The sequence below is a fragment of the Ixodes scapularis genome, unplaced genomic scaffold (genome assembly GCF_016920785.2).
Source record: "Ixodes scapularis isolate PalLabHiFi unplaced genomic scaffold, ASM1692078v2 PGA_scaffold5__190_contigs__length_132052651, whole genome shotgun sequence".
In the NCBI taxonomy this organism is placed as follows: domain Eukaryota; kingdom Metazoa; phylum Arthropoda; class Arachnida; order Ixodida; family Ixodidae; genus Ixodes; species Ixodes scapularis.
In genome coordinates, this window is record NW_024609880.1 from 59,612,998 (window position 1) to 59,757,176 (window position 144,179).

The following is a 144,179-nucleotide window of genomic DNA, read 5'->3' on the forward strand; positions in this document are numbered from 1 at the left end:
TATCAGCTATTTGCATGAATTACAACTGACATTATAAAAAACTAGACTGCTAACAACTGTTGCTTTTCAAGCAGAAATCTTACCTGTACATTATGGACAGAGCCATATATAAGCTTTCACAAACCATTTCACATTATTTATTTAGCACCCTCTTCTACACCCCTCTCACATTCTTCACTAAGTGTAGGGTGTAACACGAAACAGCAGGGTGATTCCACGTCAATTCATGCAATGATGGTCCGGGTCATATTTTAGATATTTTTGTTAAAAATATATATGAAAGCCATGTTTTTGGGAGGAACATTCAGCTAGATATGAACGCCGTAACAATTTTTTTCGCTGAGATATAAAATAGAGAAGCTTGAGGCGTGGAAATTGAGAATATTTCACAATGCTACTTTGCACAGTCGTCATTTCCTTATCGAACCTTTCACGGCGCCATAACTTTTTAATAGGTTTTACAAAGGTTATACAACACATACATAAAAAATTAAAAATATCCATAAAATATTTCAATGCAAACAAAAATATCAAACATTGCACAAAAACGCGTTTTAGAGACATATTCACAATTTTTTTGCAAATAAACCATCTTTCATAATGCTTCACAAAACATATCAAAATGCGCGTATTTAAATATTCTTTACGAATATATAAAGATAATATGCCCTCCCTTAAACATATTTTTGTTATCAACGCGGAAATTCGGCTGATTTCTCAAAATGTGGCAAGATTGGGCGTCGATATTTAAAAAAACTCCATCTTTTATTTTCTTTAAACTCCCCTTGGCACTTTGCAGTGACTTGAACTAACCTGTGATGGCAAAAGATTGAGTAACATATGACCTCCAAGCGGGAAAAGCTACGACAAACCTTCACTCGGAGCGAGCCGACGTCTTCGTCGTAGCGGCTTTGCCGCACAGCACCAAACGTTTTGAGCGTTAGTTATGGCATGTATTTTATATTATTTAATTTCTTTTTTTCATAAGGGCTGAGTATTAGTGACGCGAAAATGGACTTTGAGCTGGAATACCATTAATTAGCTTACAATTCACAGGAACAAAACAGCCCCACTGTGCGAATTCGCTAACTATGCATAGATAAGCTTAAAACTCTCAGTTATGCGAGTGGCCATGTATACATCCGGCCCCTCGGCATATGATGACTTCCACAGATGAGAAGCCTGGATTCCTCTCACAGGTTTTATGGTGGTCCACTCTGCTTGCTTTACCGCACGAAACTCTCGAACCCGTTCCACAGACAGGTGGAACATGCAGACATTTGTTACTTTTTTACGTAGCACTTCCACAAAGTCTTTAGCGGTGGCACTCGTTGAGTTGAGCGAAGATCTCAACTTGGCGAGCGTTGGTTCTTCCACCTACTTCATCACAAGCGCTTTCTCCGTGTCCAGTGGCTGAAAAGATCCATCTTGCCGAAGAGTGCGGCTTCCGAGACAATTCGTGGAATTGGAAGCGATTCTTGAAATGCGCCGCCGCTCCGTCTGATACAAAAATTATTTAAAAAAAGACTGGGAAATGAACATTAACACACTCTTTTATGGCCTATGTGGCTAGAAGAGTGTGAGCTGTGTCATGTGTCGTGTACCATCGGTGACAACGGCAAAGCTTTGCGTGCCCTGCGTGGACGTAACCACACTTGTGGAGAGAGACACTTGAGTTTTTTTCAATGAAAACTCTGCCCTTCGGTTGGAAAGAGTACTGTCCATTTTTCCGAAAATCGAAGTGGAACATCACTGCCTTGGGTGGTAAGGCGGTTCTTGTGTCATGTATCAGGCTTCGTTCAAGGTCAAGGATGTAAGAATGCCTCATATACTTTTCGCTCTCCTATTGCCGCAGGAAGGCAAAATAGTCCATAACCTTTTTGACGAGTTCGCCAGCGTCCCATAACGCGAAACAGATCTCTTCGTCTTCGTCGAGATGAAGCGACTGCAGCGAGATGCTCTGCGTTTTTGGGCACTTTTCGCAACGGCGCAGAAAGCAATCGTTCTGTGGAGCGCAGAAGAGGTAGATGCGCTTGAGGTCGTCTTCAGTAAATGTCTTCTTTGGGGCATTTGTCATTGCCGTTAAAAGCAATTGAAAATTGACGCAATATATGCATGCGCACACCTCGTGCTCGGGACTTTTTTTTTTACCCATTTTGGTCGTAGAGAATAAAATTTGGAGATGCCTAGTTCGGGTTGGGGATGGTCCTTCCTAAACAGCTGGTAAGCTTCCTTAATAGAGCGGGTCATAAACCTTTTTACGACTTTGAGCATGTCGTTGATCATGGCTTTGACGACGTCCTTTTTGTCGGGGCTTTGAACAGAGCATGCGAGGTCGTCGCGTGTGTAGTACTCAATTGCAACCCCCACGTCTTCGGCATTCCACTTTTTCCCCATGTAGGGATCAGGGGTTGCCCAAACACCACCTTTGCGCTTCAGTTTTCATGTTTGATCAATCATGTAGGCAGTCGCACCCGACACCAGACGCAATATTGCTTTTCTTCAGGATGATTGGTGGCAGAAGCACGTACAATCGCTTGCGTTCCTGGTGGGAACTACATGCCTTCAGCACTTCGCAAAACGCGTCAAACCACTCTGCGCAGTGCTCACAACTGTCTTCGAGTTCGAGAGTTTCGTGCGGTGAAGCAAGCAAAGTGGACCACCGTAAAACCTGTCAAAGGAATCCAGGAAACTCATCTGTGAAAGTCATCATATGCCGAGAGGCCAGATGTATACATGACCATTCGCGCAACTGAGAGTTTTAAGCTTATGTATGATTGTCACGTTACGCGGTGAAAAAAAAAGAAGAAGAGGAAAGAAGAGGTGCCAGGCTAGGCGGTGGAAAGTGAAGAAAAAGAAAAGAAAAAAAAGGAGAAGCTCGAGAGAGTGGGGCTCGAGCAGAGGGACAGATTCGACGGTGCCCCGAGAACGCTGCCTACCTCGGCCGCGAACCGCAGAGGCAGATGAATTCGACGGTGACCTGAGAAAGCTGCAGTCCTCGGCCGTGAACCGCAGACGCAGGCCGGCCCCACCCAAACTCGGACCCGCAGCCCTCTACAGAGATCCAAACTATCAAGGCGACGAACCCTGATACCCAGGCGGGAAATTTCTCGGAGAAAAACCTGGGCCACCTCCAACAGAGCCCGGAATTACCTCGGCAGCGACCCCTGGTAAAAGCAACTGGCTCCGGCGAGAACCCATCATCAAGTTTCAACAGACACTGGTGACCCCAACGCGGGAGGTCATCAACCTGAACGGGGACGTGAGAGTTCAAGACATTTCTAACTGTACATGTGTAAATACTTAGGCAATAGGCATTTTTTCTATTTACGTATGTCGCTGTGTTATATAAATTGATTTATACCGTCCGACCGTGCACTCTCCTATCTTACTCGGACGGTTGACCTGAACCACGACAATATTGGCGAGCCTGCCAGGATACAACCCCTGAGTGAGAGATGATTGTTTCACGTGTCAGCAGTTACCAGCCTGAGATTGTCAGAATGGATTTAGAAAAAATATTGACGATGAGTAGTTCTTTGGGGCTGACAAAAGAAGAAACAATGACTCTCTTTGAGGAGGAGAAGAAACGCGTTAGAGAGGAAAGGTTGCTAGCTAGAGAAGATGCCAAACTTGAAGATGAACGAGAACAAGCCAGGGCAGAACGAGAGCAAGCGAGGGCAGAACGAGAACAAGCGAAGGCAGAACGAGAACGAGCTTGTTTCGAGCGTGAGCGAGAGATGTAGAACTAAAGATTCGGCTAGCACAAGCCGAAACTTCAAATGATCGGCCAACGGACAACGAAGGAGGGGAGGTACCACCGCGAAGAAGTGCATGTTTGAAAAAACTAATGCCGCCTTTCGACGAGAAACGAGACGACCTCGATGCGTACTTGCACAGGTTTGAAAGAATCGCAGTAGGCCAAAACTGGGCAAAGGAGGAGTGGGCGACATCTTTGAGCCTTTGTCTAGTGGGAGAAGCACTGACAACGTTTGGTCGTATGCCAGCATCAGATTCGTTAGATTACGAAAAAGTGAAGATTGCGCTACTTCAAATATTTAGGCTTACCGCTGATGGCTTCAGGGAGAAATTCAGGAAAAGTAAACCCGAAGAAGCTGAAACTGGGTTACAATTTTGCTCGAGACTAAGCAATTATTTTGATAGGTGGCTCGAAATGTCTGAAACAGCGAAGACCTTCGACGGTGTAAGAGATAGAATAATAGGCGAGCAGTTCCTAGCTTGCTGTAACTCTAAGCTAGCCATTTTTTTAAAAGAACGCAAGGTTGATTCTACACAAGAAATGGCGAGATTAGCGGACCAGTACTTAGAAGCACAAGGGAAAGGGAATCTGGGAAAAACAAAGGAGGATGCTAATACAGGAGAGGACCCCGACTTCTGTAAAGGAAAATCCATGATCAGCGCTCGAACAGGAGGGGCAGTAAGAACAGCTCCCAAATGCTTCTTATGCAATAAGTTAGGGCATAAAGCTAGTGAGTGCAGAAGCGGGTATCGAAAAGCACAGGCGGGAATTCGTTGTTGGGAATGTGGAAAAACTGGACACAAGGCTGAGGAATGCAGAAACGTGCCGAGAAACAAAGTGGCATGTTTTTTAAACCAAGGGGAGGCATCATCGACCGAGCCCAAAGAGGGAAACCAGTACCAAGAGAGGACAAAAAACAAAGTGAAGGCGAGCACTGACGACCTTGATGCAAAGTATGGTTTGCATTTAATGATGCCAGTGGTGGAAGGTCGATTTCATGGCAATAAAATAGACGTGCTCAGGGACAGTGGTACAAACACGGTATTAATAAGAAAAAGTCTGGTGCACGACAATGAGCTTACCGGGGAGTCCACGGGGGTAATTCTAGTTGACAAGACTGTGAGGATGATGCCTGAAGCCATCATATACATCGAGACGCCCTATTACACAGGACAAGTAAATGCAAAATGTGTTGAGGATCCACTCTACGATTTAATATTAGGTAACATCTCGGGTGTGAGAAAAGTAGACTGTCCCGACCCAGAGTGGTTAACAGAAACTAACGAGATGCATGGTCGTGAAGACCACGTTGTGGGCAAGACAGAGAGCCGTCGTGAAAATGATAGCAGGTTTCCAGCCGTGAACAACTGCTCTGTGCCAGAGCCAAAAGGTGGGGAACACCTAGTTACCGAAATGGAGAAGATACCCAGCAAACCTGCGCAGATTGATACTAACATCTCGTTTGCAGTACGATCTAAGATGACTAACGAAACGGCAGAGAAACCGTTACCCCGACTAAAAACGCCGGTCATAAGGTTGTTAGAGGTCACGGCACAAGAAATAACCAGAGACCAAAAAGAGGATGATAGTCTCCAGCGATGTTACGGGAACCTCGATAGGAAAACACGGAAATGGAGATCGGGCGTAACGACGCACTACACTATGAAAGGGGATATGTTGTTTCGGAGATGCGAGTTTGATTCGGGCGACGTGATAGATCAACTCATCGTGCCAACAATGTATCGGGAGAACGTATTAGAGTTGGCACATGATTCCCTTATGTCGGGTCATCAAGGTGTGAAGAGCACAATTGCTCGAGTATCAAACGACTTCTTTTGGCCCGGGATGCAAAGCGATGTCAAACGCTATGTAAGATCTTGTGACGTGTGCGAACGTACAATTCCGAAAGGAGCTGTCAAAAGGGCACCAATGATACCCATGCCCATAATTGAGACACCTTTCCACAGGGTAGCTATTGACATTATCGGACCGATAACACCAACGTCATGTAAGGGCAACAGGTATATCCTTACGATGGTCGACATGGCCACCAGATACCCTGATGCGGTGGCGCTAAGAACGATTGACACGCCACATATAGCAGAGGCACTTGTAGAGATGTTCTCCAGGTACGGAATACCCAAAGAGATCTTGAGCGACCGAGGATCTAATTTCACTTCGGACCTCATGAAGGAAGTCAGTCGTCTACTATCATTTAGGCAGTTGTTGACAACGCCATATCATCCCATGTGCAACGGACTGGTGGAGCGATTTAATGGAACAATCAAACAGATGCTCAAGAGAATGTGTCAGGAGCGGCCCACCGACTGGGATCGGTATATTCCAGCCCTGCTCTTTGCTTACAGAGGGGTACCCCAGGCCACGTTGGGATTCGCACCCTTTGAGATGTTATACGGGCGGAATGTAAGAGGCCCCTTGACTATACTGAAAGAGTTATGGTCAAATGAGACTTTGGACGAAGAGTTAAAAACATCGTATAAGTATGTGTTGGAACTGAAACACAAGCTAAAGAAGACGTGTGAAGTAGCACACGAGAGCGTTGGAGAAGCTCAAACAAAACAAAAAAAGTACTACGATCGCAAGAGCCAGACAAGAAGATTCGAACCAGGAGACTTAGTGCTCATTCTGCTGCCAAGCGATCGCAACAAGTTGACCATGCAATGGAAGGGCCCATATCAAGTTACCCGGCGGAAAGGAGAGGCGAACTACGAATTGCTCGTTGGTGGAAAAAGGAAAACGTTCCACGTGAACTTGTTGCAAAAATACGAAGATCGCGCATCCAAGAATAAAAGTTGCGCTGTGATAGTTGATACATACACGTCGGACGATCTAGGAGAAATCAGGACACCAAGTCTAAGCGAGCAACATGGAGCACAGAGCGTGCTTATTAACCCTAAACTAAGTCCACTACAAAAACAGAACCTGCGTGACGCGATAACACAATATCAAGACATATTCTCCGACCTACCTGGACGAACGGACGCGCTGCAATGTACGTTACGACTAACCACTGAAAAACCTGTGTGCGTCAGACAGTATCCTCTGCCGTTTGCAATTCAAGACCAAGTGGAAAAAGAAGTGCAGGAAATGCTAAAATTAGGCATCATTGAGCGATCAACTTCGGCATACAATTCCCCAATCGTAATGGTGAAGAAGCCCGATGGATCCAATAGGCTATGTGTCGATTTCCGAAGCCTAAATACGGTATTGATTAACGACGCCGAACCAATACCGAGGGCAGACATGGTATTCACCAAAGTGGGTCAGAAGAAGTATTTTTCAAAAATAGACTTAGCGAAAGGTTATTGGCAGATACCTCTGGAAGAATCGGCAAAAGAAAAGACTGCCTTTTCCACAACTTCCGGACTGTATCAATTCAAATTCATGCCTTTCGGGTTAAAGACGGCAGCTGCAGTGTTCACAAAGTTAATGAGACATGTGCTTGAAGGAGTCCCTAACGTATACCATTACATTGATGACATATTAGTAGCCACGGATTCATGGGAAGAGCACTGGCAAACGCTAAAGGGAATATTTGCACGCCTCAGAAGAAACCAGCTCACGGCAAAACCAAACAAGTGCGAGCTCGGTTTTGATTCCATAACATTCCTAGGCCATAAGCTAGGTATGGGACAAATTGCTCCAAAACCAGAGATACTGGAAAAGATACAGAAGGCACCGGTCCCAAAAACAAAGAAACAAGTAAGAGCCTTCCTAGGTCTCGCTGGATATTACAGGCAGTTCATACCAGGCTACTCGGAAATAGCGGCACCGCTGACCGAGCTCACAAAAAAGGGACGAAGTAACGTCGTCGCGTGGACGACAGAACACAATGCTAGTTTTGAAGAACTGAAGAAGAAGTTGGCAAAACCACCAGTTCTGTTGGCGCCGGATCTGTCAAAACAGTTCCTGTTGCGTACAGACGCATCTGACACGGCAGTAGGAGCAGTGCTCCTGCAGGAGCATGAAGGTATGCTCCATCCTGTGTCATATGCTAGTCGTAAGCTAAGTGCGAGCGAGAGAAACTTCGCAGCCATAGAACGGGAGTGCCTTGCGTTAGTGTGGGCAGTAGGTAAATACGCTGTGTATCTTTATGGGAAAGAGTTTGTGGTAGAAACTGATCACCAGCCCTTAGAATACCTGAACAAGGTGAAGTTAAACAACTCTAGGGTGATGAGATGGAGTCTGGCATTACAAGAGTTTGCATTCCACGTGAGATACATAAAAGGAAAAGATAATATCGGGGCGGATTATCTGAGCAGGGTATAGCTAGGCACATGTGAAGTTCATTTCGTCGACATATGTTGAGGGGTGCTCACCGAAATAAGGGGTAAACCAGGAGCAGGTAGACAGCAGCTACTGAAAATGGTTGAATTTTTTTTTTTCTGTGAAATAATAGGTTGAGGTTTTTGCTGCCTATGTGATTGTGGAGATCGTACTTTTGTTGCGCGGAAGGGAAGAAAAGTGGTGTTATTTTTTTGCGTGTATGCGAACTTGTGCACCGACAAAGTGAAAACAGGTAGAGAGCCGCGTAACCTGAAGGAATGAGAATTTAGATAAACTAAATACTGAAGAGGGGGGTTATTGTCACGTTACGCGGTGAAAAAAAAAGAAGAAGAGGAAAGAAGAGGTGCCAGGCTAGGCGGTGGAAAGTGAAGAAAAGAAAAGAAAAAAAAAGGAGAAGCTCGAGAGAGTGGGGCTCGAGCAAAGGGACAGATTCGACGGTGCCCCAAAAACGCTGCCTACCTCGGCCGCGAACCGCAGAGGCAGATGAATTCGACGGTGACCTGAGAAAGCTGCAGTCGTCGGCCGTGAACCGCAGACGCAGGCCGGCCCCACCCAAACTCGGGCCCGCAGCCCTCTACAGAGATCCAAACTATCAAGGCGACGAACCCTGATACCCAGGCGGGAAATTTCTCGGAGAAAAACCTGGGCCACCTCCAACAGAGCCCGGAATTACCTCGGCAGCGACCCCTGGTAAAAGCAACTGGCTCCGGCGAGAACCCATCATCAAGTTTCAACAGACACTGGTGACCCCAACGCGGGAGGTCATCAACCTGAACGGGGACGTGAGAGTTCAAGACATTTCTAACTGTACATGTGTAAATACTTAGGCAATAGGCATCTTTTCTATTTACGTATGTCGCTGTGTTATATAAATTGATTTATGCCGTCCGACCGTGCACTCTCCTATCTTACTCAGACGGTTGACCTGAACCACGACAATGATGCATAGGTAGCGAATTTGCAGAAAGGGGCCGTTTTATTCCTGTGAATTGTAAGCTAATTAATGGTATTCCAGCTCAAAGTTCCTTTTCACGTCACTAATACTCACCGCGTATAAAAAAAGAATTTTAATAATATAAAATACATGCCATAACTAACGCCCAAACGTTTGGTGCTGTGCGGCAAAGCCGCGATGACGAAGACGTCGGCTCGCTCCGAGTGAAGGTTTGTCGTAGCTTTTCCCGCTTGGAGGTCATATGTTACTCAATCTTTTGCCATCACAGGTTAGTTCAAGTCACTGCAAAGTGCCAAGGGGAGTTTAAAGAAAATAAAAGATGGAGTTTTTTAAATATCGATGCCCAATCTTGCCACATTTTGAGAAATCAGCCGAATTTCCAAGTTGATAACAAAAATATGTTTAAGGGTGGGCATATTATCTTTATATATTCGTAAAGAATATTTAAATACGCGCATTTTGATATGTTTTGTGAAGTATTATGAAAGATGGTTTATTTGCAAAAAAATTGTGAATATGTCTCTAAAACGCGTTTTTGTGCCATGTTTGACATTTTTGTTTGCATTGAAATATTTTATGGATATTTTTAATTTTTTATGTGCGTGTTGTATAACCTTTGTAAAACCTATTAAAAAAGTTATGGTGCCGTGAAAGGTTCGATAAGGAAATAACGACTGTGCAAAGTAGCATTGTGAAATCTTCTCAATTTCCACGCTTCAAGCTTCTCTATTTTATATCTCAGCGAAACAAATTGTTACGGCGTTCATATCTAGCTGAATGTTCCTCCCAAGAACATGGCTTTCATATATATTTTGAACAAAAATATCTAAATTATGACCCGGACCATCATTGCATGAACTGACGTGGAATCACCCAGCACCCTTTTCGGTAAAATTATGAGGTTGTATTCCAAGTTTTCAGGGTGTTAAAAGGGTGTAGCCGAGGGTTTAAGTCGCTACAACACCCCTTTTACACATTTAAAGGTGTAAAAACTTTTACTGTGTAGTACGGCCGAGCATCACAGGCGTCAATCACCACGATAGCGTCAATAGCGTCACGGCGTTGCCCACCACCCGCCAACAACCACGCTGTTAACAACAGAACCAGCGTTCTGCACATCTAGGTCGAGATGTTCATTTTCTTTTTCTTTTACCTGTGGTTCGATTTTGAACGTTTCCTTTCCGGTTTTAAACGAAGCTGTTATAGTTGGTTGCAGGCTAAGAAAAAACCGGAAATGCCTCTCAGAGGAAAATGTAATCCTACGCCGAGAAACGCCAGCCAATCGTTTTCATGACGTCACGATACCGTGTACCAATCGCGATCCTTTTGAAAAAAAAAAAAAAAAGAAGCTCAACATGGCTGCTGGCCTTAGCAACGCGACGCTAGTTTCTCGTGACAATTATTCTGCTTTTTTGCACCGTGTTTTACGTGCCCGAGGTTACGCCACGAAATCTTAATGGTATCGGCTTGCGTTTGCAGCAGTTTTTGCGCGACAACGTGAGAATCCAGCGACGCTATCGCCAACAAAAATTTCGAAGCAGGCGCGAGGCTTAGCACTGCTGAGAGGTATGTTAGACGGTATGTCAGACAGTATCTTGGACAGAAAATGAATTGGGAAGACGGTACATTGGACATGACTTTCTTTCTTTACTAAACAGCTATTTCGTTGACAAAAACGTATTCTAACTTATTTAAATGTCCTGAATGAATTAAATAAATATTGTAGTAGTTTAAGTCACGTTTCCTGGAGGAAGAAAAAGCAACGTTGCTAGCGAACTACTTTCTCGACGGCGGTGGCACTTCACATGGGCGCAATGCGCTTGTGGGTGGAGCTAAAAGATTGTTCTTAGGTTGCATCCGACTATAGCTTTCGTTGGCTCAGGAAATCAATATCCTAGCACCTATATAAAACATTACTGAGACTAGCTTAAGTTTAATCAATATATGAGAGACGTCTTGTTTAGGCTCTTCCAAAACACAAAGCCTGAAATATCCAATCTTATCCGATTCAAGCACAAGATGATCGGGAAGCGTGGCTAGCGTGGCGGTTTACTAAGCTGAGTGCATTGATACACCTATAGGTTTTTAAGGTAGAGAAGGGGGCTTATGGTCGGTGTACAAGTAAACACTGGCTGGGTAACGGAGGGCGCGTCATCCAGGAAAGGGGAGCATGTGCGCCCGATGCACCCGACTACAACTTCTTTTTCTTCGAGTGCAGTTGGGACGAAAAATCGCGGATGTGGTATTCGCGCTAAGAGTGCCGCGCAGCGACAGAGCGGTATTGTTAGCGCGAAGATGGCGTGGCCGCTGTTTTCGTATTTTTTTTTTTCATAGAACAACGACGGGCACAATATTTTCCCACTTCTTGTAATGTTCCAAATGAACATATCACACGACAGTGCTAGTTAAGACAATAGCCTTTCAAGTCTAACGAAAAAAAAACTGAATAAAACGGTGATCGTTTGCTTGCGCTAACAGTGTTCGCGCGATGCACGCACTAATATCCTGCCAACCACTCGCTCATGATGCTTCTCTCGCTGCCCGTCGTTATGCCGAAATTTCGTCAACGCGATGAAAGTTTAGATTATGGGTGTCCCTGCGGCGAAACTGAAAATCAGCACTTTTCGCCGAACACTTGCTGGCCGTGTTTATGTCCCCGGCGGTCAAGTTGAAAATCAGCACTTCTGGCCGAACACTTGCCGGCCATGTTTATGTCCACGGCGGCCAAGCTGAAAATCAGCACTTCTGGCCAAACACTCGCCGGCCGTGTTTATGCTTTCGGCGGCCAAGCTGAAAATCAGCACTGCTGGCCAAACACTTGCCGGCCGTGTTTATATCTCCGGCGGCCAAGCTGAAAATCAGCACTGCTGGCCAAACACTTGCCGGCCGTGTTTATATCTCCGGCGGCCAAGCTGAAAATCAGCACTTCTGGCCAAACACTTGCCGGCCGTGTTTATGTCCCCGGCGGCCGCGCTGAAAATCATCACTGCGGGCCAAACACTTGCCGGCCCTGTTTATGTCTCCGGCGGCCAAGCTGAAAATCCGCACTTCTGGTCAGGCGCTTGCCAGCAGTGTTTATGTCTCCGGCGGACAACCTAAAAACAACTAGTCTGTGGCCGGACTCTTGCCAGCCTTGTTTATGTTTCCGGTGGCCAAGCACTTAAAGTGGCCAAGCTGTCCAGACACTGGCCAACCGTCGGCCGATCGAAATTCCCTTTGTGGTGCTGCTTGGGCTTCCAGTAGTAGCAAGTTCAGATTAATATATAGCCCAAAAGAAGCAGAAAGTGGCGGTTGTGCCTTGCATGCACAAAACCGCACACAATCTCGAAGACATAGCAATCCGTGTAAATGCTCAGGTGCTTTTTTGTGCACCGGAAACACTTGCCAAGTTGTGCAAACTCACGGACCCTTACCGCAAACCACCGGTTGGCTGCGGAAAAAGGCATTACAGCCGTTTGTTGAATGTGCAGAAGGAGTTCTCTATCAGATCCCGCTGATATGCGGCAAAAAGTACGTGGGACAGGCGGGAAGATGTCTAAATGATAAATTGCGCGAACACAACCAAAAAATGAGCGGACAGCATGACGGTCATTTGTCAATGCACTGCCATGACTGTGGGTGCAAACCTGAATTTAATTTGTGCACTGTTATTAGAAAACATAGAGATAAAACGGCAAGTGAAATCATAGAGGCAAACCTGATAAAAATCTACGGGGATCAATGTGTCAGCATGACGTCGATCGATTTTGGCGAAAAAGAGGCAAAGTTCTTCCGAGCATTGGCGTGCCACGGGGTTGGTTGAATGGCGCGATGATTCAGAGTATTTATACCCTTGCTTTTCTGACAATTAAACAGTTGAACTAAGCGCGCTGTGTTGTTTCGTTCCTTCTCTCGTCCCTGTCTTGAAGCACTATTACGTTCTCAAAGTTTCAGCACCAACTCGTCCAAGAATCCGCATTGCTCAACTATATAAATTATTTTGTGAAAATATATAAAACTAAGGTGGTACCAGTCGATAGCACATCTTTAGGCCTAGAGGTATACAGTATTTAATACGCAAAATGTATGATGAATCCTAAGACACAACCCTCCAAACATGCAACCAAATGTCAAATATTTAATTTTTGGTATTATTTATTTCTGGCACAAAATATGACAAAGCAGTTTAATTTAAAGGAAGAAAACGGTGATGCGTCATACATTAAAAAACAATTACAGTGATTATTTTTCTTACCGATTTATAAGAACCGACATAACACGGCGCAGCAATCGTGCAGCTTAAACAGAGCTTTCACCTTGCTCCTTTTCAAGGTAGAATATAAATTAAAATCAAGAAGTTGTTTTGTCTAGTGAAGAATTGGGCCTAAATATACATTTTATTTGGCAAACAAACATACACACCCCGACACCCGTGCTAGATTTCAAACCAAACCACTGTTTAATTATTTTATATCGTGTGGTGGCATAACAATTCCAAAATTATTTTAGCCGCTAAAAACTGTCTAAGCTATTTTTTACATACCATTAACTATAATCCAAATATCACATCGATTAAGCGAACAGTCTCATTTTTGAAATTATACTGCTTGCTGACGCTTTACGGAGAATAAGATAATTGAGTATTCCATACAACTAGGACTGAGGGGGAAAGAGATGAAGGAAAAAAGAAAGCAGGAGAGATGTCCGCGGTCCAGGTTGAACAATTTAGTGCGAGAGATGATAAAAACTTAATAAATTATTTATACTTAATTTGATTTCTCAATTTCACAGACGCTAACATAATACGCCTATATCTGACCTAACCAAAGACGTGACAAGCTTTGCAGATTCTTTAAAAAAATATTTACAGTGTTCGACACACCTTGTCATGACCAATTATTGAGTGATAGTGGCTCAAATCCTATAAGCAGTTGGTTTATAAAATGTTCCGGTGGTTTCTGTACTGGTTTATTTCACTAATGTAAGAAAAATTTACTTTCGTTCAGCCACTTCTTAACTGTTTCCGCATTACAGACGGCTCCTACCTCTTACTATGTTTTATCCACATTGATCCGTTCACCTTTGATGATGACAGGATCTGATTAACGAATTACTGTATTTATTTTTTGTCTAGCTAAGCGATATCCATCGAATTCTTGCGAAAGGCGTGTCTGGAATATACTGTTCTAGGTATATAAGCCGTTTGAGAACCCTCTGCAGCACCCAACTCACGCCTAAGCAACAGGAAAAACACCAATAATCTTCTCAGAGGTATGAGAACGTTATCTTTTAAGAAAATTGATATATTTTGTCTGAAATATAGCAGCTGTGGAGCATTATAAGAGACCTCGGAATAACATATTTCTACTCTATTTCAGGTGTTTGTGTGCTGCCTCTTTGCCTACGTTGCTTGCGGAGTTGTTGTGGAACAGGTGAGAATGAACCTTTTGCAGAAGTCTTGGTTCTAAAGTAAACAGATCGGGATCCCTCTCTGATTTCCGTCTGGCTGAGCGGAGAGGGAAGATGATTTCTTTGTGTCAACCTCGGGGCCGAAGATAACTTTCGATGGAGACAAAAACGAACTTTGATGCAGCCGTATCTACGTCCCAACGTCTAAATTGGCAAACAGGATGTCCCGGATATTTTGGGTGTCGAAGGGGTGAGAAGCCTTGCGAGGGCGTTGTTTTCGAGCCACATAATAGGCATCTTTGAAATAGCGCACGCTAAAGCTTTGTGTAGGCACAAAATGGCGTCGTCGCCGCTGCGAATGCGCCGAACGCTAACCACGTTTGCTCTGTGCGTGTGCTATTTTAGCGGACGCTATTTTTCGGAAATTGCGTGCGTACGCAGAGCCTTTGCGCTCTTCCAAGGAGGATTCGAGATACGCGAGAAGTTGGATAAAGCCAAGGAGACAACAGTTAGAAAAAGGGCGGCTTCCAGGAACGCGGCTTCAGTATGCATAGGCTGCCGCCGCTTGGGCGGTCGTCGTGAGCGCAACGTCTGAGGCATCCTCTCGACTCCGATTTTCAAGACAAGACGACATTGCACTCCTACGGAAGGCGCACTTCATAAACGGTTTGAGAGACACAGCAGGGTTGGCAACGATCGCCGGCAACTTGAGGCTTGCGACCCGCTAACACTTTCGGTGAAAGTAATGTGTGCGAAGGTTAGTACACGAGACCTCTTTTCCTGAGACGACGCAAGCAGGCACGACCCGTCGACCGCTCGCGTTTCAATCTCACATTCAAACAAATCTGAAATATTATTCTGGACCAAAAAAAAACACTTGTTTTTTTTCGGGCTCGAGTATTTCGCGCGTGAAATTAAAATTGTTACTGTATCCTTGTGACGTTGCAAGCGTGAGATGCTTGGGCTTTTGCGTCGGCGCGGAAAAGTCCTATTATAAAACTCCCTTGCCTATAGCGTGCGCTAACGCAAGCAAGAAATTAAGCTCTACCGTCCGATAAAATTGCGTACGTTATTCTAAAACTCCCCAATCTGGAACCCAGTCACGTGTCTTGGAGGCACCATATATATGGAAAATGTTGTATTGCGATAGTGACTCCGTAATGCATGTTTGAAAATAAATTGCCTAAAATCCACCAGCGAAGCAACACAAAAGATAAATGACAAAGTTTGTGTTTCATATATTTTGTTTGTGAATATAATAATTACAATTTGGTATGCGCATTCCAATTGGTTTATTCTAAATTTATAACTGAACCTTGTTTTGACATAACACGCCAAAGGGTGAACATTTAGGTTCTATGGTGAGTCAATTATAGCGATGGAGCAAAGCAATGACAGCCCTTCTACGTTCAGTGCACGCCGACCGTGCGTTGTCGCATGACTGGCTCGGACGTTGTGATAAGTTCACTAGGGTTGCAGCCTTTACCGCTTACCAATATATAATAAAATGGGTATAGATAACAGTCTGGCTTATAAATGTTTGCGCGAAAACGTTTCGTTCATGGCAGTTTTATAACGAAATATTAAGTAAAACACCATGGGTTATTCAATATATAACCTTTAATTATACCGTAACTCACGATTTCTTGTCCTGGAGGACAAAAACATGTCGAGTATGTCAAGGTGAACTATAAAAGTAATATATATCTTGTGAATGTGTATTCTGTTTCAAATCATATCTATACAAATTTGTTGTACTTTAGGGAAGGGATAGCCTGTAATATTATCTTATTTTTTTTCTTAATACGAAGTTATTTTGTGAGAAACGTAGTTACACTACTGTAATTGAACGACTAATCATCTATCTTGTTTGTAGGCATTACACTCACAAAACGTCAAGACCGAAGACAGACAATGCCCCCCCCCAAAAAAAAAAAAAAAACAAAAAAAACAGTTGCATTAATTTTTGAACATTCATTCTTGATACTTCTAAAGCTAATGTCAACTGCGCGGTATTTCCTCATTTATAACATGATCAACAATGTATAACCTCTTGCACCGCTTAGCTCTAAAAAAAGAAAACTAATAATAATAATACCTTTATTTTTTCCAACAAAAACAATGTTGAAAAGGTGACTTGGGAAAAAAGCTGTAAAAACAGCTTGAGGAGCCCCAAACCACCTACACCAGCAGTCGCGATGCAGGCACTAAAGATTTATACAAAATTGAAACATGACATGTGTACTACATGTTTGAACAACTTAACAAAGAAAGAACTGACGCTAAACAGGATAAGTAGCATATTGATACAGTTTACACAATAGTGAATACACACACAGAACGTTAAACACCACTGAAATAAACGCGAAAGAAACTATCGATTCAAAAGATTTTAACGCTTATCACGGACAATTTGGCTCGAAATAAACATTTGAAATAAACATTTCTCGTAAGATGCTCACCGATATATTGCTAAGCTCAATGCCTTGCCTACTAAGCTGGTTAAGGGTAGAGGACAAAGTATATTTTAAACTTTGGTGGCCGTAGTTTGTTCTAAAAAAGGGTACTTCCCAAGGTTCTTTAATTCGTGTTGGGTACCTATAAATTTTATCTGTTAGCTTCGCTAAGTTTTTAAGGTGACATTGGGATAAATTTGTTTCTATTTTATATCTTGCACATAAACGATATTTATATAAATCAAAAATTTTCATCACACCAATCTTACAAAAAAGATCATCGGTTGGATGTTCTAGTGGCGCATTAGAGATACTTCTTAATTTCTTTTTTTGTAGCATAAAGATTTTGTGGAGGTTGGTATAGGTAGTAGTGCCCCATATGAGTTGACCATAATTTACATGTGAATAAAATAATGAATTATATAATATTAACTTTGTTCTAAGTGGTAGGATGTGTTTATGGCGGTATAGAATACCGACGATGCTAGATAACTTTGATACGATATGATTAATATGGTCGTCCCATAACAAGTTTTCTTGAAAAATAACGCCCAAAGTTTTAAACGCGGGAACAATTTCTATTTGAGAAGAATTTATAAAAATATCCTTGGTAACATTAATATGTTTATTCTTAGGTCGGAATATAACTGCCTTTGTCTTACCGGCGTTTATTTTTAATGCATTATGTCTACTCCATCTATTAAGCTTTTCTAGTGTTTCGTTCGCGTTATCAATGAGCTCCGACACATCATTACCATCAAACAATAGGCTTGCATCATCTGCATAAATAAAAAATTGAGTTGAGTGACTAATATTTACGATATCATTTATATATACATTGAATAAGAATGGGCCGAGAATGCTTCCCTGCGGAACCCCCGATTCAATCGGTTTTATTTCAGATGAGTGCCCGTTTATATGAACATACTGTCTGCGGGAAGATAAATATGAACGTAGAAGTTTTGATACATGAGCACGGAATCCATAAATATCTAATTTCTTTAGTAGCAAACTACGATCTAGATAGTCGAACGCTTTAGTGAAATCTACAAATAAGCCGAGAGTGAGTTTCTTTTGTTCAAAATTTCCAAGTATATGTTCTTTTTGCGCAAGGAGAGCAAGTTCTGTTGATCGATGCTTTCGAAAACAAAACTGCGACGAGCTAATCAAGTCATGATTATCAGCAAATGTTGTCATTCGAAGCAGTATAACCTTTTCCAAACCCTTAGAGAAAACAGGAAGGATTGAAACAGGTCGATAATTGCCCAGTTCGTTTTTATTTCCTTTTTTATATAACACTGTTACCTTCGCTAGTTGCATTTGACAAGGAAACACACCGTTTATGAAACAGAGATTGAATATGTGTGCTAAGGGAAGAGAAATAAGATCAATTACGTATTTAACTGGTTTTATCTGCAATCCATCGGAGTCGCAACTTTGGCTATTTTTTAGTACATTAAAGACAGATATTACCTCTGAAGCCGTAACAGGCATAAGAAACATAGATTCATTATTTCGAGCATTAATATATTTGCAAGCATCTGACTCTGGACGTTCTTTAACTAGATTTACATAATAGTCATTAAACGCATTTGACAATGCTTGTCCTGACAGCTCTTGATCATTGTGGCTGATCTTTAAAACTTGCTTCGTGGCGCACGAACGACCCAACACAGAGTTTAGTTTTTCCACATAACGTCGACTCTGTTATTACAAGAAAGAAAAAAGTCTGGAAGAACTTAAGAGATAGAAAGTTACTTAAACATATATGTTCATATCTTAGGCTTTTTCTTTATCTGTCATGATTCTGACAGTTTCACGCAACATATTTATTGGTACTAGGGTAGAAAGAAGAAAGGGTCCTAAAACAAATTTCGTTTTTTTTTCTCGCCTAGCACGCTCCCCGGCCCTACCTCTTTGGCTACGACAACACCGATGAGTTCGGTGCCCGCATGACCCGATAGGAGACTGGCGATGCGTTCAACAACAAGGTCGGATCTTACAGCTACGTCGATGCTCTCGGCATCACACGTACTGTGAAGTACGTCGCCGACGACGCCGGCTTCCGCGCCACCGTTGAGACGAGCGAGCCAGGCACCAAGACCTCGGCACCAGCCGACGCTCCATTCTTCTCCACCTCCGTCGAGGGCCCACACCCAGTCGTCAACGCTCTTCATTCAACTCCAGAGGTTGTCAGTGGCGTTCACGCTGCTTCAGTGGCTGTTCGTGCCATCCACGCCGCCGCAGTGGTGCAGACTCCAATATCGTACGCCATTGCCAAGTCCTTGTAACATGATAATAAATAAGTTATTGCTGTAATTGAGTTATAAGAAAATCGATTTTTAGGCATTCGCATTGAAGCTGTCTGGAAAGTTTAGGAACCTTCCAAACAGGTTTACGAACCGTTAAAAGCAAATCAACCAGAAATGCATAAAATATATGGAAAGGAACTCCTCCCCTCCCCCTTCCGATGGCACGAAAGGCAACCCAGAAAATTTCACGCCTACTGTACTCTTGCTTTAACAAAGGTGATGGGTCTGCTCGAATTCTCTCCGTGGAAGTATAGACCTTTCCAAAAAGAGCGCTCTGGCCGCCGCCATTTTGCGAATCGAGCGACCCCTTTCAGCCAGAAATTTCTGGCACCCGCCTGAGCTGTGGAAACCCGGTCAGCGTGACTCCCCACCTGCATTTTGCATTCGGAGTTCGCCGGCTTTTCTTGGAAGTTTTTACTTTATTCGCCTGCTTAGGATGCTTACCCTTTCTATGTTATCTTCCACTGTGAGAACCAGAAAATACCAGGGCTCGTAGGCTGCTCGGTTTTCGCAGGAAACGAACGAAGAGAGCGAACGTCAAGCAGCCCGTGACGCAGGCAGTTCGACGTTCTTGGAGGATTATTTCCGTTGAGATAATCTCCAAAAAGCCTTCCCGGCTGTGTTCCGGGCCTTCGCGAAAAATAGCTGATAGGGTCGGGTCCGGGGTGTGGGGACAGAATAGACACGTTCGTTCATTTGCTTTGAAGCTGTGCAGAAATGCTGCTCTCTTCTACATGTTCCCCAAAACACGCCGGATTCCGTCCGATTGTCGTGAAGTGACTATCGTCGACACTGTATATTTGATATGCTGTGTTATTTGAGACCTCTCTCAAATCCTGTTCGGATAACGCGGCACCGAGGGGTACGTACAATATATTTTTTGTTCGATTGATGAGACTCATTGAATTTTATGTTCTGGGCGGGGAATATCCATGCAGTACCGATATCCTGTGTGGTCAAATATTTTGACCTTTATAGATTGACACGGCTGAGTTTACGGTGCCGTAAAACAATGACCATAAAATGAAACAAACATTCCTGTTGCATTTGTTCTGTCGCGCACGGACTCACCAAAACAGCTTTCATTTCTTTGTTTTTGTTCCCAAAAATAGAGCACTGCTTTCTTAAAGACGTCTATAAATTATGCTCGCCACAGAACACAAGATAAAAAAGAAAACGCGGCAATTCAGCCTCCACCAGCGTCCGGAATTGCGCCAACGCAGGCTGCCACAGCCTACTGACGAGAAACTCCACAGCTCAGCGCAGTCGGGCAACACTGACGTACACTCTCAAAACCAGGGACACGCGCTATAAATCGTTTCGTTCGAGACTGCCGCTGGAAAGGTCTATACAAGCACTTGCGAACGTTGAAGCTTGAAGTTTCAACATAGTTTTGACCCCTCCCTGGCGAATCGCGGTATGGTGATAGTGGTTGAAGACATTGCGATCTGACTGCGGCCCTGCAACTTACAGTCGCAGAAAAATATGCCTATAGACGCTTTTAGAGCGGAGCTCTTAGGCGCCCGGTTCCGGCTTGAGCGGTGTCGCCGTCGGCGCAACCGCTGCGACGTTTCGGCCTGGGGACGTTCCGGCACCGTGCCGAAACGCCCGCGCGGGGTCACGTGCAGTTCCCACACCTCAGAACCCTTTTAGGGGGGTCATGTTACGTGACTACCCTGAGGTCACGTGACCCCGGTCATGTCAAGTGACTCCCTGAGGTCACGCGGACGGCGACGGCGACGCCGACGCCACTTGGAGGGAGGAGTAGCAGGCAGGGTGAGGAGGTGAGGAGGAGGGAGGAAGGATATACCTTCCCCTCAGTACCCTTCCCCTCCTCCTCCTCAAGAGCTGCGCTCTATTTCGGCATTACAGGGAGTTGTAAACGACTTTCATTTTTTGTGTAGTCTACTTTAGCCGCCACCTGTCGACCAGCCTTCCGAGTCACTTTTGGTCACCTTCAATTATGATCGAGGCTGCTATTTAAACCTGTTGGCGGGTCTAGCGTATGGCGTGTGACCGCATTACGACATATAGATCGCGTCTATGGTTCAAAGCGCTCTCAGTGTTAGCTTTCAAAGCTGCAGTGGTGACACTAAGATCTGAAACCACGCTGTGCGTACAAATCATGCCGCACTCGCGCCATGGACTGTCCTTATGTTTAGTGCCAATCTCAGTGCACCGATTTCCAAATGGCAAGAAGACAAATCACGGCTTAGACCAGTGGTCCTCAGCCATCGATATTTCGCGAACCCCTTGTGGATCTGCAAAGGTGGTGGAGGACCCGGTTCGTGGTGAAGGGAGGGAAAGGTACTGGTGAATTATTATAATGATTTAAGAAATAGACATAAGTAAGGGCTAGTGTGAAGTAGACTTCTTTTATTGACATACACACGAGAAGACTTGCCCGAAAACTCAGACATTTCTTCTCGACCTGAAAAAAGACAACTTTTATCGCCGGGCTTGAATGATGAAACAGGGCTTCCCGGACCCCTAGAATGCTTTCGCGGACCCTCATTTGAGAACCACTTGCGTAGACAATGATCGCATCGGTACTTGGATGGCTGTATTACCAAGCCATTGCTACGCTACACTAAAAAATAGGCGGTGATTCGCCTATTTTTTATAAGCGCAAGAAATTCTTTGCGCACGCAGATGTTACACAAGTTTAAAAACCCATGCACTTATTCTAACGCAGTAATAGTATTCACGATAGGTTAAGCGTGCAAGCAAGAGGTGCTAATTAAATACCTCAGATTTATATGCATAGTTCCAGCGCATAAAATTTTGCTTCCCCGCGCGATGTCTTGATTACCATGTAGTTTACACAAATCTCATGTCTGTGCTGTTTCCGCCAGCTTGCTTACCATCTTACATCCTGCTACATTTCAACCAGAACTGAAAAATTCGTGCCAATATTGCGCCTGAAATTTATTTATTTTTATAAATATAGAGACCGATGTATCAGTTGTCATTACACGGCCGGATACTTAGCGTAAGCTGACATGTAACAAAACTATTAAAATCACGTATTTGTACATTAAATAAAAAAATGAAATAATTTTGTCATGGGCTCAACAGAAAAGGCTGTTTACTTACAAAAGAAAAAAAACAAAAAAACTAGAATTTATTTATCGCAGTAGGACCTTCTGTTACCAAGATAACGGCACTCATACCAGGTGGCTGTAAACAGTCAATGCATCAAAGCACGAAGCATGATTTCTGGAGCTGAGTGTATATCACAACATATATATCTGAAAACGAAACGTGACGGAACAATAACTCGCACGCAAAAAATACAAATCTAATAGCATTAAGCATTAAAATAATGAGTTTATTTCGGTAATACAAGTAATTGGGAAATGGGAACAAACTTTATTTCAACTGTACTTGAACATTTAATACAGCTGATTATAATAAAATTTTCGAAATCTATAATATATCAAATGTTTTTTTTTTTTTTTTCTACACAGAAGAATATATTTGGAAGTGCACATATAGTTTTTATTTAGTTTCTGAAAACGACAGGAAACCGGAACAAGAAGAGATGAAACACCAAAAACGTAAAAGTAAACATCTCCACGTGTGTGAATGATGTTGATTGGAGCGAAGCTCTGGTGGTGCTGATGATACTGATTCAATTCTTCATATGTAGTGCTGATGGTGCTGATTTCTTTTTATTTCTCATAGGTAGTGCTGAGTTCCGGGTTGCATTTCGACTTCATTATTACTGCTTTATGGTCGGTGAAAGGCAGAGCCAGTGGTTCTTCAAGCGGATCAGCTTGGAACCGCTAGAAGCCGTTGGAACGCATCTCCACCGCTTAAGTCGACGGTCCATGTCAGAAACAGAATGTAAAAAAAAAAATTGGCTTGCTCTTTATGTTTATACAGCCTTGATGGAGATGCGCCTCAACGGGTAATCGGTCTCTTAGCTGTAGATGAGAAATTTGGCCAGTGCGGTACAACTGCTAACCTGGGGTTTTTAACGTGCATCACGCAGTAGTGGTCACACGAACGCGTGCCGGTACGAAACTCATCCAGATCGAAACGGGCGGGGGCGGCGCGGATCGAACCCAGGAGGTTCCCAGCGAAAGCTTTTCGCTCCACGCTCCGAGCTGAGACGCGTTAGCCCACTCGGCCACTTCCTCCCTTAAACAGAATGTGTGGTATGGAACGTGGCCGCAGCACCCTCTGGACTATAAACTCTTGACCGCAGCGCCCTCTCGACTATAAACGTTGAGCCAATGCATGAAACGTTTAACGCGATTATATACGCATTTGACCGCAGCGCCCTCTCCTGTATAGAGATTGAGCGGATACATGCAATGTTTCATTCATGACAACCCCAGCTCTTGAGTTACTACCACATCTCTTTTCAATCATGAATTCACCCGGCTTTTGGAACATTTTTGCATTTACCACATCTCCGAGCCCCCTACTCGTCCCGCAGTCGTGGCCGGGCGGTTAAGGCGATGGAGTAGAAATCCATTGGGTTCTCCCACACAGGTTTGATTTCTGTTTACTGCGCAAATATTTTTTTCTTTTTATGTGAGCACGGACGCCGGCCGGCCGGCCGGACGGACGGAGAGACAAGGCTAGACCCTAAGGAGCTTCGCCCCTAAAACGCTTTCATCAAAGATGTACCTATCATTAAGAACGGCATAGCCTCGCCGGGTTATAGGGCGCGAGTATTCCCATGCGCTACGGGCGGCCCAGATAAACTGAGATAGTGTTGACGTGTCAAGCGGCAAAGCAGCCTCTTCACCTTCTTCCACAAACGCCTCAATTTGTCGATATATTTTTTTTTCTTTTACGAAAGACTGCGTTCCAAGACACCACAACGCAGCTGGACAGAGAGGCGAAATCAACCTGGGAGCTGGTCAGCTCCCGCTTTTGAAACGCATTTTCGGAACGCTTTTTTTATTCCGAACGTTGAGGAACTACAGTGAGAAAACATTTTATGCTTTAAAAAGCGAGGTAGCAACTGAAACCAGAAACCACGTGCATAAACGACAGCTTTTTTTATCTTTAAGTCAAGGTACAGCTTCTGCAAAGACAGTGTTGCCAGCTAATTTTAACGTATATATGTTCACACTTCCTCGGTCTATGTTAAGTCCAGGCACGAATGCCACAGTTGAATTGGACCCCGGAATAAGTTTTGATTATAGATACGTTGAAATTTATTGTGCAGGTGCATGCAGCCTTCTTTAATTTGTATACTGAACTGGACTGGATTGGTTTCATGAGGCCGCGGAGCGTTTCCCGCCCTGCTGTTTCGCTTCAAGAAAGCTTTGGTTGGGATTAGTTGGTACATGTCGATTGAACGGTTAGAAGACGCGTACTGAAACGGGATTAAAAAGACACACGTACGACACATGGCGCTTCTCCGTGTCGTATGTGTGCCTTTTTTCATCCCGTTTTAATTCACGCGTTTTAACCTTTTAATCCCTTTCGCTTCCTTCGGTGCTTGCTACGTCCAGTTTCGATCTAACGTAAGAGGAAAACTCTCTTCTCCCCCGCTTCCAATGACGCGCCGCTGTCGACGCACACTGATCTTACGATGGCACCGGGACGTAGGCGCGTGGTTTAGTTTCCCAGTATGCTAAACGTACACGACCACGTAAAACCTAGGAGCACCGACGAGGCCGTTTGCTTGAAACCAACGACACACGAGGAAAACATGGCCTCTTCGAAGACAGCAGTTATCGGACCATGGGCGGTGATCGAGACAAGCTGTCGTGGCTGCATCTGAAACCGCTCACGCATGGGAGAATAGACTGGCCCTCCGAAGACAACGAAACCATGCACTAATTGCTATATTAAAGAGGTCAAATATTTATGCCAAAATCGCTGCTTCCGCTAAACCGTTTCTCGAAAAATGTGTTAACGCATTTCGTTGAGAACCAGTTTAGCCACAGCAGCGAGTTCGTCATAATTTTATAACCTATGTGAAAGCTGATTTGTTTTAATGCTGACGAGAAACATTTTTCTATCATATATTCCATTGATAAAGTAAATAATAATGTGGCACAACACATATTTGTACTTCCCTGTAACAAAACATCGCAGTCCATTCACCTTGAATATCAAGGTTTGTGAAAAGAACACACACGAAACATTCGTGGCACATTCATTTTAGTTAAGGAGTTTGAGAATAGCATAGGTAATTTTCTTCAGTTAGGAGACATGCCATTTTTTCAATAATGTCTAGTGTTCAAGGTGAATTTGGTGTTTTAGTTTCGAAAGACGTCCGAAAACAAAGACAAAGACGTTACTTCAGTCGCCAGTTATGCTGATACTGGGAACGTCGCCTTAACTCCGCAATTTTTATGATTTGCTGAGTCGCACGAATTATGGACGCTTGATACTTGCACTACGACAGCTGCCACCCACGGCACTGCGAAAATAGCATACCTTATAGTCAGGCTCATAGGTTTAAAGGTATATGTTCCCGCAACGATGATTTTAAAACAAAAACCGATGAATTACGCCAAGTCCTAAAAGAACAGAAGTACCCGGAAAACATTATAGACGATGCGATCAATAAGGCACAGGTCCTTAATCGTGGCCTCTTGTTGAGTGAGCGGAGCCCTCAGCCAGAGGAGCGTCGGGCAAACCTCGTACTAACTTTCAACAATAAGACTCCGAATGTCGCACCCATATTAAGAAAACATTTTAACATTTTACAACAAAATGGACGCCTCGAAAGGATTATTCCTTCCATTCCCCGAGTAGTCTACAGACGCTCACGCAATCTTAGGGACGCCATAGTTAGGTCTAAGACAACCTACACTGAAAGCACTGGCAGTCGCCCTTGTGGAAGAACAAATTGCGAGGTCTGTCAACACGTGACACCTAAAACCACGGTAGAGAGTACGAATTCCAATTTCACCTACATAATCCACGGAAACTTAAACTGCGGCACAAGTAATGTCATATAGCTCCTCACATGTGGCAGCTGCGGTAAGCAGTGCGTGGGCTAAACCAGCACACCTTTCGGATTGAGGTTTAACAATCACAGGGCGCATGTAAATTCATTTCCCAAACTCCCCCTTTCAAAACATATGGCGCTACCCAAACACACGTTTGACAAACTGGACGTTACATTTTTACAATCCAATTTCAAAAGCAACCGTGATTGCGAGCAGAGAGAATCGTATCTTATTTACAAATTTAATTCAATCCGGGCCGGTATTAATGAAGATCCAGGTATAATGTCATCTATGCATGCAATCTACCTTGGTCCCCCTGTAGCGGAGTGGCTGTAGCTAATTCAATCCCACTCGTTCAACCCTTTAATTTTTCCGTGTACCTTTCTGTATAACCTGTCGATGAGTCAACGGGTCATGACCTTCAACAGGCATCTTCCACCTGTTGCTCCTTGTTGAATGTTCTGGGACTGTGGTGAACACTGTTATATTTACGACTTTTTTTTTTTGCAGGAGATTTGTTTTTTTATGCGCTTTGGCCGAGCGTTTGCTTGATTTACTGTGTGCGCTTTTTCAGTCTTTTTTTTTAATGCAGGGGATTTGTCTATGCGCGTTGGCGTTAATTTACTATGTGTGCTTATTTCACCTTTTCCTTCTCTATGCAGGGGCTTTTTTTATGAGTTTTGTCATTATTTACTGCGTGCGCTTATCCCAATCCTCTGTCCTTTTTTTTTTTTTTTTACTCTGCTTTGTTTAGCTTTGCGTCCTTCTGCGGCGTGCGTTGCTGGCCATCTGGGCCGATCCAGCTATGTGAACGTTACTGCGCCCTCCGCACGTGACGTTCCTGGGGTCACGAATTCTGACGTGGCCTTTGGTCGGCTCCGATGCCTGGCGAAGTCTGCTGCGGCCGTGCGTGGAGCAGGGTAGGGGGGGGGGGGGGGGGGGGGGGGGGAGTACAGCAGCGTTTTTTTAGTTGGGCTCTTTTGGGCATTTTTACAGGTGATCTGATAGGTGATGTGGCCCGGGTGTGGAAACCGAAAGCAACTCTGTAACCGACTCTGGCAGCCAGTCTTGAGGAAGGCCTGTTTCAGGCCGAAATGTAGAATCACTAAATGCTTTAAAACTCCAACAACATTTCGAAGCGCGACTTCATTACTATATATATATATATATATATATAGAGAGAGAGAGAGAGAGAGAGAGAGAACGTAGTGCAGGATGACGAAAAGTATGTACGGCAGAAAAACACACTTGAGAAAAACACACTTGAGACGGTTGTTGGAGTTTTTAAAACATATTCGTAAAGTTCGTCGACGTTTCGGCATGACAAAGATCTTTTTCAAGACTGGTTACATTTGACGAAATATTGACACGACTTGGCTACATCACGTGGCTCATGACGTCAAGGGATACGCTAATTCAAAACACCTGGCTCCTTCAAGAGCCCCATGATAGACTCAACACAGTTATCGCTACAAAAGCCGATTATTTCCGGCATAGCCCGACGGATAAGTCACCAACGTAAACCTGGCCAGAAAAAAAATATGGTTTAACACTCGGAAATTTGACTGAACGAAAACAGAGAGGCAGCCACAAAGCTGCAGACGCCAATTGCGCAACAAAAGTCAAGGTCAATAAAAACCAATACAAAAAACAGCACTTGGGAAAACACATTACTTGCTGTTTTTTCTGTTAAAAATATTAGGACGACCCCTATATAGAATACATGGTGGATGACCTAAAGCCTGTGGAATTTGTACGCTTACGCAAATACAGGATGATTGTGTATATTCACCGCATGAATGGAAGACATAATGCCGGGATGTTTATTGATCCCGGCTTCGATCTTGTGAATAAGGTACAATTCTTTTTGTTCCCGATCTCGGTTGCTTTTGAAAGCAGACTGAAAAAATTCAACTAGCTCCGAGTTATATTTTTTAAATTTATTTATAAAACTCTAAAAAATTATCAAGTGAAATCAGGAGTCCCACAGGGGTAGGTGTTAGGACCTTCATCCTTTTTTTTAATTATGTAAACGCCATTCATGAGTCCGTCACTTCATGCATGAGAGTGTTCGCAGATGATTACATACTACGTAGAGAACTAATATGGAATTGAGACAGCATCATCATTCGGAGAGATTAAAATAAGAAGGATATACGGTACAGAAGAATGCGAATAATATTTAATCAAGATAAGACCCTGCGCATGTCTTTCTCTAGAAAAGAATCAACCTCTAGTTTTTTTTAATGAACAAAACTGGTTTATAAACGATTTCTGAATATGTTTATTTAGATGTTAACCTCATCCTAATTGTGTTGGGACAGGCATGTAGACCTTAATGTAGCAGTTGGTCTCAAATCTTTGGGTTTCTTGCGTGGAAGCATTCATAACTTTCCACAAATGACGCTGAAACTGTTACATAAAAAAGCGCCACCTATAGACCGTTCCATTAGGGTCATAGCAGAGAGGGTAATGGAGAGAAAAAATTCCCTCTCCCTCTCACCCCGAGTGTCGTCTGCTCTCCCGAGTGGGCAGTACCTGGCATCCGGTTGGCGTGCGAACTCTGTATAAAATCGCGTCATTTTGGAAATTTCAAGCGCAGATGCGCAGATTTTGGTATGCCAGTTATCGTGTAATACTATGCTAGATAAAACAAGTCTAACAGGGTTCAATTGCGCTGTTACCCGCGTGCAAATAAAAAAAAAATAGGGAAAACTGTGTCAGATTGGCTGGCCTCTCCGGCGAAAAGTAAATCCGGTTGCTGCACCTTTTTTACTATACAAAGTTCGTACTGGTGTAGGCCTTTAGCGACCATGAGTGGATGACTGAAATAATAAATAAAAACGTGCTCTCCTGCCGCTATACACGCAGTAGTTGAGGGTAGTACTGCCGGCTGACTCAACTGCTATTTGAGTAACGGAAAAAAGATATGTCAGTTGATCATTTACCGAAGTAGAACAACAGAGAGCTCTAGGCTGATCTTGGAGTAGCCATAACTATTCCAAGAACGCGAACCACTTCACAACGGCAGCCACGAGCGAGAGTTCGATGTTCCGTACAGCCCGCCGATACAGCCCAAAGATGGAGAATGGCAACCTCCCGGTTTGTCGTCTGCTAGCGGAGTCGGGCGCGTGCCCTCCCTCTCATTTTACCCCGCCGAACCCGCTGAATTTCCCCGATGTATGTAGAGGGCGCTGCTGTCGAAGAAAATGGTGCCGCCCAGAGAGCTCTAAATGGAATGGTCTATAGTAGAATAAACTGCACTGTAAGGAACCCTTCCCCCAAACTAGTGTGTATAAAAATTAATTATACAAAGTGTAAATACAAAGCGGCTAGGTATGTTTTAGAAAAAAATCATTGAAGTGGAAACTTAAGTACGAAGCGCTGAAGAGCAAATTTCAAATTGAGTAAATTGGAGTGCCGCAGACCAAGTCTTCCTTTCAAGTTTTTGAACAGTTTATTTTAGTTCTAGACTGGCATCCCATGTGAACTTAAATGTTCTCCTCATATTATCGATCCGCCTGTGTAGTTCATATTACTGAATTTAGGCATACGACTGCAGAATTTCGCATTTAATTTTTTTTCGCAAAAACAGTTAGCATGGAACGAATTAGCTTCTGCTGTTTTCTCAGTTGTATAAAACGATGCCTTTTATACTTCACTGAAGATCATAGGTTCGTTTGACATATGTGATTGTGTAAAAACTGAATCCCAGTGAGAAATCTTTCTAACTCAGTATAATAATTATAGTCATGCCTAGGATCTGCAGACCTTGTTTTACTTTGACCGATAGGGTCTCGCTTAACGGTTAATTTGTCTTATATTCGAGTAATGTGAGGAATGCATTGAATGTCGAGAAAATGTGTTGGGATGATTTCAATGGGCGCGTTAAGCCCGTTCTCCGGAGCGGGGAAGTTTGGTGTTCCGTTCACTAAACGGACAGGAGCGCCGCCGGAGAGACATACTCGAGCGCGCTGTTCGTGCACCGAGTTTTTCTCGCTGCGCGAACGACTTCTTCGCGCTCCGTGACGTGACGTCCGCAAACAGGATGTCTACTCTGCCAGAATAGTTGCCAAAATGAAAGACACAGTAGGACCGCTGCCCCTTTTTAGTTGAATAGTGTTTATTCGGGTAAAAACAGTTTGATTACAAAACCGAAAATAATTAGCGTTCTGGAAGAGTTTGTTCGTGCATCTCGCCTGAAAACAATTTCATCCATAGATCGGTAGCGCGCCATACAAAAACAAGAAACATGTTGTTGAGATCAGGATACTGTCGAACCGCAGCCCTTTCTAGAATGCTTAGCCCAGCGAATAAAGAAGCTTAGCTTGAAAGTCAAAACATCTGTTAGCGTTGCGGAACAGGGTTTTTCATGGATCTTGAACTGAAAACGAATTGACGTGCTGTTAATTGAACGGTGGTGTGCCGGTATTTAGCGCAGTGATGGTTTCCGTCTCGTACTGCATCTGGGAAGTTCGACACTATCCTGCGACGGAGAACGAGTTAACAAAATGTTGTCTTTAATTTAAACTTGAACGGAATGCATGGTCATTAAAAAGATCGGTAAAAGTAACATTCCGCAGATGTGAGCGGAGTCGTCAAACCTTTCAGAAATATTAATCCATTCGAAAACTTCATAACGTCACCACCTCGTTTACTTTATACTCTGCCGCTCCACTCGGGCCTAAATAATTTAGCTTAGAAATAATTTCGTCTTCTGCCACCCGTATCCACGAGATGTTCGGTTCGTCACAGCCGTGCGGTCGGAAGTGGCTCATGCAGCTCGTCGATAGTTCTGGTGTGTCGGGAACATGTGCTCTACGATTCGTTTAGTTGCTGCGCCCGTAAGATGAAACCTGGAACTTCAGAGTAGGAGTAAAGAGGTCCGCACTTAATCCGCCAATTAGCACGAAATATTATAAGATGTTTTAAAAATTGGGAAAATAACAAAAGGCGTTCGTTGTCCCGAAATATTATGTATATTATTATATCTGCTTGGTGCTTCGTTGACCGCTTGTTGATTATAATAACTAAATAAATATATACTAAAATTAATATATTCTACATGCTTCTAGAATGTCGCGATCTTCGTTGTCTTTATATTTTATTTCCTTTCATTTATATACCTCAAGGGCGTCTTTTGAGGACGCATTACCGGAAAGGGGGAGGGGCAATAAATAGGAATACAATATAAAAAAGAACGTAAGGTCACCAACGCAGCCACATCTCGTTTAACCACAAAATAAAACAAGATATATAAACAAAAAGAAACATTCCCGACTCATTGAACAAAAGCACGCACATTTCTTGAAACGGTGTAATATCTAAGTTGGTTACAAAATGATCTGGGTGGCTTTGTTTTAAATTGATTCTAGGTTTGATAAGAGATAACTTTGATGTGGATTCTACACACCGGTTGCGTATTAAAGTTTGGGTCGAAATATTTTTTATAAACGAGTAATTTTGTCGCAGCAGGTGCAAGATAGAGGTTCCGCCTCCAAAAAGCTAATGATCTCGTTGCGCTGCCGATTATGTTGTCGGTATGTTCATTCCACGATTATGTTTCAGAAATATGGACACTCAAGTAATTGTATAATGAGGTCCTTTCTAATTGTTGTGACAGTAATGAATATTCGCGAGATAATTTGGTCGAGTTGGTGGTAACGGTCATTTGTTTGCATTTTCCGGGGTTAATATTAATCTGCCAAAGGGTGCACCAGGAACTTAGAGTGTCGAGATCGTTTTAAAGAATGTAATGATCTCTTGGGTCAATAATTCAATAATTCTCGTGCCATGAAAATATGGCAAACACAAACAAAATCTGCAGTGTAAATAAACGTGCCCTTTTACCGTCAAATTTTGGAATCGATTTCGTAAATTACTGGAAGATATAAAGACAAATACACCAGCTAAATATCTGTCACAAGGGTTCATAGATCGCCAGTGCCTATCGTGCTATCTTTCTTATAAACGACCACAATACATCCATAAACAATTTTTTTTTTCTGTAGGTTTTTCGGGCAGCTTCCTGGCCTTGTGGGCAAAGGAGGGTTTTCAATACTGTTAGGAAGAAGTGGTACCGCAGAGTGGCGCGCGCTCGACGAGCATTCAGCGAGCTCGGACTGTCCCCGGACGAATGTCACCCCTACTATCCATCTTGTATCTAATCATTCCTCATTAAATCGCCCTCCACACTCCATTCCAACTCAGGAATGGAGTCCTCTATAGGCAGAACTATGACGTCCACGGACGAGCTTGGCTTTTGGTTATCCCCCGACAACTACAAAGAGATGTCATTCAAGCTCACCATGACGACGCAACAGCCGGACATCTGGGATTTGCCAAAAAGTACTTCCGCATACGGAGTCGTTACTTCTGGACGGGCATGACCCGCACCATCAACAAATATGTTCGGGCGTGTCACGACTGCCAGACGAAGAAAACACCTACCACCAGGCTTTCTGGTAGACTACAACCGATTCCGCAACCATACCAACCATTCCAGCGTATAGGAATCGACTTTCTCGGTCCTTTTCCACGGTCGACAAGCGGGAACAAGTGGATCATTGAAGCTGTTGATCATTTGACACGCTATGCTGAGACAACTTCTGTACCCGCTGCCAACGCCGATGAAGTTGCTAATTTTTTTCTGCACTCCATTATCTTGCGTCATGGAGCTCCCCAGTTTATAATTAGTGATCGTGGCACTCCCTTTCTCTCTCAAGTCCTTGAAGACGTCTTTCGGCTTTCTTCTACAGTCCACAAAGTCACAAGCGCCTACCATCCCCAAACAAATAGACTGACCGAGCGCTTGAACCACACACTTGTCGACATGGTTTCAATGTATGTTGCTGACCATCATACCAACTGGGACATCATTCTTCCCTACGTAACATATGCATATAGTACGGCACGGCAGTCTACAGCCGGCTACTCTCCATACTACCTCCTCTATGCCCACGAACCCTTCACACCTCTTGATACCATTTTGCCCTACACACCTGGCACCTTGGTTCAGCCGTCTGCAGCAGAGATCACATCCAGAGCAGAGGACGCTCTCCAACTCGCCCGCATGCACACCCAGGAATCGCAGGAGCACCAGAAGCTACGTTACGATGCATGTCATCTGCCTACCACCTACGACATAGGCGGCGAAGTTCTCTTGTGGACTCGCTTGCGCGTACCCGGCAAGTCTCAAAAACTCCTCAAGCAATTCGTCGGCCCGTTCCGTGTCGTCCGTCAACTCTCTTTCAACAACTACGAAGTTGCACCTGTTACCCCGCCCCTTGATCATCGCTCAAGATCATGTGACGTGGTCCACATAACCGTATGAAACCTTACTATCGTCGCGATACGTAAGCCTCTCAAACGCACCAGATGACCGGTGCCTGCATCGACGGGGCGAATATTCTTAGGAAGAAGAAGTGGTACCGCAGAGTGGCGCGCGCTCGACGAGCATTCAGAAAGCTCGGACTGTTTCTGGACGAATGTCACCCCTACTATCCATCCTGTATCTAATAATTCCTCATTAAATCCCCCTATATTTGTAACCTAATAATACATACATTTTGGTTTTTCAATAAGCGTGCTGTTAACCAGCCGTTGCAACCTCTATGATCGGTTGTGATGCGGATCATTTAAAATAATCAGGAGATAATTTAATATAATCCCAAATCATTTTCAAGAATGCCAATAAAGTAGAACACATGTAGTCTTCAGATTTTAGCAATGTCGTTTGAACTTCGACCGGCTGCCAGATCTGCGCCTTATTCCGGCGTTAAAGAGCAGCTCAGCGAGTGTACACGAGTGTGACAGCAGGCACACACCTAGCCTCGGTGACCTGCTGCTTCAAGCCACGATAAGGCGCTATCCAACCGGCAGGCCGGGGTTCAAGCGATAAAGTTAAAAAATATGAGGGATGTACATTAAAATGTGTCACAACTCATTAGATAAAAATCAGGCTAATGCCTTGTTTGTAATCTGCGAAAAATATTAAGTACTGTCTAAAGGAATAAGTGTTAAGTCGTTTTTTTTTCATTTGTAAGAAATATAACGTATTAAGTAATGAAATAAAATGAGGTTAAGTATTTGAAATTATTAACCAGATATCGTAGACCTTTGACTCAATTCTTAATTCTTCAAAACTTGATCAATGTAATGAAATACCATAATGCAATCTATGTCGGGCTTTCTAAGTAATCGCGATCTTCACACCTTTGAAGAAGTGAACAAAAAACAAAATAAAAGTCGGACTACATTTTTTATACCAATACCTTCGCAGAAGCTGAATTTGTGATGCGATGAATATAAGCATGATTGTAATCTTGAATCATTTTTATTTGTCTTGAACGTAGGGAATTTTTCCGACCCTAAGCGTGGCTTTCCTCTCCTACCTGAACAATGTAGAATTCGACCAACCTAATATTCAAAATACAAGCATTATCCTGATTTCAGCATTTATCCTTCTCACGCGCAAAAGCATCCTACTCCATAACGGCATTTCAAATCATACATGCATAAGAACAGCTACAACAAAAAATAAAAAAATAAGCCCTTCCTGACCGCATTCCTTTTCTCTCCCGTCTTTCCGAGTTCACCGCACTGCAATTTAATCAACGCAGCTTCTGTTTTTTTTTACTTCGTCGATTCACTTATGCTATTGACTGGATAGCTTTGCAGGGCGTGTCTAAAGTTAAATTATTTTTGTACCGGGTATATAAGGCTTTGCTGTCCTGCACTGCACCATCGTTTCCACTCTCAAGCAAGAGGAAAAGTAATCATCATGTTCACCAAGGTAGGCAAGCCTATTGACGCCAGTCGCTGACTTGGGTATCGAGATTTTAAAAAATCGATTTGTCTTCGTTTTGACCGGAATAACAACGTTCTGCTTGCTTCCAGGTCCTTGTGTGCTGCCTCTTCGCCTACGTGGCTTGCGGAGTTGTTGTGGAGCAGGTCAGTAAAGTGAGAAATTGTAGAAATCTTGAAAGACCTAAGATTTTATGCGAAACCTTAGAGCACAAGATATCATGTGAGGTTATTTAGAACGTCCATTCGGACAAAGGTAGATTGTTTGAGAACCTTCATTTTGACCATAGTAAACATATCTAGGTAATCAGGTGCCAACACCGCCTTTTAAATGGTAACATCGGAAGTACCGTATTGATATTTCTCAGAATGTATGAATATTCATTTTAAACTGTCACGCACGGTTACATAAAAAAAAAATCTGGAACCATTCCAGATCTTTATGACCTTAGTTACTTCCAATTCATCTTCAACTTTATTGTTTTGTTCTACTGGAGATGGAGAGGGAAAAACATCCGACGAGTTCGAACTGCAAACCTTTGTTTCAGCAAAACATTTACGCATTTAGATAAAGGCAAATGCAAGGAAAATCTATTGTCTCGTATAGATAAACAGGCTTTTGTTTTCTGCATAACTCTGCTGATGAAAGTGTATATTATTTTTTTTTATTGTAGCACCTTCCCCAGCCATACAGTTTCGGCTTCGACAACGTCGACGAGTTCGGCACACGCATGACCCGTCAGGAGACCGGAGACGAGTTCAACAACAAGGTCGGCTCATACAGCTATGTCGATGCCCTCGGAGTCAGTCGTGTGGTGAAGTACGTGGCTGACGCCACCGGCTTCCACCCCACCGTGGAGACCAACGAGCCAGGAACCAAGACCTCAGCTCCAGCCGACGCTCCATTCTTCTCCACCGCCGTCGAGGGTCCCCACCCGGTCGTTGTGAAGGCTGCACCAGTGGCCGCCGTTCACGCTGTGCACGCTGCTCCAGTTGCCGTGCGCGCAGTGCACGCCGCCCCGGTGGTGCACGCTGCTCCCTTCGCCTACGCCCACCATGCTCCTCTCGCCTACGGTCTTGCGAAGCACTTCTAGGAAATAATAAATTATTAATATAATTGAACTCTAAGATGTATTTCTTTTATGCGAGTTGTGGGTGATTTCTTTGAAGAGCACTGTTTTGGAAGCTCGATAAGGAATATAAAAATTCTGCCCTTAAGTATACTGTAAAATTTCCATGTGGGACATTATGGTCACTTCTATCAATGTCTTTAGTGGTGAATAAGTCCGATGTTTTCCAGGAAACACTTGGTTTAAATTAGCACAGTTGGCGCTTACGCAACAATAGCTAATATTAAAATTCCGGTGCGTTAAAATAGGGCGATCGACATCCTGCTTCAAGCGAATGAAAGTACGCATAACATGGCGTCATTCAACTAATTTATCTGCTCCCCGACTTATTGTGCTTTCGTTGAGAGGACTTCTATAGGCGTTGTCATATTAAAATGACTCGGCGGTGACAGTCACCAGGTTCATAAATTGTCGGTAAACTTGTTTCTCGTTCTCTCTGCTACGCGGCAGTCAAGTACAGAGGCTAAAACCGTAGCCCAAACCAAAAACCCTTTAGGATCGAATTCATTTCGTTCACTATTACCGAAAAGAAAGCACTATCGTTTGATACCGAAATAAAAGAAACAGTAGGACCGCTGCCCATTTTCAGTTGAATAGTGTTTAATCAGGTAAACACAGTTTGATTAGAAAGCCAAAAGGAAGTAGCGTTCCGGGAGACTTTATTCGTGCATCTCGCCTGAAAACGAATTCATCTATAGATTGGTAGCGTGCCCATACAACAACAAGGATCATGTTGTTCAGATCAGGATACTGTCGTACCGCAGCCCCTTCTAGAATGATTAGCCCAGCAAATAAAGAAACTTAACTTGAAAGTCGAAACATCGGTTAGCGTTGCGGAACAGGGTTTTTCATGCATCTTGCCTAAAAGCGAATTGACGTGCTGTCTATTGAACGATGGTGTGCCGGTATATAGCGAAATGACGGGTCCGTCTCGTACGGCATCTGGCAAGTTCGACAGTTTCCTGTGACGGCGAAAGAGCTAACAAAATGTTGTCTTTAATTTAAATTTGAACAGAATGCATGGTCATTAAAAAGATCGGTAAAAGTAACATTCCGCAGATGTGAGCGGAGTCCTCAAGCTTTTCAGAAATATTGATACATTCGAAAACTTCGTAACATCACCGTCTCTTTTACTTTACACTCTGCCGCTCCACTCAGCCCTAATTAATATAGCTTAAAAATAATTTCGCCTTCTGCCACCCGTATCCATGAGATGTTGGGTTCGTCAAAGCCGTGCAGTTGGAAGTGGTTCACGCAGCTCGTCGATAGTTTCGGTGTGTCGCAAACATGTGCGCTGCGATTCGTTTAGTTGCTGCGCCCGTAAGATGAAACTTGGAGCTCCACAGTAGGAGTAAAGGGGTGCGGACTTAATCCGCCAAATAACAAGAAATATTATAGGATGTTTTAAAAATTGGAAAATATAAAAAAGGCTTTCATTGTCCCGAAATATTATGTATTTTATTATATCGACTTGGTGCTTCGTTGACCGCTTGTTGAATTCAATAACTAAATAAATATATACTATAATTAATATATTATACATGGTTCTAGAATGTTGCGATTGTCTTTGTCTTTATATTTCATTTCATTTATTTACCTCAAGGGCGTCTTTTAAGGACGCATGACAAGAGGGGGGTGGCATTAAATGTGAATACAATATAAAAAAAGTGAAAGCCGTTTACAAATCCCTGTAACGCCGAATTGGAGCGCAGCTCTTGAGGAGGAGGAGTGAAGGGTACTGAAGGGAGGGTAGACCCCTCCTCCTCCCCTCATTCTTTAATATGCTCCGGGGGGGCGGTCACGTGACCTTGGGGGGGGGGTGTCACGTGACTTCGGGGAGGGGGGTCACGTGACCTCGGGGGGGTCACGTGGCCTCAGAGGGGTCACGTGACCTGGGGGTCACGTGGGGGTCACCTTGGGGTCACGTGACCTTGAGATGACCTTGGGAGGGGTCACGTGACCTTGGGGGTCACGTGACCTTGGGGAGGAGACCAAGTGACCTCGGGGGTCACGTGACTTGGGGGTCACGTGACCTTCAAAGGGTCACGTGGGGTCTTGGGGTCACGTGACCTTGAGATGACCTTGGGAGGGGTCACGTGACCTCGAGGGGTCACGTGACCTTGAGATGACCTTGGGAGGGGTCACGTGACCTGGAGGGGTCACGTGACCTTGGGATGACCTTGGTTACGGCGACGGCGACGGCGACGGCGACGCCGCCCAAGCCGGGAGCGGGCCCCTAAGAGCTGCGCTCTAAAAGAACGTAAGGACACCAACACAGCCACATTTCGTCTAACTACGAAAGAAAACAAGATATATATTGTAAGGAAGAAGAAGTGGCACGGACAGACAGGCAGGGGTTTGACCAAGCGCGCGCTCGGCACGGGCGCTTCTGGAATGCTGTACCGCCATTCATACTGGTCGCATTTTCCTCCTATCTTCTATTAAATCTCTTTTATCAACGTCTCAACACTTGGACCTGGTTTCCCAAGGACGAGAGTCTGCACGAGTGCAACAACGCCACCCGAAGGCGGCATACCGCCGCAACCTGACCGGTTGCGGTTAAGTGTTCGCAGATAGGCTTAGCGGGGTTTGCGGAACCTCTCCCAAACGTCATCCCCTGATGGAAACCCGAGCGCCGGGGTTGGGGGACGTTTGTACCCATTTAGCCGGTGGGTGTCCGACGGTGGGCTTCGAACCGACCACCTCCCGTAGCCGAGGCGGACGCTCCGTGCCGTTTAATAGGGATAGTGCAGTAGCCAAGAGGTTGCACAAGTTCACTGTTTCCCATCCGTAGAAAATGTCCAGCGGGTGGAGGGGTGAGCACTTTGTGTAAACGGCGGCGAAGCTGATCAGAAATGCAGGATTTTGCAGCACCTGTGTCAACTAATGCTAAAAGCTTTTCTTCTCCAATGTAGACGGTAATAGTTGTAGGGCCAAGGTAAGGAGGATTTAGGACCGGAGACGGTAGTGCAGCCTGACCTCCATTGTTAAGACAGGCTGCGCTGCTTAGTTTGACGACGGAAGTCCGGTAGTAGCGTCAGTGAACGGCGAGACGGAGCGGTTTCGTCGAGGATAGGGGGAGGGTGATCGACCACGTCGGAATTCAGCAGCTGGAAAGGGACATGTGTTGCGATGGTCGTCATAATTGCGGCGGTCATTGGAACTGCCGTGGTTGTCGAAATTTCGGCGCGTGTCGTGGTCGTCAGAATGTCGAGTTTGATTCTGTGGGGTGCGACTGTAGGCTTCAGCATTCATGCGGCGTCAGCAGTAGCGGATGATATGACCTGGGGCGTGATAGTAGAAGCATATCGGACGTTGATCTTGAGTGCGCCATTCCTCTGTCCGCCGGGGTGATAGGTAGCGTGTGGATGGAATTGAGACGTTGTGAGAAGTTTGCAGAGCGCAAATGTGTGGTGCTGAGTGCTGTAAAGAGCAGATGGGTGGTGAGGAAGTCGATGGTGCCATGCACGTGGGAGACGACGAAGAAATAGGACGAAGGGCAGCACGAAGTTCGTCTTTGATTACCTGTTCAATCTTAGGTGCCTCGGGTTGCGAGATTGAAGAACTGGCTGAGAGGCGCAGGGATCCCAAGAAGTCGCGCAGTTCGTCTCGAATTATTCGTCTGATGAGATTGGGGAGGTCAGTGTCGGCAGTTGTAGTTGAAACTTCAGGGAGCCGTTCAAATCCGGTGTTGGAGATCCGACCACTTTGAAGGTCTTCATAATGCTTGCATTCTGCAATGAGCTGCTGCACGGTCTGAGGTGACCTGGGTGCGACGATGGAAAACAGCTCTTGGGATAATCCTTTGAAGAGGTGCTTGATTTTTTCGTCCTCCGGCATAGCTGCGTTGACACGTCCGCAGAGGCGAAGGACGTCCTCGATGTAGGACGTCGATGTTTCGGAGGGGGCTTGGTACCTCCTGGAGAGTTTGTCCCGCGCTTGTTGTCTTCTGCGTTCAGGTGTACCGAAGACGTCTGCAAAGGCGGTTTTGAACGCATCCCATGAATTAATTTCTTCCTCGTGATTGTCGTACCATTGGAGTGCAGTCCCTTTGAGGAAAAATACGACGTTGGCGAGTTTGATGGTGTCGTCCCAACGGTTGTGTTGGCTCACCCGGTCGTAATTTTTGAGCCAGTCCAGAACGTCAGCGTCGGCTGAACCGGTGAAATCCTGGGGGTCACGTTGGCGAGTTTTGACCGTTTAAGTGTTGGTGGGGCGCTGGTCTCTTACATTCCCGTTATCGTCGTTCATGGTTGTGACAGTCGACCGTCCGCTGCGCAGCTCCAGGTTGGAATTACCAGATGATCAGGTTGGGGATCGCTAGCGCACCTCCACCAAGTGTTGAGACGTTGATAAAAGAGATTTAATAGAAGATAGGAGGAAAATGCGACCAGTATGAATGGCGGTACAGCATTCCAGAAGCGCCCGTGCCGAGCGCGCGCTTGGTCAAACCCCTGCCTGTCTGTCCGTGCCACTCCTTCTTCCTTACAATATATACACACAAAGAGACATTCCCTACTCATTGAACAAAAGCCCTCACATTTCTTGAAACGGTGTAATATCTAAGTTGGTTACAAAATGATCTGGCAAGTTATTCCATTCTGTAATACGCAATATTAAGGGAGAAAACATGAATGAGTTATTATGGGAGCGCCATTGAAGGAGTTTACATGTGTTGTCGTTTCGAGGAGAAATATAATGGTTTTTTTGACAATAAATGTTGTAAACGTGATGGAGGAAACACATGCTGTTACGTTTGTGTCGTGTGGCTAAGAAAGCAAGACCAAGTTTTTAATTTAGGGGAGACACTACTTTATGGAGAATAACCGTTTAGGATGAACCGTGTGGTTTTTTTTTAAATTGATTATCGGTTTGATATTAGATAATTTTGATGTGGATTTGACACAACGCTTGCGTATTCAAGTTTGCGTCGAATTATTGTTTTATAGGCGAGTAATTTTGTCGCTGCAGGGGCCATATAGAGATTCTGCCTCAAAAAGCTATAAATCTCGTTGAGCTGGTGATTATGTTGTCGATACGTTCATTCCACGCTAATGTTTCAGAAATATGGACACCCAAGTATTTGTATAATGGAACACTTTCTAATTGTTGTGCCAGTAATGAATATTCGCGAGATGATTTGGTCGAGTTGGTGGTAACGGACATTTGTTTGCATTTTCCGGGGTTAATATTCATCTGCCAATGAGTGCACCAGGAGCTTATGGTGTCGAGATCGTTTTGATGAATGTAATCATCTGTTGGGTCAATAATAAAATTCAATAATTCTCGTGCCCTGAAAATCCGGCGAACACAAACAATATGTGCAGTGTAAATAAACATGCCCTTTTACCGTTACATTTTGGAATCGATTGCGTAAATTAGTGGAAGATATAAAGACAAATACACCCGCGAAATGTATGTCACAAGACTGCATATATCGCCAGTGTATATCGTGCGATCTATCTTATAAACGACCAAAATACATCAATAAACAAACGTTTTTCCTTTAGGTTTTATGGGCAACTTCCTGGCCTTGCGGCAAAGGAGGTTTTTCAACACATACTTTTTTGGTTCTTTAATGAACGTGCTATTAACCAATCGTTGCAACCTCTATGATCGGTTGTGATTCCGATCATTTAAAATAATGGGGAGATAATTTAATATAATTCCAAATAATTTTTAAGAATGCCAATAAAGTAGAACACATGTACAGCCTTCAGATTTTAGCAATGCCACGCGAACTTCGACAGGCCGCCAGATCTGCTCATTATGCCGGCGTTAAGGACTAGCTCAGCAAGGGTACACGTGTGTGGCAGAAGGCACACACCTAGCTCGATGACTTGCTTTTCTTTATTCATTCTTTATTCAGAGATTACCCCGCAGTGCCCGAGGGCGTTACAGCAGGGGGGTTACAATGCTGAAAAAAACACATCTCCACTTTCACTGCACACTTGCAGCTCCGACAGCCCATTCCACTCTCGTATCGTTTTAACAAAAAAAGAGTTGGCGCACATCCTCGTCCTGGCGCGGAACTCTCTAATTTTTAAAGCGTGATCGTTCCGTTCAGAAATATAATATGGTTCTTTTAAGTAAGTTGCACTGTTAATTCCAGTTTTATTTTTAAATATCAAAAACAGAAACTTTAAACACAATTTTTTTTACGGCGGGCTGAGAGAGGTTCCCAATTCAGTTCAGTCTTCATTTGAGTACAGCTGTCTCTCCGCCCGTACCGTCCCAGATCAAACCTAGCAGCTCTATTTTGTATTTTTTCAAGTTTGTCTATGAATGTTTTTTTTTCCGTGTCCCAGACGGCACAGGCATATTCCAAAATTGGCCTAACACATGTTAAATACGCGGTTACCTTTAAGTTAGGGTGTAAACATTTCAGGCTTCGTTGAATAAAGTTCAGCGCCCTGCCAGCCTTTACAATCACGTCATCCACATGTGAATTTCACGAACAGTCAGTTGATAACGTGACACCAAAGTATTCATACTTGGAGTCCTTGTTTACTAATCATCAGCACTTTCATCTTGTATATTACATAATCACATAATCCCCTTCACTAGACGCGGCACCGCGGGCCTCCTTGGTACGGGCTGTTGCCTTTATGTGGTGTCGCGGCTCTCCTGAGCAAATAAAGATTATTATTATTATTAATATTATTATTACTATATTGTTATTTATATAATATTGGGTTTCAATTTTCTTCTTTTTAGTAAAATATAAATGCACACACTTTTTGGGATTTAAAGTCATTTTCCAAGTAGAGCACCACGTAGTAATGCATTCTAAATCTATTTGTAACTGGGTGGCATCATCTTTGTTACTAAATTTTCTGTAAAACACGCAATCATCGACAAACAACCGAACACAAGATGAAATACAAAAGGAAATATCATTGATATATATTAGGAACAAAAGCGGCCCTAAGACAGAGCCCTGTGGGACTCCCGATGTAACATTAACGTATGTCGAACTTTTACCATTCACTAACACACACTGACAATGCTCTAGCAAATAATTTTCAATCCATCTTAATACTGTTAAAGGGGCGGTACAACAATTTGCGGGCTTTGGCTAATTAATTGCGGGAATTGATCCCGGCCACACATAAGAAACGAAGGAACGAAAACTATTCTTTCCTGCTTGCCCTAGTTTTCATTTAAAAAAATAAAAAAATTGGTATCTCTGGCACTCCTCAACTCAATATTGAAGCGACACCAGCTTCGCCTGTGACGTCATTCGGAGGGGCGTTGGTTTCCGGTTGGGCTCTTCTGGCTTCCGTTTCCCCGGCGCTCGCCGGCTCGCCAGGCTCGCCGCTCTCCCGCTCTCCCGCCGATTCCCGACCAACATGGCAGCATGGGCGGACGGCCTGAGCGACGTCGAGCGCAAGATGCTTGGGACACGGCGGGCAGTCGAAGTCGAAGTCGAGACACCAGGAAGAATAACGATACCACGATACCACGATACCACGGACCACGACCAACGCACTCCGTCGAGCGAGGGAAAGACAAAACGTCCGGGTTGATCGTGTAGCCGCCGTAGGCGCCTCGGGCGTCAACGGATGACGGCGACATCAGGTTTTATTGACTTGCGGTAGATGGCGCCACAAATAATTCATACCCTTTTAGCGGCAATATTAGGCTTTTGAAGTGTTTCTGCATGCCTAAACAACAAGTTTTTTTTTAACTTAACCTTAAATCAAGCTTACGATTGCCTAACACTATTACTTACAAAAACCACTCCGAATGACGTCACACCACAGGTTCCATTTGCGTCCACCATGTGCACGCAGGTTGGGGAAAAAAGCGTTTTTATTTTACGATTACGCAGCGAAATAGAGGTATTTTGGGATATGGTGGCACTTTTGCTCTTACTTATGCCGAAGTAAACAATATAAAAAATACAAGCTGCACATTCGTTCTGTGTTAAAATCATTGCACCGCCCCTTTAAGTCTATATTTAACATCTTAAGTTTATTTAGCAGAAGTGAATGCGAAACAGTATCGAAAGCCTTGCGAAAATCTAGGAATATACAATCTGTTTGGCCTCCCTCATCAACATTAGACGACAAGTCATGATAAAATTCGACAAGTTGCGCGGTGCAAGATAAGCCTTTACGGAAACCGTGCTGTTGTTTAGAGAATAGATTGTTTTTGTCATATGATTTAATATTTAAGTGTATAAAATATGTTCTATGACCTTGCATGAGATGGAGGTTAATGAAATAGGCCTGTAGTTTTCGACATCTTTCCTAGAACCACCTTTGTGAATGGGGACTATGTGAGCGGTCTTCCAGTCGTTTGGCAAGAGACCCACAGATAGCGACTTCGCATAAATTAAATAAAGATAGAGTGAAATCGGATGAACACAGCGCTTAAGCACACGAGGAGATATGCCATCTGGGCCATTAACCTTAGTTTCGTCGATACTCTTTAGTAGCACTTCGATACCACTCACGCTTAGTTCCACTGGCTGCATTATTGGGACAGTGCTCACAGGTGAAAAACAATTACAGTCGTAATTGTTTTTGTTCGCACAAGTGCCGTCTTGCCAGTCTAGGCCTGGCAAGTTAAAATTTTCCGCTCGCAAAATAGTTTGGCCAGAGGTCTCGGAGACAATATCGTACAGTAGCTGCAAGGTGCCGAAATCCCAGTTTGGTGGTCGGTAAAACGCCCCAACAACACATGAAGAATGTCCAGTTAAAGTGACTGTGCACCAGATTGACTCGACGGTGTCGGGACCAAGATCGAGTACAGATGACGTTAGTCAAGAATGAATTAGCAAAAAGACCCTTCACCGGGGCGGGGCCTATCCTTCCGATAAGCAATAAATTCCTTCGGAAATACTTCACTATCGCTGATAGAGGGATTCAGCCAAGATTCAGTCCCAAACACAATATCAGCCTTGACGGACGCGATTAATCCTGCAAGTTCATCGACTTTATTTACTACACTTCTGCAATTTACATGAATAGCAACTAAATACCGACGAACTGTTTCCTTTTTTTTTTTTGTGGGGCGTCAATGTTTCGGGACAGGAACAAATTCCCCTTTTCCTTTGTCCGAAGTAAACACCTTACCTTTAACAATTAGTTTGTCAAAGTTTAATTTTACCTGATTTTCTCTATCTGCCTTTTTTAATTTTTGCAAATACCCATAGTAGCCTGCGGATGTCTCGAGTTTCGGGTGAGTAGTCCTGGTCTGCGCTGTAGGTTGTACCCTTAAACTTTTTGGCGTTCGACATAATGTCCTGCTTTTCTTTGTAAGACGCAAAATTTGAAATAATCGGCCTTTTTTTCTCGTGACTGTAACGACCAATTCGATGCGCTCTTTGTACCGATGTCAATTCGATACCCAGGCTGGTTTTACAAATGCGCTCGATTATTTTTTCGGATTGATCCCACGTTTCTGAGTGGTTGTCCTCTACACCATAGAAAACAAGATTTTGTCGGCGACTTCTATTTTCCAAGTCTACGCCCTTGTACTTCAAGTCCTTAACTTGTTGGGCTAAATATTTCATAGAATTAGCTTGTTCAGATACCAGTTTGTTAACGCTTGACGCCAAGATAAGGCGCTGACCAACCGGCCGGCCGGAGTTCAAGCAATATTGTTAAAACATCTGAAGGCTGTACATTAAAATGTGTCACAACTCACTAGTTAGAAATCAGGCTAATGCCTTGTTTGTTATATCCGAGAAATATTAAGTACTGTCTGAAGGAATAAGTGTTAAGTAATTGTTTTCATTTATAAGAGGTATAAGGTATTACTTAATGAAATAAAAATGAGGTTAAGTATTTGATATTATTAAGCAGATATCGTACACCATCGACTTCATTTTTAATTCTTCAAAATTTGATTAAGGTAACCAAATACCATAATGCAATGCATGTTACGCTTTCTTAGTAATCGCATTATTTGCACCTTTTAAGAAATGGATAAAAAAACTAATTAAAAGCCGGACTATATTTATATACGAATATCTTCGCAGAAGCTGAAATTGTGATGCGCTGAATGTTAGCATGATTGCAACCTTGAAAATTCTTTGTTTGTATTGAATGTAGGTAATTTTTCCGACCCTAAACGTCGCTACGTTAAGTATTTTAAATTACCAGATGTCGTAAACCATTGACTTCTGTTTTAATTCTTCAAAACTTGATTAAGGTAATCGAATACCATAATACAATGCATATTACGCTTTCTTAGTAATTGTATTCTTCGCACCTTTTAAGAAATGAACAAAACACTAAATAAAATCCGGACTATATTCTATGTATCAATATCTTTGCAGAAGCTAATATTGTGATGCGCTGAATGTTAGCATGAATGTAAGCATGGGACATTTTCATTTGGATTGAATGTAGGGAATTTTTCCGACTTTAAACGTGGTTTTACTGTCCTAGCTGAACAATATAGACTGACAAACATAATATTGAAAATGCAAGCTTTCTTTTGATTGTAGCATGTCTTTTTCTCACGCGCAAAAGCATCCTACTTCATAACGGCATTTCAAATCGTACGTTGACACGAACAGCTACAAAGAAAAATTAAAAATTAGTCCTCTCTAACCGCATTCCTTTTCTCTACCGTCTTTCCGAGTTCAACACGCTGTAATGTAATCAACGCAGCAGTCTGCTTATTTTTTCTTCGTCGATTCACTTACGCTATTGACTGGATGGCTTTACAGGGCGTGTCTATAGTTAAGTTATTTTTGTACCGGGTATATAAGGCTTTACTGTCCTGTACTGCTCCATCGTTTCCACTCTCAAGCAAGAGGAAAAGTAATCATCATGTTCACCAAGGTAGGGGACTTGGATGTTAAGATTCTCAGAAACCGATTTGTCTTCGCTTTAACTGGAATAACAACGTTATGTTTGCTTCCAGGTCCTTGTGTGCTGCCTCTTCGCCTACGTGGCCTGCGGAGTTGTTGTGGAGCAGGTCCGTAAAGTGAGAAATTGTGGCAATCTAGAACGACCTAAGATTTTAAGAAATACCTCACAACACTCTATATCATGCCTAGGTAATCAGGTGTCAACACCGTCTTTTATATTGTAACACCGGAAGTACCGTATTAATATTTTTCCGAATGTATGCATATTCATTTTAAACTGTCACGAACGGTTACATAACAAAACAATTCTTGAACCATCCCAGATCTTTATGACCTTAGTTACTTCCAATTCATCTTTAACTTTATTGTTTTGTTCCACTGGAGATGGAGAGGGAAAAACAGCCGACGAGTTTGAACTGCGAACCCTTGCTTCAGCGAAACATTTACGCATTTAGATAAAGTCAAAGGCAGGGAAAATCTATCGTCTGGTATAGATAAACAGGCTTTTGTTTTCTGCGTAACTCTGCTGATGCAAGTGTATATTATTTCCTTTTTATTGCAGCACCTTCCCCAGCCATACAGTTTCGGCTTCGACAACGTCGACGAGTTCGGCACACGCATGACCCGTCAGGAGACCGGAGACGAGTTCAACAACAAGGTCGGCTCCTACAGCTATGTCGATGCCCTCGGAGTCAGTCGTGTGGTGAAGTACGTGGCTGACGCCACCGGCTTCCATCCCACCGTGGAGACCAACGAGCCAGGAACCAAGACCTCGGCCCCAGCCGACGCTCCATTCTTCTCCACCGCCGTCGAGGGTCCACACCCGGTCGTTGTTAAGGCTGCTCCAGTGGCCGTGCACGCCGTTCACGCTGCTCCAGTTGCCGTGCGCGCAGTGCACGCCACCCCAGTGGTGCACGCTGCCACTCCTTTCGCCTAGCCCACCAAGCGCCTCTCGCCTACGGACTTGCAAAGCACTTCTAAGAAATAATAAATTAATAATATAATTGAACTCTAAGATGCATTTCTTTTATGCGAGTTGTGGGTGATTTCTTTCAAGAGCACTGTTTTGGAAGCTCGATAAGAAATATACAAATTCTGCCCTTAAGTATACTGTAAAGTTTCAATGTGGGACATTACGGTCACTTCTATCCATGTCTTTAGTGGTGAATAAGTCCGATGTTTTCCAGGAAACACTTGGTTTAAATCATCACAATTGGCACTTACGCAACAATAGCTAATTCTAATGTTCCGGTGCGTTAAAATAGGGCGATCCACATCCTGCTTCAAGCGAATGAAAATACGCATAACACAGCGTCATTCCTAAAATTTATCTGCTCCCCGACTTATTATGCTTTCGCTGGGAGGACTTCTATAGGCGTTGTCATATTAAAATGACTCGGCGGTGACATCAACACCATGTTTATAAACTCTCGGTAAACTTGTTTCTCGCTCTCTCTGCTACGCGGCAGTCAAGTACAGAGGCTAAAACCGTAACCCAAACCAAAAACCATTTAGGATCGAATTCATTTCGTTCACCATTACCGAAAATAAAGCAATATTATTTGATACCGAAATAAAAGACACAGTAGGACCGCTGCCTATTTTCAGTTGAATAGTGTTTAATCAGGTAAAAACAGTTTGATTAGAACACCGAGAGGAATTAGCGTTCCGGAAGAGTTTGTTCGTGCATCTCGCCTGAAAACGAATTCATCTGTAGATTGGTAGCGTGCCCATACAACAACAAGAATCATGTTGTTGAGATCAGGATACTGTCGAACCGCAGCCCTTTCTAGAATGATTAGCCCAACAAATAAAGAAACTTAACTTGAAAGTCGAAACATCAGTTAGCCTTGCGGAACAGGGTTTTTATGCATCTTGCCTAAAAGCGAATTGACGTGCTGTCTATTGAACGGTGGTGTGCCGGTATATAGCGCATTGACGGGCTCGGTCTCGTACGGCATCTGGCAAGTTCGACAGTTTCCTGTGACGGCGAACTAATCAACAAAATGTTGTCTTTAATTTAAATTTGAACAGAAAGCATGGTCATTAAAAATATCGGTAAAAGTAACATTCCGCATATGTGCGCGGAGTCCTCAAGCCTTTCAGAAATATTGATACATTCGAAAACTTCGTAACATCACCGTCTCTTTTACTTTACAATCTGCCGCTCCACTCAGCCCTAATTAATTTAGCTTAAAAATAATTTCGCCTTCTGCCACCCGTATCCACGAGATGTTGGGTTCGTCAATGCCGTGCAGTTTGATGTCGCTCACGCAGCTCGTCGATAGTTTCGGTGTGTCGCAAACATGTGCGCTGCGATTCGTTTAGTTGCTGCGCCCGTAAGCTGAAACTTGCAGCTTCACAGTAAGAATAAAGGGGTGCGGAACTCATCCGCCGAATAGCAAGAAATATTATAGGATGTTTTAAAAATTGGAAAATATGAAAAAAGGCTTTCATTGTCCCGAAATATTATGTATTTTATTATATCTACTCGGAGCTTCGTTGAAAGATTGTTGAAAATAAGAACCAAATAAATAAATAGTAAAATCAATAGATTATACATGCTTCTAGAATGTTGCGATTGTCTTTTTCTTTATATTTCATTGCATTTCATTTATTTACCTCAAGGGCGTCTTTTGAGGACGCATTACACCAGGGGGGGGGGGGGGTGGCATTAAATGGGAATACAATATAAAAAAGAACGTAAGGACACCAACACAGCCACATTTCGTCTAACTACAAAAGAAAACAAGATATTTATACACAAAGAAACATTCCCTACTCATTGAACAAAAGCCCTCACATTTCTTGAAACGCTGTAATATCTAAGTTGGTTACAAAATGAGCTGGCAAGTTAGTCCATTCTGTAATACGCAATATTAAGGGAGAAAACATGAATGAGTTATTATGGGAGCGCCAGTGAAGGAGTTTACATCTGTTGTCGTTTCGAGAAGAAATATAATGGGCTTTTTGATAATAAATGTTTCTGAACTGTCAATTACTATGGTAAACTTGATGGAAGAAACACATGCGGTTAAGTTTGTGTCGTGTGGCTAAGAAAGCAAGACCAAGTCTTGATTTTAGGGGAGACACTACTTTATGGGGAATAACCGTTTAGGATGAACCGGGTAGGTTTTTTTTAAATTGAATATTGGTTTGATATTTGATAATTTTGATGTGGATTTGACAGAACGCTTGCGTATTCAAGTTTGCGTCGAATTATTGTTTTATAGGCGAGTAATTTTGTCGCAGCAGGGGCCAGATAGAGATTCTGCCTCAAAAAGCTATAGATCTCGTTGAGCTGGTGATTATGTTGTCGATATGTTCATTCCACGTTAATGTTTCAGAAATATGGACACCCAAGTATTTGTATAATGGAACACTTTCTAATTGTTGTGCCAGTAATGAATATTCGCGAGATGATTTGGTCGAGTCTGTGGTAACGGACATTGGTTTGCATTTTCCGGGGTTAATATTCATCTGCCAATGGGTGCACCAGGAGCTTATGGTGTCGAGATCGTTTTGAAGAATGTAATGATCTGTTGGGTCAATAATGAAATTCAATATTTCTCGTGCCCTGAAAATGCGGCGAACACAAACAAACTCTGCAGTGTAAATAAACATGCCCTTTTACCGTTACATTTTGGAATCGATTGCGTAAATTACTGGAAGATATAAAGATAAATACACCCGCGAAATATATGTCACAAGATTGCATATATTGCCAGTGCATATCGTGCTATCTATATTATGAACGACCAAAATACATCAATAAACAAATGTTTTTTCTTTACGTTTTTCGGGCAACTTCCTGGCCTTGTGGGCAAAGGAGGTTTTTCAACACATACTTTTTTGGTTTTTCAATAAACGTGCTATTAACCAATCGTCGCAACCTCTATGATCGGTTGTGATTCCGATCATTTAAAAGAATAGGGAGATAATTTAATACAATCCCAAATTATTTTTAAGAATGCCAATAAAGTAGAACACATGTACAGTCTTCAGATTTTAGCAATGCCACGCGAACTTCGACAGGCCGCCAGATCTGCTCCTTATGCCGGCGTTCAGGAGCAGCTCAGAAAGGGCACGCGTGTGTGGCAGAAGGCACACACCTAGCCTCGGTGACTTGCTGCTTGAAAACAAAATAAGGCACGGACCAACCGGCCGGACGGGGTTCAAGCATTATTGTTAAAACATCTGAAGGCTGTACATTGAAATGTGTCATAACTCAGTAGTTAGAAATCAGGCTAATGCCTTGTTTGTTATATGCGAGAAATATTAAGTACTGCCTAAAGGAATAAGTGTTAAGTCGTTGTTTTCATTTGCAAGAGGTTTAAAGTATTACTTAATGAAATAAAAGTGAGGTTAAGTACTTTAAATTATCAGATGTCGTACATTATAGACATCTGTTTTAATTCTTCAAAAATTGATTAAGGTAATCAAATACCATAATACAATGCATATTAGGCTTTCTTAATAATCGCATTCTTCGCACCTTGTGATGCGCATCACAAAATTATGATGCGCTGAATGTTAGCATGAATGTAAGCATGGGACATTTTCATTTGGATTGAATGTAGGGAATTTTTCCGACCCTAAACGTGACTTTCCTGTCCTAGCTGAACAATACAGACTTTAACAAACATAATATTGAAAATGCAAGCATTATTTTGATGTTAGCATGTCTCTTTCTCACCCGCAAAAGCATCCTACTTCATAGCGGCATTTCAAATCGTACATTAACATGAACAGCTACAAAAAAAAAATTAAAAATAAACCCCTCTCTAACCGGATTCCTTTTCTCTCCCGTCTTTCCGAGTTCACCACGCTGTAATTTAATCCAAGCAGCAATCTGTTTCTTTTCTTTTCGTTGATTCACTTACGCTATTGACTGGGTGGCTTTACAGGGCGTGTCTATAGTGAAGTAATTTTTCTACCGAGTATATAAGGCTTTACTGTCCTATACTGCACCATCGTTTCCACTCTAAAGCCAGAGGAAAAGTAATCATCATGTTCTCCAAGGTAGGTGACTTGGATATTAAGATTTTTAGAAACCGATTTGTCGTCGCTTTAACTGGAATAACAACGTACTGTTTGCTTGCAGGTCCTTGTGTGCTGCCTCTTCGCCTACGTGGCTTGCGGAGTTGTTGTGGAGCAGGTCAGTAAAGTGAGAAATTGTAGAAATCTTGAAAGACCTAAGATTTTAAGAAATACCTCAGAACACTAGATATCATGTCTAGGTAATCAGGTGTCAACACCGTCTCTTCAATTGTAACACCGGAAGTACCGTATGAATATTTTTCAGAATGTATGCATATTCACTTTAAGCTGTCACGCACGGTTACATAACAAAAAAAATTTGAACCATCCCAGATCTTTATGACCTTAGTTACTTCCAATTCATCTTCAATTTTATTGTTTTGTTCCGCTGGAGATGGAGAGGGAAAAACAGCCGACGAGTTTGAACTGCTAACCTTTGCTTTAGACAAACATTTACGCATTTTGGTAAAGTCAAATGCAAGGAAAATATACTGTCTCGAACAGATAAACAGGCTTTTGGTTTCTGCAAAACTCTGCTGATGCAAGTGTATATATATATTTCTTTTATTGCAGCACCTTCCCCAGCCATACAGTTTCGGCTTCGACAACGTCGACGAGTTTGGCACACGCATGACCCGTCAGGAGACCGGAGACGAGTTCAACAACAAGGTCGGCTCCTACAGCTACGTCGATGCCCTCGGAGTCAGTCGTGTGGTGAAGTACGTGGCTGACGCCACCGGCTTCCATCCCACCGTGGAGACCAACGAGCCAGGAACCAAGACCTCGGCCCCAGCCGACGCTCCATTCTTCTCCACCGCCGTCGAGGGTCCACACCCGGTCGTTGTCAAGGCTGCTCCAGTGGCCGTGCACGCCGTTCACGCTGCTCCAGTTGCCGTACGCGCAGTGCAGGCCGCCCCAGTGGTGCACGCTGCCGATCCCTTCAACTACGCCCACAACGCTCCTCTCGCCTACGGTCTTGCAAAGCACTTCTAAGAAATAATAAATTAATCATATAATTGAACTCTAAGATGTATTTATTTTATGCGAATTGTTGGTGACTTCTTTGAAGAGCACTGTTTTGCGAAGCTCGAAAAGAAATATACAAATTCTGGCCTTAAGTATACTGTAAAATTTCAATGTGGGACATTATGGTAACTTCTATTGATGTCTTTAGGGATGAATAAGTCCGATGTTTCCCAGGAAACGCTTGGTTTAAATTATCACAATTGGCCCTTAAGCAACAATAGTCCATTTTAAAATTCCGGTGCGTTAAAATAGGGCGATCGACATCCTGATTCAAGCGAATGAAAATACGCATAACACAGCGTCGTTCAACAAATTGTTTTGCTCCCCGACTTATTATGCTTTCGTTGGAAGGACTTCCATAGGCGTTGTCATATCCGCCAGACCACAGACTCGGCGTGCTGGAGATTCCACCGTCTGGTCGACGCAACGGTGATACACCTGTGTTCGCAGCCCTCCTGCGCGCAACTCAAAGAGGAGCGGGCTGCAGAGGTTGTCGTCGTATAGTATTGTCTCTGCCGAAATTTTTCGCATATATCGATAGTACGTGAATGGACTTGGACTTTGCCGTTTCTGCCCACCGAGCTGCCTCCTCCTGTCTCATCCTGTATGTATCTCCAGTTCACGCTTCCTATGCGACGACCGCCCATGATGTCCTTGGACTGCTTCGGTGGCCAACATTCCGAAACTGCCCAGAGCCTGCCTCCCGACCTCTCGTTGACGATGTTCTATGACTTCCCGCACTGTGCCAGGGACACAAAGAACCGCGTTGGGGAAGGTTAATCCAGGCACCAGAACCGCATTCCAGAGTTCGCGAGTCACCAGAAATCAACTGCAACTCCAAAGATTACGTGTTCAGAGTACATTCGTACATCGCACGGCTGCCTCTCGGAGTTGAGCATAATGCTTGGACAAGTACTCCGGCTTGTTGGTCGGTACAACTCCCAGGTAAGTGTACGACTCCTGTACCTGTGCTTGAAAGCCGTTCAGCTTTAGGCTGTTTAATTTAGCCTCTTCGGACCCGGCTAATTGAAGGACTGCCGAATTTTTGTCGTTGAATCGAAGGCCCTGCGTAGCCCCCTCCGTCTCACATATATGCTCCTTGCACTGACGTCACATCGCATACTTTTGAACAGCATGATAAATGAGGAGAGGGAAGCTGCTTTTGTAAGAATTTCGAGTGGCAGGTTAATCTTCTGTAATCTTCTGGGGGGAGAATAGCGACGCCTGTGCCAATCCGGGAAGCACAAACGAGGATCCTGATAAGAGGGGCGCTCCCTCTTTCCCTCTTCTCTGGAGGGCATCGGAAATGACGTCATGTGCAAGCCACGTATACATATACACCGACACGCGGGCTTGACGTCACGGAGCTGCGGCGGCGCTGCGATCGCGCCGGAGCCGGGGTGTGTGGGCAAAAGCTCGCACGTTTCGCATGGGCGTCATAGCATTTCAGCATGCTGCGAAGCTGTGTTGCCGTTAATGGCACCGAAATGTACAAGAAAAGCAGCGGAGTGAGTTTCTACAAGTACCCGGCAGACTCTAAAAGGCATAGAAGGTGGATAATATCCGTGGATCGAAAAGAATGGTCGCCTCGCGCGAACGACCGTTTGTGCGGCAAACACTTTCTTGGAGGCAAGTGCGGCTTACATTTCAATCTCCGTCCCGAGGCTTGCTTATGTGCAGGGAAACCGTTGTCTGATCGAGACCACCCGGATTTTGTTCCCACGGTGTTCGCGCACAACGCACCGGCCAAGCGCTCGTCGGAGGCTCGCTACGCCCGTGCTACCGAGCAGAAGGGGATCGGCGACAGAACGGCAGAGTTACCGAAAAAAGTATCGAAATACGTTACTCGTTACTTGCAAAGAAAAGGTACGCGTTACTGAGCTACGTCATCTAAAAATATAAGGAACGCGTTACCGCCACCGATAAAAAGTAAGGCACGTTACTTCTGCGTTACTTTTTTTTAAATTAGGATTTAACACATTTTACGGTTTTGACGATACAGGTCATATATCAAGCAGAAACTGAACATAACTACTTTATCTTTTTTTTACGGTTTCACCTAAATACTTACGAGAAAAAACGCAAAGAAAAACATGGCTTGACGCCTAAAACACGGAAACAATTGAAGAGTAATTTCTTTAAGACTTGGGAAGTAGTAACGACTAACGTAACTACGTTACTTGAAATAGTAACATAGGTACGTTACCCGTTACTGTGTCGAAAACGTAACGAGTGAGTTACTACGTTACTGAAAAAAGTAACGCGTTCCTGGTAACGCCGTTACTTGTAACCTGTTACCGCCAAGACTGCAGAACGGACAAACCTTTACTGGTTGTAATGCCTTGTGGTCACGAGGGTATGAAAAATATCATACCTTGACTTGAAGACGCTCTGTGTATTTAATCAATTAATGAATACACAGACTTCCGCAGACCCACAGTCTGCTCATCCCGCCGGCAGTGCGGAAACCGACTGGATGTAATCGTAGGCCTCGAGAGACTTGTAGGCCTGCACCGTGTCGGGCGTGAAATGACTTGGCGAAAACTAAATAAACGACGACCTGAGCCGTCCACTTCCGTGGCAGCAACTTTACGTCGGAAGTCCAGCATCTATAGGCCTTGTTTACGACGCACGGATCCTCGTAGGCAACGCCGTTCACGCACAGTTTGTTTCGATACCGCTACCGTTCAGGCTCGGGCAACGAGCTCAAATAGTCGGGCATAGCATACGACATACGTTATGAGGAAATACGACGCACAAATAAAGATACAAGCGTCCCTACAACGTCAACAACGAGCGAGCGCCATAGAGCGCAATGGCGAAAACACGGAGAGCCGGGCTGCTTTTGCCCACATAGCTACCGCGCATGCGCGGCCTTCCGGCCGTGTTGGTAAACAGAGCCGCTCCGCGTGTCGGTCTATACAAACAAACCGGAGGCCCCCTAGCGAACGCCACCGACGCCACGCGTGCGGGATGGGAGTGTGGGCAAGAAGCTCGACGTCGCCCATAAATAAACCATCAAAATGGGATGTTGTCGGCGTCTGTGGGAGACCCCGAGCTCTTTTTCGCGTTGAAATTGTTTACTCTACGTCTTCCTGGCAATATCTGACTATTTAAGTGGACTCGGCGAAACTCACGAGGCTCGTAACACCGCAGAACTTGGCGTGAATAATGCAACATGCGACGAATCATTCCTGTGGACGCCGCGGAATGGACGCTGAAGCTTGATTTCACATCATGAGATTCTGCTCGCTATTTTCAGTCATGATGTCGCTCGGGCTCCAAATGACTGAACCGTAGCTGAGATGTCGACGATGATACTGAAATTCGCAAGCAGAATCGGACCGAGTGAATCATGCATAACAAGTGGGTGATGGCCACTGGCAACCAAGTATCAACATCTCCTTATATCTACTGTTCACACCGAGCCTACTTACCCAAAGCAACCTTCAAACTTAAACGTCTTTTGGGGTCTGCACTTCTTATCGCAATTACCGGGTCAATGTTTGGTCTACGGCACGCCGTCGTTTGAACGAGCAGACGACAGCTCGAACGATGAGGCGGCCGTTTGTACTTGATCACGCACTGAACGTAGTCTGCAGGTGGTCTGTGCAACTTGACGGTTTTCCTGCGTTCATGTTGGTAAAAAGCAAATAAATATGACGACCACAAATGTCCGTGCAGTCATTCAAAAGTGCTTCTGGTCCAAGCAATCATGTTCCGATGGCGTCTGTTTTTTTCTTTTTCACGGCCCCTGTTCCCGTTTTCGAACGAACCGACCCTTAGCGAAAACTAATACGTTTGAAATATACCACATTCTAATTTGAGTATATTTGAAATACAGTTCATAATTTTAAGTACACGAAAAATATACCGAAAATATAAACTTCTTTTTTTGTTACTTTGTACTAAAATATACTTCTAAAAATCATTTTAAAATACCTTTACTTAAACTACATTTGAAGTTCCCTTCATGCGTTTTGAAATATGTAAATACTAAATTAATAGGCACAAAATACCTTTCACATATATTTCTTGAAATATTTATTTATTTCATGCAAAATATACTCCAACCCTAAAAAAATGGAGCAATCAAGAATACGTGCAGAATACTCTTAAAATACCTGAAAATCGTAAATACTGTTGTGATATACTTTAAGTACCTTTTGACTGCAATACTTTGGTAGTGTGACTTAAACTACCAAAATATTTAAAAGCTCCCCTTCTGAAGTTCACTTTAAGCAGATATGGAGTACACTGAAGCGCCTAAATACATTTGATTAGTTTGGCAATTGAATTGCGCAGCATCGCACTAATAAATCAGCCCAGTTTATGCTATTGTTTCCTTTTTTCTATCAAGAACACACCTGATCAGTTCCTTGCACACCAATCACAAGCGGGGTTCGGGAACTACAACCACAACATTTGCTGATGCTGGAAAGCTTCAGCAGGTGCTGTGAACAGATACGTTTGGCGTGGTTTTGTTAGCACAATGTTAGTTCACTGAACGTCTATACTCACCATTGTACGTGATGTGAATAGTGACTTTAATACAGTGACATTAACTACCATATTAAATAGTCAACTACTAAAAAGGAAAGGCAAAACAACTACTGTAAAATATTTATTTTTCGCGGGCTCAATATTTCGCGATTTAGGTCAAAGTTGGAGTTTTGGAATAATTCGCAAATTCTAATTTTCGCGACGCGCTGGGATCGCAATATAGATTTGAATGTTTTTACATTTTGCTGGAATTGTTCGCGGGACCTATTTTTCGGAATTGCAGGCGATTCGCCAACTTTGCGAGAATTAGGTCCTCACGAAAATAAAGTCGTTTACAGTATTTTAAAGTGAAGAAACTGCCTTGATTCGCTTTGCCCTGAGTGGTGCTACGCAGAGAAGCAATAACATGTATTTTATGAGCCGTTTGTGTGGATATTGTTTTAGGGACTGTGCCGAATTATTAGTTGTACCAATGCCTTTTAGTAAGAGATATCGTCCACGAACTTCAAAACACTGTTTCCCCCTTGACAGACTCCCGAGGAGAAGATCGAATACTTGTAACCTTAATAAGCACAGAGGTGGTCACCGAAAAAATTATTACCTTCAATATGTAGGCTATATAAGGCTCTAGAGCAGTCAACGGAATTGTGAATGAGCTCTTCAGTGCGTCATGGTGTTTGTGTTTGTGTTCGTTTCTAATGTGGCTTTGTGAGATGTATTTAGTAGTGCCTTCAAATACCACAGGGACACCATTTGCTGACAAAATCGAAAATAAAAAAAAATTGTGCAACCGGTTTTTAATCCACAAATGGCATCTTGAGCGTGAAGGAATAATATTTTTGGTATGTCTAAAATATTTTTTGATTCATATTTATAATGTATTTTGAATACATTACGCGCGTATTTCGAATGCGGCCAAAATAATACAGAATAAATACAAAATGAATATTCGTACTAAATATATTTCAACTTCGTTTGAAGTACGGCCTCTTTTTGCTAAGGGGAGCATGCAGAAAACGCGATGAAAACTAACTTTTAAACCTTTCTCGACTTGGTATAGCCCCAGTCAGGGCGTTTTGACGAGAAGGCAGGTTTTTGTACGGTTTCTTCCAAAGTAACAAAGAAATACACGTCCCCCATGGCGACTTCTGCCCACAGCCCCAGACCAAAAGGGCGCCCGACGCGCCACCACCACGCCGTGACGTAACAGAGCGCATCAACGGGTTCCGTCTCGTGCGGCATCTGACAAGTTCGACCATTTCCTGCGATGTCAAACGAACTCAAAGACGTTGTATGTCATTTGCATGCATGCATGGATGCATGGTCAATAAAAAATATCGTTCAAGGTAACTTTCACTTTATCTGCTCGAAGCGAGTCTTCAAACCTTGGTGAAATGTTAATACATCCGTAAAACTTCATAATATCACCGTTTTATTACTTTGCACTCTGCCGCTCTACACAGGCTTTAATTAATTTAGCTTAGAAATAATTTCCCCTTCTGCCGCCCGTATCCCAGATATGCCGGGTTCGTCAAAGCCGTGCGGTTAGAAGAGGCTCATGCGGCCTTCGATAGTTTTTGTGTGTCGTGCTCTCGTACGCTACGATCCGTTTGGTTGCTGTCACTGATCTCTATTGGAGTAGGCTGGATCGCAGATGGGGAGCCCATCAGTGTAGCCACCGGCGGCCATTGCTTGACACCAGGGAATACACGCCCCTATCGGAGAAACGCACAAAAGTAAGGATACTGAAGCTTGTACGCTGTGCTTGGAACGAGTATTTTATGGTGTGCTGCGACGGCGGGTGTTTGGAGATCGAGTCGGCATTTATTAAAAGGTAGAACGCCAATTAAAAAAATCAAATGTACCGGGGCACGTACGGCTGAACTGGGAAGCTTGCTCTCGTAGTGGAGTAAACAAAGTAACTTGCCGTCAATGCGACCGTCCTCGGGGAAGCCCAGAAGTTAATGAATTACAAAGAAGTTCCATCTCGACGGCGGCTTTCCGGGAATAAACGAATTCCACGTAGCAATCCCTTCGAGCTTGTCGTCTGCTAAACCCACTTCAACGAAACCGCCAACGACGCTGCGGTAACTCTTGGCAACTCTCGCCTCATTGGGCTGCACTGCATTTTTCGCCAGTGGAGTCACTCTCGGCCACAAACAATATATTTATAAGAACCGCGAAGGCTATCAGTTTGAATGTTTGTACGCAAGCTATTTAGCGGGCTTCCCGAAAAGCAGCCAGAAGTTGCAGTGCCAACAACAAATTAGAAACGGGGGAAACGACAATTTTTATCGTTTTTTTCATTGAGTCTCATGCATTTGGTGGTGTGATTCAGTGACCGCCGGTGGCGACACTCGGCCTCAGCTGTCGAGGCCGCGGCGAATGAGTGCGCAGCTGTGCTAAACGAATTATTCACAAATTAATTTTCGAATTTAACCACTAATTCTTATCCGGATGTTTATGAATACAATATTTGTGCTATGAATTCCATTGCTATAGAATGTCCCGGTATAGTGAACGTCATCGCCAACCTTAAGCTATCGTCATCATGTGGAATTGATACTATTAACTCGAAGTTTCTAAAAAACACTATTATGTATTCCTCTATTATCTTAACAAAGCTATTTCGGCAATCACTCGAACTCGGAAGCCTTCCCGACGACTGGAGGGTGGGGAAGGTGATTCCTATACATAAAGGTAGTGACAAATCCAGTCCAAGTAATTATCGCCCGATTTCCTTAACAAGTTTCCCTTGCAAACTTTTAGAGCACATAATCTTTTCGCATCTCGTTAATTTTCTTTATTCCCATACATTCTTCTCCTGCTCAACATGGCTTTAGAAAACTGTTCTCGTGCGAAACTCAGCTATTTACACTTACGCATAACCTTCACGCTAGCCTCGATCGTTCATCTCAGGTTGACTGAATTTTTTTAGATCTCTCTAAGGCATTTGACAAGGTTTCACATAGGCTCCTTTTGTATAAACTCAGTAAACTGAACATTGACTCTCATGTTTTGACTTGGATCAACGCCTTTTTAACTAACCGTTCTCAATTTGTTTATGTTAATGGCATTAACTCGCACCCCTCTCCTGTAATTTCTGGTGTTCCCCAGGGTTCAGTACTCGGCCCTCTTTTGTTTTTAATATATATTAATGACCTTCCTTCGCATATTTCATCCTCACTTGGTCTCTTTGCAGACGATTGTGTCATCTATTCTGAAGTAGCTAACGATTTTGACGTTCTTGCACTCCAGTCTGACCTTGACAGTATTTCTCGTTGGCGTGATAAATGTCATATGAAACTCAATATTAACAAGTGCAAATCTATGAGAGTATCACGTCAAAATAACACCTGACCCTCGTACCATATAAGAACTGTTGACTGGAATCCGTGTCCTCATTTAAATATCTTGGTGTTCATATCACTACAAACTCTCATGGAACATTCATATTGAGTATATATTTAAAAACGCTAACCGCATGTTGGGCTTTTAAAAAGGAACTTCTCTCTTGCCCCCACTGTCCTTAAAACTACTTCTTTACAAATCATTGGTCCGCAGCAAACTTGAGTATTCTTCCAATATCTGGGACCCCGGTGTAACGCTTGCATTATCATTAGAAGCTGCTCAAAACCCTTCTGTTCGATTTATACTACATAACTATCATCGCACATCTAGCGTAACAGCAGTGAAAACTACCTTAAGCTTGCCTGACCTCTCTCTACGTAGAAAAATATCTCGTCTATGTTTATTTCATAAAATTTACAACCACAATGCAAATCTTCGCCAGCATCTGTTAACACAACCATTATACGTCTCATCACGTTTCGACCATCAAAATAAAGTTGGCATCCCTCAGTATCGCACCTCAAGCTTTCATCAGTCTTTCATACCCATGACATCACTGGACTGGAATCACCTTCCCGCACCTGCTACCAGCATAGCCGAGAGTGCCGGATTCAAAGCTGCACTTTGCGAATATTTGGATTTTGGTTGACAGTGTTTTGTTTTAACAATGTTCTGTTTTTGGAATTTTATGCTTACCTGGCTAATTACTGTTTGTCTTTGTGTGCAATTAGATGTGTGTGTCCACTCCCGTCTATAATGCCTTTGGGACCTGAGGGAATGAAAAAATAAATAAATAAGTAAATACGATTCAGCTTACTTAAAGGTCAGCGGTTGCTGTGCTCGGAGTATGAAACTTGGAGCTTCGGAGTAGAGTAAAGGAGCGCCGGTTTAACACTACCAATGTCGCCAAATATTAAAATATATTTTAAATATCGGGACATATTAAGATAATGGCCTTCATTGCCTCGAAATGTCGTGTATATTATTACAGCGAAGCTGTTTATGGCTGGGGTTCCGTGCAATTTTAGTGTGCCGTGACTAAACATTATACGCTCGCACCGCCGAACCACTTCACGCGCCACAGGCGCATACGTTCCCGGTATATATGATTCGAATTAAATAACCCAAACAAAGCATTCACAAACGTGCGTGCAAGATGTCATTTGTTTTAGGCTTTTGCTTTAAAACAGTTACTGCTCCAGACGCCTCCACGTACGGCGCGTAGAACACCATTCTCTGTAATTTTGTTAATGCTTAGGTAATTTCGCAATAGGTCTATTACATTAGTTAGCAAAAAGCACCATTTTGAAGATCAGTAAAATCTCAGGTAGATAATAAAGATTTCTCAAAGATTTGCCGCTCTGCGTCGATCTTCGACCATGTCTACACTTGCACCATCCTCGCTTTGTCATAGTTCCAAGCGCTTTCGTGCCTAGTTTCCTTTCCTTCCGCTCTCCCCGGGGGAGGGGGGCGGCACCGTGGCGCGTGTTTAGTTTCCTTCGGCTCTTCGGGGTGGGTCCGTGTCGTGTGCTAAACAGCTTCGCTTGTCATCAACCTTCACAGAGTGACATGGCTCAGGATTTCTGTAGGTATTTGTTGCGTCCTTGATAGCCTGTTGAATATTATTAGCTTTTCGTTTGTCTCGTTTTGCGTATGTGCATACCCCACTGTATTATAAAATGCTGAATAAATATAAATAAACAATAAAATTAATAAATTATACATGCTTGTAGAAGTTCGCGAGTGCCATTGACTATACATCTAAATATTGTCGCGGCGTAAAAAGATGCTGAACTAAAACAAAATATACAGTCAAGAGGAAGGTGTCCCTCCACTGTTGATTTTAGGAATGGTTCACGTCAATTATTGGAGGATATAAAGACGAACACGCCCTTGATATATTTAGTCACAAGATTACATATATGGCCAGCGCATATCGTGTTACATATCTTATGAACAACCACAGTAGACCCATTAACAAACGTGTTTTTTTCTGTAGGTTTTCTGGCCAACTTCCTGGCCTTCTCGCCACAAAAATATGTTCACACACATATATATATATATATATATATATATATATATATATATATATATATATATATATATATATATATATATATATTTGTTTTGCTTTTCTAAGGCGTGATATTGCTCAATCATTGCAATCTCTGTCATCTGTTGTGATTCCGATTATTTAAAATGATAAAAAACTGGTTTATCATAATTTCAAAAATTTCTATGAATTCCAATAATGTCCTATACGCACAAAGTAAATGAAAATTATTCAACAAGAAAACCGCAAAAAGAGGACCCGACGTTTCGAAGCCTACTTCCCTCCTTGCTCCGGTGACGTTGCTTCTTCAGGGGTGTCTATTGGTCGTATGGGTAGAGTGTACTAGAATGTACGAAGGGGACGAGCTCTGTGTAGGCTTCGCTCATGCTTTCAGTTGCACCTCAAAATGTTGAAAGCGATCAGGTGGAACCAAGCCACTTTTATCGCAGCGCCACCTTCGCTGCGATCAAGCAACGACACAGGTCAAGGTAAGATGGACAATATAGCCCCTTAGGGACTATATTGTATTTTTTTTATGATTTTAAAGTTAGAGGTAGCGTCAGAGCACGACGACACGACGACGCCACGACGTGATCGTCGACGACGTTACGCAACGCCAAGATGCTGTTGTAAGGCCGTCGTAACATCGCGTCGCGTCGAGGACGGCGCCGTTTGGCGACATCAAGTCGCCGTTGTAACGCGGTCGCGACGTCACGTTGAAGACGACGCCGTTACGCGACATCAAGTCGGCGTTGTGACGCGGTCGTGACATCGCGTCGCGTTGAGGACGACACCGTTACGCGAAGTCAAGTCGCCGTTTTAACGCGGTCATGACGTCGCGCGCCACATCGAGGACGACGTGGACGTGATCGCCGATGCTGACGTTGACGTCGACGCCCCCGCGACGTCAAACATTGCTATGATGTTACGTTAACGTCGTCCTGACGTCATCGTGAACGAAAACGTCTCGACGAAGCCTTGATGACGTATAACGTCGCCGCCTTCGCCAGCATCCACGTGGACGCGCAGTCACGACGAAGTTTTAAAGTCATGCAACGTCGCCGACGATGACGTCGACGTCCTAAAGTTGTCGCAACGTCTTCGTGACGTCGAGTTGCGTCATGTCGAAAATGGCGTCACCGAACTGACACCAAGCGTCCTTATGCCGTTGCCTTGACAACGACGCCGTTCTCTTGACGCGCCGTGACGTTGTCGTGGTCCTCATCAACGTCAACGTTGACATCGTCGTCGTTGTCAACGCAATATGACGTCAGAACGCAGTCTTGATGTCGTGTAACGCACGCTGTCAGCGTCGATGACGACGTTGACGTCAAGGCGTCGTCCTGATGTCGCATGGCGTTGTGACGACAAGTCAGGTCACGGTGATTTTAGGCACGTGACGCCTGACGTTTAGGTTTTGTAAAAATATAGTAAGGCGTTCTATCATTTTTCTATAATCTTGACCAGTGTGCCGGTCAAGCTGGGCGTTGCAACGAAACACGTTTTTCATCAAAAGCGGCGAATCCGAACCACTTCGCAAGTAGCGCCCGAGAGGGCGGTACGAACGAAGTGGCTCGGATTATCTCTTTTTTTTTTTTCACATGCGGAGGTACCAAAATAGCACTCCGGTGCCCCCACCCCCCCAACCTCCCCCTCATTCTTTCTAGTACACTCTAGTATGGGGCAGTCACAGCTTCAACCTTTTCTTCTTTGCAAATTAGAAAACATTATGTCCAATTTATGAGTAGGCGATGGTTTGTACACTGTTCTTGTAGCGTGACGTAGACATTACGCGTACACAGACGGTAATGCACCTAGGGATCTGATGATGTTTCCCGGCGTCAATTGGATGTTAGAACATTCCAAACGATTTTTTTTTTAAATTTAGTTCGGTGTCATTTACGTGCGCATATACGAGGTCAATCGCATGGCCATGCGCTTCACACGGTTCAGCAAGTGCGCTGCGTTCTGAACACTGTAAAGTTTACGATAGGCCCCTATGGCCTATCTTAGACTTCATAACCTTTCCGCTCAGGCGCTATCGAATTGCCTCCATCGCCTTGTTGGAAACACGTCGACGCATATACTGTACACCAGCCAGTTTGTACAGCGTTCCTCGCAAGTAAGACTTATCGAAGATGACACTATGGTGTCATTCGACGTTGTGATACTTTTCACGAGCGTCCCAGTTCCCTTAGGAGTCGCCGCAGCCAGAGAGGCTCTCCAGAAAGACGGCACCTTGGCCTCAAGAACCTGTCGTACTGTAAATGAACTGTGCCGCATGGTAGAGATCTGCCACGGCAGCGCGTACTCTAGTTTCAAGGGTGGTCTTTTTAAGCAACTTAGTGGCACTGCAATGTGGGCTTCCATCTCTGTTACAACAGCAAACCTTGCCATGGAAGTAATCGAACAGGCCGAAGGAGTTTATATGATATGTGAACGACTGCTCCTTTACCTCAAAAGGTCGGAAGTTCGTAATTTCTTGCCGCACCTCAACTTAAAATGAGCCGGCCATCGTAGAGGGCGAGAAAGTTAACACATTACCTTTCTTCGATGCGCTGGTGAAAGGGGCAGGAGAGGTATTGAGGTTCAGTGTATACAGGAAACCAACCCACACCGGCGCTACCTTTATTTTGAATCAAACCACCCGTTGAGCCACAAGGTGTCAGTAGTGTAGACACTGTTCTTCAGAGAAATAACAATCTGGTTGTCTTAATCTGATGGAAGAGAGGGGAAGCAGATCATCATTGCTGATCTAAAAAAGATGACTACACATAACAATTTTTTTAGCGTGTCCGACGTCGATAAGTTCGCGCCCACCAAGGGCAGAGGCCATCAGGAGCAATGTAGCCCCGTCCCACAGCACTCATCAGTGTCCCTTACGTGAAAGGCACCGGGGAAGCACTGGAACGCGCATTGAGAAAAGAAGGCATTCAAGCGACCAACGAGCCAGTGTCCACACTGGGGCGGTTAATGCCAAGGCCCAAAGACCGACTCCCAAGAGAAAGAGCACAGAGCGTGGAATACAAGATCCCATGCAAAGAGTGCGCAGCCACCTACATTGGCGAGGCAATAAAATTTCACGAAAGAATGCGCAAGCACAACAGCGTGTGGAACTTTGACCGTGAACACAGCGAGGTTGCTAAACACTGCGAAGCGCGGGACCATCCGATTGACTTCGCTCATGCGCACGTGATTGACACCAAGCCAAATTTCATAAAAACGATTTTCTTGGAATCTTGGCGCACCCACCAGACGCCGGGAAACATCAACAGCACCCTAGATGCCTTACCGTCTGTGCACGCGCAAGGTCTATGTCACGTTACTAAGACAGTGACCAAACACCGCCTCCTTAAAGCGAGGGCATAATGTTTTCTAATTAAAAACGACGACGAGGTTGAAGCTGTGACTGCCACATTCGACCTATAGCCAACCCTGAAGAAGGAGCCAAGTAGGCTTCGACACCTTGGGACTCTTTTTTACGGTTCTGTGGTTGGAAAACTCTCATTTACTTTAGTAATTTAACCGAACCTGACAGATCTCTGTCGAAGATGTTTATCTTAATGCACTAAGCTCGTACACACAAGAGAGTTTTAGTAAACCGTTTTCGCTTTCTCGCTCCGCTCTATGGGAAGCGGAGTCGCCATGCGCATGCGCGACCCGCTCTGGGATTTCAGCGTGAAGCATCAGCACCGCTTTCCTCGCCATTTTAGGAATCGCGTTCCACTCTCAGTAAAGCTTCAGTAGATGGTGTTTTTTTAGACGGGAATTTGAAATGGCTGCTCGCCACTATAAAGCACGCTTGGGAGCGCGCTTAGCCGTTATGAACCTCGCTGCACTAAGATGGCTGTGTAGACTTTGTTTGAAACGGCGTCCTCCAGAAAAGGTTTCACGGTAGTCGAGAACCTCTGGCTGCTTCGGGAAATCGCTGGCCGCAATCTTTTCACGGCCCCTGAACGGTGGGAAATGGTGCCGCCTTGTCGACTCAGCGGGCTCGATTTTTCTATGCAAGCAGTCGTCAAACGGATAGATATTTTGTAATTTTACTTTAGCCAGCAAGACAGTGGAAATTAGCGAAAGTGAGTGCTCCATTTATATCTCTGCTTTTTTGTTTTCCCAATGAACTAAATTTTTTTTCTTCTTCGTATAGGAAAGGAATACATAGGAAAGAAACACGGAATATATAAGCGCTGAGTCGCAACTGAAATATAATACACAAAGAAAGAAGGTGGAAGCATTCATACGGTCCGCGCTCTAAGAGCGCGCCACACACAAAGCTTAAGGGCAAAGGACACGTGGCTTAAGTGTGGGGCTGACAAAAGAACTCCAAATAAACATGTCATAATTTCAAACTACAAATTGATTTCGTGGCGCAATGATCTGTCAAAAAAGAAGCTTCCGTCATCCTAAAGCCCCACCGGAAGCTGGCTAACTCATCGACCTCCGAAATAAAAAAAATCGCAGACGTTTAGGCTTCTTTGATATGCGGAATTGGAACGCAGTTCCAAAATATGTTGGTTTAGTGATATACCCTGATAGACACTCTGATATATATATATATATATATATATATATATATATATATATATATATATATATATATATATATATATATATATAAGAGAGAAAGAGAGAGACTGAGAAAAAGTAGAGCAGGATGACGAAAAGTATACACGGCACAAAAACACACTTGAGACGGTTATTGAAATTTTTGAAACATTTGTAAAGTTCGTCGACGTTTCTTTCTGAGACAGACCTTTTTCAAGACTGGTTACAACTGACGAAATATTGACACACCTTGGCTGCATCACATTGCCCATGGCGTCAAGGGATTATGCTAATTCGAAACACCTGGCTCCTTCAAGAGCCCCAAGATAGAATCAACTCAGTTATCGCCACAAAAGCCGATTATGTGCGGCCTAGCCCGAAGGATAAGCCACCAACGTAAACCTGGCCAGAAAAAAATGGTTCAACGCTCGAACATTTGACTGATCGAAAACGGAGAGGCAGCCAGAAAGCTGAAGGCGCCAATTCCGCAACAAAAGTCTTAATCAATAAAAAAAGAAAAAACAGCAATTGGGAAAACATATATTACCAGCTGCCTTTTCTGTTGAAAATATTAGAACGACCTCTATACAAAATAAATCGTTGATGGCCTGTAGCCTGTGGGATGTGTACGCTTACGCAGATACAGGAGGATCGTCTATGTTTGCCGCGTGAATGGAAGACATGATGCCGGGATGTTTATTGATCCCCGCTTTGATAGTGTTAAACTTGTGAATAAGGTACGATTCTTTTCGTTCGCAATCTCGGTGGCTTTTGAAACCAGACTGAAGAAATGTAACTAGCTCCAAGTTATATTTTTTTAAGAATTATTTATAAAACTAAATTTATCACGTGACATTAGGAGTCCCAAAAGGTTGGTGTTCGGACTTTCATTTTCTTTAGTTATGTAAACGCTATTCCTCAGTCGGTTACTTCATCCACGAGAGTGTTCGCGTATGATTACATATTACGTAGAGAACTAACATGGAATTGTGACAGCATCATCATTCGAAGAGATCAAAACAAAAAGTATATACGGTACAGAAAAATGCGAATAATATTTATTCAAGATAAGACCGTGTGTATGTCCTTCTCTTGAAAACAATCACCCACGAGTTCTTTCTGTTTTTTTTTTTTTGTTTTAGAGCGCAGCTCTTAGGTGCCCGTTTCCGTTTTGAGTGGCGTCGCCGTCGCCGTCGCCGTCGGCGTTACCGCGAGGTCACGTGACCCCCCGAGGTCACTCCAAGGTCACGTGACCCCCAGAGGTCGTGTGACCTCCCAAGGTCACGTGACTCCCCAAGAAGTGACGTGATCTCCCCCTGAATGTCACGTGACCCCCTCCCCCCCGACGTCACGTGACACCCCCCCCCCGAGGTCACGTAACCCCCTCCCCCCCCGAGGTCAGGTGACCCCCCGGAGCATATTCAAGAATGAGGGGAAGAAGAGGAGAAGAAGTAGGAGGAGGAGGGGTCTACCCTCCCCTCAGTACCCTTCCCTCCTCCTCCTCAAGAGCTGCGCTCCGATTCGGCGTTACAGGGAGTTGTAAACGGCTTTCACTTTGTTTTAATGAAGAAAACTCGTTTAAGAACGATTTCAGAATATATGTAGTGAGATGTAAACCTCATCTTCGTTGTGTTGGAACAGGCATGTAGACTGTAATGTAGCAATTGGTCCCAAATCGTGTGGTTTACTCCGTCGAAACATACATAACTTTCCACAGGCGACGCTGTATGTGTTATCTAAAAGAGAGCGACGTATGGTAGAATACATCTGCACTGTAAGGAACCCCCCCCCTCTTCCTATGCATACAAATTAACTAAACAAACTATAAAATCAAAGCCGCTAGGTATGTTTTAGAAATACATCAGTTAAGTGGAGAGTTAAGTACGAAACGCTGAAGTACAATCTTGAAATTGAGTAAAATGGAGTACCGCAGAGCAAGTCTTGATTTGAAGTTTTTCAACAGTTTATTTCAGTTCCTGACTGGCATCCCATGTGAAATTAAATGTTCTCCCCATATTATCGATACGATTGTGTAGTTCATAATAGTGAATTTAGGCACAAGATTGCAGAATTTTGCATTTCATTTTGTCTCGAAAAACAGTTAGCATGGAACGAATTAGCTTTTGCTGTTTTCACAGTTGTATCAAACGATGCCTTTTATACTTCACTGGATATCATAGGTTCGTTTGACTTATGTGATTGTGTAAAAACTAAATCCCAGGCAGAGATCTTTCTAACTCAGTAAAATAATTATAGTCATGCCTAGGACCCGCAGACCTTGTTTCACTTCGAGGGATAGGGTCTCGCTTATCGGTTGATTTTTTTTATATGTCAGAAATCCGTCAAATGTAGAGAAAATGTGTTGGGATGATTTCACTGGGCGCGTTAAGTCCATTCTCTGGAGCGCGAAAGTTTAGCGTTCCGTTTAATAAAACCGACAGGAGCGCCGCCGGAGACTCGCACTCGAGCGCGCTCTTCGTGCACCGAGTTCTCGCAGCGTGAGCGACTTCTTCGCGCTCCGTGACGTGACATCCGCAAACAAGATGTCTACATTGCCAGAATAGTTGCCGAAATGAAAGACACAGTAGGACCGCTGCCCCTTTTAGGTTGAATAGTGTTTAATCAGGTAAAAGCAGTTTGATTACGAAGCCGAAAGGAATTAGCGTTCGGGAAGAGTTTGCTCGTGCATCTCGACTGAAAACGAATTCATCTATAGATTGGTAGTGTACTTATGCAACAACAAGAAACATGTTGTTGAGATCAGGATACTGTCGAACCGCAGCCCTTTCTAGAATGCCTAGCCTAGCGAATAAAGAAACTTAACTTGAAAGTCGAAGCATCAGTTAGCGTTGCGGAACAGGATTTTTCATGCCTCTTGCCTGAAAACGAATTGACGTGCTGTCTACTGAACGGTGGTGTGCCGGTCTATAGCGCATTGACGGGCTCCGTCTCGTACAGCATCTGGCGAGTTCGACATTCTCCTGCAACGGCGAACGACTTAACAAAATGTTGTCTTTAATTTAAATTTGAATAGAATGCGTGGTTATTAAAAATATCGGTAAAAGTAACCTTCGGCAGATGTGCTCGAAGCGAGTCGTCAAACCTTTCACAAATAATCAAACATTCGAAAACTTCATAACGTCACCGTTTCTTTTACTATACCCTATGCCGCTACATTCAAGCCTAATTAATTTAGCTTAGAAATGATTTCGCCTTCTGCCACCCGTATCCATATGATGTCGGGTTCGTCAAAGCCGTGCGGTCGGAAGTGGCTCATGCAGCTCGTGGATAGTCACTGTGTGTCGCGAACATGTGCGCCACGATTCGTTTAGTTTCTGCGCCCGTAAGATGAAACATGGAGCTTCAGAGTAGAAGTAAAGGGGTGCGGACTTAATCCGCCAAATATCGCGAAATACTATAGATGTCTTAAAAATTGAAAAAAAAAAAAAATATAAAAAGGCTTTCATTGTTGCGAAACATTATGTATTTTATTATATCTATTTGGTGCTTCGTTGACAGCTTGTAGATTATAATAACTAAATGAATAAATAATAAAATGAAATAATTATACATGATTCTAGAATGTCGCGACTGTCTTTGTCTTTATATCTTCCAATAATCATTGTGCCCTCAAAAGATGGCGAACACAAACAAAACTTTCAGTGTAAATAAACGTGACTCTTTACCGTTCAATTTTGGAATCGATTACGTAAATTACTGGACGATATAAAAGAAAAATACACCCGCGAAATTTTTGTTTCAAGATTACGCATTTTGCCAGTGCATATTGTGTTATCTATCTTATAAACGACCACAATAAATCCATAAACAAATATTTTCGGGCTTTGTTTTCTCTTAAGGTTTTTCGGGCGACTTCTTGGTGTTGTGGGCAAAGGAGGTTTTGCAACACGTACTTTTCTTTTATTTTTTTATAAATGTGCTATTAATCAATCGTTGCGACCTCTCTGATCTTTCGTGATTCCGATTATTTAAACTAATATGGAGATGATTTAATATAATCTCAATCATATTTAAGAATGGCAATATTGTATAACACATGGACATTCTTCAGATTTTAACGTTGTCTTGCGAACTTCGACCGGCCACCAGATCTGCTCCTTATTCCAGCGTTAAAGAGCAGCTCAGCGAGAGTACACGCGTGTGACAGAAGGGACACACCTAGCCTCGGTGACTTGCTGCTTCATGCCACGATAAGGCGCTGACCAACCGGCCGGCCGGGGTTCAAGCGATATTGTTGTCACAACTCACTGGTTGTGCGTGTCACAACTTGCTGGTTAGAAATCAGGCTAATGCCTTGTTTGTTAACTCGAAAAATAGTAAGTACTGTCGAAAGGAATTGGTGTTAAGTCGTTGTTTTCATTTGTAAGAGGTATAAGGTATTACTTAATAAAACAAATGAGGTTAAGTATTTGAAATTTTTAACCAGATATTGTACACCATCGACATCATTTTTAATTCTTCAAAACTTGATTAACTTGATCAAATACAATAATGCAATGCATGTTACGCTTTCTTACCAATCGCATTCTTCGCACCTTTTAAGAGATGAACAAAAATCTAATTTAAAGCCGGACTATATTTTGTTTCAATATCTTCGCAGAAGCTGAAATTGTGATGCAATGAATGTTAGCATGAATGTAAGCTTGAAACATTTTTATGTGTATTGAATGTAGGAATTTTTTTCGACCCTAAACGTGGCTTTCCTGCCCTAGCTGAAAAATATAGACTTTGACGAACATGATATTGAAAATGCAAGCATTATCCTGATTTTAGCATTTCTTGTTCTCACGCGCAAAAGCATCCTAGTACAAAACGGCATTTCAAAGCGTACATTATCAGGAATAGCTACAAAAGAAAATTAAAATAAGCCCTCTTTAACCGCATTCCTTTTCTCTCCCGTCTTTCCGAGTTCAACACTCTGTAAATTAATCAACGCAGCAATCTATTTTTTTACTTCGTCGATTCTTTTACGCTATCGACTGGATAGCTTTACAGGGCGTGTCTAAAGTTAAGTTATTTTTGTACCGGGTATATAAGGCTTTGCTGTCCTGTACTGCACCATCGTTTCCACTCTCAAGCAAGAGGCAAAGTAGTCATCATGTTCACTAAGGTAGGAAAGCCTATCGACGCTAGTCGCTGACTTGGATATTGAGATTTTCAGCAGCCGATTTGTCTTCGCTTTGACTGGAACAACAACGTCATGTTTGCTTCCAGGTCCTTGGGTGCTGCCTCTTCGCCTACGTGGCTTGCGGAGTTGTCGTGGAGGAGGTCAGTAAAGTGAGAAATTGCAGCAATCTTGAAGGACCTAAGATTTTATGGAATACATCCGAACAATAGATATCATGAGAGGTTATTTAGAACGTCCATTCGGACGACGGTAGATCGTTTGAGAACCTTCATTTTGATCATAGTAATAATATCTAGGTAATCAGGTGTCAACACCGCCTTTTAAATGGTAACATCGGAAGTACCGTATTGATATTTCTGAGAATGTATGCCTATTCACTTTAAACTGTCACGCACGGTTACATATTCAAAAAAAAAAAAAAGATTCTTCAACTCTCCCACATGTTTATGACCTTAGTCACTTCCAATTCATCTTCAATATTGTTTTGTTCCACTGGAGATGGAGAGCTAAAAACAGCCCACAAGTTTGAGCTGCGAAGCCTTGCTTCAGCCAATCATTTACGCATTTAGATAAAGCCAAATGCAAGGAAAATATATTGTATCGAATAGATAAACTGGCTTTTGTTTTCTGCATAACATTGCTGATGCAAGTGTATAATATTTTTTTTATTGCAGCACCTTCCCCAGCCATACAGCTTCGGCTACGACAACGTCGACGAGTTCGGTACCCGCATGACCCGTCAGGAGACCGGAGACGAGTTCAACAACAAGGTCGGCTCCTACAGCTACGTCGATGCCCTCGGAGTCAGCCGTGTGGTGAAGTACGTTGCTGACGCCACCGGCTTCCACCCCACCGTCGAGACGAACGAGCCAGGAACCAAGACCTCGGCCCCAGCCGACGCTCCATTCTTCTCCACCGCCGTCGAGGGTCCCCACCCGGTCGTTGTCAAGGCTGCCCCAGTGGCCGTGCACGCCGTTCACGCTGCTCCAGTTGCCGTGCGCGCAGTGCACGCCGCCCCAGTGGCGCACGCTGCTCCCTTCGCCTACGCCCACCAAGCTCCTCTCGCCTACGGTCTTGCGAAGCACTTCTAAGAAATAATAAATTAATAATATAATTGAACTCAAAGATGTATTTCTTTTATGCGAGTTGTGGGTGATTTTTTTGAAGAGTACTGTTTTGGAAGCTCGATAAGGAATATACAAATTCTGCCCTTAAGTATACTGTAAAATTTCAATGTGGGAGATTATGGTCACTTCTATCGGTGTCTTTGGTAGTGAATATTCGATGTTTTCCAGGAAACAGTTGGTTTAAATTATCACAATTGGCGCTTACGCAACAATAGCTAATTTTAAATTTCTGGTGCGTTAAAATAGGGCGCTCGACATCCTGCTTCAAGCGAATGAAAATACGCATAACACAGCGTCATTCAACAAATTTATCTGCTCCCCGACTTATTGTCCTTTCGTTGGGAGGACTTCTATAGGCGTTGTCATATTAAAATTACTCGGCTGTGACATCAACACCATGTTCATAAATTGTCGGTAAACTTGTTTCTCGCTCTCTCTGCTACGCGGCAGTCAAGTACAGAGGCTAAAACCGTAACCCAAACCAAAAACCGTTTAGGATCGAATTCATTTCGTTCACCATTACCGAAAAGAAATCAATGTTGTTTGCCGGTTTCTGACCATTCTACAAATACCAGGCAGTAGTGCTTTATGGAAAATATTAAAAATTGGGAGCGTGAACTGGCATTATAATTGGCAATTAATTTTCGAAGCGCATGGAATTGCCACAATAGTCCCTCTTTTTATTATTTGCCCACATGCAATTATAAAAGGCTCATGAAATGTTTGCTATATGTATGTTGTGTCTACATTTTCCTTTAGAGTATGAGCTGGTACAACGTTCAGTAAACTTCTCCCTCCTCCACTTGAAAGTGTCTCTGTCATGAGGTGTGAAGGGTCGAGGTAGATCACACCGTGAGGTAGATTAACAGTTTTGCAGATCGAGTAGAACCCGAGAACCGCGGTTAAAACTCACTCTATCAAGAACAACGAAATTGAAATAATTAAGAACATAATAAAATCGCCCGAAGGTTGAATGCATTTTCATGTTACGTACAAAACATCTCAACGCGCTATGTTTTTGTTTATCGTAATTGTCAAAGATTTTTGAGGGGCGTCCACTTTAACAATGTTGCGGAGTTGTCACTTCGGAGTAAGAAAGATTACGGAATCATACCGCCCTTTCGCGACCCCACACTCTCAACAACAGAATAGTCGGAAGCCGTCACAGATATCGCTACCCCCCCCCCCCCCCCCTTAGTAATACTAACGACCTTATGGGTAGTCACACGGCATGCAATCAACAGGTAGTCACAGTGAGCACCTTCAAAAGCAACATGGCGGCTGGCAAGCGACAGAAGAGCAATACCAGTAAGGCCTAGCGATCTGGACTTCTTTTTGCTAAAATACGGTTATCAAGTGCGTACGCCCGTTCGCTGCCTTCCGTGCGCACTAAAGCGCTCCAAAACGCGCCTCGAAGCACCGGCACCGCACCTATTACCAGTAGGGGCGGCGATGTGTGTGTGTGTGTGTGTGTGGTTGGGGGGGGGGGGGGGGGGCATTCGGGGGTTTTTGTCGGCGACCGCTTTCGCGCGGCCGGCTGCATTTACTTTGCAGCAAAAAAACATTCAACGAAGGAATCGTATAGCGACAACTGAAATGATGTCTTTATTGAACAGAGAATCTGCTTGCTGTGCTTGCCGCAAGTGATCCGGCGTTTTCGGTTGACAGCGACGAGGCCAGGCATCGCCGAATCAAGCGCCGTCGGTTCCAATCGTTCAACGCTCCTGCTCACCTGTTAGCATTCGTTATCCACTTTCAAGTCCCTGGTAATCCCCACCGCGTCTGTGCGCGCACTATTCACCGCACGGAACACCCGTTCAACTGGCTATGGGACTGACCGTACTGGGACGAGAGGCCGAGAACCGAACCCTTCGTGACTGCTCCGTGGAGCCATGAACGCCTCCATGTTTTTCACTCATATAAATAGACACATAAACGCGGAACTCCTTGAATTGGGCGGAGACACGCGCCACCTAACGGACAGCGCTCAAACTAAGAAAAAAAGACACCAACAGGCTTTGTTCTGAGTCTCGCCAGACAAGCACGTGCGTAATATTCCACACCACACGTCACACATACGCGACATACAGACACCATACAATGTTATACATGAACAAGTTCACAAACAGCCCAAGGTATGACATGAGACCAGGGATGGGCAGTATTTCAAATACATGTATTTGAAATACGTATTTAAAATACTTTGTGTATTTTGCATTTGTATTTAATTACAAATTGGGTAATGTTTTTTACGTGTGTATTTAAATACTAAAACGTGGGTATTTCGAATAAAATTGTAATTAAATACATTTTTATGGGCAAAAATGCATTAATGGTACTGTGCAGAGCAGGAAGAAAACTATGTTCTGCACCGAATGCAGTGTCTCTCAATCAAGCACAAGCGTTTAGTGACTGTGATTACGGTGGTAGACCAGGGCAAGAATAGTGATGAAATCGACGTTCACAGGAAGACTGACTAAATAAGTGCGTGTGACAACTTGTGATGCTTTCCAGTCTGATTTCCATCCATATTTTTGCCTGGAACATTCTAAAAGCGCGGGTCGTCCAGATTTTCGTAACTGGTTCGAGTTGCAACGATAAAACATTCTCTAGCTAGTGCTGCGCGTCTTGGTCGTCTCAGTTCTTTGTTGGTCTATACTAAAATGTAATCGACAAAAAAAGCTGCTTGAAGCTCTGTACTTTTTCACCTATTACGTCCAAGCTGATTACATTTTTTTGTGATTATATTTCTATTACATTACTAGAGCCTCGCAGACTAACTCCCGAGTGTGCGATGAAAAATTAAAATGAGATACCCAGAAACCCGTTGCAGGTGCCCTGAAGTCGCTGACGCAAATTTTGAGGAATGTATTTGGAGGAGACCAAATACGTTTGGTTGTATTTGTATCTTGTACTTAAATGCTTTTTTGGAAGTGTAATTAGATTTTTAATTGAATACATTTTTGACGAAGTATTTTGTATTTCTATTTCGATACATATTTTCATGTATTTTGCCCATCCCCGTATGAGACATTGACACTCTACATTCCTATACACACGACTAGACGACACCACCAGCCTATGTACGGCTGTATTTTCTGCTACCGATTAGGATGGTGACCATTCTCATATTTTGCATAAATACAAAAAGACTGTGCGAGATTTATCCGTATATATTATTTTCCTCTACTGCCCTTAGGAAAGCGCTCGTATCTCTAATGTAATCCATTGCAAAAGTAAACTGCAGGTTCTAAATCAAATTGGATTGTCGCTACACGTCACGTTTTGATCAGTTTCGTTTTCTCGCTTGCCTACACTTCAAGTATACAGAAGCCTGTTTAATTATTTGTATTAATTATCGAAACCAATTTCTGCAATCACAACTTTCTGAACACGCTGATGCATTTTCTTTTCTCTTTTTACATATCCGGACGACTTCAGCGGCGGTTGAGTAAATGTTGAGTACACTGAGCGCGCGCACATGATTCTAGGGAGGCCTAGAGCACTATATAGCTCCTTCGGAGCAGAGTAGCGCAATCTAGAACGCCGTCTCTCGGCGACTAGCGGCGAACGCCCGGAGGGTTCCAACTGCGGTCAGAAATGCATGGAGAACGTGAGAAAATCGTTGTTTCTTCAGTTTTGTGGGGATGTGCGGAATGGAAATCATTTTTGACATAATAATGAAACATTTTAGAATAATATGCGATAAGTTTTGTGCCATACAAGGACGTAACTTTTTTTAAAAAATTGCCTGAGCGGCGTCATGCAGCAGACGACACGGCGACGTCACACCATTCACGTGACCCGCTCCGGCCAACCCGAAAAGCCCATCTCCGCTGCGAGCAAAAATCGTCTGCTCCAAACGCCATTGCCTTGGAAATTGCCTTCTAAAAATTTGCACACGCATCCGATATTATTAAAACTTTGATAAAGTGTTTAGCGCTTTACTAACTTCACGACAGGCTAGTTTTGAAAAATGTGAACTCGCCGTTAGTTTTTTAATCAGCCGCGTTATGTCGATCTCCATGTATTATCCCATAGGGCGGGCCGCCTCCTGGAACCCTGAGTACCACGTGACTCGCGCCGAGCCGCTCTGTCGGCCATGTTGTCGGCAAAACACGGGGTTCAAAGGATTGCGCTACTCTGCTCCGTAGGAGCTATATAGTGCTCTAGGGAGGCCGTCCGCCGGTCCTCCCCGAAGCGTTGTTTCAGTTTTCTTCTTTTCGCTACAATTGTTTCTGCTCGAGCGTGTGTCTTTCAAATATCCGTTCTATGTGCTCGCGCTCGCGCCAAGAGGACAGTGCAAAATTGCACTGCTTATATCGCGTGCCAAGACGATTCCTTGAATTGTATTCCACGCTTCATACGAAGCAGAGAGAGGTGAGTCGCTTTCGGTTCTCGACGCAACACTGTTAAACGCATTCAAACGCAAGTGTCCGAACCGGCCTCAAGCATCAAGGAACACCGAAAACATCGTTCTCTGCGCTGCACCTGCTGGCCTCTATAGCAGTACTTTTTCTAAAAAAAAGAAATCTAATTACATAGCACGTGTATATTTGCCAACGCCTTACTTTTGGAAATTTACTTGGAATCTTTTATATAGGTAAAAGGAACTCATGCCCAAAGGCCTGAAATCCTAGTCCCCTTCAAAGTACTCCACCTTGGATGACACACACTTGTTTGACGCATTTTTTATCGAGTGTGCTTGATGAAATGTGCCAAATGAGCCAGTGAAGGCGAATCATATAACCCAAGACAAAGAAATTCCGAAATACACGGGCATGATCCCAGATATATGTGTACGTTCGTCCTGTCCGGCCTCAGTCGTGGTGTTCAATGCTTCATACTTCATGGCACTTGAAAGCAAAAGAATTGGGTATGACAGGCGTGCAAGTTCGGCGGAGCTGAGGAGGCCATTTGCAACTGATCTGCACGCAGAACTGACCGATCGCACATTTATTGAGAGCACGCTCTTTACTGAACCGCACAATAAAACACGACAAGATTATCTCGTCGGGCGAACATTCCAGTCGACTCACCCCTGTGCGTAGCTTCCTGTGCTTTTCTAGAGATTTGGTTAAATACCTCGAGCACGACGCCAGCTGCCAGCTGTTTACTAGCAGTACATGGCAAAACCGGTAAAACCCGCGACGGAACCCAGAAAGGACAACCGCGATACTTTTTTTCTGCCTCGGGTTTTAGTAGCTGTCTACCAAGGTTGCCTGTACTCTTTGGCAATGTTCGTTTTCTTCCAGTATAGGCGAACTGAGCCACACGCCTGTTTCGACCGGTTCAAATTTGAATAGATGGCAACCAACGCACAAAGAAAACAAGTTTCAAGTAATTTTTGAGATTTTTGAAGTGACGTTTACTATTGAACGACTGCATGCACTTGAATGTTCAATTCAAGAGTTTATAAAACGTGACTACCCCATGCTTGTCACCTGCCAACGGGGTGGTAACGCTCAATGGCTCAAGCCCAGTGGGTAGTTAAGTAAGCCTGTGGGGTCGTTACAGCCGTCAAAGCGCATAATGACTAGGGGGAGTGCTCACTTTTTCTTAGGGTGCAGAATGGAAAGGGAATGGGAGGGTGCAGAAGTGGAATGAATGGAATGGGAATAGAATTAGAGGAATTTGCCCATATTGTGCGAGGACGGTATGGACTCTGATCTTATGCGAGCAGTGTCAATGGGACAAAATGGGCGTTTAAAATAGCATCATTGCACTTTAGGGAGATGGTGCTTTGGTTCTCTGACTGGCTTATGTTCGTACGAGAAGAAAAATGGCACCCCGGTGTAGAACCAAAACCGTAGAGCTATAGACAGACAATGTCTGGTTCGTGGCGCCGCAGAACGTCGCAATGTGGCTGTTGTAACTATGTGCGATTACATCGCGAATCATAGGCTTCCGGTCAAGGAGAAAGCCACACTTCCGGTGTATTTTTATGCCTGAAACCTTACTTGCCATGCGTCTGTTAGAAGTGGATGATATATACGGTTCCTTTGTGAAGAAAATGAATGGTCTGAAGCTCTGCTGTCTGTTACGAGGCTTTTACGCTTGGTAGCGGGACCTATGTCTGCAGCGCTTTTTAACCAGCTGCCACCAGCTCTAAGTGCGACCACCAGACCGCTTAGTAAAATCCATGCTGTAAGAGTTCGCCAGGAACACAGCATAAAGATAAAGTGCATATAGCTTAAGCACAAAACAAATAAAATAAAACGGCACAATTACAAACTATAAAATAACTTAATTGCACAAGGACCTATTCAATTATAAGGTTTCCTCATCCAACAGTTCACTGAGGGCTGGCTGACGCATCGTTTTCCCAACTCAAAAATTTAACGATTAACAATTAGGATCTGCAATACTTTTAATTTTATATGAACGATTTTGATGAGTCAGTTACTTCATTCATGAGAACGTTCGCCGATCATTGCATGTTATATAGAGAAGTAATATAAATAAATGGACAACCTCATCATACAAAGAATCAAGTTAAAATTGATATATCGATATAATGGCGAATGAAATTAAATCTACATAAAACCATATGCATGTCTTCCTCTAGAAAACAATCTACCACCAATTATTTTAACGAAATCAACTGCACTTGTTTTAAAGGGATACTTCAACGAAATTTGAAATATTCCCGTCGTCTTCAAAAATAGGTTGAATATGATCCTCAATATCCGTAAATAACAATCGCACGTTTGTATTTGGAGCCTAGTGGCTGTATTTTTCGTTATAAACGGCCCACTCTGGCAAGCGCTCGGAGAAGGCCCAGCGGAGACCACGTGACATCCAACGCAATCGTGACGTAGGTCGTCTCAAGACGAGCAAAGCTACGGCGAGGCTGACGTCGAGAGGATGGCCTAGTCGTTCCAGCCACTGAAAGGGCAGCTTTTGAACAAATTTTGAGTGACGGGTTAATCTTCTATAATCTTGTAGGGGGACACTAGCGACTTCTGTGACACACAAAAGGCATTCTCGGGAAGAGGGAATTTTCTCCTGCCCCTCTTCTATCGTCGTAGCCGGAGGCAAGACAACCTCCGTCACTAGCTGCCAAGGTTGCTAGACGGGCATTGCAAGCGAGGCGTTAGCGACATCCACCAGGTGCTCTTTGCTAATCGTTTAATTCGTTTTAAAATTCCCTTTCGTGACTTTTTGAACAAGATATTGGTATGTTCACTTTCATGGTGCTTTTTTGAACACATATAGATTAAAAAATGAGCGCCGAAATTTTGTTGTAGTATCCCTTTAAAACAGCCACATAATATCAGTATCTAGATGTTTAGCTCATATCCTCGTGGTATTGAAATCGGCATGTAGATTATACCGCAGCGAACCGTTTAAAATCGTTGGGTTTCTTTTGTCGAAAAGCGCGTAACGTTCCGCATGTGACGGGGGAACTGTTTTGTAAAGCAAACGTGATACCTGTTTTTGAATATGCCAGTATCGCGTGGGACACAAAAAATACTATAGATAAAAATAAACAAGAAAAATTTTAGAATATTTTAGCTAGGTATGTTTTAGGAGAATCAGTAAAGTAGATAGTTCAGTACTTCGCGCTGAAGGACAGAGTTGAAATGGAGGATATTAAAATGCCGCGAAGGCAGTCGTCGTTTGAAGTTTATTAACAGTGAATTTCACTCCCAGACTGGCATTGCACCTGAAACCACCTGTTCTGTAAATATTACCTTTTCGCGAGTGTGGATCATATTCATAAAGTGGGTGAATGCAGGTGCAAAAGTGCAGTTTGCAAGAATTATTTTTTTTTAGCAAAAACAGTTATGAAATGGAACGGAATACCTTCTGATGTTTTCTCAGTTATTTTCAAATGACGCTTTTTATACTGCTCTGGAAATCATAGGTTAATTTGACTAATATGAATCTGTAAAAAAATAGATCCCACGCAGAAATTTTGCTAATTCAATAAAACAATTTTATTCCTAGGATATGCAGACCTCGTTGTAATCCGAGGGGTAGGGTTTCGTGTATCTTTTGATTTCTTTTTTTTTTATGTTAGGTTATGAATGCAAGGAGTACTTAGAATATCAAGAAAATGTGTTGCAATGCTTTGAATGGGAACGTTAATTCCGTGCTCCGGAGCGCCAAAGTTTGGTACTCCGTTCCCTAAACGGACAGGAGCACCGCCGGAGGCTGACACCCAAGCGCGCTTCGTGCACCCTGTTTTTCTCGCAGCGTGAATGACTCGTTGGCGCTCCTTGACGTCGTGTCCTCAAACAGGATGTCTGTGCTGACAGAATTACTTTCCAAACGAAAGGCAGTGTAGGATCGCTGCCCCTTCTGCCCGTTCTCAGTTGAACAGTGCTTAATCCAGCAGGTAAATGCGGTTTAATTTCAAAGTCATTTCAGAAATTAGCGTTCCGGATAAAGTACATTCGTGTATCTCACCTGAAAACTCATTTATCATTCGATTGGAAGCGTATCGATGGCGCAGCGACAGACAAGTTGTCGAAATGAGGAGACAGTCGAACCGAAGCCATTTTTGAAATGCTTGGCCCAGCAAATAAAGATAGATCGATTAAAAAACAGAAAAATTGTTAGCGTTGCGGAAAAGGCTTTTCCATGTCTCGCGCCTGAAAACGAATTGACTTGCAGTCTATGGAACGATGGTGTGCAGGTATATACACCAACTCATGTTAGTTGATGATGATGATGACGAAGGTCTGCAGCATTTGTATCAGGTGGTACCGTAGAGTTTGAGACCTAGCCAGTGGGGATTCGGTTATCCCCGTAGGTGAACTGGTATCCACCAGTTCTCGAGTCTTCGCTTCGTGGTTTCCACCAGCTCTGCCACCCTCCGTTGGTTATGGGTGATGCGTCGGCGTTGTTGTTGCCGTTAGTCCCACCCGCAGAGCCTGCCACTGAGCTGGAAGCAGACCCAAAGCCGAATGCCTCTGCCAGTGCGAACTCCCGGGATGCCTGTGCACACTTCTCCGGTTGAATTGATTGCAGAGCAGTGCGCGAAAATGGAAGGGGTTCAATTGTCTCATCCGCCAGACCACACACTCGGCATGCTGGATATTCCACCGTCTGGTCGAAGCAACGGCGATACACCTGCGTTCGCAGCCCTTCAGCGCCCAACTCAAAGAGGAGCCGGCCGCCAATGGCTGTGGTCGTATACTCTAGACTCTGACGAAATTTCGTACCTATATCGATGGTACATGTATGGACTTGGACTTTGCCGCTTCTGCCCACAGAGCTGCCTCCACCTCTCTTATCTTGTTTCGTATCTCCAGTTCCCGCTTTCTATCTGATGTAATAGTTAGAGGGTTTGAAAAGAAGCCGTATCTCTGACTGATAGAGCTGCTTCCTCCAGCCAGTCTGCACTCCCGTCAGATATGTGTAGATGAAGAGTCTCTTGGCCCAACGGCCGCGGTCCATGAGACGGAGACGGCTGTCATAGGCTATCTTATTGTCGCCTCCCTGGCATCAAAAAACGACCAACAACCATCTCCTTGGACTGCCTCGGTGGCCACCATTCCATGACAGCCCAGAGTCTGCCTTCCGACCTCTCGTTGACCACGTTCCTTGACTTCCCGCACTGTGGCCAGGGACACAAAGCACCACGTTGGCGAAGGTGAAACCAGGCACCACGACCGCCTTCAAGAGTTCGCGAGTCACCAGAAAACGATTGCAACTCCAATGATTACGCTTTCGGAGTGCATTCGTACCTCGCACGCCTGCCTGTCGGAGGTGAGCATAAATCTCGGACAAGCACTCCGGCTTGTTGGTCAGCACAACTCCCAGGTATTTTTACGACTCCTGTACCTGTGCTTGCACGCCGTTCAGCACCATACTTTAATTTAGCCTCTTCGGACCCGGCTAATAGAAGGACTGCCGACTTTTCGCTGTTGAACCGAAGGCCCAACGTAGCCGCCTCCGTCTCAGATATACAAATACAAACAAACCGGAGCGCCCCTAGCGGACGCCACCGACGCCGCGCGTGCGCGAAGGGGGTGTGGGCAAAAAGCTCGCCGTCGCCCAAAAACAAACAATCAGAATGGGATGTTGGCGTTCGTGTGAGTCGCCGTGCTCTTTTTCGCGTTGGAATTGTTGATTCTAGGTCTTCCTGGCAGTATCCGACTATTTGAACGGACTCAACGAAACTAACGAGGCTCGTTACACCGCAAACATTGGCATCGAAACATTCATAACTTTTAACAGGTGACGCTGGAGCTGCTATATAAAAAAGCGCTACCTATAGTACAGTACATCTGCACTGTAATGAACCCCCCCCCCCCCCCCAACTAATATCCACAAAAATTAACTAAAGAAACTATAAAATCAAAGCGGCTAAACACCAAGCACTCAAGATAAATCTTGAACTCGAGTAAATTGGAGTGCCGGAGAGCAAGTCTTCTTTGAAGTTTTTCAATAGTTTATTTCAGTTTCAGACTGGCATCCCACGTGACAATAAATGTTCTCCCTATATTATCGATACGCCTGTGTAGTTCATATTAGTGAATTTAGGCATAAGATTGCAGAATTTTTCATCTCATTTTTCCCGAAAAACAGTTTGCATGGAATGAATTAGCTTTTGTTGTTTTCTCAATTATGTCAAACGATGTCTTTTCTATTTCCCTGGATATCATAGCTTCGTTTGACTTATGTGATTGTGGAAAAACTTTATCCCAGGCAGAAATCTTCCTAACTCGGTAAAATAATTGTAGTCATGCGAAAGTTTGGTGTTCCGTTCCCTAAACGGACAAGAGCCCCGCCGGAGACTCACAGTGGAGCGCACACTTCGTGCACCGAGTTTTTCTCGCAGCGCGAACGACTTCTTCGCGCTCCGTGGCGTGACGTTCGAAAACAAGATGTCTGTACTGCCAGAATAGATGCGGAAATTAATGACACAGTAGGACCGGTGCCCATTTTCAGTTGAACAGTGTTTAATCGGGTAAAAACAGTTTAATTAGAAAGCCGAAAGGAATTAGCCTTCCGGAAGAGTGTTTTCGTGCATCTCGCCTGAAAACGAATTTATCTGTAGATTGGTAGCGTACCCATACAACAACAAGAATCATGTTGTTGAGATCAGGATACTGTCGAACCGCAGCCCTTTTTAGAATGATTAGCCTAGCGAATAAAGAAACTTAACTTAAAAGTCCAAACATCAGTTACCGTTGCGAAACAGGGTTTTTCATGCATCTTGCCTAAAAGCGAATTGACGTGGCGTCTATTGGACGGTGGTGTGCCGGTCTATAGCGCATTGACGGGCTTCGTCTCGTACGGCATCTGGCAAGTTCGACAGTTTCCTTCGACGGCGAACGAGTTAACAAAATGTTGTCTTTAATTTAAATTTGAACACAATGCATAATCATTAGATCGGTAAAAGTAACATTCCGCAGATGTTCGCGGGGTCGTCAAGCCTCTCAGAAATATTAATACATTTGAAAACTTCGTAACATCTTCGTCTCTGTTACTTCACACTCTGCCGCTCCACTCAGGCCTAATTAATTTAGCTTAGAAATGTTTCGCCTTCTGTCACCCGTATCCACGAGATGTTCGGTTCGTCAAAGCCGTGCGGTCGGAAGTGGCTCATGCAGCTCGTCGATAGTTTCGGTGTGTCGCAAACATGTGCGCTGCGATTTGTTCAGTTGCTGCGCCCGTAAGATGAAACTTGGAGCTTCGGAGTAGGAGTTAAGGGTGCGGACTTAATCGGCCAAATATCTCGAAAAATTATATGATGTTTTAAAAACTGAAAAAGATATAAAGAGGCTTTCATTGTTCCGAAATATTATGTATTTTATTATATCTACTTGGTGCTTCGTTGACAGCTTGTTGACTTTAATAACTGAATAAATAAATAATAAAATGAATATATTATACTTGAATCTAGAATGTCGCGATTGTCCTTGTTTGTATATCTTCCAATATTTATCGTGCCCTGCAAAGATGGCAAACACAAACAAAATGTGCAGTGTAAATAATCGTGTCCCTTTACCGTTGAATTTTGGAATCGATTACGTAAATTACTGGAAGACATAAAGAAAAATACACCCGCAAAATATTTGTAACAAGATTACAAATATCGCCAGTGCATTTCGTGTTATCTATCTTATAAACGACCACAATACTTCCATCAATTTTTTGTTTTGTTTTGTTTTGTTTTCTTTAGGTTTTTTACAACTTCCTGACCTTGTGGGCAAAGGAGGATTTTCAACACACATTTTTTAACAAACGTGCTATTAATCAACCGTTACAACTTCTATGATCGGTTGTGATTCCGATCATTTAAAATAAATAGGGAGATAATTTAATATCATCTCAAAATTATTTATACCCCTGTCAGACGGGCTAGTTTAGTGTCACTAGAAGCGAGTGCACTTCGCTCTTAGTGTCATTTTTGTAGTGTGCCACACGGCTCCTTCCTGAGGAGCACACTGGGCTTCGAGTGAGTTTGACGAACTCACTTCGTTCGATCGAGTGCGTGGCATCATAGGATTGTTTCAACGTTGAAACATGACAGCACAGAAACCAAAAGGGTGGCGTAAGTTTTATTGTATATAAAAAAAGAAATTCGTGGAAGAGAAGACATCTAGAAGAGTGGCATTGCAAAAAAAAAAAAAAAATAGTGGGGTGAACTTGAAGTTTAGGCTGATCTGAACCAAGATTAGCGCAGCTTGAATTGATAAAAAGACGACGACAAAGTCAATCATTCAACGGCTATCTTGGTTAGCAGAGAATGATGGAGCCTACTTTTGTTTCAGCATGTAACTATTTGAGACAACTGGATAATTATGAACTAATTCGGCAGTTTCAGGGCCTCCTCGTAGACTTCCACGGAACGAAGCGGAACGCCAAAGTTGGATATGCTTCGTTCTTTATCTTGGCTTGCAGTGATCGATGAGAATCATCGAACTGGCGTAAAATCGTTCATTAATGTAACGTTGTTTTAGAGCACAGCTCATAGGAACCCGTTTATGAGTTGAGCGGCGTCGGCATAACTGCACGTTGCATTAAGGGCTGTTTCCCAAAATCACGTCACGCGTAATGTCACGTGTGGCGTCACGAGGGTAAAATTTTCCCGCTAAATTTTGCGGTAAAAGTTTATGATAAGTTTGGTGGACAAATTTATTGCTAAATTTAGAGGGAAAATTTTACCCATGTGACGTCACGTGACGTCACATTTAAAATTTCAGGTGACGTGTCATGTGACGTCACACGTCAATTCAGCGGGAAAATTTCCCGGCTTAATTTAGCGGGAAATTTAGCGAAATTTTTACGCTAAGTGGGATGGGAGCAGGAGAGGAGGATGGGGGGGTACGGAAGGGGAGCAGCTGCCATACCCTCCCCAAATACATCACTAGGGGGAATACATTCCACTCTGCTCATTTGCATTAGACAGAACGCCTACAGCGCCGAATCCAGCCCTGACGGAGTGGAGGTCCGCGTCGGTCCACCCGCAAGTGCTCGTGGATGTTCGTGGCGGCCGCGGCGGTGTCGACTCCGATTCCACGAAATGTCCCTTCATTATTCAAAAGTCCACAACAATAAATTTGGTATGTAGAACATCAATATAATCGATAGCCGAGACCTCCCTGACGATAGAGGCTCTCGCCAAGGCCAGGAAACCTGTCCGCGCCGAGGCTATTGTATTTGAGAGGAGTGGAATGTATTCCCCCTATAGTCAATTACAGGTCAAGAAGGTAGCGGCAAATGCCCCTCAAAGGGAATCAGATATCCCTCCGCCACCTCCGCATCCAATAGCGTCCCACCGTTTCCGTGACGTCGCGGCCAACGCGCGAGGAAGGTCTTGCCTTTCTGTACATATTTGCTTTATCTTTCGACTTTGACTTAGCATTGTGGAAGCCACGAGAGGGAGATTAGAGTTCTCCCCCACCAACGGAAACAAATACGACTTTTGGGGATTAGCTTCCCCCCCGATGGATACAAAGGCTGCTTTCAGGGGCTCGGTTCCCTTTCCGATGAATACAAAGGTCGCTTTCTTAAAAAGTGGGATCGGAGACAAGTGGGAACCCATTGAAGCGGAACAAGGAGCGTTTCCAGTGAACTCTTCTTTCGACCGCGGAGAGATTTGAAACGGGCGCATCACACTTGTGGGAGGAGCTTCTCCTACCTTCTTGACTTGTAACCGACTATAGTAAAGTATTTGCCCTCCCCTTCGTACCCTTCCTCCCTCCTCCTCAAGAGCTAAGCTCCAATTCGGCATTACAAAGAATTGTAAACGTATAATTCTTTTAACCTGTCTTTATTAAGGGGTATCGGTGGCCGATTGGGCTAGCGCTCACCAGATCGGAGTACGTGGAGAGAAAGCTCGCGCTGGAGAACCCAGTGATCTTGAGCTCAAATCCCCAGCCCTGCTCGAAGAACACACTTCCAATGAAGTGAGTTCGAGGAGCACTCTACGCTCGCTCCGGTAGACCGAGTGTGTAATCTCGATATCACTGTTCAAGGACTAAAAATAATAGAAGAAATTAACGCTGAGTAAAATTAGTATTATTTTGATAGGAGTAATATTAGATGCGCACTTGTTTTCTGTTGGCAGGAAAGTAGTGCATTGTAGAAAAACAAGCGGCTAAAATAGTTTCCTGCCTTGGCCCCTGCGCGACAAGCAGCGACGACCAGGAGGCACCTGCAAGACCATGCCGGAATCTGAAGGTGGCAGGAGAGACACAAACGGCTTGCTTGAAATGGAACTCGCCCATATAGGGCAAGGTTTCTTGGAACCACCGTTCGTTCCTCTAGAAACTCCACAGTTCTCGACTGATCACGGGTAGGTTGTCGGTCATGAGAGCGGCTATGGTGAAGGCATTGGCATGCAGCTGCTGACCGATGTCACTTGAAATTCTTTCCTGTGCGTCGGCATCCAGGTCCAGCTGCCTTTCATCTGAAAGGCGTTGGGCTTTCACGGAGAAAAGTACCCCAACCACGCGCTTCCACTGTCCAACGTCGCGGATATCGCCCTCCAGCTCGTCCTCCACACACTTCATGATGTTTCGTTGTGGCGAGTGACCGAGTGGGCTGGCGCACACTAGCCAAAAGAAAAAAAAAAAAGGCTTGCGCACACTAGCTCGGAGCACGCGGAGCAAATGCTTGCGTTGCAGAACCCAGGAATCCTGTATTCAATCCCTACCTCTTGTGACGGTTGGTACCCCAACCCTGGTCCCGGGGTTACTTTTGGGCGAGAGCGAGTGAGGAGACCGGCGAACAGATACAACAAAATTAATTGTAAGAAATTGGAGGGAGGGTCGGTGACACAGGGGCTCACGCTTTGTTGACGACGTGCTCGTTGACGACAGGCAAACCGGGGCTCCCGTGTAGAGTCCGGGCTCTCGCGTTGACGACGGGCTTGTCGGTGACTGGCAGACCGGGGCTCTTGCGTTGACGACGTGCTTGTTGACGACAGGCAGACCGGGGCTCCCGTGTAGAGTCCGGGCTCTTGCGTTGACGACGGGCTTGTTGGCGACTGGCAGACCGGGGCTCTTGCGTTGACGACGTGCTTATCGAGGCGTTCAGGACACCGCAGGGGCAGGCAAACCGGGGCTCCCGTGTAGAGTCCCGGGCTGGCTGGCGATCAGTCGTCGCAGTTGCGTGGAACGCGTTTGTCAAAATCTTGTTTCCGCCTCAGGAATCAGCACGGCATTCCTTCTTTGTCTTATTTCCGCTGGCCGCTCGCCACGCATCCAAAGTCAATCGACGCGCCCTCCAACTGCCGCCCCCGCCGAAAATCCCCACCGACGGCCGTTGAGTCCCCTTCTCTCTCTCTCCTTTCCCTCGATTCCCCCATTGTTCCCGACGAGCGCGGAATGCGGGAAAGCCCGGGTGGTCCCTCCAAGGTTGCAGGCGCGCTGTTTCTTGTTCCGCCACACCCCGGCTCCGCGAGGCAGTCATTCTCGGAACACGTCAATGTCACACCCCGGCTTCACGAAACACCAGCCTTCTCGGAACTCGCGATCGTCACACTCGCCCCCACTTTTTTTTTGTTTGAACTACGTTCAACACAATACTAAGCATCTATTTCAAGAGTCCACCCTAACCACTTCCACCCTCCTCCAATTTAAAAGTTTACGTCAATGTGAACGCTCTAGAATTTATAAAACCAGGCAGGTGCATACACAAAAAAACAAGCCAATAACTTTCTCCCTCAAAGGTGCACAGCCACGGGGTCGCCACCGGAAGGGTAGCACATCTCCCAGATCTAGTTTTCAACCACGATCTCTCCGCTCGAAGGAGGACGGACACGTGCAGTCTGGATCTCTGGTCCCGAGGCAGCACCCGGGACCTCTAGCATCGGTGGAGCCAGAGCTTGTTCGAGCATCTCCCAAGTTTCGGGAGGTATATCTGACCCAATTCCCCTCTAATTGTGTCTGTGCCATCTGCCGTCGACCGAGGCAGACTGTCGTCTAAGGCAGTGCAGGAAGGGGTGGGAAAACTGTCAGCCAAAGGGGCGCCAGAGGAGGCCGGACGAGCGTCGTCATTAGCAAGCTTCAGCCGGTTTACATGCACTGTACTCTTGGCTCCAGTAGCCAGCTCTTTAACCCTTATTGTGACCGGCCTATCGAGCTTAACCACCTGGTACGGGCCCCTCCATTTAGATCCCAACTTTTGCGATAGGCCCCTCCCTGGATAGCGCACGTCCAGGTAGACGCGATCCCCCTCTCGAAAGTCTGGATTTCGTGATCCGCGATCATATAGGGTCTTCCGTCTTTCTTGTGAGCAACGCAACGCCTCGCCAGCGAGGTCGTGAGCCGCCTGTAGCCGTAACGCCAACTCGGATTTGAAGTCGATTAGACTATCGTAGTTTGGCACTCTCGGCGCGTCGAGGATCTCGTGGGGTAGTCGTGGGTCGCGGCCGTGGCACAAAAAAAGGGGTCTCGTTGGTGCTCTCGTGTCCCGCAGTGTTATATGAAAATAACACGTACGGAATCCAATGATCCCAGTGCCTCTAGTCCCTGCTAACGAGGTGGGACAGCAGCCCCTTTAGCGTTTTGTTGAGTCGCTCTACGGCACCGTTCGATTCAGGATGATACGCAGTTGTTGTTAGCTTTCTTATGTTCAGGATTCGGCACGTCTCCTTCATCAGCCGCGAAACAAAATTCGTCCCCTGATCCGTGAGAAGCTGCTGGGGAGTACCGTGCCGCAGGACTATCTTTTCCACGAAGGCTCTAGCTACCGTTTCTGCCTTCTGGTCCTTCAAGGGCAGAGCCTCCGAGTACTTCGTAAAATGATCAACAAAGACGAGAACATATTTGTTTCCCTCTGTAGTAGTCGGAAGAGGTCCCACTATGTCAAGTGCGGTTCTCTCGAATGGCTCCCTGACCTCGTTGAACCTCTCCATCGGCGCTTGCTTCCTCTGTCCCGTCTTCCGCAGCTGACATGACTCGCAGGAATCGCAGTGTCTTTTAACATCCCTCCGCATTCCCGTCCAAATATACTTTGCACTAATTTTTGCAAGCGTCTTTCTGACACCAAAGTGTCTCGAGAATGGGGCATCGTGATAGGCCCGCAGCACCGTGTCAACCAAATTTCGTGGGATCACAACCCTCTCATGCGCCATACCTTCACTGTTTCCTAGTCGGCGTTTACAAAGGACACCTACGCTGTTCTTAAAATAGGCTCGTTCGTCGGCGGTGTCGTCTGCCATCCTATTCAAAATTTTTGCGAGGCCCGGATCTTTTTTCTGCTCTTCCTTAATACGAGCGCTCTCGATGACCGGCACAAAACTCTCAACGGCGCCTATTGTCGTAAAGGCCTCCCTCGATCGACTGAGGGCGTCCGCATTGGTGTTTCCATTTCCTGACTTGTGTTCGATCTCAAAGTCATATTCCTGCAACTGCAGGTTCCACCGAGCTAGGCGAGAGCCGGGATCTCTCACATTCATTAGCCACCGCAGAGGCCTGCATTCAGTTATTATTTGGAAGCGGCGGCCGTACAAATAGCACCGAAAATGGCGCACAGCCCAAACCAGTGCCAAACACTCCCGCTCTGTCGCACTGTAGTTTTGCTCGGCTCTGTTCAGCTGTCGACTGGCGTAGGCCACGGGTCTTTCAACTCCATTCTTTTTCTGTGAGAGTACAGCCCCAAGTGCATATTGCGAAGCACCCGTCGCCAAAACAAAGGGTGTCTCGAAATCTGGATAACAAAGCACCGGTGCTGCAAGGAGTTTGTCTCTTAGTTCCCGAAAAGCCTCCTGCTGATCATCACCCAACTCGAAGGTAGCCGACTTGGATGTGAGCATGGTCAGGGGCTTGGCGATCTTGGAAAAGTTATTGATAAATCTCCGATAATAGCCAACGAGTCCCAAAGACTCTCTCACGTCCCTCACCTTAGTCGGCCTCGGGAAATCTCGTACGGCTTCCTCTTTGTCTGGGTCGGGCCGAACCCCCTCCGCGGATACGATATGTCCGAGATATTTAACCTCCTGCCTCAAAAACTGGCACTTCGAGGGCCTCAACTTCAGCCCAGTCGCCTGAAACCTTCGCAGGACGAACTCGATGTCCCGCAAGTGCGAGTCGAAATCGCGACTGTAGATGACAATATCGTCCATGTAAACATGGCAGAACTGTCCCAACAGCCCCTCGAGAATATCATCGGAAGTCCTCTGCCACACCACTGGACTGTTTACGAGACCCATTGGCATCCGGTTCCACTCGTAGTGGCCTGATGGAGTGTTAAATGCCGTCTTAGCTTTGTCTGTGGAATCCATCTCAATCTGCCAAAACCCAGAGGCTAAGTCCACGACACTGAAGTACCCAGCGCTGCCAAGCTGGGCCAGGGTCTCCTGGATGTCAGGAATAGGGTATGGATCCACTCGCGTGACGGCATTCAACTTCCGATAGTCCACCACAAGCCGAAACGATCCATCTGACTTTTCAACCAGCAGCGCCGGAGTCCCCCAAGGCGACTTCGACGGCTCCACAATGCCCTTCTCCACTAGCTCCTTCACCTGATTATCCATCTCGCGCCTCTGGGAGTATGGGATCCTGTATGCACGCTGAAACACGGGTTTCGAATCCAAGGTATCAATGCGGTGTTTAATAACGTCACAGCGGCCCAGGTCCAGTGGACCCCATGCAAATGCCGGCAGGTGCTTTCGAATCACGCCGATGAGGCGAGCTCTGTACTCCCCAGCTATTCCGTGAGGTTGAACTTAATCTCCAACTCTTCGTCTGTCGGCTCTGACGGGGGACTCGCAGCACCCACACTCATGACCTACTCGGACTTACTGACAGAGGCTCCATAAAAATAAGCCACTGGTTTGTTTTTGGGGACTAACAGCTCTTCTCGACTTAGGTTAAGCAGGGCTATCGGTACTCTCGATCTGTCATTCACCATCATTCACCATGCCGTGAGTCAGAAGGTCAGCCGACTCAAGCACTCCCAGCTCCTCCTTAGGAATTTCTTCAGCCGTCCTCGCCCAGCAGAGAACCTCGGACAAAGGGGGAATGGTGCACGGCGATGCCAGACGAACTGGGATCCCCGCGCGCAATTTCTCCAGCACGCCGCTCTTGATCCCCGCAGATTGCCAGTTCACAATGGGGACCTCTTGACCCGCCACCGTTAGTGCCCTCCGAGTCACCAAAACATCTATTCCCTGCCCAGAACGAACGTCCTGTCCTAAGATTCTATCAAGAGCGAGTGCTGAATCATCACAGATTACAAAACACGGATGCTCAAAGCGGCAGTTCCCCAAGCTGATCTTCAGCCAGAAACAACCCTTTACTTTAATCTCATCTCCGGTGCTGCCGTGAAACCTTTTGTTCTTTTGTTCCGCGCACGGCTTTAGCGTTTTATCTTTCATTTTTCCTAACGCTACCTCTTTTAGCAACGTGACCCGCGATCCCGTGTCCACCAACATTCTAAGAATGCAGCCATTCACTTCACACTCAACAACGGGGCTCGACTCCTCTGAACACCGTTCAACAATTATCTCAGACGGACCCGTGTCGTATCTCCGTTCATTGTTTTTTCTCTGAGGGTCAGCATGCGTTTCCCTTTGTGCCCTTTCCCCTGTGACCGAGCCCGCGCAGGCCTCTTTTTCTTTCCGGTCCCCTTCGTCCCTCTTTACAAACGGGGCGGTAGGGGGGCTTACAAAATTTTTGGAACCGTGTCTCGACTACCCTCTATGGAGCGTGGTGCCGTCTGTCTATCACACTGTCGAGCAAAGTGACCAGGCTCGCCAAACGAGTAGCACCTAGGAGCGCGGCGTCCTCGATTTCCGGATCCCCCGCGAGGCCGTTCCTCTCTCTGCAAAAACAGTGTTTCGAGTCGAGCTAGTCTCTCCCTCAACTCGTCGATTTCGCTGGGCTGTCCACCACGCGCACGGGTTGAATCCTGGAAGTCAGGCTCTCGTTAGCCTTCTCCTGCGTAGCCACCTCGACTGCCTTTTAAAACCGCTCTGGCCGACGAGACAACACGAAACGACGAATTGGGTCTTTTAACCCCTGCACAAACTGCGAGCAAAGCTGCTCTTTCATCAGCTCCCTGGCGATTTCGGCTCGATCCTCCGTCCCAGGAACTGCCACCCCGCCACGATCAGCACGAAACGTGTCCGTCCCCAACGATTGAAGACGCGTGGCATACGTCTGCACGTCCTCGTCGTCTTTTTGACGGGGAGCCAGAAAACGCTGCAACCTTACACCGGGCAGCTCAGTGTCAAAGCGCTTGAGAAGCGCAGCCCTTAGGTCAGTGAACGTCTTAGAGTCTTTTGCGCGTTCGTCGCGCCACACGAAATCGTAAGCTACTCCCGCTACCCTACATCTGGCGACCCCTAGCTTGTGCACCTCTTTCCATGACCCCATCACTGCTACCTGCTCCACCATATCTACAAAGTCATGTACGGTTACGCCTTTGCCGTCTCCAATGAAAACTGGCACCATACTGCTTAAAGGGGTAATACTAGGGCCCGAAACGGCTCCTGCCTGGTCCATCGCCATGATCGCCAAAATTAGAGGCCTCCGCACTTACGTTCCACCCGGAAGGGGGTGCCCTTCAAAGTTCTTAGGATCCCGTCCGATAACCCAAAAGCTAAGGTGTCCCACCGCTGCCACCAATGTGACGGTTGGTACCCCAACCCTGGTCCCGGGGTTCGTTTTGGGCGAGAGCCCAAAACGAACCCCGGGACCAGGGTTACACGGCCGTAGTGCAGTTCTGCACTACGGCCGTGTAACACGGTTACACGGCCGTAGTGCAGAAAATCTGCTAGAGAAAAAACAATAAGGTAACTAGCAAAACAAAACAAAGAGTAATCACACCGTGCTACAAAAACCCCAAAGTAGAAAAATCTCAGTTCTTGCAAAAGAGCTACCGCCGTGGGCACGGCGCGCGACACGGAGCGCTGCATGGAGCCGAGGGAACAACGCGGCCGCGGTGGAAAAGTCCGATAGCGTCAAAAACGAACTGAAACACACAAAAAATATTCCTACGGCGCTTCAAAAGCACCAAAGTCTAAAAATAACCCCTAGTTTCGGCCAAAAAGACCCCTTAAAGTTGTAAAATGCTGCTAACCCGCGCTGAAATGTCGGGCCAGACGGCACCTGACACCTACGTGGGATAAAAGGAGACCTCGAAGATGGCGACCGTGGTGGCCGATGCCAGCGCACCTAGCGAGTGACGTCAAGTGAATGTTTGTATGTCAGTGAGTAGAGCGATAATACTAGTATCACACAGTACACAACTTTTTTTCTTTTTTCACGTGACATGCATAGTGGTTTTCAGAAGCCCATGTAATTTAACTGGCTACTGGAAGCACTCCAAAGCTCGCCATTCTGTCGAGGTAGTTCATGACGTCTTGGTGGGTGGGAGCTTGACTGCTGATAAAGGTTCGCGAACGCGAACGCATCCATCTCGGCGTGCAGCAGAATGTTCACACCCGGATGTACCAATAGCCTGCATCATGTGTGAATATAACAAGAGATCGTTCCACGTGGCTTTCTTTTCTTGTAGGGTAAGCGTATTGCACCACGAATCCGGTCACTTCGTCGAAATTCCATTGGTCTCTGGACAACTGAAAGAAGGATGATCCGTCCCGATTCGCAGAATGAAGAATGAGGTGAAAGTCCCCGTTTGTCGAACTGTCGTAAAGAGTTGACTAGGGTTGGGTGTGTAGATTGCCGGTGACAGTGGGGGTCAACAGTGAGACCTTCTTTTCAAAAAAGAGAGGATGACAAATGCAGCTCTCAGAATTGGCCAGGGTCCGATAGTGAATCGTACCCGGGTTATTCAAAATGATAAAAAGTCGGGTTCTTTGTGAGTGTGTTCACTCGCAACTATAGCATTATGGAATTTGGGAAGACCGAGCGAGGGGCTGACCTCCTGATGCCGTGGTCATATGTGCACTTGTAATGTACGCATATGAATAAATAACGGTCGCACTGTCACAGCGGCTCTGTGACAGAGTTAGAACCAGTTGAAATCCGATCGCAGCCTTGGTATGCTACCTGGGCGCGTATCGGTGCGATTGCTGCATGCCACGTGACCAGGAAAGGCGGAAACGACGGAAGCCAACCCTAAAAAAGTATTTTAATAATTATGAGTATTACTTACTTGTTGCTTAATACATGGTTCACTGCGACAACAACCGCTTCGGTGGCCGAAGCATGCGAAACTAATCGTCGCGATAAGCGTCAATGCACAATCACCGGACAAAAGCTCACCAATTGAGGAGATTAGCTGCACAAAGGCTTAATAGAAGGAACGTTGTATTCTATCACTGATTTTGATATGAGGAAAGAATTTTTGTTTCTGGGGACCGAGAAGTCCAATCAGAAATGTCTAAAACTTTCACGTTCGTTCTGTAAAAAAGAAGAAAACAAAAACTACAATTTAGAGTAATTACATATACTACACCGAATTCACCTAATTATAATTGTAATACTAAAAATTCAATCAGGCGATTTTCTCCCAAGCGAGGGACATCATCTTTGCGGGACTAGGAACACGAATAAGAAAAATACAGCGACTCGTACAATACGGAAAAACGGTGGCTGAGGACGCTCGTGGGTCCCACATGTTTCCGCTCCAGAGGTACGACCTTCTAAAATCAAACGCGTGGCAGGTTGTCAATGGTCAACGAGTTCGGTCTTTGATCTTGTAGCATGTGTGACCTTTTAAACGTTTTTTTTTTTAAATTATAGATATCATCTTTATATTTAGATGTATAAAACGAACAATAAATTAATTGTTTTTGGGATTTTATGAAGTCTACAGTATATACGAGCTTAATTTTAATTTCATTTTGGGGACTTCACAGAGGCAATGTCAGTGGGACAAGCTCAGCGGCATACCAAAATAGCCTTGCATCAAAAATCCCGGTACTGAAAAGCCCGGTGCCGAAGTGATCACATACCGAAATGTCGCGTACCGATGTCTCCGCACCAAAATGTCCGGTTCCCCATTTCATCGAACGCATTTTTTACCGCCGTAACTATCAGTAATCCTACAATTAAACAAAGAAATATCTTCTAAATTCTTTGCAAGGTTTATTCTATATCCGTTGGATATTCAGACTCGTTGGACATTCAGGCTCGTTGGACATTCCGTCTCGGTTGGATCTTTCGTCTCGTTGGATATTCAGGCACGTTGGACATTCCGTCTCGATTGGACCTTTCGTCTCGTTGGACATTCAGACTCGATGGACATTGCGTCTCGATTGGATCTTTCGTCTCGTTGTACATTCCGTCTCGCCTGTCACGTGACCAGTTGGACATTCAGGCTCGTTGGACATTCAGTCTCGTTGGACATTCAGGCCATAAGCGCTCGCCACGCATCCAAAGTCAATCGACGCGCCCTCCAACTGCCGCCCCTGCCGAAAATCCCACCGACGGCCGGCGAGTCCCCTTCTCTCTATCTCTCATTTCCCTCGATTCCCCCTTTGTTCCCGACGAGCACGGAATGCGGGAAGGCCCGGGTGGTCCGTCCAAGGTTGCAGGCGCGCTGTTTCCTGTTCCGCCACACCCCGGCCCCGCGAGGCAGTCATTCTCGGAACACGTCAATGTCACTCCCCGGCTTCACGAAACACCGGCCTTCTCGGAACTCACGATCGTCACAGTCTGCTTTTTTCGATGTGGATAAACATCGTACCGGCGTGCGGACGTGTATCACTGGCTTGTACTGGCTGATCGTAATTATCAAATCAGATTTAAATTTGGGTTAAAGCTCCTGACTTAGCGCAACAATGTGTGGTAATGTGTTTCTAATGAGACGACGAAGCTATTTATAAAAAATCCATATGCACTGCAATATTTTGCGTGCCCATTACTTACCCATCGTCATTGCCAACATTTCGGAGTGACCACTAAGTTTTCCCGTGTACCACCAACACACTTGGAGTGTGTTTCAACTGGCTGAAGTGCACTCGCTTGTAGTGACACTAAACTAGCCCGTCTGGCAGGGGTATAAGAATGCCAATAAAGTAGAACACATGTACAGTTTTCAGATTTTATTAATGTCGCGCGAACTTGGACCGGCTGCGAGACCTGCGCCTTATTCCGGCGTTAAAGAGCAGGGGACCTAAACTCGTCAAACACAAAGTTCGGGCCGAAGTTGACGGAGCGCACCGATTGAACAACCGCGACGATGACTTCGCGTTTTTGTCGCCGACGTCCAATCATCGCGCTCCGCCAACTTTCGGCTCCAACTTTGTGTTTGACGAGTTTAGGGCTCCTGCTCTGCGGGAGTACACGCGTGTGGCAGAAGGCCGACACCTAATCTCGGTGACTTGCCGCATCACGCCACGATAATGCGCTCACCAACCGGCCGGCCGAGGTTCAAGCGATACGGTTAAAAAATATGAATGCTGTACATTACAATATGCCACAACTCACTAGTTAAAAATTAGGCAAATGCCTTGCTTGATATCTGCGAAAAATATTAAGTACTGTCTAAAGGAATAAGTGTTAAGTAGTTGTTTTCGTTTGTAAGGGGTATAAGGTATTACTCAATTAAATAAAAATGGGGTTAAGTATTTGAAATTATTAACCAGATATTGTACACCATCGACTTCATTTTAAATTCTTTAAAACTTGAATTAGGTAATCAAATACCATAATGCAATGCATGTTACGCTTTCTTAGTAATCGCATTCTTCGCACCTTTAAGAAATGAACAAAAAACTACATAAAAGCTGGACTATATTTTTTATACCAATATCTTCGCAGAAGCTAAAATTGTGATGTGCTGAATGTTAGCATGAATGTAAGCTTGAAACATTGTTATTGTATTGAATGTAGAGAATTTCTCCGACTCTAAACGTGGCTTTTCTGTCTCAGCTGAACAATGTAGACTTCAACGAACATGATATTGAAAATGCAAGCATTAGCTTGATTTCAACATTTCTCCTGAAGCGCAAAAGCATCCTACTCCATAACGGCATTTCAAATCATAGATTAAAAAGAACAGCTACAAAAAAAAAAAAAGCCCTTTCTAACCGCATTCCTTTTCTCTCCCGTCTTTCCGAGTTCACCACACTGTAATTTAATCAAGGCAGCAATCTGCTTATTTTTTCTTCGTCGATTCACTTACGCTATTGACTGGATGGCTTTACAGGGCGTGTCTAAAGTTAAATTATTTTTTTACCGGGTATATAAGGCTTTGCTGTCCTGTACTGCACCATCGTTTCCACTCTCAAGCAAGAGGAAAAGTAATCATCATGTTCACCAAGGTAGGCAAGCCTCTTGACGCCAGTCGCTGACTTGGATATTGAGATTTTGAAAAACCGATTTGTCTTTGTTTTGACTGGAATAACAACGTCATGTTTGCTTCCAGGTCCTTGTGTGCTGCCTCTTCGCCTACGTGGCTTGCGGAGTTGTTGTGGAGCAGGTCAGTAAAGTGAGAAATTGTAGCAATATTGAAAGACCTAAGATTTTATGCAATACCTCAGAACACAAGATATCATGTGAGGTTATATAGAACGTCCATTCGAACGACAGTAGATCATTTGAGAACCTTCAGTTTGATCATAGTAAGCATAGCTAGGTAATCAGGCGTCAACACCGTCTTATAAATGGTAACATCGGAAGCACCGTATTGATATTTCTCAGAATGTATGCATATTCACTTTAAACTGTCAAGCACGGTCACATAATAAAAAAGACAAATCTTTGTTTTTTTATTATGGAAGGGAAAAACAGCCGACGAGTTCGAACTGCAAACCCTTGCTTCAGCCAAACTTTTACGCATTTAGATAAAGTCATATGCAAAGAAAATGTATTGTCTCGTATATGTAAACAGGCTTTTATTTTCTGCATAACTCTGCTGATGCAAGTGTATATATTTTTTTTTTTTTTTATTGCAGCACCTTCCCCAGCCATACAGTTTCGGCTTCGACAACGTCGACGAGTTCGGCACACGCATGACCCGTCAGGAGACCGGAGACGAGTTCAACAACAAGGTCGGCTCCTACAGCTATGTCGATGCCTTCGGAGTCAGTCGTGTGGTGAAGTACGTGGCTGACGCCACCGGCTTCCACCCCACCGTGGAGACCAACGAGCCAGGAACCAAGACCTCGGCCCCAGCCGACGCTCCGTTCTTCTCCACCGCCGTCGAGGGTCCACACCCGGTCGTTGTCAAGGCTGCTCCAGTGGCCGTGCACGCCGTTCACGCTGCTCCAGTTGCCGTGCGCGCAGTGCACGCCGCCCCAGTGGTGCAGGCTGCCGCTCCCTTCACCTACGCCCACCACGCTCCTCTCGCCTACGGTCTTGCAAAGCACTTCTAAGAAATAATAAATTAATAATATAATTGAACTCTAAGATGTATTGCTCACCCACAATCAACTACAACTCTAGGAAGTTGTGGGTGATTTCTTTGAAGGGTACTGTTTTGGAAGCGCGATAAATAATATACAAATTCTAGAAAATATCGTAAGGGTGCAGGCGAGCTGGTGAATATTAGCCATGTTGAAATAACCTCAGACTTGGGGCAGAGGAGAAGCATCAAAGCGTAGAAGGGACAGAAAATAGACAGGACGACGTCTCAAACTCAGCTAACTTCATTTATTTTGTCCACCTCCTTATATAGTCCCAAACTCAAGGTCATCTCCACCAACACAAAAGGATGAAGTCTAAACGGTTCAAGCGCCACAGGTTTCGTCAAACAATGCAAGAACATTGACAACATTTACAGGTCGACACGATAAGGCAGCATCCATCCACCCTCCGACTTGAACAAAGGATCTCTTCCCCTATTATTTTATGCACAGTCCATTCTATTAAATCATAAACCCTCTCCACGAAAAAAAAAAACTGAAACGATAGTTGGGCCAAAACACGTGGATAACCACAAAACAAAAAGTTTTACAGGTTTTTGGAAAAATCACAAACAATCTAAATAAAATAAAAGAATTACATTTTTAGAAAGCTTTTTGAATTGCTTCCAAACTGTAGTGAAGCCTGACTTATGCAGTTGCCTATTGACTTTATCCGCACGGTCTCCCTTATTACTCTCTTTACATCGTTCCTCTCTTTGTGTATTATTTCCGTCTCCGACCAGTACGCCGTGTAGTTACATTCATGAAAATGTTTTGCTATTTCCGAGTTTTGTGCATTGTTCATTACATTTCTTTTATGTTCGTTCAATCTATCATTTATGCAGCGTGAGGTTTGTCCTACTTACTTAAATCCACACTCTAATGGTAAGTGCAAAAAGGCTCATCGGGAAAAGTCCGTACGTTGCGAGACTGGTGTGGTGTATGAGATACCATTAGAGTGTGGATTTAAGTATGTAGGACAAACGTCACCCTGCATAAATGATAGATTGAACGAACATAAAAGAAATGTAATGAACAATGCTCAAAACTCGGAAATAGCAAAACATATTCATGAATGTAACAACTGCACGGCGCACTGGTCGGAGACGGAAATAATATGCAAAGAGAGGAACGATGTAAAGAGAGTACTAAGGGAGACCGTGCGGATAAAGTCAATAGGAAACTGCATAAGTCAGGCTTCACTACAGTTTGGAATCAATTCAAAAAGCTTTCTAAAAATGTAATTTTGTTTTTCTATTTAGGTTGTTCGTGATTTTTCCAAAAACCTGTAAAACTTTTTGCTTTGTGGTTATCCACGTGTTTTGGCCCAACTATCGTTTCAGTTTTTTTTTTGTTTTTTCGTGGAGAGGGTTTATGTTTTAATAGAATGGACTGTGCATAGAATGATAGGGGAAGAGGTCCTTTTGTTCAAGTCTGAGGGTGGATGATGCTGCCTTATCGCGTGGAGCTGTAAACGTTGTCAATATTCTTGCATTGTTTGACGAAGGCTGTGGAGCTTGAACTGTTTAGACTTCATCCTTTGGTGTTGGTGGAGATGACCTTGAGTTTGGGACTATATAAGGAGGTGGACAAAATAAATGAAGTTAGCTGAGTTTGAGACGTCGTCCTATCTATTTTCTGTCCCTTCTACGCTTTGATGCATTTCTCTACCCCAGTCTCAGGTTATTTGAACATGGTTAATACAAACTCTGCCCTTAAGTATACTGTGAAATTTCAATGTGGGACATTATGGTCACTTCTATCGATGTGTTTAGTTGTGAATAAGTCCGATGTTTTCCAGGAAACACTTGGTTTAAATTATCACAATTGGCGCTTACGCAACAATAGGTAATTTTAAAATTCCGATGCGTTAAAACAGGGCTATCGACATCCTGCTTCAAGCGAATGAAAATACGCATAACACAGCGTCATTCAACAAATTTATCTGCTCCCCGACTTATTGTGCTTTCTCTGGGAGGACTTCTATAGGCGTTGTCATACTAAAATGTTTCGGCGGTGAAATCAACACCATCTTCATAAATTGTCGGTAAACTTGTTTCTCGCTTTCTCTGCTGTGCGGCAGTCAAGTACAGAGGCTAAAACCGTAACCCGAACCAAAAGCCGTTTAGGATCGAATACATTTCGTTCACCATTACCGAAAAGAAAGCAATATTGTTTTGCCGGTTTCGCACCGTTCTAAAAATACCCGGCAGTAGTGCTTTATGGAAAATATTAAAAATTGGGAACCTGAACTGGCAGAATAAATGGCAATTTATTTTCGACGCACATGGAATTGCCACAATTGTCCCTCTTTTTATCATTTGCCCACATGCGAATATAAAAGGCTCATGAAATGTTTGCTATATGTATGTTGTGTCAACATTTTCCTTCAGAGTATGAGCTGGTAGAAGTCTGAAACGTTCAGTAAACTTCTCCCTCCTCCACTTGCAAAGTGTCTCTGTCATGAGGTGTGAGGGGTCGAGGTAGATCACACCGTGAGGTAGATTAACTGTCTTGCAGATCGAGTAGAACCCGAGAAGTGCGGTTAAAACTTACTCTATCAAGAACAACGAAATTGATATTATCAAGAACATGATAACATCGCCCGAAGGTTGAATGCATTTTCATGTTACGTAGAAAACATCTCAACGCGCTATGTTTTTGTTTATCGTAATTGTTGAAGATTTTTTGCGAGCGTCCACTTTACCAGTGTTGCGGAGTTGTCACTTCGGAGTAAAAAAGATTCCGGAATCATACCGCTATTTCGCGACCCCTGAATAGAAAGGGAATGGAAGGGCGCAGAAGTGGAAGGAATGGAATGGGAATAGAATTAGGGGATTTTGCCCTCATTGAAGCGAGAATGGTATGGGGCTCTGATCTTATGCGAGCATTGTGGATGGGGCAAAATTAGCTTTTAAAATAGCATCATTGCACTATACGTAGCCGGCGGTTTGGTTATCTGACTGGCTTATGTTCCTACGAGAAAACAAGTGGCACCCCGGTGTAGAACCAAAACCCCAGAGCTATAGACAGACAATGTCTGGTTCGTAGCGCCGCAGAACGTCACAATGTGGCTGTTGTGACTATGTGCGATTATATCGCGAATCATAGGCTACCGGTCAAGGAGAAAGCCACACTTCCGAAGTATTTTTATGCCTGACACCTCACTGGCCATGCGTCTGTTGGAAGTGGATCATATATACTGTCCCTTTGTGAAGACAATGAATGGTCTGAAGCTCTGCTGTCTTTTACGAGGCTTTTACGCTTGGTAGCGGGACCTATGTCTGCAGCGCATCTGAACCGTCTGCCACCAGCTGTAAGTTCGACCACCTCTCGGCTTAGTAAGATCCATGCTGTAACAGTTCGCCAGAAACACAGCATAAGGATAGAGTACATATAGCTTAAGCACAAAAAAAAAAAGATCAAGTAAAACGGCACAATTAAAAACTATAAAATAACTTCATTGCAAAAGGACCTATTCAATTATATGGTTTCCTCATCCAACAGTTCACTGAGGGCTGGCTGACGCATCGTTTTCCCAACTCAAAAATTTAACAATTAACAATTAGGATCTGTAATACTTTTAATTTTATATGAACAATTTTGATGAGTCAGGTACTTCATTCATGAGAACGTTCGCCGATCATTGCATGTTATATAGAGAAGTAATATATAATAATGGACAACATCATCATACAAAGAATCAAGTTAAAATTGATATATCGATATAATGGCGAATGAAATTAAATCTACATAAAACCATATGCACGTCTTCCTCTAGAAAACAATCTACCACCAATTATTTTAAACAAATCAACTGCACTTGTTTAAAACAGTCACAGAATATTAGTATCTAGATATCTAGCTCATATCCTCGTGGTGTTGAAATCGGCATGTAGATTATACCGCAGCAAAGCGTTTAAAATCGTTGGGTTTCTTTTGTCGAAAAGCGCGGAACTTTCCGCATGTGACGGGGGAACTATTTTATAAAACAAACGTGATACCTTTATTTGAATATGCATGTATCGCGTGGGACACAAAAAATACTATAGATAAAAATAAACAAGAAAAATTTTAGAATATTTTAGCTAGGTATGTTTTAGAAAAATCAGTAAAGTAGATAGTTCAGTACTTCGCGCTGAAGGACAGAGTTGAAATGGAGGATATTAAAATGCCACGAAGGGCAGTCTTCGCTTGAAGTTTTTTAACAGTGAATTTCACTCCCAGACTGGCATTGCACCTGAAACTACCTGTTCTGCCCATATTACCTTTTCGCGAGTGTGGATCATATTCATAAAGTGCGTGAATGGAGATGCAAAAGTGCAGTTTGCAAGAATTATTTTTGTTTTCTTTCTGCAAAAACAGTTATGAAATGGAACGGAATACTTTCTGCTGTTTTCTCAGTTATTTTCAAATGACGCTTTTTGTACTGCTCTGGAAATCATAGGTTAATTTGTCTAATATGAATCTGTAAAAAAATAAATCCCAGGCACAAATTTTACTAATTCAATAGAACAATTTTATTCCTAGGATATGCAGACCCTGTTGTAATCCGAGGCGTAGGGTTTCGTGTATCTTTTGATTTTTTTTATGTTATGTCATGAATGCGTGGAATACTTTGATTGTCAAGTAAATGTGTTGGAATACTTTGAATGGGCCCGTTGATTCCGTGGTGCGGAGCGCTTAAGTTTTGTGCTCCGTTCCCTAAACGGACAGGAGCGCCGCCGAAGGCTGACACCCAAGCGCGTGCTTCGTGCACCTAGTTTTTCTCGCAGCGCGAATGACTTCTTCGCGCTCCTTGACGTCGTATCCTCAGACAGGATGTCTGCGCTGACAGAATCGCTTTCCAAACGAAAGACAGAGTAGGATTGCTGCCCGTTCTCAGTTGAACAGGGCTGAATCCAGCAGGTAAATGCGGTTTGATTTCAAAGTCATGTAAGAAATTATCGTTCCGGATAAACTGTATTCGTATACTTTATCTCATTTATCATAAAACTCATTTATCATTCGATTGGTAGCGAATCAATAGCGCAGCGACAGACAAGTTGTCGAAATGAGGAGACAGTCGACCCGAAGCCATTTTGGGAATGCTTGGCCCAGCAAATAAAGATAGATGGATGACAAAACCGAGAAATCGGTTAGCATTGCGAAAAGGCTTTTCCAAGCATTGCGCCTGAAAACGAATTGACGTGCAGTCTATTGAACGATAGTGTGCCGGTATATACACCAACTCATGTTAGGTGATGATGTTGATGATGGTCTGCAGCATTTGAATCGGGTGGTCCCGTAGAGTTTGAAACCTAGCCAGTGGGGATTCGGTTATCCCCGTAGGTGAACTAGTATCCACCAGTTCTCGAGTGTTCACTTCGTGGTTTCCACCAGCTCAGCCACCCTCCGTTGGTTATAGTTGAAGTGTTGGCGTTGTTGTTGCCGTCAGTCCCAAACGCAGAGTCTGCCACTGAGCTGGAAGCAGACCCAAAGCCGAATGCCTCTGCCTGTGCGACCTCCCTGTTTGCCTGTGCACACTTCTCCGGTTGAATTGGTTGCAGACCAGTGCTCGAAAATGCAAGGTGTTCAATTGTCTCATCCGCCAGACCACACACTCGGCATGCTGGATATTCCACCGTCCTTTCGAAGCAACGCGATACACCTGCGTTCGCAGCCCATCAGCGCCCGACTCAAAGAGGAGCCGGCTGCCAATGGCTGTGGTCGTATAGTCTAGTCTCTGCCGAAATTTCGTGCCTATATCGATGGTACATGTATGGACTTGGTCTTTGCCGTTTCTGCCCACCGAGCTGCCTTCAGCTCTCTCAACTTGTTTGGTTTGTATCTCCAGTTCTGCTTTTTCTGTGACGTAATAGTTACAGGGGTTGAAAAGAAGCCGTATCTCTGAACGGTAAAGCCGCTTCCTCCAGCCAGTCTGCACTCCCGTGAGATACGTGTAGACGAAGAGTCTCTTGGCCCAACGGCCGCGGTCCATGAGACGAAGACGGCTGTCATAGGCTATCTTACTTGTCGCCTCCCTGGCATCAAAAAACGACAACCAACGATCTCCCTGGACTGCCTCGGTGGCCACCATTCCGTGACAGCCCAAAGCCTGCCTTTCGACCTCTCGTTGACGACGTTCCATGACTTCCCGCACTGTGCCAGGGACACAAAGAACCGCGTTGGCGAAGGTCAAACCAGGCACCACAACCGCCTTCCGGAGTTCGCGAGTCACCAGAAAATGATTGCAACTCGAATGATTACGCTTTCGGAGTGCATTCGTACCTCGCACGGCTGCCTGTCGGAGGTGAGCATAATACTCGGACAAGTACTCCGGCTTGTGGGTCTGTACAACTTCCAGGTATTTGTACGACTCCTGTAACTGTGCTTGCACGCCGTTCTGCACCAGACTTTAATGTAGCCTATTCGGACACGGCCAATTGAAGGACTGCCGACTTTTTGTTGTTGAACCGAAGGCCCAACGTAGCCGCCTCCGTCTCACCTATACAAATGCAAACACACCGGAGCGCCCCTAGCGGACGCCACCGACGCCGCGCGTGCGCGAAGGGGGTGTGGGCAAGAAGCTCGCCGTCGCCCAAAAACAAACAATCAGAATGGGATGCTGGCGTTGGTGTTAGTCCCCGTGCGATTGTTCGCGTTGTAATTATTGATTCTAGGTCTTCCTGGCAGTATCCGACTATTTCAACGGACTCAGCGAAACTAACGAGGCTCGTTACACCGCAACAATCGGCGTCGAAACATACATAACTTTTCACAGGTGACGCTGGAACTGCTAAATAAAAAAGCGCTACCTATAGTACAGTACATCTGCACTGTAAGGAACCCCCCCCCCCTCCCACTACTATGCATAAAAATTAACTAAAGAAACTATAAAATCAAAGCGGCAAGGCACCAAGCACTGAAGATAAATCTTGAAATCGAGTAAATTGGAGTGCCGGACACCAAGTCTTCTTTGAAGTTTTTCAACAGTTTATTTCACTTCCAGACTGGCATCCCACGTGACATTAAATGTTGTCCCGATATGATCGATCCGCCTGTGTAGTTCATATTAGTAAATTTAGGCATAAGATTGCAGAAATTTGCACTTCATTTTTGCCGAAAAACAGTTAGAATGGAATGAATTAGCTTCTGTTGTTTTCTCAGTTATATCAAACGATGCCTTTTATACTTCACTGGATATCATAGCTTTGTTTGATTTATGTGATTGTGGAAAAACTAAATCTTAGGCGGAAATCTTTCTAACTCGGGAAAATAATTCTAGTCATGCTTAGGATCTGCAGACCTTGTTTTACTTCGAGGGACAGGGTCTCGTTTATCGGTTGATTTGTTTTATATGTGAGGAATGCGTTGAATGTCGAGACGACGTGCTAGGATGATTTCAATGGGCGCGTTAAGCCCGTTCTCCGGAGTGCGAAAGTTTAGTGTTCCGTTTTCTAAACGGGCAGGAGCGCCGCCAGAGACTCACAGTCTAGCGCGCACTTCGTACACCGAGTTTTTCTCGCAGCGCGAACGACCTCTTCGCGCTCCGTGACGTGACGTCCGCAAGCAAGATGTCTACGCTTCCAGAATAGTAGTCGAAATGAAAGACACAGTAGGACCGCTGTCCATTTTCAGTTGAATAGTGTTTAATCAGGTAAAAACAGTATGATTAGAAAGCCGAAAGGAATTAGCGCTCCGGGAGAGTTTGTTCGTGCATCTCGCCTGAAAACGAATTTATCTATAGATTGGTGGCGTGCCCATACAACAACAAGAATCATGTTTTTGAATAACAGAATGCTGTCGAACAGCAGCCTTTTTTAGAATGCTTAGCCCAGCGAATAAAGAAACTTAACTTGAAAGTCGAAACATCAGTTAGCGTTGCGGAACAGGCTTTTTCATGCATCTTGCCTAAAAGTGAATTGATGTGCTGTCTATTGAACGGTGGTGTGCCGATAGATAGCGCATTGACAGGCTCCGTCTCGTACGACATCTGGCAAGTTCGACAGTTTCCTGCGACGGCGAACGAGTTAACAAATGTTGTCTTTAATATAAATTTGAATAGAATGCATGGTCATTAAAAAGATCGGTAAAAGTAACATTCCGCAGATGTACGCGGAGTCGTGAAGCCTTTCAGAAATATTGATATATTTGAAAACTTCGAAACATCACCGTCTCCTTTACTTTAAACTCTGCCGCTCCACTCAGGCCTTATTAATTTAGCATAGAAATGATTTCGCCTTCTGCCACCCGTATCCACGAGATGTTGGGTTCGTCAAAGCCGTGCAGTTGGAAGTGGCTCACGCAGCTCGTCGATAGTTTCGGTGTGTCGCAAACATGTGCGCTGCGCCCGCAAGATGAAACTTCGAGCTTCAGAGTAGAAGTAAAAGGGTGCGGACTTTATCTGCCAAATAGCGCGAAATAATATAAGATGTTTTAAAAATTGGAAATCATACAAAAGGCTTTTATTGTCTCAAAATATTATCAATTATATCTACTTGGTGCTTCGTTGACAGCTTGTTGAATATAATAACTAAATAACTAAATAATAAAATCAATATATTATACATGCTTCTAGAATGTTGCGATTGTCTTTGTCTTTATATTTCATTTCATTTCATTTATTTACCTCAAGGGCGCCTTTCGAGGACGCATTACACGAGGGGGAGGGGGTGGCATTAAATGGGAATACAATATAAAAAAGAACGTAAGGACACCAACACAGCCACATTTCGTCCAACCACAAAAGAAAACAAGATATATATACACGAAGAGATATTCCCTACTCATTGAACAAAATCCCTCACATTTCTTGAAACGGTGTAATATCTAAGTTGGTTACAAAATGATCTGGCAAGTTATTCCATTCTGTAATACGCAATACTAAGGGAGAAAACATGAATTATTTATTATGGGAGCGCCATTGAAGGCGTTTACATGTGTTGTCGTTTCGAGAAGAAATATTTATTTATTTATTTATTTACATGAATACCTGCAGCGCCGTTAGGCATTATACAGGGGGGTACAGTAAACATTATGCAATAACAATAGATATTCATACAATAGATAAACGGAACAATAGAACACATTATTAACCGCGGATACAGATTTGCAGTTTATCATAAAAGAGATCATTATCAGTAATAGACACAATTTCTTCCCTAAGTGTATTCCACTCTCGAATGGTTGGAACAAAAAATGAAAATGAAAAACAGTCAGTATTGTAACGAAATTCCTCGGCTTTTTTAGAATGATCCCGTCTGACAGATGCATAGTGTGGTTAAAAAATGTAGACACTTCTTTCAATACCAGTCCGTCCGTAATATATGCTGGGAAAGAATTTCAATCTCAAGCACTTTCTTGACAATAAATGTTTCTGAACTGTCAATTACTATGGTAAACTTGATGGAAGAAGCAAATGCGGTTAAGTTTGTGTCGTGTGGCTAAGAAAGCTATACCAAGTCTTAATTTTATGGTGGAGACACTACTTTGTGGAGAATAATCGTTTAGGATGAACCGGGTGTTTTTTTTTTTTTAAATTGATTAACGGTTTGATATTAGATAACGCTTGCGTATTCAAGTTTGCGTGACACAACGCTTGCGTATTCAAGTTTGCGTCCAATTATTGTTTTATAGGCGAGTAATTTTGTCGCAGCAGAGGCCAGATAGAGGTTCCGCCTCAGAAAAGCTACAGATCGCGTTGAGCTGGTGATTATGTTGTCGATATCTTCATTCCACGCTAATGTTTCAGAAATATGGACACCCAAGCATTTGTATAATGGGACACTTTCTAATTGTTGTGACAGTATTGAATATTCGCGAAATGATTTGGTCGAGTTGGTGGTAGCGGACATTTGTTTGCATTTTCCGGGGTTAATATTCATCTGCCAATGCGTGCACCACGGCCTTATGGTGTCAAGATCGTTTTGAAGAATGTAATTATCTGTTGGGTCAATATTATAATTCAATAATTCTCGTTCCTTGAAAATGCGGCGAACACAAACAAAATCTGCAGTGTAATTAAAACATGCCCTTTTACCGTTAAATTTTGGAGTCGATTGCGTAAATTACTGGAAGATATAAAGACAAATACACCCGCGAAATATATGTCACAAGATTGCATATATCTCCAGTGCATATCATGCTATCTATCTTATAAACGACCAAAATACATCCATAAACAAATGTTTTTTCTTTAGGTTTTTCGGGCAACTTCCTGGCCTTGTGGGCAAAGGAGGTTTTTGAGCACATACTTTTTTGGTTTTTCAATAAACGTGCTATTAACCAATCGTTGCAACCTCTATGATCGGTTGTGATTCCAATCATTTAAAAGAGTAGGGAGATAATTTAATATAATACCAAATCATTTTTAAGAATGCCAATAAAGTAGAACACATGTAAAGTCTTCAGATTTTAGCAATGCCACGCGAACTTCGACAGGTCGCCAGATCTGCGCCTTATTCCGGCGTTAAGGAGCAGCTCAGCAAGGGTACACGTGTGTGGCAGAAGGTACACAACTAGCCTCGGTGACCTGCTGCTTGAAACCATGATAAGGCGCCGACCAACCGGCCGGCCGGGGTTCAAGCAATATTGTTAAAACATCTGAAGGCTGTACATTAAAATGTGTCACAACTCAGTAGTTAGAAAACAGGCTAATGCCTTGTTTGTTATATGCGAGAAATATTAAGTACTGTCTAAAGGAATAAGTGTTAAGTCGTTGTTTTCATTTGTAAGAGGATTAAGGTATTACTTAATGAAATAAAAGTGAGGTTAAGTATTTCAAATTACCAGATATCGTACACCATTGACTTGTTTTAATTCTTCAAAACTTGATTAAGGTAATCAAATACCATAATAAAATGCATATTACGCTTTCTTAGTAATCGCATTCTTCGCACCTTTTAAGAAATGAACAAAAAACTAAATAAAATTCGTACTATATTTTATGTATCAATATCTTCGCAGAAGCTAAAATTGTGATGCGCTGAATGTTAGCATGAATGTAAGCATGGGACATTTTTTTTAGATTGAATGTAGGGATTTGTTTTCGACCCTAAACGTGGCTTTCCTGTCCTAGCTGAACAATATAGACATTGACAAACATGATATTGGAAATGCAAGCATTCTTTTGATTTCAGCATTCCTCTTTCTGACGCTCAAAAGCATCCTACTTCATAGCGGCATTTCAAATCGTACATTGGCATGAACAGCTACAAAAAAAAAAAAATTAAAACAAGCCCCTTTATAACTGCATACCTTTTCTCTCCCGTCTTTCCGAGTTCAACACGCTGTAATTTAATCAACGCAGCGATCTGTTTCTTTTTTCTTCGTCGATTCACTTACGGTAATGACTAAATGGCTTTACAGGGCGTGTCTATGGTTATTTTTGTACCGGGTATATAAGGCTTTACTCTCCTGTACTGCACCATCGTTTCCACTCTAAAGCAAGAGGAAAAGTAATCATCATGTTCACCAAGGTAGGTGACTTGTATATTAAGGGTTTCAGAAACCAAATTGTCTTCGCTTTAACTGGAATAACAACGTTCTGTTTGCTTCCAGGTCCTTGTGTGCTGCCTCTTCGCCTACGTGGCTTGCGGAGTTGTTGTGGAGCAGGTCAGTAAAGTGAGAAATTGTAGAAATCTTGAACGACCTAAGATTTTAAGAAATACTTCAGAACACTAGATATCATGTCTAGGTAATCAGGTGTCAACACCGTCTTCTAAATTGTAACACCGGAAGTACCGTATAATTATTTTTCAGAATGTATGCTTTTTCACTTTAAACTGTCACGCACGATTACATAACAAAAAATGCTTGAACCATCCCAGATCTTTATGACCTTAGTTACTTTCAATTCATCTTCAATTTATTGTTTTATTCCACTGGAGATGGAAAGGAAAAACAGCCGACGTGTTTGAACTGCTAACCCTTGCGTCAGCCATACATTTACGCCTTTAGATAAAGTCAAATGCAAGAAAAATATATTGTCTCGAATAGATAAACAGGCTTTTTGTTTTCTGCATAACCCTGCTGATGCAAGCGTATAATATTTTTTCATTGCAGCACCTTCCCCAGCCCTACAGCTTCGGCTACGACAACGTCGACGAGTTCGGCACCCGCATGACCCGTCAGGAGACCGGAGACGAGTTCAACAACAAGGTCGGCTCCTACAGCTATGTCGATGCTCTCGGAGTCAGTCGTGTGGTGAAGTACGTGGCTGACGCCACCGGCTTCCACCCCACCGTCGAGACGAACGAGCCAGGCACCAAGACCTCGGCCCCAGCCGACGCTCCATTCTTCTCCACCGCCGTCGAGGGTCCGCACCCGGTCGTTGTCAAGGCTTCTCCAGTGGCCGTGCACGCCGTTCACGCTGCTCCAGTTGCCGTGCGCGCAGTGCACGCCGCCCCAGTGGTGCAGGCTGCCGCTCCCTTCACCTACGCCCACCACGCTCCTCTCGCCTACGGTCTTGCAAAGCACTTCTAAGAAATAATAAATTAATCATATAATTGCACTCTAAGATGTATTTCTTTTATGCGAGTGGTTGGTGATTTCTTTGAAGAGTACTGTTTTGGAAGCTCGATAAGGAATATACAAATTCTGCCCTTAAGTATACTGTAAATATTTGAATGTGGGACATTATGGTCGCTTTTATCGATGTCTTTAGTGATTAATAAGTCCGATGAACTCCAGGAAACACTTGGTTTAAAATATCACAGTTGGCGCATACGCAACAATAGCTCATTTTAAAATTCCGGTGCATTAAAATGGAGCGATCGACATGCTGATTCAGGCGAATGAAAATATGCATAACGCAGCATCATTGAACAAGTTTATCTGCTTCACGACTCAGTGTACTTTCTTTGGAAGGACTTCTATAGGCATTGTCATATTAAAATGACTCGGCGGTGACATCAACACCATGTTCATAAATTATCGGTAAATTTTTTTCGCGCTCACTCTGCTACCCGGCAGTCAAGTACAGAGACTAAAACCGTAACACAAACAAAAAATCGTTTAGGAGCGAATTTATTTCGTTCACCATAAGCGAAAAGAAAGCCATATTTTTTGCCAGTTACATACCGTTTTACAAACACCAGGCAGTAGTGCTTTATGGAACATATTAAAAATTGGTGACCTGAAATGGCAGAGTAATCGGCAATTTATTTTCGGAGAACATAGAATAGCCACAAGAGTCCCTATTTTTATTGTTTGCCCAAATTCCATAATAAAAGGCTCATAAAATCTTTGCTTATGAATGTTCTGTCTACATTTTCCTTCAGAGTACGAGCTTGTACAACAAGTCTGGAATGTTAAGTAAACTTCTTCATCCCCCACTTCCAAAGTGCTTCTGTCATGATGTGTGAAGGGTCGAGGTAGATTAACATTCGTGCAGAGCGAGTAGAACCCGAGAACTGCCGTTAACACTGACTCTATCAAAAACAACGAAACTGAAATAAACAAGGACATAATAAAGTCGCCAGAAGATTGAATACATTTTTTTCATGTTCTGTACAAACAATCTCAACACGGTATGTTTTTGTTTATTTTAATGGTTGAAGATTTTTCGAGCGTCCACTTTACCAGTGTTGTGGAGTTGCCACTTCGGAGTCAGAAAGATTCCTGAATTATACCGCGCTTTCGCGACCCCAGAATGGAAAGGGAATGGAAGGGTGCAGAAATGGAAGTAATGGACTGGGAATAGAATTAGGGGATTTCACCCAGATTGGAGTGAGAATGGTATGGGCTCCGATCTTATGCGAGCAGTGTCGATGGGGCAAAATGAGCTTTTAAAATAGCATCATTGCACTTTAGGTAGCCGCTGGTTTGGTTATATGAGTGGCTTATGTTCCTACGATAAGAAAAGTGGCCCCCCGGTGTAGAACCAAAACCGCAGAGCTATAGACGGACAATGTCTGGTTCGTGGCGCCGCGAAACGTGATAATGTGGCTGTTTTGACAATGTGCGATTACATCGCGGATCATAGGCTATCGGTCAAGGAGAAAGCCACACTTCCGGTGTATTTCTATGCGCGCCATCTCACTTTCCATGCGTCTGTAAGAAGTGGATAATATATATGGTCCCTTTGTAAAGAAAATGGGTGGTCTGAAGCTCTGCTGTCTGGTACGACGCTTTTACGCTTGGTAGCGGAACTATGTCTGCAGTGCTTCCGAACCAGTTGCCGCTAGCTCTATGTGCGACCACAGCTTGGCTTAGTAAAATCCATGTTGTAAGTGCTCGCCAGAAACACAGCATAAAGATAGAGTCCACACAGCTTAAGCACGGTGTACACAAAAGAAATCAAATAAAAAGACACAATTACATACTATAAAATAATTTAATTGCGCAAGGACCTATTAAAATATATGGTTCCCTCATCCAACAGTTCACTGAAGGCTGGCTAACGCATCGTCCTCCCAACTCAAAAATTCAACAATTAACCCTAGCAGTCCTAGAGGGGTCGGTCTTTGGATCTGTAATACTTTTAATTTTAAAGGAATGATTTTGATGAGTCAGTTGCTTCATGCATGAGAACGTTCGCCGATCATTGCATGTTATATGGACAAGTAATATATAATAATGCCAGCTTCACCATACAAGGAATCAAGTTAAAATTCATATATCGATATAATGGTGAATAAAATTAAATCTACATAAAACCATCTGCATGTTTTCTCTAGAAAATTCTACCACCAGTTATTTTAACGATATCAACTGCGCTCATTTTACAACAGTTACAGAATATCAGAATCTAGATATGTACCTCATATCCTTGTTGTGTTGAAATCGGCATGTAGATTATGCCGCAGCAAAGCGTTTAAAATCGTTGGGTTTCCTGTGTCGAAAAGGGCGTAACTTTCCGCAGGTGACGGGGGAACTATTTTATACAGCAAACGTGATACCTGCATTTGAATATGCCAGTATCGCGTGGGACACCAAAAATACTATAGATAAAAATAAACAAGAAAAATTTCAAAAGATATTAGCTAGGTATGTTTTAGGAAAACCAATAAAGTATAGTTGAAGTAGAAAGTTGAAATGGAGGATATTAAAATGTCGAAAAGGCAGTCTTCCTTTGAAGTTTTTAAAAGTACATTTCACTCTGAGACGGGCATCCCGCGTGAAACTACATATTCTGCCCATATTGCCTATTCGCGAGTGTGGATCCTATTCATAAAGTGGGTGAATGCAGGTGCAAAACTGCTGCATTTAAAAATTATTTTTTTGTTTTCTTTTTGCAAAAACAGTTACCAAATGAAACGGAATACCTTCTGCACTTTTCTCGGTTATTTTTAAAGGACGCTTTTTATACTGCTCTTGAAATCATAGCTTCATTTGACTGATATGAATCTGTAAAAGATAAATCACAGCAAGAAATTTAACTAATTAAATAGAATAATTTTATTCCTAGGATATGCAAACCTTTTTGTAAACCGAGGGGTAGGGTTTGGTGTATTTTTTGATTTGTCTTACATGTTATGTCATGAATGTGAAGAACACTTTGAATGTCGAGAAAATGTGTCGGGATGCTTTGAATGGGCCCGTTTATTCCGTGCTCCGTAGCGCTCAAGTTTGGTGCTCCGTTCCGTAAACGGACAGGAGCACCGCCGTGACTCCCGCAGCGCGAGTGACTTTTTCGCGCTCCTTGACGTCGTGTCCTCAAACAAGATGTCTGCGCTGACAGAATCGTTTTCGAAACAAAAGGCACAGCAGGATCGCTGCCCGTTTTCAGTTGAACAGTGCTTAATTCAGCAAGTAAAAGCGGTTGGATTTCAAAGCCAAATCAGAAATTAGCGTTTCGGATGAAGTATATTCGTATATCTCGACTGAAAACTCATTTATCATTCGATTGGTAGCGTATTGATAGCGCAGCGACAGACAAGTTGTCGAGATGAGGAGACAGTCGAACGGAAGCCATTTTTAGAATGCTTGGCACAGCTGATAAAGATACTTTGATTGGAAAGCCGGAAAATCGGTTAGCGTTGCGGAAAAGGCTTTTCCATGTATCGCGCCTGAAAAAGAATTGACTTACCGTCTATTGAACGGTGGTGTGCCGGTATATGCATTACCTCACGTTAGGTGATGATGATAATGATTGTCTGCAGCTCTTGAATCGGGCGGTCCCGTAGAGTTTGGGAGCTAGCCAGTGGGGATTCCGTTATCCCCGTAGGCGAACTAGCATCCACCAGTTTTCCAGTCTTCGCTTTGTGGTTTCCAACAGCTCACGGAACCCTCGGTTGGTTATAGGTGAAGCGTAGTCTGCCACTGAGCTAGAAGCAGACCAAAAGCCGAGTGCCCCTACCAGTGCGAGCTTTCGGGTTACCTGTACACACTCCGCTGGTTCAACTGGTTGCAGACCGGTGCACAACAATACAAGGTGTTCAATTGTATCATCCGCGAGACCACACACATGGCATGCTGGAGATTCCACCGTCTGCTCGAAGCAAGGGTGATACACCTGCGTTCGCAGCCCTCCTGTGCGCGACTCAAAGAGGAGCCGGCTGCCAAGGTTGTGGTCGTATAGTCTAGTCTCTGCCGAAATTTCGTTCATATATCGATGGAACAAGTATGTACTTGGACTTTGCCGTTTCTGTCCACCCAGCTGCCTCCTCCCCTCTTATCCTGTCTCGTACCTCCAGTTTCCGCTTCCTACCTGATGTAATAGTTACAGGGGTCGAAAACAAGCCGTATCTCTTCTCTAGCTGATACAGCCGCTTCCTTCAGCCAGGCTGCAGTCCCGTGACATACCTGTAGACGAAGAGTCTCTTGGCCCAATGGCCGCGGTCCATGAGACGGAGACGGCCGTCGTAAGCTATCTTACTGGTCGCCTCCCTGGCTTCAAACGACGACCACCCATGATCTCCATGGACTGCTTCGGTGGCCACCATTCCGTGACAGGCCAGAGCCTGCCTCCCGACCTCTCGTTGACGACGTTCCATGACTTCCCGCGCTGTGCCAGGGACGGAAAGAACCGCGTTGGCGAAGGTTAATCCTCGCACCACAACCGCGTTCGAGTGTTCGCGAGTCACCAGAAAACGATTGCAACTTCAAAGATTACGTTTTCGGAGTACATTCGTACCTCGAACGGCTGCCTATCAGAGGTGAGCATAACGCTCGGACAAGTACTCCAGCTTGTTGCTCAGTACAACTCCCAGGTATTTGCAGGACTCCTGTACTTGTGCTTGCTCGGGGTTCAGCACCAGACTGTTTAATTTAGCCTCTTTGGACCCGGCTAATTCAATGACTGCCGATTTTTGTTGTTGAACAAAAGGCCCAATGTAGCCGCCTCCGTCTCACATATACATATACAATCAAACAGGAGCGCCCCTAGCGGACGCCACCAACGCCGCGCGTGCGCAATGGGGGTGTGGGCAAGAAGCTCGCCGTCGTCCAAAAACAATCAGAATGGGATGTTGGGGTTCGTGCGAGTCCCCGTGCTCTTTTTAGCGTTGCAATTGTTGATTCTACGTCTTCCTGGCAATATCTGACTATTTGAGCGGACTCAGCGAAACTAACGAGGCTCGGTACTCCACAAAACTTGGCGTGAATAATGTAATATGCGGCGATTCATTTCCCGTGTACGCCGCAGAATGGACGCTAAAGCCTGATTCGCATCATGAGCTTCTGCTCGGTATTTTCAGTCATGACGTCGCTCGGGCTCGAAATGCCTAAACCGTAGCTGAGATTTCGACGATGATACTCAGAATCGCAACCCCAATCGGACCAAGGGAATCAGGCATAACAAGTCGGCGATGGACACTCGTAACAATTATTAACATGTCCTTATATCTACTGTTAACATCGAGCCTACTTACCCGAAGCAACCTTCAAATTAAACGTCTTTCGAGGTCTACACTTCTTACCGCAATTACCGGCTCAAAGTTTGGTCTAAGGGACGCTGTCGTTTGAACAAGCTGACGACAGATCGAACGATGAGGCGGCCTTTTCAACTTGATGAGGCACTGAACGTAGTCTGCAGGTGGTCCGTGTAACTTAACGGTTTCCCCGCGTTCATGTTGGTTCAAAGCAAATAAATCTGACGACCACAAATGTCCGTGAATTCAATCCAAAGTGGTTCTCGCCCAAGCAATCGTGGTCCGACGCCGTCTGTTTTTCCTTTTTCACGGCCCCTGTTCACGTTTTCTGACGAACCGAGCTGGCAGAAACACTTGAAAACTGACCTTTAAACCTTTCCCGACTCTTTTGATGCAGCCGCACTCGCGGTGTTTTGACGAGAAAGCAGGTTTTTTTTCCGGTTTCTTCCAAAGTAACACAGGAGCGCACGTCCCCCATGGCGACGTCTGCCCACGGCCGCAGACCGGAAGTGCTCCCGACGCGCCACCAAAACGCCGTGACGTAACAGAGATGAGTTCGTGTATAGAGCATCAACGGGTTCCGTCTCGTGCGGCATCTGACAAGTTCAACAGTTTTCTGCGACGCCCAACCAACTAAAAAAACGTTGTATGTCATTTGCATGCACGCATGGATGCATGGTCAATAAGAATATCATTCAAGGTAACTTTCAGCACATCTGCTCGAAGCAAGTCTTCAAACGTTTAGGAAATAATAAAACATTCGGAAAACTTCATAATATCACCGTCTTTATTACTTTCCACTCTGCCGCTCCACACAAGCTTTAATTAATTTCGCTTAGAAGTAGTTTCCCCTTTTGCCGCCCGTATCTAAGATATGACGGGTTCGTCGAAGCCGTGCGATTAGAAGAGGCTCATGCGGCCCGTCGATAGTTTTGGTGTGTCGTGCTCTCGTACACTACGATCCGTTTAGTTGCTGTCGCGGATCTCTTTTCTAGTAGGCTGGCTCGCAGATTGGGAGCCCATCGGTGTAGCCACCCGCGGCCATTGCTTGACAGAACACACACGTCTATGGGAGAAACGCACAAAAGTAAGAATATTGAAGCATGTTCGCTGTGTTCGGAACGAGTATTTTATGGTGTGCTGCGATCTTTATGTCGGGTGTTTGGAGATCGAATCGGCATTTGTTAAACATTCGGACGCCGATTAAAAAAATCGAATGTACCGGAGCACCTACGGCTGAGCTGGCAAGCTTGCTTTGGTAGCGGAGTAAACAAAAAAACGTGGCAATCCTTCGAGCTTGTCGTCTGCTAAACCCAATTCAACGAAATCGTCAACGACACTGCGGTAATTTGAGGTAACTCTCGCCTCCTTGAGTGACACTACATTTCTCGACAGCGGAGTCACTCTCGACCACAAAAAATGTATTCATAAGAACCACGAGAGATGTGAGTTGTAATGTTTGTACGCAAGCTATATAACGGGCTTCTCGAAAAGCAGCCCAAAATTGCAGTGCCGACAACAGCTTAGAAACGGGGGAAACGGAACTTTTTCTCGGTTTTTTTTTCATTGAGTCCCGTGCATTCGATGGTGTCAATCAATGGCCCCCGGTGGCGACACTCGGCCCAAGCTGCCGGGGCCGCGGTCCACGATTCATCTTACTACAATAGCTGCACTATAGGGATCAGCGGTTGCTGTGCACGGAGTATGAAACTCGGAGCTTTGGAGTAGAGTAAAGGAGTGCCGACTTAACACGGCCAATGTCGCCAAATATTAAAATATATTTTAAAATTCGGGACATATAAAGATAATGGTCTTCATTGCCTCGAAATGTCATGTATATTATTACAGCGAAGCTGTTTATGGCTAGGGTTCCGTGCAATTTTAGTGTGCCGTGCAATTTTAGTGTGCCGCGACTAAACATTATACGCACGCACCGCCGAACCGCTTCACGCGCCGCACGTGCATACCTTCCCCGTGTATATGATTCGAAGTAAATAACCAAAACAAAGCATTCACAAACGTGCGTGCAAGATGCCATTTGTTTTAGGCCTTTGCTTTAGAACAGTTACTGTTCCAGACGCCTGCACGTGCGGCGCGTAGAACACAATTCTCTGCATTCTTCTGGATACGTGGGTAATTTCGCAGTAGGTCTATTCACTAGACTTGTTAAAAATAGGCACCATTTTTAAGATCAGTAAAATCTCAGGTAGAGAATAAAGATTTCCCAAAAGATATGCCGCTCAGCGTCCCGCTTCGGCCGTGCCTACGCTTGCACCGCCCTCTCTTTGTCATCGTTCCAAACGCTTGCGTGCCTAGTTTCCTTTCCTTCCGCTTTCCCCAGGGGGGGGGAGGAGGGGGGCGGCCCCGTCGCTCGTGTCCAGTTTCCTCCGGCTTTTCGACACGGGTCTGTGTCGCGTGCTAAACAGCTTCGCTGGTCATCAACCTTTACAGAGTGACATGGCTCAGGATTTTGTAGGTATTTGTTGCGTCGTTGATAGCCTGTTCGGTATTATTAGCTTTTCGTTTCTCTCTCGTTTTGCGTGTGTGTATACCACCCTGTATTAAAAATGCTGAATAAATATATAAATAAAAAATAAAATTAATAAATTATACAGGCTTGTAGAAGTTCGCGAGTGCCATTGACTTTACATCTTCCAACTATTGTCGTGCCATAAAAAGATGCTGGACACAAACAAAATATACAGACGAAAGGAAGGTGTTCCTCCACTGTTGATTTTAGTTATGGTTCACGTCAATTAATGAAGGATATGAAGACAAACACTCCCTCAATATATTTTTCACAAGATGAGATATATGGCCAGTGCATATCGTGTTACATATCTTATGAACAACCATAGTAGACCCATTAACGTATGTGTTTTTTTCTGTAGGTTTTCTGGCCAACTTCCCGACCTTCTCGACACAAAAAATACCTCCACATACATTTTCTTTTTTTTCCCTTGCTTTTCAAAGACGTGCTATTGATCAGTCATTGCAACCTCCGTCATCTGTAGTGCTTCCAAGTATTGAAAATGATAGAAAAATTGTTTATCATAATTTCAATAATTTCTATGAATTACAATAATGCACTACGCATAAAGCAAATGGAAATTCTCCAAACAGAAAACCGTAAAAAGAAGTAACGTAACGTTGCTTCTTCAGGGCTGTCTATTGGTCGTATGGGTAGAGTGTACTCGAAGGTACGAGTGGGACGAGCTATATATAGTCTCCGCTCAAGCTTTCAGTTGCACCTTAAAAAGGGGGAAGCGATCAGGTGGAGCCAAGTCATTTTGTTAGGTTTACCATATTCCTCAACGCAGAAAACGGGACATCTCAGCCGTGGCGGCGGGAAAGGGGGGTGGGGGAAGGGGGGGAGGGGAGTTGGGGAAGGGAGGAGGAGGGGCGTACTAAAGCTTGAGTTAGGAAAAAAAGTTTAATGAAAGAACTTGTCTTATTTCATAACGTTCGCATTGCACTAAGCCCTTGGAAACAGCCACACTCACACTTCAGTTGCATGCACTCATTTGGAAGGTCCTGCTTCGGGTCCTTCGTAGGTGTGGGCGTAATTTGCCAACGACGGAAGTTTTCTAAGCAGGACTTTATCCTGCAAAACTCGGTTGTAAAAGTCTGCGCACTTTTGTGGGAAGTTCAACCGCACAAGTAGCATTGCACGCAATGGTGAGACAAGAAGGCGAAACGTCTCGCATATTCACATGGAGTTCATAATTGAAAAGACGCGCTCCACTGGAGCCGTGCTTCCAGAGTATCACAGAGCCATTTACACGACCCGTGAAATCTCGGCGCCAGCATGCATTCTGCTTTCATCTCTTTAAAGACTTGCACACATCTCTGAGAGACCTGAAGAGTTCCTCTTCTAGTTTATTTTCAATGCTTTTCTTAACAAGGGTTTATTGGTGAACGTACGTTTCGTCGGCATTTTCGAAAGAGTGAAGTGTAGCCAGACGAGATTCTATATCCGGTACCTTATATAAATACTTACGCAGTGAGAAAACTTTAGGACTGTTCTTGCCCACAAACGCTTTTTTTTCTCGCGCAGATCCGTGTTTAGAAATATATATATATATATATATATATATATATATATATATATATATATATATATATACACGCGTTTTCGCGAGAGAAAAAGTGTTTGGGGGCAAGAACAGTCCTAAAATTTTCTCTCTGGGTAAATATTTTAAAGTACCTACGGTTATTTTTGTAGAATATAGTTGTAACGAGTACGCATATTTTCGATTTGCTTCAACTCGCTTAGTGCCCTTTTCGAAACTATGTACTTCTACGAAAACGGGACATGATTCATTATTGGGACAAAAAGACGGGACGGCCAAAGCGGGCCTCAAAAACGGGACTGTCCCGGCCAAAACGGGACTTCTGGTCACCCTACATTTTGATCGCAGCGCCACCTTCGCTCCGATCAAGCAACGACACAGGTCAAGTTCAGATGGGCAATATAGCCCCTTAGGGGCTATATAGTTTTTTTTTTCATGATTTTAAATTCAGAAGTAACGTCAAAGCACCACGACACGACGACGACACGACGACGCCACGACGTCATCGTCGACGACGTTATGCGCCGCCAAGATGCTGTGGTAAGGCCGCCGTAACATCGCGTCGCGTCGAGGACGGCGCCGTTTGGCGACATCAAGTCGCCGTTATAACGCGGTCGTGACGTCACGTTCAGGACGACGCCGTTACGCGACATCAAGTCGCCATTGTTACGCGGTCGTGACATCGCGTCGCGTTGAGGACGACGCCGTTACGTGACATCAAGTCGCCCTTGTAATGCGGTCATGACGTCGAGCGCCACATCGAGGACGACGTGGACATGGTTGTCGATGCCAACGTTGACGTCGACGCCCCCCGCAACGTCAAACATTGCTGTGACGTCATGTTAACGTCGTCGTGACGTCATCGTGAACGTCAACATCACGACGAAGACTTGACGGCGTGTAACGTCGCCTTCGCCAGCATCAATGTGGACGCGCAGTCACGGCGAAGTCTTGACATCGTATCAAGTCGCCGAGGATGATGTTGAAGTCGTGAAGCTGTCGTGACGTCTTCGTGACGTCGAGTTGCGTCATGGCGGCAATGACGTCCACGAAGTGACACCGAGCGTCCTTATTCCATTGCATTGACAAGGACACCGTTATCTTGACGCCCCGTGACATTGTCGCGGTCGTCATCAACGTCAAAGTTGACATCGTCGTCGTTGTCAACGCAAAATGACGTCAGAATGCAGTCTTGGTGTCGTGTGACGCACCTTGTCAACGTCGATGACGACGTTGACGTCTAGGCGTCGTCCTGGTATCGCATGGCGTTGTGACGCTACGTTGCATGAGTGTGCGTTGTTATGTATTTTTAGCTACGTTGCATGAGTGTGCGTTGTTATGTATTTTTATGTTTTTTTTTCATTTCTTGTATAATTTCTTGTGTTGCCCCCTCCTTATGTAATGTCCTCGGCAGAGGACCCTTAAGGATTAATAAATGAAATTAAATGAAATGACGACCAGTCAGGTCGCGGTGACATTATGTACGTGACGCCAGACGTCTAGGTTATATAAAAAATGTAGTCTGGCGTTCTATCGCTTCTATGATCTTGACCAGTGTGCCGGTCAAGTTTGTCGTTGCAACGAAACGCGTTTTTCATCAAAAGCGGCTACTCCGAACCACTTCGATCGTAGCGCCCCAGAGGGCGCTACGAACGAAGTGGCTTGAATTAGCTGTTTTTTTCCCACATGCGGAGGTACCAAAATAGCATTCCGGTGACCCCACCCGTCCTTTCTAGTACACTCTAGTATGGGGCAATCACAGCTTCAACCTTTTCGTCTTTGTGAATTAGAAAACATAATGTCCTCTTTATAAGTAGGCGGTGGTTTGGTCACTGTTCTTGTAACGTGACGTAGACCTTTGGCGTATACAGATGGTAATGCACCTAGGAATTTGATAATGTGTCCCAGCGTCTGTCGGATGTTCCAACATTCCAGACGAATCGTTGCTCTAAAATTTGGCACGGTGTCAATCACGTGCGCATGTGCGAAGTCAATCGGATGGCCACGCGCTTCGCACGGTTCAGCAACTGCGCTGCGTTCTGAACACTGTAAAGTCTAAGATTGGCCGCTACGGTCTATCCTAAACTTTATGACCTCTCCACTCAGGCGCTATCGAATTCCCTCCATCGGACTCTATCTCCCCTTTCTGGAGACACGTCGACGCATATACTGTACACCAGGCAGTTTGTACAGCGTTCCTCGCAAGTAAGACTTATCGAAGATGACACTATGGTGTCATTCGACGTTGTGTCACTTTTCACCAGCGTCCCGTTCCCTTGAAAGTTGCCGCAGCCAGAGAGACTCTCCAGAAAGACGGCACCTTGGCCTCAAGGACCTGTCGTACTATAAATGAACGGTGCCGCGTTTAGAGATCTGCCTCGGCAGTGCGTACTCTAGTTTCAAGGGTGATCTTTTTAAGCAAGTTAGTGGCACTGCAATGTGGGCTTCCATCTCTGTTACAAGAGCAAACCTCACCATGGAAGCAATCGAACAGAAGACGCTGCGGTCGTTCTCCAACAGGCCCAAGGAGTTTATACGACATGTGAACGACTCCTTCTTTATCCTCAAAAAGTCGGATGTTCATAACTTCTTTCGCATCTCAGCTCAAAATGAGCCGGCCACCGTAGAGGGCGCTGGTGAAACGGGAAGGAGACGTATTGAGGTTCAGTGTATACAGAAAACCAACCCACACAGGGCTCTACTTTTATTTTGAAGCAAACCACCCGGTGAGCCACAAGGCGTCAGTAGTGTCGGCACTGTTCTCCAGAGAAATAACAGTCTGGTTATCTTAATCCAAAAGAAGAAAGGAGAAGCAGGTCATCATTGCTGATCTAAAAAAAATGACTCCACAAAAAGATTTTTTCAGCGTGTCGGACGTCGCCAAGTTCGCGCCCGCCAAGACCAGAGGCCATCGCGAGCAATGTAACCCCGTCCGAAAGCACGCATCAGTGTCCCTTACGTGAAAGCGACCAGTGAAGCACTGGCACGCGTGTTGCGAAAAGAAGGTATTCAAGCGGCCAACAAGCTGGTGTCCACACCGGGGCGGTTGATGCCAAGACCCAAAGACCGACTCCCAAGAGAAAGAGCTCAGAGCGTGGTATAAAAGATCCAATGGATAGAGTGCGCAGCCACCTGCATCGGCGAGACAATAAACTTTCACGAAAGAATGTGCAAGCACAACAACGACGCCTGTGACTTCGACAGTGAACAAAGCGCAGTTGCTGAACACTGCGAAACGCGTGACCATCCGATTGACTTCGCTCATGCGCACGTGATTGTCACCAAGCCAAATTTTATAAATTCGATTTTCTTGGAATCTTGGCTCATCCAACAGCCGCCGGGAAAGATCAACAGCACCCTAGGTCCCTTACCGTCTGTGCACGCGCAAGGTCTACGTCACGTTACAGACAGTGACCAAAACACCGCCTCCTTAAGACGAGGGCATAAAGTTTTCTAATTCAAAAAGACGAAGAGGTTGAAGCTGTGACTGCCACATTCGACCTATAGCCACCCCTGAAGAAGGAGCCGCTTCGACACCTCGAAACTTCTTTTTACGGTTTGGTGGTTGCAAAATTCTCATTTACTTTAGTAATTTCAGCCAACCTGACAGATCTCTGTCGACAATGTTTATCTTAATGCACTACGCTCGTACAGACAATATCGCGCGCCAGCCGACCGGCCGCTAGATGAGCGCATTATCGCGGCGTGAACGAGCAGGTCATTGATTCTACGAACGTGTGAGAGAAGGCACACGACTAGCCGCGCTAACGGTTTTTTTTTTTTTGCACGCCGCGATAAGGCGCTGATCTACCGGCAAGTTGGCGTTTGCGCGACATTGTTGAAAAATTTACAGACTGTACATTCAAATGTGGCATAATTCAATAGCAATGAATAAGCTGATACATTGGGTGTTCTGTGGGGATATATTAAGTACTATCTAAAGGAGTAAGTATTAAGTAGTTGTTTTCATTTGTAAGAAGTACAGTCAAATCTAGTTAATTCAAACTCCAGGGGCACCAAAATGTTTTTGAATAAAGTAGAGTTAGAGTCATCAGGATTTTCTTCCCATGGAAAGGAATACCATGGGAACTGCATGTTAGTTTGCATTATCATCAAGGTTTAATTAAAAGAGTTTGAATTAATGAGAGTCTACAGTATTAGGAATTATTTAAGAAAATAAGAATGAAGTTAAGAATTTCGAATCATGAACAAGATATCTTCAATTCGCATTCGTCTTCTTGATTAAAGTAAATAAATATCAATGATAATGCATGTGGCGCATTCTTAGAAATAGCATTCTTCCGGTCTTTTTTAGAAAATGAATAAAAAAAAATAAACATGAGCAGGACAATATATATTGTAGCAATTGATTTGCAGAAGCTAAAGCAGTGATGCGTTGAATTTTAGTATGAATGTAAGTTTGATACATTTTTATTTATATTGAATGTAAGTAATTCTTTCGACACAAAACATTGATTTCATTACTTGGCCGAACAATATAGACCTCGACAAACCTGATATTGAAAATGCGACCGTTATCCTGCTTTTAGCATTTCTCCTTGCAACGCGCAAAAACATCCTACCTCATAACGGCATTTAAAACCGTACATCATCATGAACAGCGACAATCAAAATATAAATAAGCCCCCTCTACCGCATTCCTCTTCTCCCTTCTTTCCGAATTCATGACGCTGTAATTTAATCAACGTAACGATCCGTTTTTTTATCCTGGAGAATAACATACGCTATTGACGAATCGCTTTAAGGGGCGTGTCTATAGTTTTCTGATTTTTGCATCGGGTATATAAAGCTCTATACTCCTGTACTCCACCATCGTTTCCACCTTGAAGCAAGGAAAAAAGTAATCATGTTCTCCAAGGTAGGAAAAGTTATCCACGCTAGTCGCTGCCTTTGATATTGAGATTTTCAGAAACCGATTTGTATCTGCTTTGACTGGAATAACACCGTTATGTTTGCTTCCAGGTCCTTGTGTGCTGCCTCTTCGCCTACGTGGCATGCGGAGTTGTCGTGGAGCAGGTGAGAATAAGGAGATTGTAGCAATCCTGAAAGACATGAGATATTATGCAATATCTGACAACACTACATGAAACCCCCATTCGTATGAAGGTACATCAATTAAGAACTTTTATTTTTATCATGGGATATATCTCTAGGTGATGAGGTGTCAACACCGAGCTATGAATCGTAACATCGGAAGCAGTGTACTTATATTTCCATGATTGAATGCATATACTTTTTAAACTGTCACGTATCGTTCTATATTCAATATATTCTTCAAATATTCCGGATCTTTATAACCTAAGTAACTTACAATTCAACCTCAACTTTGTTCATTGTTTCACTGGAGATAGAGAAGGAAAATCAGCCGACGAGTTTGAACTGCTGAGCCTTGCTTGAGCCAAATATTTACGCATTTAGATCAAGTCAAACGTCAGGAAACCATATTGTCTCGAATATATAAACAGGCTTTTGTTTTCACCATAACTCTGCTGATGCAAGTGTATATTATTTTTTATTGCAGCACCCTCCCCAGCAATACAGCTTCGGCTTCGACAACGTCGACGAGTTCGGCACCCGCATGACCCGTCAGGAGACCGGAAATGAGTTCAACAACAAGGTCGGCTCCTACAGCTATGTCGATGCCCTCGGAGTCAGCCGTGTGGTGAAGTACGTGGCTGACGCCACCGGCTTCCACCCCACTGTGGAGACCAACGAGCCAGGAACCAAGACCTCGGCCCCAGCCGACACTCTCCTTTTCTCCTCTGCCATCGAGGGCCCACACCCGGTCGTCGTCAAGGCTGCTCCAGTGGCCGTGCACGCCGTTCACGCTGCTACAGTTGCCGTGCGCGCAGTGCACGCCGCTCCGGTGGTGCACGCTGCCGCTCCCTTCACCTACGCCCATCACGCCCATCACGCCCCTCTCGCCTACGGTCTCGCAAAGCACTTCTGATAAATTAATAAATCAATTCTATAATTGAACTCTAAAATGTATTTTTTTTTATGCGAGTTGTTGGTGGTTCCATTGGAGAGTACTATTTTGGAAGCACGAAAAGAAATGTAGACGATGTGCTCTAAGTACACTGTAGCGTTTCACTGTGAGACGTTTAGGTGACTTCTATCGAGGTATTTCATTTTGAATAAGTGCGATATTTGCCAGGAAATAATTGCTTTCAATTATCAAATTTGACGCTTACGCAAAAATAGTTTCTTTTAAAATTCCGGTGCGTTGAAGTACCGTGATCTACGTCGTGATTCAAACGAATGAATATACACACCACACACCACCATTCAGCAAATTCTTCTGCTCCCGGACTTCATATATTATGTTTTGGATTGAATGCCTTCTAAACGAGCGGTCCTATTAAGGAAACTAGATGGTAACATCAGTAACATGTTCATGTACTGTCGGTAAACTCCTTGCTGGTTCGCTTTGCTACCCGGCATTCATGTACACAAACAAAAACCGTAACCCAAACTAAAAAAAAAAATGTTAAGGAACAAGTTTATTTTGCTAATCACAATAACCGAATTGAAATCAAAATTTGTATTCGGAATTGATGGTAACCTGAAACAGAACCGTTAAAATTAAATGATTGCCGATTTCATTCCGTTTCACAAACATCCTCCAGTAGAGTTTATGTAAAATATTGAAAAAAGGGTGAATTTGAACTGACAGTTTACATTCAGAGCACATAGAATTGCCTCAGTAGGTCCTTTTTTATTACTAACCCACATCAAAACACAAAGCGATCATGAAATGTTTGCTAAATGAGTTTTCGGTCAACATTTGTCTTCAGGGTATGAGCTTTTACAATAATCCTGATATGTTAAATAAACTTCTCCCTCCAACACTTCCAACGCTCTTTGACATAAAGTGTGAAGGGTCGAGGTAGATGAACACTCTTGCGTGTGAAGTGCGCAACGAAATTGTAATCAACAAGGAAATAGTATAATCGTAAGAACACTGGCGGTATTTTATGTTATTTAGAAAACAACTGAACACGCTATGTTCTTGGTTTATTTACATTGTTAAAGACCTTTGCGAGCATACTATTTACCAGTGTTTTGGAGTTGCCACTCCGGAGCTGCAATGATTCCGGAAACACTCCCCCTTTTCGCGCCCCAGAATTGAATGGGATAGAAACGGCGGCAGAACAGGAAGGAATTGAATGGTATTGGAATTAGTTAATTTTGCCCAGAATGACATGGGAATGAAATGGACTGTGATCTTATGCGAACTCGATCGATGGGGCTAAACGAGCTTTTCAAATAGCATCATTGCACTTCAGCTAACTGGTGGTTGGGTTATTTGAACGGCTTATTTTTTTAGAGGAAGAGAGCGGCACCCTGGTGCAGAACCAAAACCATAGAGCTGTAGACGGACGATGTCTGGCTCTTGGCGCCACGAGACGTGACATTGTGGCTGTTGTGACTATGTGCGATTATATCACTTGTCGTAGGCCACCAGTCAGAGACATATCCACACTGCCAGCTTATCTTTTATGCGTGACTCCTCAACTACCTTGCATTTCCTAGAAGTGAATGATGATTAAATCCGTTTTATGATTATTTCACAAATTTATTCTCCCCTGCGCAAACAAGCGGCCCGTGTGTAACTCGGGAATTTTGAAAAACTGTTTTCTGCTCCCTACCGACTCGGCATTTTGAAACCTCAAAAACAGTAAATATACCGATTTTAATTTAATTTAGGTACAGCCGATAAAATACGTGCTTCACAATATTTTACCTTGTCTCACACAGATCTTAAATTAGTCGCTCTCGACTGGTATTTTTCTTAAAGGTATGCAGATTGCAAACCCAGGCAGCACCGAGTTCTGGGCCAAAACTTGGCTTGCGTCTGGCAGTTTAGGGCATTAAAAAGCCCGAAGAAGCCAAAGTAGTGCCAAACCTGACCTCCCTTGGCAACAGTCTAGGTATCTTGGCCCTAATTCGCCAAACAAGTGCCAAACTTAGGCTTCGCTGCCGGGTAGTTCGGTTATTATCTGGCATCTTCGGGCCTAAATCGCCTAACAAATGCCAGATTTAGGCTTACTGCCCGTTAGTTCGGCAGATCTTTGGCATTTTTGGGCCAAAATCGCCAAACTAATGCCAAAGTTAGACTTCACTTTTTGATAGTTCGGCTATCACCTGGCACATTCGGGCCAAAATCGCCACAGATGTGCCAGAGTTCGGCTTACTACCTTGTAGTTCGGCAGAGCTTTGGCATTTTTGGGCCAAAATCGCCAAACTAATGCCAAAGTTAGGCTTCACTTTTAGACAGTTCGGCTGTCACCAGGCACATTCGGGCCAAAATCGCCACAGATGTGTAAAGAGTTAGGCTTACTACCTTGTAGTTCGGCAGAGCTTTGGCATTTTCGGGCCAAAATCGCCAAACTAATGCCAAAGTTAGGCTTCACTTTTTGACAGTTCGGCTGTCACCTAGCACATTCGGGCCAAAATCGCCACAAATGTGCCAGAGTTAGGCTTACTACCTCGTAGTTCGGTTGAGATCTGGCATCTTTGGGCCCAAGTCGCCAAGCGAGTGCCCAAGTTAGGCTTCGCTTCCCGATAGTTTGGCTGTGATCTGGCAGCGACGGGCCAAAGGTGCCAAGCAAGTGCCAGAACTAGGCTTACTGCCTTGGAGTTCGGCTGATGAGGTATTTGATGTACGCGGGTGGTCTTCATCTTAATTAAATAGAAATCAAGTTTTATTCGGCTGGCAACTTTATCTTATTTTGGTTGTCTCTTGATTTCTGCAGTCCAAAGGTTGGCTGAATGTTTTGACGCGGCTGGAGCAGGCTTTGCAAACGCAAATTGTGCCAGATGTTTTACTCGCGCGTAGGTACACAAGCCAATATCGGGACGCGCCGTGAGACTGGTTCGACATTATGGCGCGTTCACACCGGCGACGCGATCTAGTCGCGCCATAACTTTCATCGCAAAAGCGACCATCGCGGGCAAAAAGTGACGGGTTTTGAGCAGTCGCTGGCTGAACCGACGTTTTGCGATGCACTCTAGTCGCGGAGAGGCCGAGCCAACCAACGGCGTTCGGAGCGAGAGTTTCTGAGACGCGACTCGCCAACGAAGGCATTGGACTCGCTCATCGCGCACGCCAAATTGACCAACTAATTACTTTTTTTTCTTTTTTTTTTCTTTTTTGCGATGCGATTTAGTTAGATCGCGCGACTGCTATCCTCGGTGTGAATCCGCCTTTACAGAAAGTGCTGCCATTGAGCTAACACTGCGCAAGACGGATGTGCGCACGTCTCAACAAGATATATCATTATTAAGGGGTGTCGAAACAGGACACTACAAAACGCACGACTCCTACAAATCGTGAAAATTGAAGCGGACGCGCCCGCTTCAAGCCCGCTTCAATTTTCACGATTTGTCGGAGTCGTGTCCTGTTTGGACACCCCTTTAGGCGGCGCATTGCAAAAGCGAGCGTGGCTCTGTGCGTGTCTTGCATCGTGATTGAGCACTGTCAAATCCTAGCGATAACAAAGTGCGGAAACGACCGTGGCTCTATGGCGCGGTTCCCGCATCACACTTGGGGGATGAAAATGAAATCCCGGAAATTGTACTATTTTAGCGTGTTGATACTTTTTAAACATTAAAAAGTGGAGACACAAAAGGGACGATAAAGACAGGACAATCTTTGAACTTTAAAGGGATACTTCAACGAAATTTGAATTTTACCCGCCGTGTACAGAAATAGGTTGACTATGATCCACAATACTCGAAAATGACAACCGCACGTCCGTATTTTGAGCAGATGGCTGTATTTTTCGTTCTAAACGGCCCACTCTGGCAAGCAGTCGGAGAACAGCCAGCGGAGGCCACGTCACATCCGGCGCAGTCATGACGTAGGGCGTCTCAATCAACGATTGGAGGAAAGCTGCGGCGAGGCTGACGTGGTTATGAATTTCGTCACTTGGTGGCGTTCACGAGTAAAGTTATGTTACAACCTATACGTTTGACCTGCCTGCGGTCTGAACGGCCTCACAAGTCACAACCCGGCAAACACGGCCACCCTGTGATCCCAGTGTCCGTGAACCCACTAATCCCGTGCCAAACACGGTAGTCGGTTCGTGCTTTGTGTCGCGATGGCGTGTCGCGGAAACAGAAAAGTTAGCGACACCAGCGAGGACGAAGACATCGCTTCTGCAATGGTGAAAGATCGCCGATTCGGCTTACAGCCGTACATTTACGACCCATCTGCGTCGTCTTCATCTGAAGGCGACGGGGACGGGCCGGACACGCCACCACCAGCCCGTCGTGTGGGCTCCGCGAATTGGTAAGTTTTCTATTTCATTCGCGATCAAGAAATATTTCATTTTTATTTCGTACATATTTTCGCGATTGGCAGGCGCGGCATGTATTGAAACGGCGGGATGTTGCTATGATATCAGGATATGCCTCCATCTTCTTGGTGCCGATCAAGGCTATGCATGCGCACTCTACCTTTACGAATTAGCAGTTGCAAAACATAGATACGCTGTGGCGATTGCCAGCGTGCGGTCGCCTCAGCCCGACAGGCTCCAACGCGCGAGCGATAATAATGGCAGTTTTCGGCACCGAAAACTGCCATTATCAAAGTTTTATGGATGAGTTAGATGTTGCAAACACCTTAGAAAACATCGAGTAAAGTTTCGTAGTGCCCTTGTATTTCCGGCATTCATTCATTGAGCAAAATTTGTCCCAAAGGTGCTCTTGCAACGGCTGCAGAGCGATGCTGACGGACTACGAGTCCCTGTGCTGCCGAGAGGTTGACCGTGCAAGAGAGCTCTGCCAGGACCAGGGGGTGTCCTGTATCACCAAGCACCCCTGGTTCGAGCTCTACTGCCTGAACAGGCCAGTGCTGGACCTGGCGTATGTCACAATGCAATACTTCTGCCCTTTGGATGCGGGGAACCGGACCCAAGAGGAGTATGTATATTCAACTGATCAGTGCTGTAGCCAGGAATTTTTTTTCGGGGTCGGGGCCAAGGTGGCCGGGATGTCCACGACTTGGGGTGCGGAGAGGGGGAGGGGGTTCAAAATGCATGTGTATATTATAGTGTCAGCTAAATATTTGGGGGGGGGGGGGGGCTGTAGACCCCCCCCCCCCTTGTTGATTACACCCCTGCAGCTTATTGCAGTCATTCTAGTTGTTACGGCTGGCTTCCACTCCAAATATTCGTGTTTACAGCTACAAACACAGCGTTGGTGTCATGCTTTTTTCAGGCATTATGAAAAATCCTGTCTCTAAAATCAAAATCTTGATATGTGGTCATTTCACCACACTAGTAATATTGATAAATGTCATTATTCTCCTAAGAACAAGAAATTTATACGGTGTGCAAATATTTGAATATGAATCGAACATGAAGCTCTCAAATAATTCTATTTGCAAATCTGATTTCTCATATTAGGTATTGCGAAAGATGTGGTTGGTGCAGCACAAGCGAAATACTTTTTCCTTCCCTCCATTCTAGCAGGCTGTTGTATTGAACTTCCAAATATGCAAAATACATTTTAATTTTACCGGTCCACCCTGGTGTAGTGCCACAGGGTAAACATAAATTAAAAGCAAGCTTTTGTGCCACTAACGGATACCAATTTTAGGGGGCACTGGAGCGTTTAAAATCAAAACATAGTTGGAAAGCACAATGTGTTACAAGAAAAAAAATGTGATAGGCAATTTTATTTCAGTGGCCACATTGTTATGGCCCAATTAGCATGACTGACCACCAATAATGTTCAGCAGCTGGTACTGCACAGGAACTTGTATTTGAGCTTGTTACATACACATGGTCTTCTATTCGATGATCGGTTCTTAATTCGATTTAGCTACTACGATTAGGTACTCGCACACCTTTCAAGAAAAAAAAAGAATAACAGCAGTGTGCTTATCTGGTAACTGCAACACTGTGCATGTAAATAAACAGCATCAGACATCATTTATCTGTTAACTACCACACTGTGCATGTAAATAAACAGGGTCAGACATCATTTATCTGTTAACTGCCACACTGTGCATGTAAATAAACAGGGTCAGACATCATTTCAGAATAATTAGAGAGAGTACCCATGCTTTCAGAATTCCACCAAAAAAAGTTTATTGCTCTTTCCTACAATGACAATCTCGTTACCGTGAAACCGCACAATTGTCTATTGACCACAACATAAATATCGATACTGCAATGAAAAGCCCGAAAAACTAAATGCCAACAAACAGTGAAGATACACTTGGTCAAGCAGTATTAAATATAATTAAAATCCTTCTGCATACAAAATGTTGTTAGAAGTTCCCCATGCTACAGGACAGTAATGATGTAAACTGCGAGATGTCATTGGAGATTGTTGACACTATACAAACGCATAGTAGAAAAGGTCAGAAGCAAATAGTGATTAGCTTTTCCCTCTTTGCTCAGAGTTCAACGCTGGTTTCTGCCATCTCATCTCATTACAGGAAGTACCGCTACACGGCATACCACCAGTTCACCTGGTGGGTGCACAAGAGGCTGGGGCGGGGAAACCGAGTGGTGCTGCCCAGCTGCGTCGTCTGTCAGATTCGGCAAGAATTCCCGTCCACAGATGGGACATACAGGGGGTTCAAAAAATAAAAAAAGTATTGGCCACCTGAAGGACTCGTTTACGGCATGTTTTGTCCAGCCCTTCAAAGACACCTTCATCAATAAAAGACAGCAAATGTCACCAAGCTCTAGGCTCGTAAGTTTAGCAATAGGTTGCAACCTATGAACCTAAGAATGGCTTGCGAGGTCGTTAATGACTAGTAGGTACGATAACGTGAACAGTTAAGTTTTCCTGATTATAATGCATTTTTCATTCAACAGAGCGGAACTTCACCTGTGCTTTTTCAGACTGTTCAGGCAGTGAAGAGGGAGAAGCTAAGTTTTATCATCTACCATAATATTTCAAGAGAAGACCCATCCCCAAAAGATAGCCCACCCTGATTTTCAGCATAACTTCTTATTATCCTAATGGCTTTAGTTGAACTCAATTTTGCACGCTGAAAGTTAGTCCACCCTGTATTTTCGCCTAATATGCTCTCAGGTTTACGTGGGCTGTCTCTTGGTATATTATGGTAAGTCGCTCCTATTTACTGCATAAGTGGTTTTAGTGATAAACATTTGATTTGCAAAAGTAGAAGTTAAAAACTAGCGATAGCTTATTCGCATTAACCGCACTGCACCGTGTGCATGGTGCAACACCGGCAACCAAGTCGAAGGTCTAGACAAATACATGTATGGTAATTCCAAATTCTCGTATATCTTTGTAGCAAGAACTTGAGCCTCCAGCAAAATTGGCGCATATATCCTGCATATGAGCTTCCATTCAAAGCAAAGCTGCATTTGTCCACAGAAAAGGCAGACTAACATAAAACAAAGTGCCACAGTAGCACCTGAAACTCGAGAATTCCGAGGCAGTCATTGGGTTCAAACGGTTGATTGACCAAAATGAAGTTGCAAGTGTTGCTCGCTGGAAGGACAAAACAAAGAGGTGGGAAAAGGCGGTGGTTCTTTGCCAATGAATGTAAAAAAAATTACATTTGTTATTAAACAGCTGATACGTAGTCACCTTGGAAATCACTGTTTAAACCAGATTTGTAACACTTGTGGTGATCAAGTCTTCAAGCAAGGCACAAAAATGCAGCTGGCAACTGTAGTTCATATGCTTGAGTAAGGTCCAGTATAAAAAATACCAACCCACTTTGCAAATTAGTTAGTTTTTGTATCATCGTCATAGGATACACCACGGCTTTCACCATCTGCAGGATTATGACTGCTCACCACCAGATGACCAAGCAGCAGATGAGGATGAAAATCGTAATGACCAAGCGGAGAGCAAACTCCGTCTCCAATGGTCTCATTCCCAATGAATGGGCCCGTTCCCAGGTGGCTTGGGAGACAAGCAAGGGTACTACTGAGAAGAATCGCAGAGTATATGGCGTGCACACTCGAGAGAAGAGCAAAGTAGAGCTGAGAAGGACAACTACCAGTCTGCAAATTCCGTAAAAATTCCAGTAGTCCAATTGGTCTCGGATGCCTCTTTTGAGAATGCCATGGTCTTCAAACTACCAGCCAAGCACTGTAAAGAGCCACCTCTAGAGGGCCTCCTTACAAGCAACAACACTTCCTGCGTTCCATTCTTGATCATATTCATGAGGCAAGTTGGGATTTTTTTTTTAACCCAACCTCCTTCCTATACCATCTGCCCTGTCCTCGCTAATATCAGCAGCCTCCGATAACCCCCTTTCTTGTCTTTTGGCTTCTGAAACATTTTTACTCTACTACTGCATGTGGCGATCAACTTTTTCCTCATGCAAAGATTGAAACTTTGAGCCTTTAAACAAAATCTTCGGATGCAAGTCGGCCAAGAACTGGCTTCTGTCATCTATCGGCTGGTGGCCAAGAGATAGCGTTGCCAGGCAAATGCACTTACCAGCGCTCTTCAAAAGCACGGGCCTGGGGCACGGTACGTGTGCACGGGCATTGGGATTCGAGGCACCATTAAAAAGCAACGTTTGGACGCTCCTCGGTGTTGTGCTTGGGCTTTACCCAGGATACATTACATTTTAGCGACGAGGTCGGTCAACGTCCAAGAACTACAGCGGGATGACCACCCAAGGCAAGCTGGAAGAATTCGACCAGACAGCTTCTACTGCAAGGCGAACAGAATAACAGATCCTTAAAAGAAAAGGGCCCTACTGCTTACACGTTGTGGAGCACAGACGTACAAAGTCGTGCGAGCACTGGCTGCACCGAGAACACCCAGAAGTGTCAATTTCGGTGAACTCATGGTGATGCTGCTTTGACCCGCAGCCGTCGGAGCTCTTCGGCACAACGAAGTTCCAGCGAAGAGACCAGCAGCCTGGGAGCCAATTTCCAGCTACACGGCAGCCCTAAAGAAGCTAGCTGCTGATTGTAACTTTGGGATTCTAGTGACACAGGCGGCTGCAACAACTTCCAGTACCGCAGGCATGGGTTTGGCTACAACTGGAACGACAGCTGGTTCCGTCAACTTGGGAGCAACTGGAACTTCAGTTCCGGTGAGTCAACCAGTTTTCAACCCAACCATGCTACCTCTCGACGTCAGGCTGAGATTGTTTTGTTCGTGGCATAAGAGACGAGCATCTACAACAGAGTCTGTTTGCAGGGACCAACTTAACGTTTCATAAAGCATACGACATGGCCGTGCGGACAGAAAGTGCTGCACAACATCAACGAGATTTGAAAACCCAAAAATCTTAGGTTTAAGCTGTCAAAAAAGCAATATTACTGCTGAAATTGTGGAAACGGAAAGACAAAACAAACTCTCAGAATCCCAGACGTGCTACCGATGCCAAGAACAGCATTCGGCGTTCTCGTGCAAGTTCCAAAATACACGATGTAACCTCTGCCCCAAGAAGGGGCATGTCAAAAAGGCTTGTTTCAAGAAGTTAAGGGCGCAGCACCAAGCGTGGATGACACACAACGTGGAACAGGACAATGAGACCCTTGATTCTGATGATGATCTTTCGGACAAGTCATGGAGCCTGCATGAGCTGAATGCTGCCTAAGGTCATCCTGGAGATTGAAAACCGAGAGCTGGAATTTGAGATAAATTCGACAGATGCTTGCTCAATCATCAATGAAGCCACGTATTGTCCTCTGTAGCCCACGAAGCCCCAATCACTGAACCAGGAGGGAATAATCCTTCATACCTGGTCAGGAGAAATTTTACAAGTACTTGGAAAGGCGAATGTTTGCGTCAGGCATTGATTGAAACAATACATCTTGTCGTTGGTAGTGACACGTGGAACCAGTTCCAGTCTTCAGGAAGAGACTGGTTCAAAGAGCTGAAGATTAGGGTCTGTGGAATTCACCTCCTCGGCACCAGAAACAACATTGTGAACATTTTGAAGGTACATGAGGATGTTTCTGATGCGAAGATCACGGGGCACAAGGGTCCGCCTGTAAACTTTGATTTAAAAGGAGACGCTACTGCCAATTCCCTCCAATCACAGCCCGTGCCGTTCGCACTGCGTACCGCAGTAGAGGTTGAATTGAAAACTCTCGAGAACCAAGGTATTTTCGAACCGACAAAGCACTTAGAGTGGGCTATACCGGTGGTAGTTGTCCGAAAGAAAGGCGGGACCATTTGGCTATGTGGAGACTACCGAAGTACGGTAAACAAGGAGGCGAAAGCCGCAGTGCACCCTATGCTGACGATTCCAGAAATCCTAACCAATCTGCAAAACAGGTTGGTATTTTCTACACTGGACCTTGCTCAAGCGTATCAACAACTACAGTTAACAACAGAAACAGCCGACGTGTTAACCATTAACACTGCAAAAGGCCTCTACAGGGTAAAAAGGATGCCATTTGGGATCGCCGCCAACACCAGCGATTTTCTATCGATTCATGAAAGCAGTACTAGCTAAAATCCCGCGGATCGGGGTATACCTCGATGACGCTATCAGCGGTACGACCGCAGCAGAACATGACTCAACTGGATACAGTTTTGATGCGACTTGCTCAGGCTGGACTTGAACTCAAGAGGTGCAAGTTACGTTTTGCAGTGGAACAAGTTGTATACCTCGGATACATCATCGATACTGCCGGGATACACCCGACAGAGGAGAAACTGAAAGCGACCAAAGAGATGCCCGAACCAACATGCCAAACAATGCTGCAGTCGTTTCTTCGTCTTCTAGCGTTTTTCGATCGGTTTTTGGCAAACAGGGCAACAATCACGAAAGACCTCTACATATTTCTAGAGAAAGACGTCCCCGGTGAATGGCAGGAAACAAATTGGCGAGCCTTTAGACAGTTAAAGTATGTTATTGCACAGCGTGCAGTTCTCGCACACTACGATAAAAACAAAAGCTTGAGCGTGTCATGTGACGCAACCCTCTACGGCATCGAGGCAGTATTAGCTCAGCTAGATTCAGATAGAAACAAAACACCGATCGTCTTTACATCAAGAATGCTCATTAAGGTCGAAAAGGATTTCTTCTAACTGGATTGTGAGGGGCTGGCTACTATCTTTGCCATACACCGTTTTCATCACTACGTCGCAAGGCGTCACGTGAAAAGAATTACTCCCGAATGGATCGTAAAAGGCTGGCTATTATATTCGCCATGGACCGTTTTCATCGCTACGTTGCGGCGCATCACGTGACCATAACGACTGACCACCAACCACTGTTGGGCATCATAGGACAGGAGTCCCCAGTACCGACTGTGCTTTCACCAACTAGGACATGCTGGTGTGTTAAGCTGGGAGCCTATGATTATAACCTAATCTCTAGACCAGGAAAGCGAAATTAAAACGCTGATGCTTTAGGCAGACTACCATTGCCCGAGACTGACAATGAGCAACATCCTTCAGGCAACGTACTGATGTTAGAAGCCCCGACGAAACCTCCCATGACTGAAAAGGAACTGGCCGACAACACAGCAGTGGATCCCATTCTTGCTGAGGTTTTCCGAACGGTCAAACACGGTGAAGTGAAAAAGCTGGAGCGTAGCGCAAGAAGCTGCATCAAGCAAGTGGAACCTTGGCCTACATCAGACTACCGAGTAAACCTAGAGCAGTGCTCCCTACTGAAAAAAACCATTTGGCGCCCATATGAAAATAAACGGGTCCATACCGGTAACCGTTTAACCATACTGGTCACCAGTTTGTCAAAGGGGTCGCCCGTATGGCTCAAAGGGGTCCCCCGTATGAGCCATAACGGTCACCTATTTGGCAAACGGGTCGCTCGTCTGGGCAAATGGGCGACTCGTTTGGGCAAAGTTGTCGCACGTTTGCTCAAACCGGCGACCATGTTGCAAAGTGCACCGGTTTAATCAAACGGCTCTCCGGAGCCCGTTTGATATTGAACGTACAGATCGGCGGCGTTGGCACGCCTAGCGTTTCAGCCGTGGCAGCCAATGTTTTCCGGACGGCTGGGAGCGCCGGTTCATCGATTTCAGATCGTCCGCGTAATGCAAGTAATTATATTTATATTTCAATTGCGCTGATTTTCGATTATACTGCAACTAAACTAACACCTTTTTTTTTTTTGTTTTACGCAAACGCGCGCCGTTGGTGAGCCGATATTTTTGACAGACCTTTAATACTTTGTCCATCTTTGTTTCCTCAATTTACTTATTCAGCTCGAATCTCTCTCGCAGAAGACGCGACCGCGTGAAAGAATGTACGTCTAGACTCCGTTTCACTTTAATTCAAGACGCAGCGAAGGTAGCACGCGTACACGCGGCTGCAAGAACATCGAGTATTGCGAGAGCACGCCCGCCGTTGCAGCACTCAAACTACGAGCTTGCGCTGAGTTCTTTCTTCGCTCGGGCGCAAGCCGAGCTTCTGCAGCCCCGCCGCCATTTTCAAAGTTCGAGCGCGCGCGCGCGCGCGCGGGTTTGTTCTTCGGGACTACAAAAACGCATCTCCCTGGAATGCCTGGGGAGAGGGAGAGGGGCGCTCCCGGTGGTCCCAGCGCCTTGACCTCGCCCCCTCCCTCCTCTCTTGTCACCCCTGTCACGTGACCCACAGCAGCGCGCGAGCTACACGCTGATAAGCATCGAGATCCGGAAGGGCGCGCCTTGCAGCCGCTTTTTTCTTTGTCTGCTTGTTGTCAGTTGCTGCTCGAAGTTCGCTCGTCATACCTGCTTCAATCTGTCGCCTAACCCTGCGGTCTTATTGGGATGTCTCTCGACAACGTATTGGATGTGCACCAAAGCTATCAGTGTTCGAAAAGACCCACGTGTATGTCGGCAACGAGCGATTCTTCAAAGAAGTCGCAAATTCTCGCGGTTTGGTTGGGTTCGGCAAATGACAGCTCGTGCGCCGCATCGTGTTGAAACTTCCAAGGAGCCGTTCCCTCTCGTTTGTGTTTGTGTGGTTGTCCTGCTTTGACCGTGTCGACAAATATCACGGATTACCTCTTTCAAGTCCGCTATTGTTATGGTAAGTGCACTGCAACCTACGTGTTGGCAACGATTGACCGTTCTTCTACGCGTACTCTTCTAAATTATCTAAAGAATTATGCAGCGCCTATTCGCGCGGCAGCCAGGAGAATAATTTCCCCGAAAGTCTACCTGTATAGTGTTCACAGATCGCTTGCACGTTTGTACTTGTCTACAGAAGAGGTAATAAACTTTGAGGAGAATTGAAAACAATCTTTTGTGTCGGTTTTCCTGTCCACTTACAAGCACCTACGCGAGTGCATTTGTTCTACGTGTTTTCTCCATGTTATAAATACGTTTATGAGTTTCGGGACGTCTTATATATGTTTAAGATAACCAACCTCTCAGACGATACCCATTTAGGGCTAGCGCATAATTTGACATTTCGAAGTGCACGTTCAAACGGGTGGTCACGTGCCATGTCGAACGGGTACTCGTACCATACGGCACCCGTATCAAACGGGCACCTGTATCAAACGGGTACCGTTTCGAACGGGTACCGTTTCCAAACGGGTACCCGTATCCCATAATCACGTTTGATCCAAACGGATCGACAAGTTTGATTCAAACGGGCGACCAGTTTGCCACCCGTTTGAATTTCAAATGGTTTTTTTCAGTAGGGCTGTTGCACCAATGCCTGTTTATCTCCATGCTGATACGCACTAGAAAGAAATGGAGGTGCATCCAGGTTGCAGAGGGCAGCTGCAGCCTTGTAGGATGGCAGCGTTGAGCAGAGGTGCAGCACAACTGCCATGAGCTCCCCCACATACTCTGTAATGAGACATTCAAAGCAATTAAAAAATCTGCACCAGCCACGTACAAATATGAGCACGGGCATATACCATAGGTGCAGTCAGTCTTGCGCTTAGCAACAGTGGGTCCTTTCTTTGCTTTTGGATACTTGATGACCCACATCTTCTCTCCTTTCTTGGTCACCGCTTGGGGCCTTCCCGCATTTTCGTTGTAATGGAGGGCAGCGAGGTAGGTCCTGTACAAGATATGCATGACAAAAAAACACCTAAACAGGAAATAACCAAATTTCTTACACACCTGGCCTTCATGCTTCCGAAGCTGAAGTGGACCTGCTTCGGCGCAAACTGCAACAGAGTACTGTGAAAGCACTCTGTTGCAAATGTCTGCGCCGATGTGGACAGTCGAGGAATGTCGCGAAGCAGGTGAGTGGAGAGCACGATCTCCTCCAGCTTCTGGTGCGCAGGGGACCCTACAACAAGAACGTGGGACATAGTGCAATGCAGAAAGCGTATTTCAAGCCTCACAAAAATAAAAATCTGTCCTTACCTTCTGCTAGCCACTTTTTCTCTAGCTCCTCATGCTCACACTCTGGGAAGAGAGGGTCAGCGTGGGTATGCACACCCACTACGTGTGCCACCAGAGACTTCCATTTTGGCAGGATGAGGTCCTGGTTGTCGACACTTGACCCAGCACACCAGTACAGATGGTTCACCACTGCCCTTGTCCAAGACCCGAGCTCCTCTAAATGCCGTGACTTGGCAGCTGCAGCCAGCTTTTTCTTGATGCCTGAATTCAAATGTTGTAAACAAGGTAAACATGATGCATGCAGGGCACCTTTGGAAAGCCAACAGGCTCTTTTGAAACTCCAGTGCCAGCTGGAACCTGTCACGCATACTTCAATCTCTTTTTTACTAGCAGCAGCAACAAAGCTTGGCCAAAGCTGGCAGACCTTCTTTTTCTGGAAGCTGCCACAACGCCGTTCATATTTTTATGTCTAGATATACCAGGTCTTTCAGTGAAAGCTTTTAAAAATGACTGAAAATAGGTTATCTGAAAAGCAAAGAGGCAAAACAAAAACAAAGAATTTTGAAGGCTACCACCATGGTAGTAAGTAAAGTAAAAAGTAAAAAGAAGCAACCAGCTTCAAGATAGTCACCAACAAACTTTGCGCCGTAATGGGTATGGTAGGACAGGTGCGTATAGTGATATCAAATTTCGAAAATCATACCCATTACAGCGCAAAGTCTGTCGGTGAATATCTCTAAGCCAGTTGCTTCTTTTTACTTTTTGTAGATTGCTTTAGATGACCATGGTGGCAGCCTTCAAAACCCTAATTGCAACATGGCCCTAAAAATTGCTAATTAGAAATTTAAATAGCCCATTTTAGTTAGTTAGATAGCTCAATTTTATATCTTTTGCAACTCTTAACACTTCCCACGGCTGGGGAAGTTTACATTTTCCCAAAGGCTGCCTTCAGGACCACTGCCCAAGCTGGTGATAGTCTCATTGGGATAGATGGAACCTTTTTAAATCTTACCCTTCCCCACATGCCAGCAATCAAAAAGGTGGCAGATATCTGGGTGTTCTCGTCCCAGCCAAGCATTGAGCTGGGGATGCCGGTCGGTTACCAGGATGGCCACAATCAACGAGTGGGCCTCAAAAATGCTGAGGGACCTCTTGAGGCCTTCCAGCTCCATATGCTAGCTGCCCCCAGTTTCATTGGACTAAAAGAAACAAACGAGGACAACATGAAGCAGCACAAACGAAACAAAATGTGCCAGTTTGTACACCTCAATGTCTGAACATTGAGGTGCGTGTCTTTCCATTGCTGTGTTCAAGTCACAGTAAAGGGAAATGGGTGTAACTCACATCTCTCGATTTTGTAATTCACATTTCCACACTTTGTAATGATGATAACAAATTATTAAAAAAATTACAAGCTACATGGCCGAAAAAATGCTCAGCAGATATTTACCTAGTTGCAAGTATAACATTATATGCTTATGGCAGCATAGAATCTGGAGCACCTATAGAATTTGTGTACATACCTGGACGGTTTCAACGTGAATGACCTTGTTGTCATCGGCATCAAGCATCGTGTAGGAGCCATACTTGGCCGAGTGGCCAGGTGAGTCTGCTCTCCCGTCAGCGGCGATGGTGAGGTGCCTGCCTGCAGCAGCTG

The 144,179-nt window shown here is 44.5% G+C and overlaps 8 protein-coding genes and 1 pseudogene across 9 annotated transcripts in view; 6 read left to right on the forward strand and 3 right to left on the reverse strand.

Annotated features, from left to right (window-relative positions):
- Positions 1 to 4,885: 4,885 nt before the first annotated feature.
- Positions 4,886 to 36,007, forward strand: LOC120840976. Its single transcript, XM_042294226.1, has 4 exons — positions 4,886 to 6,859; positions 14,381 to 14,434; positions 35,007 to 35,060; positions 35,588 to 36,007. The coding sequence occupies exons 1-4, from the start codon at positions 4,886 to 4,888 to the stop codon at positions 36,005 to 36,007; spliced, it is 2,502 nt and encodes an 833-aa protein (XP_042150160.1).
- A 3,297-nt stretch (positions 36,008 to 39,304) lies between these two features.
- LOC120840975 lies at positions 39,305 to 51,582 on the reverse strand (annotated as a pseudogene).
- A 302-nt stretch (positions 51,583 to 51,884) lies between these two features.
- Positions 51,885 to 73,635, forward strand: LOC121838149 (cuticle protein 16.8-like). Its single transcript, XM_042294227.1, has 4 exons — positions 51,885 to 51,896; positions 51,979 to 52,032; positions 72,631 to 72,684; positions 73,219 to 73,635. The coding sequence occupies exons 1-4, from the start codon at positions 51,885 to 51,887 to the stop codon at positions 73,633 to 73,635; spliced, it is 537 nt and encodes a 178-aa protein (XP_042150161.1).
- A 25,656-nt stretch (positions 73,636 to 99,291) lies between these two features.
- On the forward strand, positions 99,292 to 100,400 carry LOC121838057 (cuticle protein 16.8-like). The gene is made up of 3 exons (XM_042294045.1): positions 99,292 to 99,319; positions 99,424 to 99,477; positions 99,953 to 100,400. Exons 1-3 carry the CDS (start codon positions 99,308 to 99,310, stop codon positions 100,370 to 100,372), a joined length of 486 nt encoding a protein of 161 aa, XP_042149979.1. The 5' UTR covers positions 99,292 to 99,307; the 3' UTR covers positions 100,373 to 100,400.
- An 11,440-nt stretch (positions 100,401 to 111,840) lies between these two features.
- On the forward strand, positions 111,841 to 112,893 carry LOC121837985 (cuticle protein 16.8-like). The gene is made up of 3 exons (XM_042293932.1): positions 111,841 to 111,861; positions 111,944 to 111,997; positions 112,448 to 112,893. The coding sequence occupies exons 1-3, from the start codon at positions 111,850 to 111,852 to the stop codon at positions 112,865 to 112,867; spliced, it is 486 nt and encodes a 161-aa protein (XP_042149866.1). The 5' UTR covers positions 111,841 to 111,849; the 3' UTR covers positions 112,868 to 112,893.
- Positions 112,894 to 127,137: 14,244 nt separating this feature from the next.
- LOC121838059 (cuticle protein 16.8-like) lies at positions 127,138 to 128,058 on the forward strand (the record flags this gene model as incomplete). The annotated part of the gene is made up of 3 exons (XM_042294050.1): positions 127,138 to 127,149; positions 127,254 to 127,307; positions 127,813 to 128,058. Coding segments are annotated over exons 1-3 (312 nt in total), but the record flags the coding sequence as incomplete, so codon positions are not given.
- Positions 128,059 to 132,027: 3,969 nt separating this feature from the next.
- LOC115321125 (P2X purinoceptor 7-like) lies at positions 132,028 to 134,976 on the forward strand. 2 transcript variants are annotated; one of them, XM_029981423.2, is made up of 3 exons: positions 132,028 to 132,588; positions 132,999 to 133,220; positions 134,746 to 134,976. In XM_029981423.2, exons 1-3 carry the CDS (start codon positions 132,398 to 132,400, stop codon positions 134,897 to 134,899), a joined length of 567 nt encoding a protein of 188 aa, XP_029837283.2. In that variant the 5' UTR covers positions 132,028 to 132,397; the 3' UTR covers positions 134,900 to 134,976. The 2 variants fall into 2 exon arrangements, with proteins under 2 accessions (XP_029837283.2, XP_042149898.1); XM_042293964.1 differs by having other exon boundaries at positions 132,999 to 133,163.
- A 6,881-nt stretch (positions 134,977 to 141,857) lies between these two features.
- Positions 141,858 to 143,694, reverse strand: LOC120840974. Its single transcript, XM_040211789.1, has 5 exons — positions 143,535 to 143,694; positions 142,544 to 142,783; positions 142,295 to 142,466; positions 142,087 to 142,232; positions 141,858 to 142,015 (listed from the first exon to the last, which is right to left on the reverse strand). The coding sequence occupies exons 1-5, from the start codon at positions 143,692 to 143,694 to the stop codon at positions 141,858 to 141,860; spliced, it is 876 nt and encodes a 291-aa protein (XP_040067723.1).
- A 3-nt stretch (positions 143,695 to 143,697) lies between these two features.
- The window catches only part of LOC120840973, a 6,085-nt gene continuing 5,603 nt past the window's right edge, over positions 143,698 to 144,179 (reverse strand). Inside the window, exons 7-8 of the mRNA XM_040211788.1 lie at positions 144,046 to 144,179; positions 143,698 to 143,721 (exon numbers count right to left, since the gene is read on the reverse strand). The exon at positions 144,046 to 144,179 is cut by the window's right edge and continues 31 nt beyond it. Coding sequence (XP_040067722.1) covers positions 143,698 to 143,721; positions 144,046 to 144,179 — 158 coding nt within the window. The remainder of the gene's footprint in view (positions 143,722 to 144,045) is intronic.

What these genes read in the sequence shown, in the direction of transcription:
- LOC120840976 (XM_042294226.1), top strand. Translation starts at nt 4,886, where the DNA reads ATGATGCCTGAAGCCATCATATACATCGAGACGCCCTATTACACAGGA. An exon ending in AAGACCAAGTGGAAAAAGAA is followed by an intron (nt 6,860 to 14,380) that starts GTGCAGGAAATG and finishes ACTCTATTTCAG; the next exon opens with GTGTTTGTGTGCTGCCTCTT. An exon ending in GCGGAGTTGTTGTGGAGCAG is followed by an intron (nt 35,061 to 35,587) that starts GTCAGTAAAGTG and finishes TTTTTATTGTAG; the next exon opens with CACCTTCCCCAGCCATACAG.
- LOC121838149 (XM_042294227.1), top strand. An exon ending in GCGGAGTTGTTGTGGAGCAG is followed by an intron (nt 52,033 to 72,630) that starts GTCAGTAAAGTG and finishes GTTTGCTTCCAG; the next exon opens with GTCCTTGGGTGCTGCCTCTT. An exon ending in GCGGAGTTGTCGTGGAGGAG is followed by an intron (nt 72,685 to 73,218) that starts GTCAGTAAAGTG and finishes TTTTTATTGCAG; the next exon opens with CACCTTCCCCAGCCATACAG.
- LOC121838057 (XM_042294045.1), top strand. An exon ending in GCGGAGTTGTTGTGGAGCAG is followed by an intron (nt 99,478 to 99,952) that starts GTCAGTAAAGTG and finishes TTTTTATTGCAG; the next exon opens with CACCTTCCCCAGCCATACAG.
- LOC121837985 (XM_042293932.1), top strand. An exon ending in GCGGAGTTGTTGTGGAGCAG is followed by an intron (nt 111,998 to 112,447) that starts GTCAGTAAAGTG and finishes TTTTCATTGCAG; the next exon opens with CACCTTCCCCAGCCCTACAG.
- LOC115321125 (XM_029981423.2), top strand. Translation starts at nt 132,398, where the DNA reads ATGGCGTGTCGCGGAAACAGAAAAGTTAGCGACACCAGCGAGGACGAA. An exon ending in CGTGTGGGCTCCGCGAATTG is followed by an intron (nt 132,589 to 132,998) that starts GTAAGTTTTCTA and finishes TTTGTCCCAAAG; the next exon opens with GTGCTCTTGCAACGGCTGCA. An exon ending in GGGAACCGGACCCAAGAGGA is followed by an intron (nt 133,221 to 134,745) that starts GTATGTATATTC and finishes ATCTCATTACAG; the next exon opens with GAAGTACCGCTACACGGCAT.
- LOC120840974 (XM_040211789.1), bottom strand. Translation starts at nt 143,694, where the DNA reads ATGGAGCTGGAAGGCCTCAAGAGGTCCCTCAGCATTTTTGAGGCCCAC. An exon ending in TTGCTGGCATGTGGGGAAGG is followed by an intron (nt 142,784 to 143,534) that starts GTAAGATTTAAA and finishes ATTTGAATTCAG; the next exon opens with GCATCAAGAAAAAGCTGGCT. An exon ending in TTCGGAAGCATGAAGGCCAG is followed by an intron (nt 142,233 to 142,294) that starts GTGTGTAAGAAA and finishes TATCTTGTACAG; the next exon opens with GACCTACCTCGCTGCCCTCC.